Source organism: Trachypithecus francoisi, unplaced genomic scaffold, assembly GCF_009764315.1.
Source record: "Trachypithecus francoisi isolate TF-2019V2 unplaced genomic scaffold, Tfra_2.0 Lachesis_group17, whole genome shotgun sequence".
Lineage (NCBI taxonomy): Eukaryota > Metazoa > Chordata > Mammalia > Primates > Cercopithecidae > Trachypithecus > Trachypithecus francoisi.
Genome location: NW_022681462.1, coordinates 104,289,328 through 104,433,506, shown reverse-complemented (window position 1 = coordinate 104,433,506; position 144,179 = coordinate 104,289,328). Strand labels below are relative to the sequence as shown.

Genomic DNA, 144,179 nt, shown 5'->3' with positions numbered 1-144,179 from the left:
CCACTAATCTTTTATAAATGGATTATATGGTCAATTATTTTCTATCACTCTGACTTTCCCTCTACATAAAACTTCAGAGCTCTGCCCTTGTCAGGAAAATAATTATATAAACAATTTTATTAAACGCTAGTGTATATGAATGTGCTTTAATTTTCTGCCCTAATTCCTTATTAATGAAAATCTCAGTTTCTTCCAATTCTTCTTATCATAAACGATGCTTATATATTTTCCCTATATACTTAAAACATTGCATAGCATGTTTTACTTTTAGAATTGTAAAACTGTATGAAAAAGGAGGACCTGTGGTGTATTTTAATAGAAAGTGTATGAGCGTCCTCTGTTCCCCAGACTCTGGCTAAGATTCTATAATGATTTATCATTCTTTAAAAATACTGTTGTGTGTTATTTTAATGTATTTTATCTTCTGATTTATGTTCAAAAGTGAGATTACATATGCCTACATTTTTATCTATACTGATATCTGTAAAGTTTTTCCTTGCCCAGTTTTGACATAAAGGTGTGTTAGCATAATAAATGAGTTTAGGGTAGCTTTCTGTTCTTTTCTATATTCTGGAACAATTTATATAAATAAGAATCATCTAGTTTTTAAAGGTTTGCTATAACTGGCACGTAAGCCAACGTAATCTATTTTATTTTTGAAGTGTTCCTTGTGTTTGAATAAGAACACTACCATTTGTGGTGTACTAATGTTGTATCTGATTTTGTTATTTTATCTTAAATATCAATATCTATCAATCATATATCAATTGCCTATCATCTGTTTTCTGTCATCTGTCTTCTATCAATCATCTACCATGCATATATCATCTGTTTCTATCTGCATATATCCCTTATCTATTTATTATCTATCATCTATCTCTGTCGATATATTTACCTATTATCTATCATTTAGCTATCTTCGTCTATCAATCATCTATCATCCACATATCATCTCTCTTCTATCAATCATCTGCCTCTGTCCTCTACTATCTATCCATCCATCTATCTTCACTTATCTATCTGTATATCTTTTCAAATTTTTGCTATGCCTTTAAATCACTTGCTCACTACTTGGCTGGGGAAACAGAGTTTTTTGATTGAAATTTGCCCTGAGAGCCACATGATGAGATGATAAAAAAGAGAAGCAAATATTGTTATCAAAAGAAAAATAAATATATTTTGAATGAATAAAAATGCCCACATTTTCACTTAAGCTTTTGTCTCTGCTTCTCTAGTTGAAAGGATGAGTATGTGGTATGTTGTCCAAAAACAAATCTGCATTTTAACAAGATCCCCAGGTGACTCCTGTGCAGACAGAGGTGAGAGGTCTGCTCTGAGGACCCATATCAGGCCGGTCTGAACCCAGCCAGGTAGCGCTGCCATGTGGCTGCTCACAGTGCAAGGCAGAGACACCCCCATGGTCACCTGCCACGTGGGCAGTTGTGCCTCCTGGAAGCTGTTGCCTTTATTCTGAGCTTTCATCACATTTTCTCATGGCAGCGTCCTTCCTAACCACCTGTGACTGACAAAGTAAACTCTCACCTCTCTGGTTGGTCTGGTGGAGCGCAGCTCTTTTCAGGGCTGCCCTTGAGGACTCACAACCCTCTCAATAGTGGGCTCAATGAGGAAAATGATTTTCACCATCTCAAATTACGCTTGGGGCAAACTCCAGTTCAACAATCATGTGATTAAAATTTGCCTGGCCTTGTATTTAGGACACACTCTATCTCAGAACTGTGTCAGTTTTGGAACTGCTGCAATCCCTTGACCCAGGGAAATGTATCAGCGCCACAGGCATATGCAGGTCAGACATTTCCTCCATAATCTCCATTATAATTTGGAGGAGGCTGGGGATGGAGGTAAGCTAGCCTGCTATCAGAGCAGAGGCACCATCCTCATGTTGTTTTCTTACTCATGACCAGCTTGTAGCCTACAATTTTGTGCTCCCCTGGAGTGTTCTATTCAAACATATGTATAAGATATAAAATGTAGATGTTTTCCCAAGTAAGCTGCAAGGACGACCTGACATGCTCCTGGTTCTCTGGAACCTGAACCGGTCCTACCTCACATACACTGTAGTAAAACAGAAACTCCAGGCAGTAGAAAATTGAACTATGTTTTCCCTGCCTTGAGGGTCTTGTCTTGGGTCTAGGCTGCCATAGGAATGAAATGGAATTCTAATCAAGTATCTGTTTCCACCTAACTTGTTTCTTGGATAACTGTGGCAGACTTATAAAGTTATGTGTTCCTCCTTGGTGTCATCAGTTTTTTCTTTAAAATGCTTTATTATTTAGAGCAGTTTTAGGCTCATACCAAAATTAAGTGGAAGGTATGGAGGTTTCCCATACCACAGCCTCCCCCATGATCAACATCCCAGCAGAGCGGTACGTTTGTTACAACTGATGAACCTGCATTGACAGATTCTCATCTCTGACGTCCACAGTTTGCATCTGGGTTCACTGAGCGTTGCACGTTCTACTGGTTTGGGCAAATGTATAATGACATGTATCCACTGTTTATTCTTTTATATCTCTTCTTTTTGTATATCTTTTGCACTTCTGGAAATTAGCATTCTTATAGTTTTTCCTATTCACCATATTAAAAGTCACCCTCAAAAAGTAGAGACGGGTGGATGCTTTTCCATGTTAACGCTCTGCATTTTGACATCCATGCACTTGTCCACACGCTTGGAGGGGCTGGAGCTGGGATGGTGTGAAGAGGCCACTCTGGCTTCCTCTTCATCACTTCTCTCACCACCTCCCACTGAGCTAGGTGTGTCCTTCGGACCACTGGGCAGAGCACTGCAGGTAGCTCCCTAACACCAGCCAACGTTGCCATGTGAGAGTGGGTGCGCTGTTCCAATCGTGGGGGAATTGTCCACAATTCACATCCACTCCTCTGTCTCACTTTGGGAGTGGTGTTCCGCTTCTGCCTGGAGCGTTCCAGTTTTTGTGGAAGTTGACATCACCTACCCAGACCTGTGGAAGGGTGTGACAGAAGCGAGAGTAAATGGTGAGTGTCATGAATGAGAAACATAATTTTACTTTTAAAATTTACTCTGTATTTTGCTGGTTCCGACCCGCAATTTAAGAGTTTTGGGGGACACATGGTTGATGCCATGGGAGGAATCTGGAGGACAGATGAGGAGACCAATTCTCACCCCCATCTCCGTTTCCACAGTTTAAACAGAGATAAAACGGAAAGGGTGCCTTATCTGATGCCAAATTTTGCATAGAAAAGATTCCCTCTATTTTGTAAAGTAAAAGCTGCATCTGTATTGTCTGTTAGAGACACAAACTTTTTCAGTTTAAGGAACCCTGAATATCTCAGTAATTTTTCTCTTGACATACCCCAAGCCAAAAGAAATGCCCGTTTCATTTATCAAATTGTCAGGTCGAGGTTACCTAATATATATGTGTGTCCTAACAACGCGAAATAGTTCACATGCATTGAAAATAGTTCACATACATTGAAAATAGTTCACATACATTGAAAGAAAATTATTTTTAACTTTTATTCACGCATGAATGACCTCCCTTACTTACTCATGGGTCTTGGGCCGACCGGGCGGGTAGAACTCCATAAACCTTAACATCATATGAGACCCTGCACCTCGATGGCTTTCCACATCGATGTTCTGCCAGTATTTGCTTTTTAAAATCATGGCAACTGTGAAAATCCCTGCTTCACAAAGCAATGCTGTCAAAAGGACATGAATACAATCTGATGCTGAACACTGAACTGCTATGAACAAGTCACTCACCTGCTTTCTGACCATTGTCAAGTGTCTCCGAGAGTCCCTTGAAAATGTAAAACGTCTTTGGTGCCCCTACAAATTCATTTACCCTATAAACTTAACCATAGTCATAGTTAATAAAATTACAATGATATACACCAAGTGTGGTGCTGTTGGTAATGTTATTTTTTGTTGTTCTGAGGTTAAGTATGAGGTCTTTGGTTACTGTGAGTGACAGGGTGGTTTCTCATCTGATCTGATCCTGTAGTTTCTAGAGCTTTTACATTTCCAGTTTGTTTGATGCATTTTTGAGAGTCTCACATTTTTTTATCTCATAGCATTCTGCTCTCGGATATCACTTCATTAAATAAAATTATTTTTCTCATCTTCTACTTATAAATTTGCTCAATATTTACTTCATCTCCATCATTGTTATTTTTAAGAAGGAGTATCTTTTTTCTTTTTTTTTTTTTTTTTTTGAGACGGAGTCTTGCTCTGTCGCCCAGGTTGGAGTGCAGTGGTGTGATCTCAGCTCACTGCAACCTGTACCTCCTGGATTCAAGCAATTCTCCTGCCTCAGCCTCCCAAGTAGCTGGGATTACAGGCACCCATCACCATGCCTAGCTAGTTTTTTGTATTTTTGTATTTTTAGTAGAGATGGGGTTTCACTATGTTGGTCAGGCTGGTCTCAAACTTCTGACCTCGTGATCTGCCCACCTCGACCTCCCAAAGTGCTAGGATTACAGGCATGAGCCACCCTGCCTGGCCAAGAAGGAGTATCTTTTTTCTTAAAAATCTTTCTTCAGACGTCATTGGTTGACTCAAGACTACCATTTAATTTACTAATTACGTGAAGATTACTCTTTCTTTTAGGATCCTAGTGCTCTATCTATTATAGATAAGAAGATTTTTTAATGTTAAATCTTGATAGAGAAAAAGAAAGTTGATTATTGAGGACAGCACTAAAAACTGCTCCTCCGTCGGGTAGAACAGGCATTTCCTACATGGCTCTGTAAACCTACATCCCCTTCTCCCTGCCCAGCTGCAGGAGTATAGGAGTATTACTCTTCATTTCTTTCATGCCTCGTGTCCTGTGGGTTAGTTGATGCTTTCCCCTTGCATAATCAAAGCTTGTGCACTACTCATAATAGAATTCTCTCCTATGTTAATATGGCAGTATTATTCACTTGGTAAAACTATCATAGTTAAATTTTAATGAGCGCTATTTCTTTTAAAGGCTTATGTGCACTGTTAACTCTTGCTTCTCATCAAAGTGAGCCCTGAAATATGCCCGCACAGTTGAACCACAGGCTAGGGAAAGCAGATCTACACACAAACCGCTCTACACCACAAGTCCCTCATTCCGAGTGAAGACATGCTTCTGTCAAACTCTCGCGATGGCATTTAAATAGATGAAAGAATACACGTGACATAGTTTTGGAAAGGGTGTATATAAATAAAGCAGAAATAAAACATATTTCTGGCAACCTTAATTCTAAAGGCTCCTCTATTTGTCATTTTTTGACAATGGCTCACTGAGAAGGAACTTTTCTGTTGGGGTGAAAATGGTCCAGTGGAATTCACTTTCCGGAGTGTCTACAGCTGGCCAGAAGCAGCCTGGAGCCTTCGGCCCATCGACACTCTTCATCTGGAGGGCAGAAGGTGGATACTGTAGCATCTGTCTCTAAGCCCTAAACAGACTCCCTTACTTCCCCGGTTTAGTCAAGTAATTCATGAGTTCGAATATCAAACCTTTCATTAAATATTTCAGTGCTCTTGTAAACTATATAAAAGGCTTGGATGAACTGGGTTTGTAAAACCATAATGGCGTACCCACTCACCAACACCACTTAAAAGCGTCTGCCTATCCATCTTTTCCTCCTAACGCGATCACAGCCTTCCTGATTGAACAAGAAGCCATTTCTGAGCTGCAAATACCTTTCAGTTTGTTTCTGGGGCTTCTGCATTATCTATCTAATTGAGATAACATTTAGTATGTATAACTTATACACTATTTATTTATTGCTTTATCAATGTTTTGATTTATTATTCTATGGTAAACAAAGGAGGTGTAGATATCACAAAGGTTTCGCGCTATTGATCCCCTGACCTGAATTTTTGCATCTGTGAGTTTGTTCGTCTCACAGGAACACAGCTGTTAATCCTTAGAGCAGCAAGCAGAGAAGGTTAAGGTGACTTGCACTGACTTCATGTGAAGCCTGGAGAAATCAATGACACAAAGGAAAGTGAGTGTGAGCATGACATCAAGTCAGACCATCATTCCGCATTTTCGCTGGAAACGGCTGTGTCTGGGTGGCCAAGGAACACCCGAGTGGGTTGGCCATTAGTCTCTTTGGTAGTTTTGCCAAATCATACACTCCAGAAATAAGTGACCTCAATACTGATACTCTGAAAGGCTTTGGAGTCATATTTTTACGGAATAGCATTCCTATATTTTAAGCATTCTCTACTTCTGTAGCAGTGCCTCTGCAGATCCTGTATGAGAACAGGTGTGCACGCAGGAGAACATTTTCTCCCAAACCACGCTATTGCTTAGAGATAGTCTCATGTTAAGATGCCGAGGCCCAAATTATCATGCCGGTTCCTTCAAAGGACAGAGTAACAACCATATATATAGCACATTCTATAGCATTTTAGGTTCACCTCTGAAACAAATTCACATAAAAAATAAGTAGCTTTGCCAAGAAAGAAAGGCCTTTCCTGTTTTAAAGAAACAAGTAATGAATCTGTACTTACTATAGACTAAATGTGTCCCACAAATTTATATGTTGAAATCCTAACTCCCATTGTGATGGTGTTAGAAGGTGGGACCTATGAGGAGTGATGAGGGTGGAGCCCCCACACCAGGATTAGTGACCCTTAAAAATAGGCCCCAGAGAACTGCCTTGTCCCTTCCGCCGTGTGAGGACACAGAGAAAGTATGCTGTCTGTGAACCGGCAAGCAGCCCTCTCCAGACATTCCATCTGCCAGCACCTTGATCTTGGACCTCCAGCCTCCAGATGTGTGTGAAATAAGTGTTTGCTGTTTAATACAAGTTGATGATATTTTTGTTATAACAGCCCAAACTCACTAGTGCCTTGTAAGATACAGAATTGGTATTAAAAATTAAAACTGGGACCCAAATTGTATGAATGAAAAAAAGTTACAAAAGAATCTATTCAGTAAAACTCTGCTTTTAATTATGAAATGCATATTTGTAGGTATATATGTGTGGGTATAAAAAATCATTATCTCTAGATGGATATGGTTATAGTTTTTTATGTTAGCTATTGTTTTTCACTTTTGTAAAAAGAAGATATGCAACATTTGCAATAGGAGAAAAAAGTCAGTAACTAGTTACGTAGATATAATTGGTCATACTGATTCTGGCTTTGTGAAACACTTCCATGATAGAAAGTGGTACTGACTTTTTAAGAAGGATTTTCTGAAATTTATACAAGGTTGACGTTTAGTTGGGATGTGGTTAAATGAAGAGTTTATTAGGCAAATAGGCAAGGGGCTTAAGATATCTAACTGTGTCCTTTAGCTGTATGACTTTGGGAAAAACATTTATCCTAGGGAGAAATGACAGCTTGTCTCAATATTATGCATGTCTTAATCCATACATCCTAATTCTAACATCACACATCCATTCAGGACAGTACTCAAATTTGGTCTGTACAGGTGTCTTGTGTTTATAAAGAAACAGAGTTTCTCAAGTTATAAATGGGCACATCTTTAGACTGTGCATACTATGTGAGGTTGGAAAAGCTACCAGATGGCTTTATTCCAATGGGGGCTTGGCTTATGCACCAATGGATACTTAATGCGTTAATGAGAGGGGCACCAGCTCTCCTTTTTAGGATTGTGTTGATGGTTGGTCATAGAACTGGGCTCCACCATAGCAAAGAGGATGGCAGGACTTCAGAACATTAATGGTCAGTTGGCAACACTTAATAATTACAGACCGTGCATGAACATTTAATAATAAGTAGCAAGGTCAGAATGACAGCATGGAAGTCCTGAGGGGCACAGAGTTATGAAGATGGTTGATAGAACGTGGCATTGTTAGAGACAAAATAGCAGGTCAGTGAAGAAGAGCTCCACCAAAGTTCTTTAATGAAGTGAAATCAAGGGTGGATGACTGAGAAGCTAAAGGCATTCCTCTAAGACAAACTCATCATCCTGTGTCCAGCTTCTGGACCTCAGTGGAATTTCAGATCCAACCTCTTTCATCTGAGGGAGAGACCTGATCCCCAGGAGAGAGGACACTGCAAGCCTAAATGCTAACAACAAGCATACATGGCAGTTCTTCCCCAGAGCCTCCCCAGAGAAATCCATAGCCATGCGCTGGGGCAGCTATACGTTGTGGAGCGGGAGCTACCCAGCATTTGGATGACTGTTGTGCACAGGGTGGAGTTGAACTTTGACACTCTGACCTGAAGCGTCAGCATGGGTCACCTTACAGTGGGTGCCTAAGGGCCAGGGTAATGAGTGGAGTCCTGCTCAGTTACAGCTCACGGTGTAACCTGTCCTTGTCCCTGAACCTATAATAGCAATGGGAACATTGATGGTTGGCACATGTGCCACAGGTCTTTGGCTTCTGGGGTAAGTTGCCAGAGTGAGGTCATAAAGTTGTAGATACTAAAGCTGTGCCCACTGCCTGCTCCCACACCAGTCACACAGTAAATTAAAACTCACATTCCATTCTGGGGAAAATGGCAGGAAAGAATCCCTTGCTTAAAGAACTACATGATGCTGATGGTGAAGTTCATGTCTGCAGTTAATTTTCTAGTGTAGCTCCTAAAAAACCTGGGCAGACCTTAGAAGATACTGGAGGACTATAGCAAGCTCAACCAACTAAGTCCAACTTCAACCACTGTGCTGGATATGGTGTCCTTATTGGAGCAGATGAACACAGTCTCAGATACATGATAAGCAGCCATCAATGATCTAATTGTGCCTTTTCCCATAATTATCCAAAGGGAAGATCAGAAATATTCGTATTTGTTTGGAGCAGAAAACTGTGTGTATTTAATGGTTTTGCCCCAAGGCAAGCTAACTCTTCAATTCTCATATAAAAATATCTGCTTTGATCTTTATGATTCATTCCATCAATAATTTCATTTTTTACCTAAAATTTTACTACAACCATTAGCCAAAAACACTAGTCTGAGTGATCTGTAATAACATGGACTTTTAAAAGAACACAGTGCGTCATACATGGTGTTTGGAGGGAATGTTGACATTGCAGTACACTTCTTGAAAGGACTCCCTTCTTTTGGCATAAAAGATTCTAAGCACCTTTCCTGGCTACCCACAGCTTCTTCCACCACCATAAGAGACAATATTCTCTTGTAAGTTCTCTGACTCCTGTGGGTAAATGACCACTATAGGCACAGACCAAGTTGTGCCAATGATGTCAGTTTGGATTCCACAGGAAGTCAATTCTAAGACACAGTTAATGTGCAGAGAGTTGGGGGAACTTTTAAAATCAGTGACTGAAAGGGAAGAAAAGGAAGCAGGGTCGGGCAGAGATGCTGAGGTGCAACACAGGCTGTGCAAAGACTGAGATGACCAAGCTTAGAAGATGAAGGACCCTTCAGAGACACCTCAGGTTGGGGTGACTGGGTCAAGAATTTAGATCTCCAAATAGATCAGGAATTGCCAGGAAGTAGCCCCAGAAAGTTGAGAGTGAAACATCACTCTTCAGGGAGGCATTCCTAGAGAGGCTCACTTTGGGAAGGGTATTTGACAGCAACACTCCAGGGCTGGGGATACATTTCTGAAGGTGGATCTGGACAGTGTTTAGATCCGCTTTTACAGAAACATTCTGGGAGCAGGGCCTCTGGGGGACTCCTTTCCTGGTGGAACTTAGAAGAGGAAGATTAGATGAGTTATAGCTCTTGCAACTGCAGCTGACCTAGAGGTCACACATGATGCTTAGCATCTCTTGCTTCCACTCTTCATCCTGGATTCCCATCACCCTCATAGCACCTTTGCTAGTCTAGATGTCTTTCATGGTGATAAGAAATATACCCAGTTGCCTTGTCCTCCTCAAAAAGGCTTCTGTGCTAGTCCATTGGCTGTCAAAATTGGGCAAGAGAGTAGAACGATGTATTCAAGCTGGTGAAATGGGTGCCAAAAACATTCTTCTCTACTTCCACTGCTTAACAGCAAGCTATGTCTTCCTGACGACCAAGGTCTAGATGCCTGCTAGGATGGTGGCTTCTCTTCATAACCTCTTTTCCCGTGGCATCAGAGACCTACAATGCCCAAGTAGCTGTAGTGGCTTATAGTTCAATGTGACCCTTGGGGTATTCCTGGTAGAAGCAGAATATCAAAACCTATAGAACCTAGAGTTGCAAGGATAAGAAACAAATGACCGAAGCAGGTCACAGGAAATCGTGGAAAGTGGGGCCACTCTTCTTTTTAGTTTGTTTGGTTTGTTTCCTGGACATGTTGATTCTGACGACTGGGACCCAAATGCCATATGAAGTTGGTTGATTTAGTGGATACCCTGTAGGCCAGTTTCAGGGTGTGAGACCTAAGGGTCTGTACTTAGAAAAGCCTATACTTGCTTTAGTGCTCTGGTGTCATCCTCTTGGAATGAATAATTTTGAACAAAGGATCCCATATTTTTATTTTGCACTGGGTTCCACAAATTAAGTAGGAAATCCTGAGAGCATTGATTCCTGGAGCTGGAACTCCATCTCTATAATGCCACCTTTGAACTGATGCTTCAGCTGTGCTTTCAATAAGCTGTTCTATCACTCTCAAAACAATAGCATCAGGGCTGTGGCACAAAATGGAGCCAGTAGATCCCATGCTGGTACCCATTTTCACACTTCTTTCACTATAAATATGGATCCTTTGGTCTGGAGATTTTCATATGCAATCCCATACCAGTTAGTCAAATGTTCAATTAGCCTTCAGATCATAGCCGCAGCTACAGCCAAGAGGGCAGCGAAACAAACCAAGAGAACATTTGTCTACTTCAAGTAAAATTATTGATGCCTCTTTCAGGGTAGAAGGCATTCATTATAGTCCAAAAAGAGATTGGTTGATCCTCTCAAGGCATGGCGTTCTATTGGATGCTGAATGCTAGTCTTGGTGACTGACATGCTGGACAGTTCTAGCTAGAGCAGTCTTGGTAAGGGAGAGCCCATTCTTTCAGGCTCATGCGTAGCCTTCATTCCTGCTACCATGATTTCTCCACTCATAAATACAATATTCAACACTAGTGTAGCTGATGATAAAGGCTGGCTGATGTCACCTGGCTAGGTAATATTATGGTATATATATGCCACGGAATACCACTCAGCCATAGAAATGAATGAAATAATGGCATTCATAGCACATGGATGGAATAGGAGACCATTATTGTAAGTGAAGTAACTCAGGAATGGAAAACCAAACATTGGATATTCTCACTTATAAGTGAAAGCTAAGCTATGAGGATGCAAAGACATAAGAATGATACAATGAACTTTGGGGACTCAGGGGAAAGGGTGGGAGGGATGTGAGGGATGAAAGACTACACATTGGGTACAGTGTACACTGCTCAGGTGATGGGTGCACCAAACTCTCAGAAATCACCACTAAATAACTTATTCATGTAATCAAATGCAACCTGTTCCCCCCAAAAAACCTATTGAAATTTTTAAAAGATTATGAAAACTGAGGCACCATGTTGTACTTTGCTGATAGTGCACAGCTATCAAGGTACACATCAAATTTTCTGATTTTGGATTGAGTGTTTCTCATGACAATATTCCATGTGTCTCCTGGTAGTATTGATTTTAGGATGCTTGGTGGCATAAATAATATTTTTATTTTTAAAATTTTAATTTTCATGAGTACATGGTGTATATATTTATGGGGTATATGAGAGATTTTGATACAGACACACAATATGTATTAGTCACATCAGGGTAAGTGGAGTATCCAGTCCCTCAAGCATTTATCATTTGTGTTATAAACATTGCAAATGTATGCCCTCAGTTATTCTAAAATGTATAAAAAATTATTGCTGACTGTAGTCACTGTGTTGTGCTATCAAATACTAGATCCTATTCATTGTATCTAACTCTACTTTTGTACCCATTAACCATCCCCATTTCCCCTCCACTCCCCACTATCCTTCCCAGCCTCTGGTAACCATCATTCTATTTTCTATCTCCATGGAGTTCAGTTGTTTTAATTTTTAGATCCCACAAATGAGTGAGAACACATGCAGTTTGTCTTGCTGTGCCTGGCTTATTTCACTTAACATAATTTCCACCAGTTCCGTCCATGTTTGTTGCAAATGACAGGATCTCATTCTCTATTTGTGGCTGAATAGTACTCTATTGTGTATATATACCACATTTTCCTTATCCATTCATCTCTTGTTGTATACTTGGGTTGATTCCAAATCTTGGTTATTGTGAATAACAATAAACATGGGAGTGCAGTTATCCCTTTGATATATTGATTTGCTTTCTTTTGGGTATATACCTAGGAGTGGAATAGCTGGATCATATGGTAGTTCTATTTTTAGTTTTTTGAAAAGTCTTCATACTGTTCTCTAAAGTGGCTATACTAATGTACACCCCCACAAACAATTTATGAGGGTTCCCCTTTCTCCACATCCTCTCCAGCATTCATCATTGCCAGTCTTCTGGATGAAAGCCATTATAATTGGAGTCAGACAATATCTCACTGGGGTTTTAATTTGCATTTATCTGATCAGTGGTGTTGAGCACTTTTTTATATACCTGTTTGCCATTTGTATGTCTTCTCTTAATGAATGTCTATTCAGACCCATAGCCTATTTAAAACTCAAATTATAATTTTTTTCCTATTGAGTTGTTTAATTAAGCTCCTTATATATTCAGGTTTTTAATCCTTTATCACATGTATGGCTTTCAAATATTTTCTCCCATTCTGTGGGTTATCTCTTTTTTGTTTCCTCTGCTGTACGGAAGCTTCTTGATGTGATTTCATTTGTCCATTTTTGCTTTTGTTGCGTGTGCTTTTGGGATATTTCTCAATAAATCTTTGCCCATATCAGTGTCTGGGTGGATTTTCCCCAATATTTTCTTGTAATAGTTTTATAGTTTGAGGTCTTAGATTTAAGTTTTTAATACACTTTGATATTATTTTTATGTTCCAAGAGATAGGGGTCTAGTTTCATTCTTTTGTGTATAGATAACCAGTTTTCCCAGCACCATTTATTGAAGACACTGTCCTTTCCCCAATGTATGTTCTTGGCATATTTTTTGAAAATGAATTTACTGTGCATGTAGAACTTATTTCTTGGTTCTCCATTCTGTTCCATTGGTCTATGTGTCTGTTTTCATTCTGATATCATGCTCTTTCGGTCACTATATCTTTGTAGTATAATTTGAAATCAGGTAATGTGATTTCTCCAGTTTTGTTGTTCCTGCTAAGGATGGCTTTGGCCATTCTGGATCTTTTGTGCTTTCATACAAATTTTAGGCTAAGGATTACATTGAATCTGTAGATTGCTTTGGGCAGTATGGATATTTTAACCTTATTGATTTCTTTCTATCTATGAACATAGGATGTCTTTCCATTATTTTGTGGGTATTTTATTCAATTTTTTGCATCAATGTTTTAAAATTTTCATTGCAGAAATTTTTCACTTCTTTGGTTATATTTATTCCTAGGTACTTTTTATGTGCCACTATTACAAATGGATTATGTTCATGATTTCTTTTTTCAGATTGCTTGCTGTTGACATATAGAAATGCTACTGATTTTCATATGTTGATTTTGTATCCTGCATCTTTACTGAATTTGTTTATCAGTTCTATTAGTTTTTTGGTGTACTCTTCAGGTTTTCCCAACTATTAAATGATATTATTTGCTAACAAGGATAATTTGACTTCTTTCTTTCCAATTTGGATTTCTTTTATTTCTTTTCCTTGTCTGATTATGTTGAATAGCAGTGTCACAAGTAGATACCCCTGTCTTGTTCCAGATGTAAGAGGAAAGGCTTTCAGGTTTTCCCTATTCAGTATGATACCAACTGTGGGTCTGTCATATATGGCTTTCATTGTGTTGAGGTATGTTCCTTCTACCCCCAGTTTTTTAGGGGTTTTACCATGAAAGGATGTTTAATTTTATCAAATGCCTTTTCACCATCAATTGAAATTATCATATGCTTTTTGTCCTTCATTTTGTTGCTCTAATGTATCGCAATTATTTATTTCCATATGCTGGACCATCCTTGCATTCCTGGGATGAATCCCAATTGGTCACAATACATGATTTTTTTAAGGTGTTGTTGAATTCAATTTGCTAATATTCTGTTGAAGATTTTTGCATCAATAGTCATTGGAGATATTGGCCTGTAGTTTTCTTTTTTGGAAGTGTCTGTCTGGCTTTGGCGTCAGGGTAATACTGGCCTTGTAGATTGAGTTTGGAAGTATTCCCTCCACTTTGACCTTTTGGAATGGTTTCAGTAGAATTGGTATGAGATATTCTTTAAAAGTTTGGTAGTGTACAGCAGTAAAGCCATTTGGTCTGAGACTTTTCTTTGCTGGGTGACTTTTTATTATGGCTTCAATATCATTACGTGTTATTGGCCTATTCAAGTTTTGAATTTCGTCATGGCTAAATCTTGGTAAGTTGTATGTGTCTAGGAATTTATACATTTCTTCTTGGATTTTCAATTTAGTGGCACATCATAGCTCATAGTAGTCTCTAATGACCCTTTGAATTTTGTGGTATCAGTTATAATATCTCCTTTTTCAGCCTTTGGGTCTTTTTTTCTCAGTCTGGCTAAAGATTTGCCAATTTTGTTCATCTTTTAAAAAACCAACTTTTTATTGATAATTTGTATTTTTATTTTAATTTTATTTATGCTCTGATCTTTTTTTACTTTTAATCTACTAATTTTGAGTTTAATTTGCTCTTGCTCTTCTATTTCTTTAAGATGCATCATTAAGTTGTTTTTTTGAAATTTCTTCTCATTTTTCGATGTAGGTATTTATTGCCATAAACTTTCCCACCTAGTACTGCTTTTGTTGTATTTCATAGGTTTTGGTGGGCTTTATTTCTATTTGCATTTGTTTCAAGGAACTTTTAAATTTTCTTCTTAATTTCTTCATTCCCCCACTGGTCATTCACGAGCATATTGTTTACTTTCCATGTATTTTTATTGTTTCCAAAATTCCTGTTGTTGTGGATATCTAGGGTTTTATTCTGTTGTGGTCAGAGAAGATATTTAATATGATTTCAATATTTTGAATGTTTTGAGACTTGTTTTGTGGTCTAACATATGGTCTCTCTTTGAGAATTGTCCGTGCATTGAGGTGAAGAATGTATTTTCCAGATGTTTGATAAAATGTTCTCTATGTATCTATTAGGTCCACTTGGTCTATAGTGCAGATTAGGTCTGTTGTTTCTTTGTCAGTTTTCTGTCTGGGTTATCTGTCCAGTGGTTATCTGACAGTTAACTGGGTTAACTGTCAAAGTGGATGTTGAAGTCTCCAACTATTGTTTTATTGGGGTCTATCTTTCCCTTTGGCTTTAATAATATTTGCTTCACATATCTGGGTGCTCCAGTGTTGGGTGCTTATATACTTACAATTGTTATATTCCTTTGCTTAATTGACTCCTTTATCATTATACAGTAACCTTTGTCTCTTTTTATGCTTTTGGTCTTGAAATCCGTTTTATCTGATATGTAGCTACTTTTGTTCTTTTTTGGTTCTCATTTGCATGAAATATCTTTTCTCACCCCTTCATTTTCTGTCTATGTGTGTCTTTACAGGAGAAATGTGTTTCTTATAGGCAATACATCTTTTTTTATTATTATACTTTAAGTTCTGGGATACACGTGCAGAATATGCAGGTTTGTTACATAGGTATACATGTGCCATGGTGGTTTGCTGCACCCATCAACCCGTCATCTACATTAAGTATTTCTCCTAATGCTATGGCTCCCCTAGCCCCCCATCCCCCAACAGGCCCTGATTTGTGATGTTCCCCTCCCTGTGTCCATGTGTTCTCATTGTTCAACTCCCGCTTATGAATGAGAACATGAGGTCTTTTGTTTTCTGTTCTTGTTAGTTTGCTGAGAATGATGGTTTCCAACTTCATCCATGTCCCTGCAAAAGACATGAACTCATCCTTTTTTATGGCTGCATAGTATATTTGCCACATTTTCCTAGCCAGTCTATTACTGATGGGCATTTGGGTTGGTTCCAAGTCTCTGCTATTGTGAATAGTGCTGCAATAAACATACATGTGCATGTATCTTTATAGTAGCATGATTTATAATCCTTTGGGTATATACCCAGTAATGGGATTGTTGAGTCAAATGGTATTTCCGGTTCCAGATCCTTGAGGAATCAGTATGCTGTCTTCCACAATGGTTGAACTAATTTATACTCCCACAAACAGTGTAAAAGTGTTTCTATTTCTCCACATCCTCTCCAGCATCTGTTGTTTCCTGACTTTTAATGATCACCATTCTAACTGTTGTGAGGTGGTATCTCATTGTGGTTTTGATTTGCATTTCTCTAATGACCAGTGATGATGAGCTTTTTTTCATGTTGTTGGGCACAGAAATGTCTTAGGCTGAGAGGATGGGGTTTTCTAAATATAAAATTATGTCATCAGCAAACAGAGACAATTTGACTTCCTATGTTCCTATTTGAATATCCTTTATTTCTTCCCCTTGTTTGATTGCCCTGGCCAGAACTTCCAATACTATGTTAAATAGGAGTGATGAGAGAAGGCATCCTTGTCTTCTACCAGTTTTCAAAGGGAATGCTTCTAGCTTTTGCCCTTTCAGTATGATATTGGCTGTGGGTTTATCATAAATAGCTCTTATTATTTTAAGATATGTTTCATCAGTACCTAGTTCATGGAGAATTTTTAGCATGAAGTGGAGTTGAATTTTATTAAAGGCCTTTTCTGCATCTATTGAGATAATTCTGTGTTTTTGTCATTGGTTCTGTTTATGTGATGGATTTTGTTTATTGATTTGCATATGTTGAACCAGCCTTGCATCCCAGGGATAAAGCCAACTTGATGGTGGTGGATAAGCTTTTTGATGTGCTGCTGGATTCAGTTTGCCAGTATTTTATTGATTTTTACATCAATATTCATCAGGGATATTGACCTGAAATTTTATTTTCTGTTGTGTCTCTGCCAGGTTTTGGTATCAGGATGATGTTAGCCTCATAAAATAAGTTAGGAAGGCATCCCTCTTTCTCTATTGTTTGGAATAGTTTCAGGAGGAATTGTACCAGTTCCTTTTGGTACCTCTCATAGACTTTGGCTATGAATCCATCTGGTCCTGGGCTTTTTTTGGTTGGTAGGCTATTCATTACTGCCTCAATTTCAGAACTTGTCATTTGTCTATTCAGGGATTCAACTTCTTCCTAGTTTAGTTTTCGGAGGGTGTATGTGTCCAGAAATTTATCCATTTCTTCTAGATTTTCTAGTTTATTTGCATAGAGGTGTTTATAGTATTCTGTGATGGTAGTTTGTATTTCTGTGGGGTCAGTAGTGATATCTCCTTTACCATTTTTTATTGTATCTATTTGATTCTTCTCCCTTTTCTTCTTTTAGTCTGGCTAGCAATCTATCTATTTTGTTAATCTTTTCAAAAATACAGCTCCTGGATTCATTGATTTTTTTTGAAGGACTTTTTGTGTCTCTATCTCCTTCAGTTCTGCTCTGATCTTAGTTACTTCTTGTCTTCTAGCTTTTGATTTTGTTTGCTGTTGCTTCTCTAGTTGTTTTAATTGTGATGTTAGGATGTCAATTTTAGGTCTCTCCTGCTTTCTCCTGTGGGCATTTAGTGCTATAAATTTCCCTCTAAACACTGCTTTAGCTGTGTCCCAGAGATTCTGGTATGTTGTGTCTTGGTTTTCATTTGTTTCAGAAAACTTACTTATTTCTGTCTTAGTTTTGTTATTTACCCAGTAGTCATTCAGGGGCAGGTTGTTCAGTTTCCATGTAGTTGTGTGGTTTTGAGTGAGTTTCTTAATCTTGAGTTGTAATTTGATTGGACTGTGGTCTCATAAACTGTCATGATTTCTGTTCTTTTGTATTTGTTGAGGAGTGTTTTACTTCCAATTATGTGGTCAATTTTAGAAAATGTGATGTGGTGCTGAGAAAAATACATATTCTGTTGATTTGGGGTGGAGAGTTCTGTAGATGTCTATTAGGTCCTCTTGATCCAGAGCTGAGTTCAAGTCCTGAATATCCTTGTTAATGTTCTGTTTTGTTGATCTGTCTAATATTGACAGTGGGGTTTTAAAATCTCCCACTATTATTGTGTGGGGGTCTAAGTCTCTTCATAGGTCTCGAAGAACTTGCTTTATGATTCTGAATGCTCCTGTATTGGGTGCATATATATTTAGGATAGTTAGTTCTTGTTGTTGCATTGATCCCTTTACCATTATGTAATGCCCTTCTTTGTCTTTTTTTGATCTTTGTTGGTTTAAGGTCTTTTTTATCAGAGGCTAGGATTGCAAACCATGCTGCTTCTTTTTTTTTTTTTTTTTTCTTCCATTTCCTTGGTAAATATTCCTTCATCCCTTTATTTTGAGCCTAAGTGTGTCTTGGCACATGAGATGGGTCTCCTGAATATAGCACACTGATGGGTCTTGACTCGCCATCCAATTTGCCAGTCTGTGTCTTTTAATTGTGGCATTTAGCCCATTTACATTTAAGGTTAATATTGTTTTGAATGAATTTGATCCTGTTATTATGATACTAGCTGGTTATTTTGCCCATTAGTTGATGCAGTTTCTTCACAGTGTCGATGGTTTTTACATTTTGATATGTTTTTGGAGTGACTGGTACCGGATTTTCCTTTCTATGTTTAGTGCTTCCTTCAGGAGCTCTTATAAGGCAGGTCTGGTGGTGATAAAATCTCTCACCATTTTCTTGTCTGTAAAGGATTTTATTTCTTCTTCTCTTATGAAACTTAGTTTGGCTGATATGAAAATTGAAAATTTTGGTTGAAAATTCTTTTCTTTAAGAATGTTGAGTATTGACCCCCACTCACTTCTGGCTTGTAGGGTTTCTGCAGAGAGATCTGCTGTTAGTCTGCTGGGCTTCCCTTTGTGAGTAACCCAACCTTTCTCTCTGGCTGCTCTTAACATTTTTTCCTTCATTTCAACCTTGGTGAATCTGCCAATTATCTGTTTTTGGGTTGCTCTTCTTGAGGAGTATCTTTGTGGTGTGCTGTGTATTTCCTGAATTTGAATGTTGGCCTTTCTTGTTAGGTTGGGGTAATTCTCCTGGATAATATCCTGAAGAGTGTTTTTCAATTTGGTTCCATTCTCCCAGTCACTTTCAGGTACACCAATGAAGCGTAGGTTTGGTCTTTTGACATAGTCCCATATTTCTTGGAGGCTTTGTTCATTCCTTTCCATTGTTTTTTTCTTTAATCCTGTCTTCACACTTTATTTCATTAAGTTGATCTTCAATCTCTGATTTCCTTTCTTCCGCTTCATTGATTTGGCTATTGATACTTATGTATGCTTCATGAAGTTCTCGTGCTATGTTTCTCAGCTCCGTCGGGTCATTTATGTTCTTCTCTAAACTGGTTATTCTAGATAGTAATTTCTCTAACCTTTTTTCAAGGTTCTTAGCTTCCTTGCAATGGGTTAGGATATACTCCTTTAGCTTGGAGGAGTTTATTACCCACCTTCTGAAGCCCACTTCTGTCAATTTGTCAAACTCATTTTCCATCCAGTTTTGTTCCCTTATTGGTGATCCTTTGGAGAATAAGAGGCATTCTGGTTTTTGGAATTCTCAGCCTTTTTGCACTGGTTTTTCCTCATCTTCATGGATTTATCTACCACTGGTCTTTCACGTCGGTGACCTTTGGATGGGGTTTCTGTGTGGATGTCTTTTTTTTTGGTGTTGATGGTATTCCTTTCTATTTGTTAGTTTTCCTTTTAACAGTCATGTCCCTCTGCTGCAGATCTGCTGGAGTTTGCTAGAGGTCTACTCCAGACCCTGTTTGTCTGGGTATCACCAGCAGAGGCTGCAGAATAGCAAAGATTGCTGCCTTTTCCTTCCACTGGAAGCTTCGTCCCAGAGGGGCACCCACAAGATGCCTGCTGAAAGTCTCCTGTATGAGGTGTCTGTCAACCCCTGCTGGGAGGTGTCTCCCAGTCAGGAGGCACGGGGGTCAGGGACCCACTTGAGGAGGCAGTCTGTCCCTTAGCAGAGCTCGAGCGCTGTGCTGAGAGATCTGCTCTCTTTAGAGCTGGCAGGCATGTTTAAGTCTGCTGAAGCTGTGCCCACAGCCTCCCCTTCACCCAGGTTCTCTGTCCCAGGGATATGGGAGTTTTATTTATAAGCCCCTGCCTTTCTTTCAGAGATGTCCTGCCCAGAGAGGAGGAACCTAGAGAGGCAGTCTGGCTATACTGGCTTTGCCAAACCGTGGTGGCTCTGCCCAGTTCGAACTTCTAGGTGGCTTTGTTAATACTGTGAGGGGAAAACCGGCTACTCAAGCCTCAGTAATGGCAGATGCCCTTCCCGCCCACTGAGCTGCAGCGTCCCAGGTCGACTTTAGACTGCTGTGCTGGCAGCGAGAATTTCAAGCCAGTGGAGTTTGGCTTGCTGGACTCTGTGGCATTGAGATCTGCTGAGCTAGACCACATGGCTCCCTGGCTTCAGCCCCCTTTCCAGGGGAGTGAACAGTTCTGTTGCGCTGGCATTTTAGGCACCACTGAGGTACGAAAAAAAACTCCTGCAGCTAGCTCGGTGTCTGCCCAGTTTTGTGCTTGATACCCAGGACCCTGGTGGCGTAGGCATCAGAGGAAATCTCTTGGTCTCTGGGTTGCAAAGAATGTGGGAAAAGTGTAGTATCTGGGCTGGAGTTCCAGGGCACAGTCCTCAAGGCACAGTCCCTCATGGCTTCCCTTGGCTAGGAGAGGGAGTTCCCCGACCCCTTGTACTTCCCAGGTGAGGCAACACCCCATCCTGCTTCTGCTCCCCCTCTGTAGGCTATACCCACTGTTTAACCAGTCTCAATGAGATGAGCTGGGTACCTCAGTTGGAAATGCAGAAATCATCCATCTTCTGCACCGATCTCGCTGGGAGCTGCGGACAGGAGCTGTTCCTATTTGGCCATCTTGCCAGCCACCCCCTGTTTTGTCTTTTTATAAATCCATTCAGCCGCTCTATGTCTTTTGATTGGAGAGTTGAGTTTATTTACATTCAATATTGACATTGGCAAGTAAGGACTTACTACTATAATTTTGTTATTTATTTTCTGGTTGTTTCATGATCTTTTTATTCCTTTTTCTTTTTTTTTTTTTTGAGACGGAGTCTTGCTCTGTCGCCCAGGCTGGAGTGCAGTGGCCGGATCTCAGCTCACTGCAAGCTCCGCCTCCCGGGTTCACGCCAATCTCCTGCCTCAGCCTCCCGAGTAGCTGGGACTACAGGCGCCGCCACCTCGCCCGGCTAGTTTTTTGTATTTTTTTAGTACAGACGGGGTTTCACCGTGTTAGCCAGGATGGTCTCGATCTCCTGACCTCGTGATCCGCCCGTCTCGGCCTCCCAAAGTGCTGGGATTACAGGCTTGAGCCACCGCGCCCGGCCAATCTCTTTATTCCTTTCTTTCTTTCTTTTTTTTTTTTCCTATCTTCTTGTTTGTGAAAATGATTTTCTGCAGTATGTCTTAATTTCTTGCTTTATATTTTTGTGTATCTGTTGTAGGTTTTTTGATTTGAGGTTCCCTTGAAGCTTGCAAATAAAATCTTATAACTCACTATTTTAAACTGGTGACAACTTCGATTACAGAAAGAAACAAATGAAGTAAAAAACATGCAAAGAGAAAATTAATAAAAATTATTTACTTCTTTACTTCACCCACAATTTTAAACTTTTTTCTATTTATAACTTATACTGTTTATATGTTTTATTTTTTCTATTTATGTTATTATGCTAATTATATGTCTTAAAAAGTTGTTGTAGTTATTGTTTTTGATAGCTTTGTCTTGTCTTCCTATTGAAGATATGAGTAGTTTACATATCACAATTACAGTTTTATAATATTCTATATTTGTGTCCTTGCTGTTGCCTGTGAATTTTGTACCTTTAGAAGATTTCTTAACGCTTGTTAATGTCCTTTTCTTTCAGATTGAAATGCTCCCTTCTTAAAGAATAGGATTTGGGGGTTGACAAAATCCCTCAGCTTTTGTTTGAGAATGTCTTTATTTCTTCTTCGTGTTTGAAAGCTATTTTTGCTAGATATCATATTCTACAATTAAAGTTTTTTTTTGTTGTTTTGTTTTTCTTCAGCACTTTAAATATATCATGTCATTCTCTCCAGGCCTGTAAGTTTTCCACTGAGAAGTCTGCTGCCAGATGTATTAGAGCTCCTTCGTATGTTATTTGTGTCTTTTCTCTTGCTGCTTTTAGGATCCTTTCTTTATCCTTTACCTTTTGCAGTTTGATTATTAAATGTTGAGGCAGTTTGATTTGGGTTACATCTGCTTGGTGTTGTATAACCTTCTTGTGTTTGAATATTGGCATCTTTCTCCAGGTTTGCAAAGTTCTTTCTTAGTATCTCTTTGAGTATACTTTCTACCCCAATCTCTCTCTACCTCTACTTGAAGGCCCAGAATTCTTAGATTTGCTATTTTCCAGATCCTGTGGGTATGCCTTATTATGTTTTATTCTTTATTCTTTTGACCCCACTGGCTGTGTATTTTCAAATAGCCTGTATTCAAGCTCACTCGTTCTTTCCTCTGCTTGATCAATTCTGCTGTGAAGAGAGGCTGGTGCATTCTTCAGTTTGTCAATGCAAGTCCTCACTCATCTCCAGAATTTTTGCTTGACTCTTTTTAATTATTTCTAACTCTGTTAAATTTATCTGATAATATTCTGAATTCCTTCTCTGCATTATCTTGAAATTCATTAAGTTTTCTCAAAACAGCTATTTTAAATTCTCTATCTGAAAAGTCACATATTTCTGTCACTCCAGAATTGGTAACTGGTGTCTTATTTAGCTCATTTTGTAAGGTCATGTTTTCCTGAGTGGTCTTAATACTTGTGGATATTTGTCAATGTCTGTGCACTGAAGAGTGAGGTATTTATTCCAATCATCTCTGTCTGGGCTTGTTTGTACCTGTCCTTCTTGAGAAACCTTTCCAAGAATTCAAAGGATATTGAGTGTTGTGGTCAAAGTGATCAAAGCCTTTGGTCACTGGAACCATATATGCATTAGGGTTACTCCAAGTCTAGTAATGTTGTGATTTGCAGACTTTAGAGGTACCACCTTGGTGGTTTTGTGTAAGATCTGGGAGAGTTCCCTGGATTACCAGGCAGAGTCTCTTATATTCTTCCCTTAATTTCCCCAGACAAATCAACTTTCTCTCTCTCTCTTTTTTTTCTCTCTCTCTCTCTCTGCTGAGCTGCTTGTAGCTGGGGAAGGGGTAATGCAAGCACTCCTGTGGCCACCCTGCTGAGACTGTGCTGGGTCAGACCTGAAGCCAGTATAATACTGGGTCTTGCCCAAGGCCCGGGGTGATGATTGCCTGTCCACTGCTGACATCTATTCGAGACCCAAGAGCTCCTTGGTCAGCAGGTAGTAAATTCTGCCAGAACGAGGTCTTTCATTTCAGGGCTATGGGTTCTATTCTGTCCCATGATGGGTCTAGAAATATTGTCCAGGAGCTAGGTCTGGGTATGAGGGGCTTCAGAGCTCTGCTTGGTGCTTTATTTTGCTGTGGCTGAGCTGGTGTCCAGGTTGCAAGACAAACTCCTCTTTATTCTTTCATCTCCTTCTAGAGCGGCAAGCTGTGCTGCCTGGAGTTGGAGGAGCGGTGATGCACACACTCCCTCGGCCACCTCAGCTGGTATTTCACCGGGTCATAGGCACCCCAAGTCTGCCAGCTCCAAGCCCAGCACAGCCCTAGAACTAGCCCAGGAATTGCAGTCCTTGCGGCCTAGACTGCCTTTTAAGTTTACTTGGGACCCTAGAGCCCTTTAGCCCATGATGGTGGGGGGTGTTGGAACTCAGATTCCCACCACAGGATGGATAATTCCCCTCTGGCTAGGGCTAGTCTAAAGGCTACCTCCATGGGTGCTGCTGAAGTCTGCCCTGTATTGCTTTCTGTTGTGACAGGGCAGCACTGAATTCCATTACAAAGCGCCATAATTACTGTACCGTTCTTCCCCTAAGTGTACAGATTCTCTCTTTTGCCCCACATGGTGCCACCAGGGGATGGGGGAGGAGTGGTGTCAGCAATGTAAGGCTGTCTTTCCTACCCTCTTCAGTGTCTCTTTCCTTAACGTGATGTTAAAACCAGGTACTGTGATCACTCACCTGCTTTTTGGTTCTTATGAAGGTGATTTCTTCTGTGGATAGTAGTTCAATTTGGTGATCCTGTGGGGAGGACAGTCACTGAAGGGTTCTGTTTGGCCATCTTGCTCCCTTGTTTTTTGCTTACATTGTCTATGTAACCTCACATAGTCCAGAATGTACTGAGTGAATTTAAAAAATGCTTGTTGAAGTAATGAATAAATGAGAAGTAAATTTTCTTTAAGTTTTGGAATCTAAAATAATAAGTTTTAGTTGGGAAAACTCCCTAATAACATCATTGGGGGTGCAAGTATGATTAACAAAGATTGCTTATCTCAGAAAGGTAAATTTTATATGTGAAAACACTTTTATATGAAGTTTGAAAATATATTTGGAACAAATATAAGGAATCAATGAGATAACAGTCAATGTGTAGAGGCAAATCAGAAAAGTGAGATTCAAGATCTCCCTTCACATTCTTTTTAAATTTGAGCATGTACTTAACCTCTTTGACCTCTAAATTTCTCCTTTGGTCTTACATACAGTCAGGTGTTTCTAATTATAATAGATGATGATGTGTGAGAGAATATGTTGTTAACTGCAAATCTTATATTAATAAAAGCTACAATAATAACAAATTTACAAACTAGCATAATTTCATTCAGCAATAGAAATTGTGAAGACAGCATTTATTTTCTTTAAAACAATGTATTTCATAAGATTCACATATTTTGCTTTTCAAATAATTGTTTATTAAAATTTATATTTGTATTGATCGAGCACTTATGAATTAGATAAGTAATGTCATGTTATTTTATATCATCTGTTATCTGTGTCCAGTGGATTTACACAATTTCACAGTTTTTATCTGGTCATGTACAATGGTGTGAATTCACCTGAAACACTCAGAGTGATTCTGCTGTCTGTGTACAATCCTATAGCATTTGCTTTGATATTAAAGAATGCCTTCAAATAGAAAATGATGTGGTCATTAAATGTAGGCTAAAACCAAAGTTTATGATGTGAATTCTAAAAACCTCATACGACTTCAAGTGAACTTTGAGACTTGTCTCAATTTGAAAATTACTGTCTACTTCATTTTACTGAAGAAAAGGATAAGAACAAATAGATTACAAGTCACTGCAGACAGAACAATTTATTTTCCAGACTAAAGGGAATTATGAAAAACCAGACATTTAAATTGGTAGAAAAAAGAGTACTTGTTGATAGTCTCAGATTGCTGGGAACAATAGGCATTTCACATTGGCTTAACAGGCACAATTATTTTCTTCCATTTGGTATAAGTCTCTGTCTCCATTTTTTTTCTGGTTCATATCTCCGAGACTACTCATTTGTGAGTATGCTTGAAAATGTGTTTCCATAGTGAGTTCATGTGCCTATTTTCTTTTCTCCAGTTCTGTATTCTTAGGGTAAATCTCAGTGCTTCATAGAGTGCTTTATCCTCTTACCTCCTCATCCCTTTTTCATCCACAATCTCATGCCTTATATGACACATTCTACCATTCCTTTATTTTTGTTTTTGTTTTTATTTTTTGAAATGGAGTCTCACTCTGTCCCCCAGGCTGGAGTGCAGTGGCGCAATCTTGGCTCACTGCAAGCTCCGCCTCCCGGGTTCCCGCCATTCTCCTGCCTCAGCCTCCCGAGTAGCTGGGACTACAGGCGCCGCCACCTCGCCCGGCTAGTTTTCTGTATTTTTAGTAGAGGCGGGGTTTCACTGTGTTGGCCAGGATGGTCTCCATCTCCTAACCTCATGATCCACACGCCTCTGCCTCCCAAAGTGCAGGGATTACAGGCGTGAGCCACCGCGCCTGGCCTGATCTTATAATTTCTACATATCATTATAATTCCTTAAAAACCCATCTAGGTTTGTAAGATTCTTTAGGGCTACAATGTGTCTCGGTGTCACCTGTATCTCAGAAACCTATTTCACTGTTGTGTACAAAATAAATAAACTTCTCTAAACCACTTATAATCGGAGTCTTAATTGTAATCCCTATAGAACAACAATGGCCTTGTTTTTCAGGAAGAGGAAAAGGGAGCCATGGAGCTTTACTTACTTCAAGAATAAGAGGAAAATCTCACAGTTGCTTTCATGTTCTCCTGAAGAAAACACAAAGCCTTGACGACTGATTTTAAATTAATGACCTTTAACTTCAAGTTGGCTTTGGCTTTTTTTTTTTTTTTAGAAGGAGTCTCACCCTATCACCCAGACTGGAGTACCATGGTGCGATCTCGGCTCACTGCAATCTCCGCATCCCAGGTTCAAGTGATTCCCCTGCCTCAACCTCCTGAGTAGCTGGGACTACAGGCACCTGCCACCACGCCCGGCTAATTTTTTGTATTTTTAGTAGAGACGGGGTTTCACCATGTTGGCCAGGATGGTCTCCATCTCCTGACCTCATGATCCACCCGCCTTGACCTCCCAAAGTGCTGGGATTACAGGGGTGAGCCACCATGCCTGGCCGCAAGTTGGTTTTTTGTGTATTAATTTAAGGGGTACAAGTGTAATTTTGTTACACGGATATATTATGTGATGGTGAAGTTTAGGCTTTCTGTATAGCCATCAGCCAAATTGTGTATGTTGTACTCATTAATTCCTCTTCATCCACCTCTGCCCCCAACCTTCCAGCTTTCTAAGCATCGGATGCCTATTATTCAACACTCTATTTGCATTGATTTTTATAGAGACAGGGTCTCACTATGTTGCCCAGGCTGGTCTTGAACTCCTGGGCTCAAGTGATCCTTCTACCTCAGCTTCCCAAAGTGTTGGGATTATAGGTGTGAGCCACTGTGCCACTGTGCCTAGCCTCTCTATTTAGCTCCCACTTATAAAGGAGAACATGCAACATTTGTCTTTTGTTTCTGAATTGTTTAACTTAAGAGAATGATCTCCTGGTCTCCATTCCCACTCATGTAGCTGCAAAAGACTCCATATCTTTGTTATTGTGAATAGCCCTGTGATAAACATGAGTGCAGGTATGTTTTTAGTATAATGATTTCCTCTGGTTAGATGACCAGTAATGGTATTTCTGGATCAAATGGTAGTTCTTTTTTAGTTGTTTGAGAAATCTCCGTACTGTTTTTCATAGAGGTTGGAAAGATCCACACAAAATTGTACGTTCACACCAAGAGTGTGTAAGTGTTCCCTTCTCTCCACATCTTTATCAACTATTATTATTTTGTTAAGAATAGCTATCCTGACTGGTATAATATGACATCTGATTGTGGTTGTAATTTGCATTTCTCTGATAATTAGTGATGTTGAGCATTTATTTTCATATGCTTTTTGGCCATTGTATGTCTCCATTTTTTTTTTTTTTTTCAAAAAATGCCTATATTTGTCCTTTGCCCAATTTTAATGGGATTTTAATTATTTTTACTTTCATGGTCAGTGCTTTGAGTTCCTCATAAAATCTGGATATTAGGCCCCTGTTAAAAGCATACCAAAACCTCTGGACACAGCAAAAGTAGTTCTAAATGGGAAGTTTATAGCACTAAATGCAACATAAAAGATCCTTGGAGACCATTATGAACACATAAGCTCACAAATTGGAAAACCTAGAGAAAATGGATAAATTCTTAGAAATATACAACCTCCCCAGATTGAACCAGGAAGAAATAGAAATTCTGAATGGACCAACAATGTGTAGCTAGATTGAATCAATAATTTTAAAAAATGTCCCAACAACAAAAAATCCCAGTACCAGATGGAATTCAGACCTGAATTCTATCAAACTTACAAAGAAGACCTGCTACCAGTCCTCCTGAAACTCTTCCAAAAAGCAAGAAGGAGAGAATTCTCCCTCTTTCTGCGTGGCCAGTATCACTCTGATACCAAAACCAAGCAAGCATACAACAACAACAAAACATTACAGATCAATATTCCTGATACCTTTGGACACAACAATTCTCAAGAAGATGCTAATAAACTGAATCCAACAACACATCAAGAAGATAATATATCATGATCAAGTGAGTCTTATACCAGGGATGCAAGGATGGTTCAACATATGCAAGTTGACCTTTAATGTCAACTAGAAACTTTACCAGATCTGGTTTATTCAGTCTGTCATTCTTTTGATGTAAATGACTAAAACTTTCTTCTTTCTCCTCAAACCTCCTACACTTTTTCTTTCCTCCTCAATCTCAGCAGATAATTTCTTCCCTAATTCATCAAGAATACAGAAGCACTGAAGAGAAAATGCACACAAGCTTCCACCATTGTCTATGCACAGACCTGTATGACTGCTTTCTTATATTCTGTCTTCCTTGCTGTTCCTGAGCCATCCTTTTTTCCCATCTGATGTACCCCCTTTTACATAGAATCTATAATACCTCCTCTAGCTTACTCAAGGAAATTTCTCTATCAGTAATGTTTTCTTCTATCCTTCTCCTCCTCCTTCTCCTTCTCTCCTTCCTTTTTCTCCTTGTTCTCTTTCCCAGATTACTCCCATTATTATAAACATGATTGCAATTTCTCCCAACTGAAGAACAAAACAGCCACAACAAACCAAGAAAACCTTCTCTTTGTATTCTTTTTCAGTGATTCCTTTTACCTATTTCTTTGCCCTCCTTTGTAGGAAAATCCATTGAGATAATTGCCTCCGTGAATGACCTCTGCATTGAGAAATTTTGTAGTTAGTTATCCTTGCCTTACTTGACCTATCATCAGCATTTAGCACATTTGACCACTAACTTATCCTTTCTGGTGTTGCTTTTCCAGTTATCTTACTAGCTACTTAGAGTGGGTATTTTACTAGCTTCTCCTGCTCAATCACTTTTTCTTCTCAAAAATGATTCAAGGCTCAGTGCTTAATTTTCTTCTCTTTACTTCTACACTTGTTTTCTTAGTGATTTACTTCATCTCATGTCTGTAAATGCCCTGCATATGCTAATTGTCCATACATTTGATCTCCAGAACTGGCCCCTCCACTGAACTCAAGACTCAGCCCAACTGCGTGTCTGTATCATAGGCATCTCCAGATCAGCTTGTTCAAAATACCTCATTTTATCTCTAAAGTGTGACAATTTTATTGCTTTCCTAGTGTTAGGAAATGAAAACGCACTGCTTCCAGTAACTTAAGCCAAATATCTTTTGTTGACCTTAACTTCATTCTTTACACCAGGCCTCAATATATCAGCTCACCTAGTAGGCCCTTGTTTTAAAATATCATATACCCAAAACCTGCCAATATGCCTTCCACCTCTGCCACGTCCACTCGGATCAAGGCCACACTTTGCTCTTATTTCATTACAGCAGCCACATGCTCTCCTGTATCTAGAAACCCCCAATTCTCTATTATCAGCAGGGCAGCCAGGGTAGTTCTCCTTAAATTTACATCAGGATGTGTCAACCTTCTGCTCAAAACTCTATAATATATTTTCTTGCCACTTAAAGCTGAAAATATTTTAACAGTTTTGAAAGTTTCTCTATTCTAAATCCAATGCATTCCCCACCCATCCACCACCTTACATCTGTAGCCTCACTCACATTCCCTTCTGAAAAATGCACTGAGGAGTTCACATTATAGTCATGAGGGTGGTCTCCAATTATCAGTCAGTTATCCTGATACAAGATTATGTGCAAATTTAGAACAGGGAGCACTCATTGTGAAATGTCTTCATATGTCTTATAAAGTTTTTAAAAATTGCATTTAGGGCCGGGCGCAGTGGCTCATGACTGTGATCCCAGCATTTTGGGAGGCCAAAGGCGGGTGGATCACGAGTTCAGGAGATCAAGACCATCCTGGCTAACACGGTGAAACCCCCGTCTCTACTAAAAATACAAAGAATTAGCCAGGCACGGTGATGGGCGCCTGTAGTCCCAGCTACTCAGGAGGCTGAGGCAGGAGAATGGCGTGAACCCGGGAGGCGGAACTTGCAGTGAGCCGAGATTGCACCACTGCACTCCAGCCTGGGTGACAGAGGGAGACTCCATCTCAAAAAAAAAAAAAAAAAAAATTGCATTTAGTTTCAGACCAGTCTTAGACCTCACCTAATAATCTTCAGAAACCTCTTTGGGGAGCATTATCTTACTGGCTTTTCAAGCTCTCTTTCCATTAGCAAATGTGGTTTGGACACAAATAAGGCAGTGGTGTTTAGGGCTTCAGGCTCAATATGCTTAGAGCGTGAGGGAAGCCCTGGTGTATAGGTTCACGTAGCTGTATCTTCAACCTACTCTCTTCACAGGAGGTCACTCTGCTTCATTCTTTTTGAGTTTCAAATTCTCAGGTTATAAATATTGTCCCAGTTTCTGACACCTACACAATTTAAGGCCTGTTCTTTATTATTTGGCTGATGTTTATTTTTCCTGTGTAAATGTTGAAAGCTTCCCAAGCCATGACAAAATGTTGTTCTTTCTCTTCTAGAGACACTCTTAGGAAGACTTTTTACTTACAAATTTACTGGGGATTGTGGCTTTTGTACACAAGACCTGGCAGTTAATTTTACCCCATATTTTAGCAGTTCCTATTGTTCTCCCACTCAATAGCTCACACTCCTCAATACTAGGAAGCTCTATTTATCTACCAGCCCCATTTCCAGGAGCCATTAGTACCATCTATGTGACAGAAGCAGAGATCTCCAGAGCACCAACAACTTACATTCTAAACAAAGCCACTCTCAGAACAAAGTCGCACCCACTGTCAACCAAGTCCTTGTGGTTATCCCAGCAGGGGATGAGCTCTACAAATGATTGGACCTTCATAACATATCATAATACTTTTCCAGTCATTTATGCTTCTTTAATTAGGTTACTATATGGGTATTTCCAGACTTCTTTTTGCTCAATACTTACGACTGTTTGCTTTTAAACTTCGAAGATTATACCGCATCCAGGTACCTTTAGCTCTTTGCTATTGCTTATCTCTGATAACGAAGGCTCGTTTCTACTCGATAAAATCATGAAATTAGTTAGAAAAGTGCGTATATTAGATTACATCTATGCAGAAAGAAATGACAATTATTCCGAAAAGCAGTCATGACACTCTCTTGGTCTTTCTATTTTCTGTACATGAAAATTTGTTCAAGTGAAACATAAACTCCAAGCTTTTATCTGGCTCCTTAAAACTGGCTTATCAAACAGTAATATAAAATGTTCCAGATAATAAACAGAAGCATAAGCAGTTTCAACAATTTACTTTTCTAGGGAGAGACGGACTGAGAAGCTTTGGTTAAGGATTTATGTAGATTTTTTTTTCAAGGAAAATCTAGGAATGTAATTTTTGAATATCATATATTAATCTAAATAAAATTAAGTCTCAAAATCAGAGCACAACCATAGTCGTTTTCCACTTATATTGCCAGATGTTATTGTTTCTGACAATCTTTCATTTATTTCATTCATATTAAGTAACTGAAGAAGAAGATCAGATCTAAGCTGTCTTCATAACACTTCATCACTCTGAAGCAAACGGACTACAATGATAGCACAAACTTCTAAGCGTGGCCTAAAGCAAATTGTTTTGTGGACAGAGTGATTTGCTGGATGTGTTACTCCATGCTCAGAAGGTCATTGCAAGCTCCTCACCACAATTCTTTCCTGATGCATTCATAAGAGACAGATACCTCAAACATGTCTGAACTATCCCCAGACAGGATTAAATAAAGACTTTCTTTTAAAAAATAAATGCCAGGTTTCATTCCAGATGGCTTATTAGACAAAGAAGATTCTCTGAGTGCTATTCTCTTTGCAGTAAAGGTCACTGACAAGGCATAGTCCCTGCTAGGGACCATGAATGAAAGCAGGTAGATTTACTATAATTAAGATCCTAGGATCAGAGTCCCACCTGGATTCCAGGGCATTGATATTGCAGTGTAGAACTCCTCAGAAGTCATTAGAGCCACAAAAGGAAAAAAAAATTTTGCAATGATTATTTTTAGTGTCTTCAAAAAATGCAGTCTTCTCTTAAATAGCAGATAACTAGTCCCAACACCTAGAGATTCTGATTCTGTGGATTTAAAGTAGGCTCTGTATCCCCAGTGATCTGCATTTTTAACAAGGAGTCAAAGTAATCCTCTGAAAATGACTGAATGAAAGTGTTATTTATGGTTTGTTTTGGTTTTGTTACTGTTGTTCTTAGGATTTCTGTTTTTCTTTTGATCTAGTGTAAATTCAATAAAAGACTGTATTGATGAAGTCTTACTTGTAAGCTTTATATTGCTATGGGTTAGAAATTGACCATATATATTATGAAATATTCAAATTTTATTTTGTATGTAGTGCCTCATTGAATGTCCTTCCATAGATATCTATGTGCATTTATCTGATTGTTTGCATATTAACAGAAAAGTTTATCTAATATACAAGCATGATGCTGGTATCCTTTCTTGCTTTAGGTATTACCATTTAAAAACTTAGCAGAATAGAAAGGAAGAAAATTCTACCCCAGTATCATCATTATTCATGCTTCCTTCAACAGTAAGTTCAAACATTTAAAATGCTTTTTAAATAATAGTTTTTTTCTTCTATGTTTTGCCTGTTCTTGTATTTTGCCCATTTTTCTGTTGGTTTATGTTCTTTTCTTGTTACAAGAACATGTTAAATGTCTGCAACTTTATTCTGGTCTGTTTGCATGTGACTTTTGTTTATAATGCTTATAATCCACAAATGTTTTAATTTTAATTTTTATTTTACTTTAAGTTCTAGAATGTGCAGGTTTGTTACGTAGATATGCATGTGCCATGGTGGTTTGCTGCACTTATCAATCCATCATCTAGGTTTTAAGTCCCACATACATTAGGTATTTGTCCTAATGCTCTACCTCCCCTTGGCCGCCACCACCCAACAGGCTCTGGTGTGTGATGTTCCCCTCCCTGTGTCCATGTGTCCTCATTGTTCAACTCCCAATTATGACTGAGAACATGCAGTGTTTTCTGTTCCTGTGTTAGTTTGCTGAGTATGATGGCCTCCATCTTCATCCATGTTCCTGCAAAGAACATGATCTCATTCTTTTTTATGGCTGCATATTATTCCACGGTGTATATGTACTACATTTTCTTTATCCAGTCTATCATTGAAGGGCATTTGGGTTGGTTCCATGTCTTTGTTATTGTATATACTGCTGCAATAAACAAATCAATCTTTTTTCCATGAATTAACTCATGATTAGAAAACGGTTCCACATTTAAGAATTATTTAAATGTGAATGTACATTTTCCTTGCACATTCTTTCTGGTTTCATTTTTGCATTACATTTTATGTGTTACTAGTTTCTAAATACATCTGTTTTATTCTCCTTAATCTATCTTTTGGTCAGTATTAACCTTTGGATTCTTTACTCTTGGTCAATTGTGTACCATTAAAACAAGTGCGGTCAGGTGTGGGACTAACACTCCATATTTCTCCAGTAAAAATTGTTTGTTACACAATACAGAAAAGCATTCTGCTCCATAGGTAAAATCAAAATTTTACTTTTTGGAATATAGAAATTTACTAACAACTTTACAACAGTATTTTTTCCAGTATCTCACCATCATATTTTAAAAAAAAATCAGGAGTTCAACCTCAGCAGACAACCCCAAATACAGCAATTGCGTACATTTTACTATTGGACCATACTATCATGAATTTAATATGCACATTTTACTATTTCTGCTGCATATGCTACATAGTATGTTCCTGTATTTTTTCTTAATTTTATAACATGGTTATTCAACCTATCATAAATTTCCATTTTCAGTGTGAATGCCAATATATATAAACATTTAAGATCAAATCGGTTGCTGTGTCTCCTTTTTATTTTATACAAATCAAGGTGATACACATCATATGTTTATAATCATATCATCATAATCGTATTTTGAGTTATCTTTGTTCCATAGAACCGTGTTCTTGTTTTTTTCTATATTTCTCATGTGACTGAGGAGAGGGATGTTAAAGCAGTTCAACACCTTAGAATATGTACATGTCTGTATCTGTTTCCTGATTATAGCATGGACAGTAGTATGTAGTGATTTTCACTCAATCTCCCTACTTCACTTCCTGGGCTAGTGTCCCCTAAAGTGTGATCCAGAGACTGCGTACATAAAACTATTGAGATATTTCTTTAAAAGGTATATTTCTGGTTCTGTCTTAGAACTATGGAATTCAAAATTCAGAATTCTGAATTTTAGGCATGCTAAGTAAGTTCAGAATTCTGAATGTTAGACATTCTAAATATGCGAGAATGTTGGTGTGATGGGGTGATGAGTGAGTAGTGGTGCTTAATGAAAACACTGTCTGGGTGATTTGATGAAGTCTCATTGCCACCACCAAGAACCAACGAACTGTAAGAAACAGTTTAATATATATGCCTTTTTAAAACATGACTGTCTTTCTTACATTTGAAGTTTTGTCTCATGTAGATTGGTGTTTATTTAAGTTTATTTTAACGTTGTTATTCACCTTTTGTTTCTTATATTTAAATGATTGTGTTTGTTCCTAGCATTATATTAATATAATCATATTGGCTTTTTGCAGTAATAGAGTTCAAAATTTCTTAGACCAGTTTAACGATTTTTTGGGAGCTAATCAAGAATATTAAAGTGACAACAAGTTTATCAATATACAGCGTTTTATGCTCTCAGTGTTTTAATTAATATGGTTTCTATTGTCTGAGATGTGCATTGATTTAATTCTATAAACACACAATTCTACGTCTTCAAGTGCATGATAACAGACAGCTGAAAAAATAATAATATACCGATTTTTCACTTATTTTCTACCATACATTCACTGTTATAGCAGTAGGCTCTGAACTGGATTTTCACAAAGCATTCATTTACTAATATTTCCAGACTAATATCATTATTTACATTACTGCCAAATATCCTTAACTTATGGTTTATAACATTCAACTCTCTACCATGGCATAAAAGACTCTTCTTACTCTGATTGGTACCTTTTCTAGTCTTCTTAATATTCTCTTTATGTATTTCAAGGTTCCATACATGTCTTAGTCCATTTTATGTTGCTATAAGGAAATATCCGAGACTGAGTAATTTATTTTAAAAAGGTTTGTTAAGCTCATGGTTCTGCAGGCTGTACAAGAAGCGTGGCGCCAGCTTCTGCCTCTGATGAGGGCCTCAGGCTCCTTCCAGTCATGGCAGAAGGTAAAGGGGAGCTGGTTTGTGCAGAGATTACATGGTGAGAGAGAACCTAGAGAGAGGACAAATGAGCCAGGCGCCACTGACAACAGAAAAGCAGTCTCTCATAACCTAAAGAGCTGAAAAAAGATTTTCAGACATATAGTGCTAAGAGGCAAAATTTGGAATCCAAGGGAGGTCATAATAGAGGGGCAGTGTAAATTCTCCAGGTAATCAGCTAAAGTTCTAGAAGGCCTATGTGTTAGGGTTAAGGCCATAGTATAGGAGTAAGAGGCTTTGTATTAAAAAATCTAGCCATAGCAAAGCCTAAAACTCCCTCCCAATTGGATCAATGAGATATGTATGTTATTCTCCAAAAGAGAGAAAAGCAAATTATATCCAAATGGAAAAATGTATATAAAATGTTAAATTATTAATCATCAGAGGCAAATAACATAAATCCATGAGATACTAGCACACTCACTCACCAGATAAAATTGAATATGAAAACAAAATAATAAGCAAACCAAGAGAAAAATAAAGAGACAGGAAACCTGAGAATATCAGGTGTTGGTGAAGATCTGGAGCATTATACATTGGTATAATATGTTCGTGTAACCACTTCAGAACTCATTTTGTTGGTATTTATGAAGCTGAACATATGTGTTCTCCATAATAATTCAGCTAGGCATATCCTTAATGGTAATATCTCTATAAGTATAAAAAAGCAATGTAAAAGAATATCTGCAGCAGCTTTATTGATAATAGATCAAAAGGAACATGACCAAACTCTCTTCTACCGTCAGAATGTACAAATGAATTATGGTATTTATTTTTGAAATAAAAAATAATGAACTACTATGCATCAACATATATGAATTTGACAGTAACGAGTTTGAAGGAGAAAGCCTAGCCTTAAATGAATATATGGAATATTTTACTCATATGAAGTTGAAAAACAAGTGAAATTAGTGGTGATGCAATTGAGAATAGTACTTACATTGTGAGAGGAGTACCGGGTAGGAAGAAAGATGCTTCTGGATTGTGTGATGGTCTATGTCTTGGTCTGAGTGGCCTTTAGACAGGCATATACATTTGTAACATCACCAAGTTGAATACTTAAGTTTGTTTAGACTTTATTGCATGTATGCTTTATCCATTTTTTTCTGAAGCTATTCAATACTTCAGAAAAAAATGGAACAAAATGTATAATACTTTAGCCTTAGATATGATTGTCTGGTGTTGGAAACTAGTCATCCGCATGGTGCCACACTTCCTTTACGCACCCATGACCACAGGTCACCATGTTGGTGTGACATTCTATCCTGTGGAAACCATTGTACCCTGGTCCTTTTCAATCCTGTGCTCTCAGGAACTTGGCCTGGAGCAAAGGTTGCCACCTGAGAGGATGCCTTTCTACCATCCTGGGTCAAATTACCTGGAAGAAATATAAACTAAAAGAAGTAAAGCACTACTGCTGCAAAAGTAGCAAAAACAATACCAAAATTAAATTTCCATAGACCTTTCTCTCATCTGTCAATTTTTTTTTTTTTTTTTGAGACGGAGTCTCACTCTGTCCCCGGGGCTGGAGTGCAGTGGCCGGATCTCAGCCCACTGCAAGCTCCGCCTCCCGGGTTCACGTCATTCTCCTGCCTCAGCCTCCGAGTAGCTGGGACTACAGGCGCCCGCCACCTCGCCCGGCTAGTTTTTTGTATTTTTTAGTAGAGACGGGGTTTCACAGTGTTAGCCAGGATGGTCTCGATCTCCTGACCTCGTGATCCGCCTGTCTCGGCCTCCCAAAGTGCTGTGATTACAGGCTTGAGCCACCGCGCCCGGCCTCATCTGTCATTTTAATTGAAATTGGAATAATAGAAAGGAAGATGTGATTGTTTCCCTCTCTCACCTCTCCGAATCTGCTGTTCCTTGAAAGGACAGGAGTTCTATTCAATCAGGCAGGCTTGTCTGCAGCTCATTTCTTTACCTCCACCTCAGGCCACATTGGAACTGATTTTTTTCTTTTTTCTTTTTATCACTTCATATGGTGGCATTTTCTCCTATGAACTAATATTTTATCAGTAGAAATTAATTCTCTTTTAAATATGTCTTGAAATATTTGTTGCTTTCTTTACAACCCAATATTTTTGATATATTGTATCTGTCATGTTGTAAAAGTCATGGTACTATGCAGCATGACTTGTATTCATTTTACAAGCAAATGTGCAGAAATATGTTAAATTGGCCTCACTAAGACATTTCTGCTTTGCAAAAATTGAAAACTAAATTGATTTCATATAATTAAGCAATAAAGGAAAGCCTTGTTCTCAGTAGTTAACCCTGATAGTTTTTAGCTGCTAAGAAATGTCCGGCCCTTGGGCCTTAATTAGTATGTAAAAAATGTAAAATAATTATTATTTTGTAGTGGGAAAAACTTAAGCTTTCATTTCCCAGGGATGTGCTGTTCTTGACTTATTGATTTCCTACCAATTAATAGTATTTTATATTATTATTTTATCTTTCTTTAGAAACTGCTAAAACTATTTGGAAAGTATATACACTTACAGGAAGTGTTTCATAAAGGTCTTTTGGATTAAAAATTAGGTAATACAAATAGAACTATATTTTCTTAATCATTAGATAATATAAAATACAGAAAATAATAGAGAAGAGGAATAAAATCTACATGAAACCCATCACTGTTGATATCTTGTTGAATTTTTCTCTATCTGTGAGGGTACATTTATTTGACACATCTGGAATTAAAACTTGTATGTGTTTTAATCCATCTTTTTCACTTACTCTTTATACTAAAGGTAAGTAAAATATTAAAATATTAAATGTTTTCTGATACCATTAAAACTATTTCCAAACATCTTATAATGACTTCTGTTTCACACAATAGATCAGTAATGAGTTAACCAAGTTCTTACCGAAGAACATTTCAAATTGCTGATTTTGCAGGGTGAAAATAGTTAAAAGTTGTATGTTTCATACGCTTGTCATTGACTTTTTTGGGAAACATGTTTTGAGGTTCATGCATGCCACTCAAATTCTTTCTTTTTATTGTTCATCTCCTCTAAAGACCAAAGGGTATATCAGTCTGCTGTGGTCTTTAATATTCTTTCTGAAGGAGGAGAGGATTCATTTGCTCAAGTTGAGGAATCGCAGGATTGTGTAGGAGATGAGACTTGAAAAAAAACAAAACTGAAAAAATAGTATTACTGTGAGGAAGATGAAGCACCGGGCTTCTCCAGCCCTCCACAGGGTCATGGAAGACACAAAGTTGCTTTGTAAAATCTTCATACGTTATATGTCTTAGCCATGTGTGGGGAAGGGGGGCTGGTCCTGGGAAATGAGGAATCTGGATATACAAATTTACAATGGAGTTTAAGTTCTCAATGAGCTATTTTAAGAAAAAGGAGACTATGTTTTCAGCAATTCCTATCCCCCAAGCTGAATTAATTCCTACATTGCTTTATATTGTGTATCAACCAATTCATAAGAAAATGCTGTAAGGAGATGAGATGCCAGACATGGTATATATTGAACATTCGTGACTGATTAGAGTCTCCAGGCCTCGTGAAAATGGCAAACTGAACTAGTTCGCTGGGACTTGATGGTGTCTCTCTTCATAATCACTGCTCTTCCCTCTTCTAGGTCCCTAGTACCAGTACTAAGACCAGGGTAGCTGACATGCCAGGTTGATTAAGATTGAACTCTCATACTTTCCACTTTGTTCCAATAAATTCCATTCTGTTTCAATATTCATGCATCTGAGAAGCTTTGCCCGGCTGTCATTAAATCATGTTTTTACTGCTCAGTTATCTGGACCCACCAATATGCTCCATGCCTGTGCTAGATGCATTCATGCAGAGAAGGCCACAACCCCGTACCTTGCATTCTGCTGACAAGCACGGACTACAGATGACATTACTATTAATGAATGAGTCACCATTCATTGATGGTGTAGTAAAGCTCCATACCTGAGCTTTACTAGCTTAGCAGGACTATCAACCATGACTATATGTGAGACTTGGGTGGATTGTTTTCTTTCCTGGGTAATACTCCCATATCCCTACACTTGTGCCTGTGTGAACCACAAGTTTTTAAATGAAAGACTCTGTCTTTCGTTAATGACTCAAGAAAAGGACATCTGCACATTGAAACCTTCCCTTCACATATCAAAACTGAACAGGAGTCTTCATTACACACTGTTGGTAATTAAAATTTATATTGTATGATTTTTCCTGTATGTTAGACTTGCCACCCGGGGCAGAAGCTAAATGGACCCTCAGCTACCCTTAGCTTCTGAGATGCCAACAAATCGTGGACTTGGGCATGTGGAGGGCACTGACCTCACAGACCATCACCCTCTCTTGAACTGACTCTAATTCCATGTTCTGCTTTAACCTGTTCAATGGCTTGAGAGTTTTTTTTTTTTTTAAAGCACATACATTTTGAGAATATTTTCATGCAATCATTAACTTTCTTTTTTTTTGTATACTATGCATGGATATAAAAGAAAGGAAACCTATTATATGTTGAGCATGTACTCCGTTTCAGAAACTAGGCTGTCCTTTTATATTACACCGTCGAATCCTCAGAACTCCTCAAGATAGGTTAACAGTTGAACCACATGCAATTGTCATTGTAAGTCAAATGATAGTCAAATATCCACAGATTTACATGATTCAAATTAATAGTTTACCCCCACTTTCTATAGCAGTGACAAAGAAGTTGAATCACAGTAAAGCAGGGTCTGAATCCCTTCTGTTTGGCTTCCAAGGCTGCATACATTTCTGCCCACTCTCTAAAGAACAGTTAAAGAACAGAGGGGTCAGATGTTCATAGCACACCTATTATGCCAAGTAATTGCTTTATATTATTGCATTCATTCGTAGACACTGGTGTTCCAATGTTATAGATAAGGAGATCACAGCTCAGAGAATTTAAGTAACTCTTTGTTATGATGAAAATAGAAGTTTCCTGGCTGGGATGTTTCTGTCTCTAAGTTCCGTTATTGTGACTGCATGCCTGCTTTTGGTCTTTGAAGTTTGGATGCTTACCGATGTCACTTTGTTCTTTTTCTTTGTAACATTTTCACAATGTACATTTAAATGATAATTTAATTGACGCTAAACCTGTATTGTTTACATGTATACTCACTGGCAAATATAGGATCTGGTACCTAGTTGGGGCAAAATAAATATTTGTTGAATGAATAGTAGATGAGTGAGCAAATACATGTTTAAAAGTCAAGGCTCATTTCATTACCACATCTTGGCCCTTTGATAGTAGCCTGGATAGAGCTCATGGTAGAAATACTCCTTGGAATTCTTTTGGATAAAGGTTTTGTGGATCTTTTAATTATAAACATCTCTCACCTAGGAGAGAAAAAATTACAGTTAAAACTTTTGAAATTGATTTCATGAGAAAGAACATTAGAAAGAGAACCTTCGGTGATGGAATTTTTACAATGTGAGAGGCAGCTCCAATACTGTCTTTTGAACTTGTTGGCTGCAAAATGGTAACTAAACCCTTGTGATCCATTTTAGATAAACCATATGAAATCTTAAACATTGATTCTTTATAAAATATTATTTATTTATTCCACTAATCTTGAAATAAAAATGTATTCGTTATATTTAGGACTTAGATATAAATATGCACATATGTGAAAGATATTTATAATATTATTACAATCCCCTTTATTTTGTCTCTATGATTTTTTAAAGACTGAGAGTAGTATGATAAGGTCTGGTATTAACATTGGGTTGTCACCAGCGTTTACTGGAATAAAGAAAAAGGAAAAAAATGAACTTCAAGTATTTCTAAGTAAAATTTAACAGAACGTGCATGTTGAGAGCAGCTTTTTGTATTTAACTTTTCATCAATACAAATGATTGTTTAAATCATTTATACTTTTGCCCGAAACCTAATTTTGCTTTTTAATATTTCTACTCCTGATTTTTTAAAAACTCACAATAATACACTATATCCATTTGCATTTGCCCATGTTTTTTCTTTCTTTCTTTTTTTTTTTTTTTTTTTTTTGAGACGGAGTCTCGCTCTGTCACCCAGGCTGGAGTGCAGTGGCCGGATCTCAGCTCACTGCAAGCTCCGCCTCCCGGGTTCACGCCATTCTCCTGCCTCAGCCTCCGAAGTAGCTGGGACTACAGGCGCCTGCCACCTCGCCCGGCTAGTTTTTTGTATTTTTAGTAGAGACAGGGTTTCACCATGTTAGCCAGGAGGGTCTCGATCTCCTGACCTCGTGATCCGCCCGTCTCGGCCTCCCAAAGTGCTGGGATTACAGGCTTGAGCCACCGCGCCCGGCCCGTTTTTTTTTTTTTATTTCAATTGGACTTTTTTACTTGATCAGATTTTCCCCTAGAGTGTTTCATTTAAAATAATTGTTGTAATAGTAATTGACCTTTAAACTTTATTTTTCAATTTCTAGGCTAATATATTAATAACTTTGCTTTCAAAATTTTGCTTTTTGCATATGTTATCTTTTATATCTATTTCTTCCGTTTGGTAATTCGAAGGGCTAAGTCCTTTAGTTTGATCTGTGTTACTTTGTCTTAGCCCCTATGCTTTGGATACAAGTGAAACAAGCATTACTTGAATTAATTTAAGTACAAAGAGGACTTTCCTGGCTCAGCTGACCATAGTGTGAAACAACAGCGTTGCCACAAGGCCCCAAAGACAGCACAGATGACACGGGGACTCTTTTTGGCACTATTTCTTGTATCTATTTCTCTCAGCTTGTTGGTTTCCTCCTCACAGATGGTTTTTCCACACAGCAGGGAATATGGCCACCACATTCTATTACTTCCTTTCTCAGTTTCCATTAAAGGAAGAAAAAAAGCCCAGGGGATGATTTGTATTTGGCTCTATTGGTTCATATATCCATTACCTGCAACCAGTAGTGAGCTGGGGCTGGTGTGGGGAGCTCAGGAATTTTGTCCTAGTCTTTATATGTATGTATTGCTTTCACATTTTAACCTGTTAAGTATGTTATTTCATTGTGCTTGACAATTGACTTAGCTTGGTCTACAAGGCTGTTATGATCCCCATAACTCCGTTGTCAGTGATTTTTACATTTGTGAGTTCATGGTTTTATTTACTAATTGACCAGGTACACAGTCAATATGTTTATCAGAAAACTAATCTATTTCTTCAGTCCTTTCATGTCTGGGATTGTAGTGAATTGTGCTTAAACCTTTCCTTCAGAGCTCTTTTAACTACAGCTAAGTTGTTTTCTGTTATTTAATTCATGAAGTAGAAATTCAAAACCAGCCTAATATGTTCCTGTTTTTTTCACTTTAAGTTTTTTTCTTTCTACATTTTTAAAATTATAATTGACACATAAAATTGCACATATTTAAAGGGTACAGTATGATTTTTCAATGTGTGTATATGTTGTATAATGGTTAAATTAGGGCAATCAGCATATCCATCCATCACTTTAAGCATTTATCATTTCTTTGTGTTAACATTCAAAACCTCTTTTCTAGCAATCTTAAAATATACAACACATTGTTGTTAGCTGTAGTCTCCCTATTGTGCAAAGAACACCAGAACTTATTCTTCTTTCTGGATTGGTAAACTTTTGAATCCATGCTGCATTTCAGAAGTAGACTTAAAAAGAGTATTTGGGAAGGGTCTGGCAATGCCAGTGCAGACTCTACTCATCATTCAGAAGGGAAGTGGGGCTTCTCATATGGCAGCCAACGCTCCCACAGCCCCCAAAATCTCAGCCTTTACTCATCCACATTAGGTAAGGCTAAAGAGTACAGCTAGAATCTCCCACACACTCACCTGTCTGCCTCACACACAACCGTGCCTGTGTGCACACACACACACCACACCATGTCACTACACACACACACACACATACACACTCCGCACCTTGTCACCACACACATATATCACAATATACAACACAGACACACACCATACCACACACATGCATTATACCATACACTGCAAGACACACCCACTACACCACACACATACACATGCGCACACACTCTACATTTATTTTCTGAAGCAGGGTAGCCCAGCCATGTGTCAGCACCTGAAGTCTTAGTTCAGGTGGATTGGATCTGCCTTGTATCATGAAAAAAGTCTTTTAGATTTTTGCCACACAGTGGCCGAGTTCTATGTGTTCTTTTGTCAATGTTCTTGTTCATGAAAAGTGGAAATTTTGAAGCTTGGTCTCACGCGGGCATTTGGAGGTCATCTGGGCTTCTGCACAAGCCTGAGAAATAGAGCAGAGATAAGAGCACCAGCCTCTCCTTCCACTTTGTCCACTTTTACTTTTTCGATTGCTTCCTTGTTCTTTTCCTCAGTTCTTTAACAGGCCTCCTCCTTCCCCATAAATCTTCAGTGCTGAAAAAGGCATAGAGACTCACACGATGCCCAGAAATAAAGTATACATTTGGAATCAAATCCTCCATTGTAGCTATGATAAGACTTTGATATAGATCAAATCCTTCATTATAGGCTATGATAAGGCTTTTATCTGGTATGAAGCAGTGAGACATGGGAGAGTTTTAGAAAGAGAAGTGAAAATACATGGCTCCCATTTTATAAAGACTCTTCTAGCTGCTTTATTTGGAATGGGGGAAGTGAGGCAAGGGCTGAGGGAGGACGATCAAGAGATATCACAATAACCCAGGGGAGACATGCTGGTGTCAGACCTGGATGTAGTGAGAATCAAGGGATGAGTGAGGAGAGGCTGGATTCCGAATGGATTTTAAATGTAGAGCCAAAAATATTTGCTGATGTGTTTCCTATGAAGTGTTAAGACAGAAGAGAAGTCAAGATGACACTGAACCTTTGACCTGAGCAATTGTAAGAATAGAGATGTTAAGATGGGAAATACAGGCAGAGCAGAGAGCTTGAAGGATGGGTCAGCATGCAGGTGTTTTTTGTTGTTGATTTAAAAAAAGAGATAAGAAAAACGTGAAAAACAAACTGAAGAAGGTAGAGATAAAATGGAAGTGATTATTATCAGCTGAATATTGATACGCAGGCCACACAGGCCATATACCAATTTTTTTACATATATCATTTTCTTCATAAGAAACATGTGAGCAAGATAGTATCCCAACCTCACAATAAGCTCAAATCTAGTATGGTTTCCAACTAAAAGATGACCATTTAATTTCATCTTTCTCTAATTTCATCACATTATTTGCTCCAGTCTGTACAGGAGATTGTATTATTTCTACTACACATTAGTTTAAATGTTTACAAAACAACAGAACAGCGATGATTCTCTGCAATTCCTTTAATGGATAAATCTTTTCATGAGATTCTTTTAAAATGATCACATTTGCATTATTGATTTAAATTCAATGCTTTTTTTCTTAAAGAAAAAGCAGTGAGGATGGCTTTTGTGTGAATATGATCGACAAACACAGGAAGCAATCAATGAGAAAGGTCAAAGGTCTCAGTGTTTGCCTGCAAGGCTGATGATGCAGTAAGACCACTGTAGCAGTGTGCGAGTGTAGAAGTCAAATATTTATTAACACCCAGGTAACGATGGAGCTGATTACACATTGGCCAATTGGGCTCAGCATCCCTCATTCCAATAAAACACAATCGATGCCATTCATCAGCAGAGCCTTCTATTTATTAAATTTTTCTCATGAGGTGGTCAGTTTGTCTTATTGCCTTCCCTCAGTGCAACGTAATGGGGAGCAGAGCAAGAAGACATGGGGCAGATGAGAACAGAGGTAGCCTTTATTGGCCTGGCTGGCGAGGTTCACCAGTCACCTACCAGGAAGGCTGAGGAAGTCGCGCTGGGGCGGGTATCCGAGGCCTTTTATAGGGCGAGGTAGGCGGGGTTTGTAGGTTTCGGTTTCTGAGGAATGACGTGTCCAGGAGTTTGCGCAGAGCGGGGGTTTTTTGGCGGGCGCGGGCGTTTTTCGCGCGCTGAGAGTCTTAGCAGGAAATGAAGGGCGGGGAGTCCTAGCAAAGGGCCTGCCATGCCGGGTGATACTGCCATGTTGGGTCTAGATTCCTGCCTCACACTCAGCAATTGCCAAAGCTGCGCTACTAGTGGCTCATCTCTAGCTATTTATAACAGGTAACTGTTGTCTTCTTCTTTTAAAATAACTTTGTAATATAGAATTAATAAATACTCAGTGTAAAATATCTTAAAAACTCAAAATACATGGAGAATTGTTTAAATCACCCAAATTTCCATCATGAAGTGCTAACTTGGATTATTTTGTTACTATTCTCTCTAGTCCTTTTATTCCTATGGATTTTTAAAATTTTAAAATTAAACTCAAACTGTTTATAGTACACGTTTTTTACTTAATATCTTAACATAAGTTCTTCCATTTATTACAAATGCTTATATCTATCATTTTAAATGCATATGATTCTAACTAAGTAACTAAGTCATCCTGACCTTGAGGGAGGATATGACAGGGTCAAAACGAAGAAAAGAAAAAATTGTCTCTTTTTGGTTTTCATATTTAATGCACTAAAAATCTTAGGGAAATGGCATAGGCAATTGTGTCGAGACACTTTGCAGCGTATCTTTAGGGCAGAACTTCAGGGAGATACAGTGAGCTGAGACTGGTGTGTGGTATCTAAATCAGAGGAACATATATACTCCATTGTAGCTAGGATCCCACACAAGCATCAAGACACTAGCAAACAAATAGGTAGTGTGAAGTATGCCGAGAGCTCTACCTTCTAAGACTGTGTGTTTTGAGCAAGTTGCTTAGCATCTCTGTTGTAGCAACCTCATGGATAAAACGTGGTATGTAAAACTCTTAACTTAGTCACTAATGTATAGTAACATCCTAAAGAATATCAGCTATTTCTATTTTTATGCTATTATTAGGATCATTATGATCTTTATCACATGGATATGCCATTTAAAAATTATTTTACTCTTAGGGGACATTTTTATCACTGTTTACTCTTTCCCGTTAGTAAGCTGAGCTACATTAATTTTTTCTGATTGGTATTTGTATATCACCTTATAAAATTATTCTACTTAAACATCACAAATGGCTCTATAAATTATTTATAAGTTAAAATTCCAAAATGTGAGTCTTTTACTTACACTTCTTCCCTAAGCTCCAGATTCTCACTTATAACTGCTTTCCTACCATCTCCATCTGGAGGCTACTAGAGATACCCACTGGAATCTCAAACTCTATGTCCAAACCAGAAGAGTGTTCCTACCTCCTATGGGTTCCTCTTTTCAGCTTTTCTCATCTCAGTAAATTGCATCACCATTCATCCAACTAGGTTTTCAATGCCAAATCCTAGGCACCAGTAATCTTAACCAATTCCATCCACTCAACAAATATTTAATCACAGAGTAGTTTTAAGTAGAAGAAACATTAATGTATTTTATTATTATGCATTATAATTAGAGCTAATTTAACTTAGGCCACTTATTTTGCCATTGAGAGAAACTAGATAATTTCATAAAGGACATAAGATAACAGACTGGGTCGGGCGCAGTGGCTCAGGCCTATAATCCCAGCACTTTGGAAGGCCGAGGTGGGCAGATCACCTGAGGTCAGGAGTTTGAGACCAGTCTGGCCAACGTGGTGAAACCCTGTCTCTACTAAAAAATACAAAAATTAGCTGGGCATGGTGGTGTGTGCCTGTAATCCCAGCTACTCAGGAGGCTGAGGTGGGAGAATTGCTTGACCTCTGGGGGGTGGAGGTAACAGAGCAAGACTCTGTCTCAAAAAAAAAAAAAAAAGATAACAGACTGTCAGACTCAGGACTTTACAGATCAAGAAGTAAATGCTGAGAATATGGGCATTGCTCTTTTCCATGGGCTAAAACAATATGGAAAGTGTTCTGAAGTACAGAAATTCCAATGGGAGATTAATAAGAAATTCTCATTTTTAGGATAACACAACAGGAAAAGTAGCATAAAAAATAATAGGAGTTAGTATGTCTTAAACACTTTCTGGTAGATTCTGCTGGTCACCTCTCTAACATTTGCTTTCTTTTCTTTTTGATTTTATTTTATTTTCCTATCAGAGCCCTGGTTTTGTTTTTGGTGATGATTCCTCTCCCACGTGTCTCATGGGCAGGAGAATCCATTCCCATCTTAATAGGAAAAGCCTTAGTCCCCTTGGGCAGTAATTGCCATTTTTTCTTGGCATCATTTTTTATTTTTCTCTTGTTCTTCCGCATTTCCCTCTTATCCATCATTCATTCTTTTTGTTTTACTTTCAGGTAAGAACCTTTCATATTTTCTCATCTTGTTTACCATAGACAAGCCACTTTCTTGAACGTCCACAATAGTTCCCAAACCTAAGTAGCTCTTAGTATATACTTTTTGTAAGTCATTCTCACTCCAGCAATAATAAGATCTTCTTTGTTAGGCAATCATGTTGGTTCACTCTTCTGCTCAACCTTTTCCAATAGCTTTCAATTGCATGAATAAAATAAAAGTAAAGTAAAGCCCTACATTTTTCTCATGGCCTATCAGATCCTAATGACCGCAATTCTCTCTGGTATTTTTTCATTCTGCTCTCCTCCTCACTTACGGGGTTCCAAGCACACTGGTTTTCTTTTTGTTTTGGGAATGACCTGGAGTCAAGGCCTTTCCACTCAAGGTTCTTTCTACCAGGTGTGCTCTTTGTGGTTTTCAGCTACCTCCTCATCATTCAGGACTCTGCTGCGATTTCCTCTCCTCAGAGAAACCGTCCAGACTGTCCATTCTCAACTCCTCCTCCATCAAACCATCCTGACTGTCCATTCTCAAGTCCTCCTCCATCAAACGGTCGTGACTGTCCATTCTCAAGTCCTCCTCCATCAAACCGTCCCGACTGTCCATTCTCAAGCCCTCCATCAAACCGTCCCAACTCTCCATTCTCAAGTCCTCCTCCATCAAACCACCCTGACTGTCCATTCTCAAGTCCTCCTCCATCAAACCACCTGACTGTCCATTCTCAAGTCCTCCTCCATCAAACCATCCTGACTGTCCATTCTCAAGTCCTCCTCCATCAAAGCGTCCCGACTGTCCATTCTCAAGTCATCTTCCATTACATGAGAGTATCATTTCCTTCATAGGTATTTCCAGGGTGAAAAGGGTTTTTTTTTCCACATCGGTTTTATGAGCTTTTAATCTTTGTCCCAAGTAGAATGTAAGTTTTATAACAGCAGAGGAAAGTCCTGTTTGACTTCTTTACTACTAGATCAATGTCACATTGAATAGTGTCCAGCAAATATGTTCTCAATCAATGAACATTTGTTGACTAAAAGAGTGAATTAGATTATATAATAATTTTAAAGAATAAGCAGTTTCTGCTACCACCATAATTTTTTTCGTCCCTCTTCTCCTCAGGTGTCATAAAAGTAACTAAGTCATCCTGCCCTAGAAGGATATAACAGGGTCAAAACAAAGAAAAGAAAAAGTTGTTCTCTTTCTGGTTTTCATACTTAATGCACTAAAAATCTTAGGGAAATGGCATAGGCAATTTTGTCAAGACACTTTGCATCATACCTTTAGGGAAGAACTTCAAGGAGATACAGAGAGCTGAGACTGGTCTGTGGTATGTAAACCAGAGGAACGTATATACTCCTTTGCAACTAGAATCCCACAGAGGCAACAAGACAGTAGCAAACAAATAGGTAGATAGCAAAGTACGCTGAGAGCTCGACCTTGTAAGACTGTGTGCTTTGGGCAAGTTGCTTAGCATCTCTGTTATAGTAGCCTCATGGATAAAATATGAGATGTAAAACTCTTAACTTAGTCGCTAGTATATAGTAACATCCTAATGAATACCAGCTATTGCTATTTCTCTGGCTCTGAGATTGTGCCATTGCCATTGCACTCCAGCCTGGGTGACAAGAGCAAAATGCCATCTCAAAAATAAAAAATAAAAATAATAAATAAACAAAAGTTGAAAGATAAAGCACTTAATAGATACTATGTTTCTAGAAGCTATATTTCTGTTTATCAGTTACATGGACTTGCAAGTACAATTATAACAACAATTACAACTTATGTCCTTGAAGATTTAATTAAAAGTATTCATTTATTGAAATTCTTTTTGGAAACAGTGGTGCCAACTCAGGGTTTCTGCAAGTTAGCAAAGTGTTTCTATTAACAAATAATATATAGCAAAAGTAGTTTTCTGCAAGTGAAGGATCCACACAGAAAGCAAATGAGAAAAATAATATTTTAAATGCCATTAATTCATTAACTGCTGGTTTTCCAAGTAAATGCCAAGGCTAGAGTTTTATTTCTTAACATTTGTATTTGGGGTTCCTGCTCTTAACTCACAGGTTTCAGTGTTAGATCACAGATAGCTTGATTTTTATGCAGCCCTGAAAGGGAAATGCCTCATAGACTGAGCAAAAGAAAAGCTATTTGAAGCATTTTTTTTTTTTTATTTCTTACTCTCTTCCAATGAAGAGAAATGAAGCAAATTCCAGTGAACTGAAGCGAGCCTGTGTTGAAACAGCATTGAGACAGAGGCAGGCTGCCCATAACCGGGATAACCTGGCTAAGCTAAGCCTGGGAAGGCCACTTTAGACATGACCAGGTGGAGTCCTGTGTTTGGACCTGTCTCCTTTTATCACCACTCTTGGACTCTTAAAGTACTCTGTGACAAGACTGGAAGCTCTAATAAGGTCTTCCTGAGATAGACCCATCCTCTGCCATCTTTGCCCTTTTGAAGCATGAATTATTCGTTCACGTACCAGAAGAGGCTGTCTTTTCAGATCATTTTTACTCAATGAGGCAAACAGAGGCTTACATTCTAAGCTCTTGGTATTGTCAACAGAGAATTAAGTAAGATTACCAACGTACAGTACTTATAGTGCCTGCCAAAAACCTATAATAAGCATTTAATAAGTGTTAGTGTTTTCCCACTGGCATAAGAAATAATAGATGACGAATAAATTAGGATATATGAAATATCACTCTAAATCTGTTATCTTATAAATTTTAAGTGTGAAATATTGTAAATATACGAAAGTGCAGAGTGATGTGGTGAACACTAGTCTTAATACAAGTCATCTTGCTTCAGATCATAGTTGAAAGAAATAAGATAGTAAAATTACAGATAAAGTCACTCCATCCCTATTCCTGCCTTGCTGGGACAGTAAAAGGATTTTGGATCATTTGGTTATATATCTTTGCATGCTGGCAATTTTCGACTGAATGCTAGACATTGTTATGATATTACCATTTTTCATAAGGGGGTTTATTTTTATCTGGCAGTGGATTAAATCAAGTAATTAATGCAATTAATTAAACTAATTAATGCAATTAATAAACACTTGGGACAGTGCTTGCAACACTGTGCAGAAATTCAATACACAGTACACATTTTTTTCCTGTCTTTCCAACTCTAGTTCATCTTATTTGCACGCATGCGTGCACATGCACACACACACACACGCACACACAAACACACGAAACTGATATACTTGAGGCATCACTCAAGACTCTCAATGGCTTCTATTTCTTATAGTATAAAAGTAATAACCAAGCTGAGCACACAGGTCTTCTTAGTCTGGTTCAGTCTGTGTTTCCTAGATCAGTTTTCTGTGCTTCTTCATAAACACAATCTCTAATAGACTGCTCTCTCTGTCCCAAAACTGCCATATACTTGTCCTGTTGCTTCTTTTGGTTCTGAATCTTTACTTTAGCCATTACTGCCCCTTCCTTTTGTCTCTGACCATCTGAACTTTTCAAATCTAGCTCAAAACTATTATCATGTTGTGGCCACAACATGGTTCTGATTTTCTTTATTTTCTGTGTAATTAAATTATTGTGGCAAATGACTATCTTCTATTTATTTGCTGATTTTTCTATATTTGTCAAATATTTTTCTTTTTATCTCTCTATGCCTTTTCTTTACAACGGAACAATAAGGATATGGGAATAGGTCTTAGCACTTTATTGAGCATGGAGTAGTTTTTCAGTGAACAATTGTACTGATATACAATGTGTAAGGGAGGACTAAATTATTTTAATGTTGTTTAGGCATTAAGCATATTTACAAAAGCAGTTTTTGAAAATTTTTATTCACCTGTACCACTTGGAAAATACCTGCAATACCAGTGAGTTACCACTTCCCCAATTCATTTTGAGAAACACAAAACCCTGGACAATATAGAAAAGAGAGCAGTTACTTAATCATTTACTCTAGCATGTTTGTCATCAAAGTATTTTATGTTTTGCCATAAAGCCTTAATAACTCATCATATAGTTAACCTTACCAATTGGTCAGTAACTGTGACAGTATAAAAAGATATTTCCTTCTTTTTGCTCAGGAACATCTTGGCAATAAGAGATTTCTAACAATAATCAACATGAAGATTATATTGCTAGTTCAATGATACAATGTTTACAAAGTTATTTTGTCATTGGTTAGCAAACTAGTTGTCTATGGCACAAAGTCATGAATTTTAATTTGTATTATAATTGTTTATGTTCCTTGTATTAATCAGGGTTCTCTAGAGGGACAGAACTAATAAGATAGATGCATATATAAAGGGGAGTTCATTAGGGAGTGTTGACTCACACAGTCACAACGTGAAGTCCCACAATAAGCCATCTGCAAGCCGAGGAGCAAGGAAGCCAGTTTGAGTCCCCAAACCTCAAAAGTAGGGAAGCTGACAGTGTAGCCCTCAGTCTGTGGCCAAAGGCCTGAGAGCCCCTCGCTAACCAGTGGCATAAGTCCAAGAGTCCAACAGCTGAAGAACTTGGAGTCTGATATTCAAGAGGAGGAAGCATCCAGCATGGGAGAAAGATGAAGGCTGGAAGACTCAGCAAGTCTGCTCTCTGTGACTTTCTTCTGCCTGTTTTACTCTAGCCACGCTGACAGCTGATTAGATGGTGCCCACCCAGCACATTGAGGGTGGGTCTGCCCTTCCAGTCCACTGACTCAAATGTTAATCTTTGGCAACACCCTCACAGGCACACTCAGGAATAATACTTTGCATCCTTCAGTTGAATCAAGTTGACACTCAATATTAACCATCACACTGCTGGTTCCACTGGTACATGAAGTTCTACTATATTTGTCAACAGTATTGGAACTCATTTTTGATAAACTCATTTGAGTCTTACTTGTCAGTTGGTTTGTTTCCATTTTTTAGGAGAATTAGCCAAAATCTTTTTTGCTTATGTGTCAAGAAACTATACTCCCTGATTATTATAGATGTGTTTTACATATGGCAAAATAAATAAATATATTAATAACAATTAAATTAGGTTGCCTTAGTATGTAGACTGGATTACATGGATTTCTGGAACTTTAGAAGATTTTGGGACTAAGGCAGTGGCTCTTCATCTTATTTAATAATAAAAATGCTTATTTTAAATGTGATAGAAAAACAAAAAAATTTTGATTGAGATACAGATGTTTTCAGGAACAAATTACAGTGTTATAGATGATATACTATTATTCTTTCTTAACATGAATTAATCTTTAAAGTATAAGAAAGTCTGAGACAGTCCAGCTGTATTTTCAGGATGTGTAAGACTAGAAGCCAAGAAGTGAGGCCCTTCAGGGGGCAGAGGCCATGTCTTCATCATCTGGAATGTTTGACACACCCAACAAACACTTGTTGAAGGCCCTAAATTCCAGTCTAAACTTTAGTCCGACATCTATGACTCATTTTGGGTGAAGAAAGTTAACCAACTCACCTGAGTCTCAGTTCATCATTTGTAAAATAAGGACAATCCTTTTGACCCTGTTTATCCAAAGAACAATGCTTGTAATTCTAAAGCCTTCAGTCACATGAAGTTGTTGGCATCCAAGAAGAGCTTTCCTTTCCTTGGAAATACTAATGTGACAAGTACAAATTCTAGGTTAAATATTTATAGTTTAAATAGACATTGTAATGTTCATGTTTAACACACATTTAATTAGTGTCCATGACTCAAAAAATAAAACTACAAACCCACCACCTCTAACAACACTGAATAAACACCAGGTTGGAAAAATACATGGTAGTTTGAGGAAACATAAGCTAAAAGCAATGAGCAAACATATTAATTTTTTTTAGTATATTGATTATTAGGCACTGCAGTAAAGGCCGGAGAAAGAGACATAGATCAAAAAGACAGCAGCAAAACAACAATGACAGTAAAAGTTAACCATTGACCATTGGATGTTCACTCTGGCAGACTTCAGCAGTAAATCTCTTTTGAAAGATGAGGAAACTAGCCCCAGGGAGTTTTAAGTGGCATTCGAAGTCACATAACAAATTCATGCCATAGATGCCCAGCGTTCAGGTTTTGGATTCCATAGATACTGCCAGTGATTGTCAAGCTGAGTCTGTGAAATCCTCCAAGGTTACTGCAGGTATAGAGAAAAAAGGAATAAACTGAGTAGAGCTTAAGCCCCTCAAATCTTCCCGTCTTTTATTTTTTATTTTTATTTATTTCTTTTTAAAACCTCATTTTTAAATTTAAATTTAAATTGTTAGTTCTGGGGTACATGTGCAGGATGTGCAGGTTTGTTACATAGGTAAACGTGTGACATTGTGGTTTACTGCACCTGTCAACCTATCACTTAGGTATTAAGCCCAGCTTCCATTAGTTCTTTTTCCTGATACTCTCCCTTCCCCCACCCCACTGCCCAAAAGGCCCCAGCGTATGTTGTTTCCCTGCCTGTGTCCATGTGATCTCATTCTTCAGTTCCCACTTATCAGTAAGAACATGTGGTGTTTGGTTTTCTGTTCCTGCATTAGTTTGCTGAGGACGATGGCTTCCAACTTCATCCATGCCCCTGCAAACGACATGATCTCATTCTTTTTATGGCTGATTACTATTCCATGGTGTATATGTGCCACATTTTCTCTAACCAGTCTATCATCGATGGACATTTCACTGATCATTAGAGAAATGCAAATCAAAACCACAATAGATACCATCTTACGCCAATCAGAATGGCCATTATTAAAAAGTTAAGAAACAACAGATACTGGAGAGGCTGTGGAGAAATAGGAACTCTTTTACACTGTTGGTGGGAATGTAAATTAGCTCAACAACTGTGGAAGACGGTATAGCGATTCCTCAAAGATCTAGAATCAGAAATGCCATTTGAACCAGCAATCCCATTACTGAGTATATACCCAAAGGAATATAAATCATTCTATTACAAAGATACATGCATGTGTGTGTTCAGTGCAACACTATTCACAATAGTAAGGGCATGGAATCAATACAAGTCTTTTATTTTTACATTCAGTTTAGTTTTTCAACCTCAATAATAATTTTGAATTATTTAAAATGATTTCAAATATGTATTTAATTTATTCATCCTTTGATAATAAACTCTGCAAAACAAAACCACTATTAAATAAGTTGGAATTTACTGAGCAGCCCCTGTGTGCCAGGGGTTAGTTGTTGTATATCACCTGTTGTATGAGTGTGGCTTAAAGAAAAATCAGGCCAAAAATTTTAAGTGATAATCATTATAAGATGTCAAAAAGTGGAGTTTCATGTAATTTCTGAAATAAAGCAGATTAGACTCAGACTAAACAGGACATTCAGTTGTCTCCTACATTGCTGCCACTCCAAAGCAATGTAGCATGTTGGCTTATGACTTGTGTGTAATGAGCCCAAGTAGAGCCCAATTAGACTTGAGGGCTAATGGCCTTCAGAAACCAACTTTCTGTTCACAAGTAGTAAATTGGTCAATTAGCATCCTAGGGTGACTCCATGGTGGCGTGATGATAGATAGCTTTCTGCAGCCTCCTGGACTCAGGTGATCCTCCCGAGTCAGCCTCCTGAGTAGCTGGGACTACAGGCATATGCCACTACATCTGACTAATTTTTTTTTTTTTACTTTTTGTAGAGATGGGGTCTTACTGTGTTGCCCAGGCTGGTCTCAAACTCCTGGCCTCAAGGCATCCTGCGTTGGCCTCCCACAGTGCAGGGATTATAGGCATGAGCCACCATACCCACCCTTGCTGGGTCTTTTGATTACAGATTTAATCTCATTATTTGTTATTAGTCTGTTCATGATTTCTATTTCTTTTCGATTCAGGCTGGGTAGGATTTATTTTGTCCATTTTGTTAACTCTTTTCTGTTTGTCTTATAATCCTTCTGCTCTACTTTTTTTCTCTCTTCCTTTGTGTTTCATTGCTTCTTTTATTAACAGGCTGTTATTCCCTTCCTGTTTTGGGTGCAACTTCTGTAGACATTTTCTTTGTGATCACCGTGGGGTTTCCATACAATATCTTACAGTTATTACCCTTTCTTCTAAGGTAATAACAGTTTAAATTTGCTTGCAGCTGGGCACGGTGGCTCATGCCTGTAATCCTATCACTATGGGAGGCCAAGGTGGGCAAATCACAAGGTCAGGAGTTCGAGACCAGCCTGGCCAATGTGGTGAAACCCCATCTCTACTAAAAATACAGAAATTAGCTGGGCATGGTGGCAGGTGCCTGTAGTCCCAACTACTTGGGAGGCTGAGGCAGGTGAATCGCTTGAACCCAAGAGACGGAGGGTGCAGTGAGCCAAAATCATGCCACTGCACTCCAGCCTGGGCAACAGAGCAAGACTCCATGTCAAAAAAAAAATTTACTTGCATAAAAGCACCGTACACTTACACCTCTCATGCCTCTACATATGTATTCTTGTTTTCAAAACGTATACATACATATGTTATGCATCCATTAACACAATTTTAGTTATAGCTATTTTAATTCCATTGTCTTTTAGTGTTTATAATAGAATTAAATGTGATTTATCTGCCATTGTTAAAATAATACAATATTTTTCTATATATTCACCTTACCAATGAGCTTTATACTTTCTTATGCTATAATGTTGCTATATAGAGTTCTTTCATGTCAACTTGAAAAACTCCTTTTCGCAGTTTCTATAAGGTAGATGCAGTGGTGATGAACTCCCTCAGCATTTGTTGTTTGAGAAAGTCATTATTTCCCCTGCATTACTGAGGAGAGTTTTTTGGGGGAGAGTATTCTCAACTGGCACTTTTTTTTTCTTTTAGAACGTATCATGCCAATTCCTTTTGGCCGGCACAATTTCTGCTGCAAAATTTACTGATAATAGCATAGGGTTCCCTTTTAGATAACAGGTCACTTTTCTCTTCATGCTTTCAAAATTCTTCGTCTTATAGTTCTGAAATTTGATTATAATGTATCTTGGTGTGGGCTCTTTTTATGGGTTTAGTTTACCTGGTGTCCTTTATCCTTCCTGGATCTAAATGTATATTTTCTTCCTGAGATTTACAAAGTTTTCTGCCATTATTTCTTTAAGCTTCTACTCCTTTCTCTTTCTCTTCTCCTTCTGGAATTCTCATAATTTATCTGTTGGTCCATGGTGTTCAACAGGTCCCTTAGGCTATCTTCACTTTTTTAATTTTATTTTTTAAATTTGTTGCTCCCTTGACTGGATAACTTTCAATGACATGTCTTTGAGTTTTGTGATGCTTTCTTCTGATAATCTAGTCTGCTGTTGTTTAATAATGGTGATAATTTTATAGAAGCATCGCCACAAACTGCATCTTTTTGTCGTTCTTGAAGAAACATGCTGCCGAAATACTTTCATAAGCAAACTTAAGGTTATTGCAATAATTACCGTTTTATACTTTTCACTTCTGATATTATTGCGTCTGTCTATACACTCAGTTGAGAGAAATTTGCTTATAAGTTTTGGCCCAATAACTATGGCAAAGGAACAATTTAATTGGTTTGAGTAATGGGAAATTCTATTTTTATTTTCTCCTTTTCTTTGCTACTTTATTTTTCCTTTATTAATATATTCTAAGTTTTCTCTAGATCGGAGAAGACTGATTATGGATGATTTTAATGTTATTCTTCTTAATGAAGTTTTCAGATGGCAAGACACCAAGTGGACAATTGGCTTTTCATTCATTAGCAGAAGATATTAAAAAAATCCAAAAAAGCTTTCTCTTAAAAGATGAAAGACCTGATTTACATATAAAAACTAAACAGTAAATATGACTTTAAAAAATAATTCTCTTTTTTTTTTTTTTTTTTTTTTTTTTTTTTTTGAGGCGGAGTCTCGCTCTGTCGCCCGGACTGGAGTGCAGTGGCCAGATCTCAGCTCACTGCAAGCTCCGCCTCCTTGGTTTCCGCCATTCTCCTGCCTCAGCCTCCCAAGTAGCTGGGACTACAGGCGCCCACCACCTCGCCCGGCTAGTTTTTGTATTTTTAGTAGAGACGGGGTTTCACCGTATTAGCCAGGATGGTCTCGATCTCCTGACCTCGTGATCCGCCCGTCTCGGCCTCCCAAAGTGCTGGGATTACAGGCTTGAGCCACCGCGCCCGGCCTAAAAAATAATTCTCTTTACTGTTATACATCTTAGTACTCAAAGCAATTCTATAAAAAGAACATCATGTAACTTAATCCATATTATTATGCTTTATAATTGTTTTTTACATTTACAAACATTTGTTGGCTCAAAAGAAATATAATAATTTTAGTATAGTTTACACACAACAGTTCCTTCATGTCTATGGAGGATATGTTCCAAGACCCTTAATGGATGTTTGAAATTGCAGATAGCATTGAACCCAACTGTTGTCATTTGGAACAAATTTTTGTTCATGTTTTTAACCCCAAAGGTTAATGCCTTTTTCATCGTAAGCACTTGCCACACGTTAGTTGTAATGTCTGTAGTTTGAGTTACAACATGAAAACTAGCACTCATTTCTTTTTCCTTTTTCAGAATTTTAACAATAGGATATTCAATCTCCCTCAACGTACACTATTTTTTTCCTAAGTTGAGAACTTTCACCTTTCCATTTAAAGGAGGCACTTTACAGCTTCTCTTTGGAATATGTGAATTGCCAGCATCACTGTTCTTGTGCTTTGGGATCATTAGTTGGTAAAATAAGGGTTACTCAAACACATGCAGTGTGATATTATTATAGTAAATCCGAGAACTGAGTCAGCTACTGACTCATGGGCAGGTTGCTTTTAAAGTGTAGATAGGCTGGACAAAAGGATGATTCACATCCCACATGAGATGGAGTGAAATGGTACAATATTTTATTAAGGTACTTAGAAGGCAAGGAATTTAAAATGTATGAATTGTTTATTTCTGGATATTTTCATATAGTGTTTTTAGATTGCCATTGGTCACAGGTCACTGAAACTGCAGAAAGTGAAGTCTTGGATAAGGGATATACCCTTTTTAATATACCAGTGAATCATCATTCTGTTTTCTTATGCTACCTATCTAAACATTCTCAGTAATGGTTTTTATTTAAAAATTGGCAGCTTCTGTTGTAATGAATCAATATTGTAAACTGTCATTCATCAATTATATATGTGTATATATCTAAATTTTTAAGAGACTTTAATATACAAAGCAAATAAGAAGATATATCACTCCAAGTGGCATCTTGATTGCCTGATAACATTTTGTGTCTATTTTTAAATTTATATATAATACAAATATCATTTTTTTGGTTTTCTATTTCTGAGTTTTGACAAATGCCTAGTCATATAATGACCAATATAATCAAGATGCGTAACTGGTCTATGACCCCCATAAATCAGTTTGGTTCTGTCTCTTTGTAGTCAGCCTCTCCCCTCACCCTCAAAAGCTGGCAACCACTGATGTTTTCCACCCATATAATTTTATTTTTTCATAATGTCATATAAATGGAATCATACATTATACAATGTTATAAGTTTGGCTTCTTTCACTTAACATAGTACATTTGAGAGCCATCCATGTTATTTCATGTATCAATGATTTGTTCATTTATATTGCTAAGTAGTAGTACATTGTATGAAAGTACTGCAATTTATTAATCTATTCATAGGCTAAAGTACAATCATGTTATATCTGGTTATTAGAGCATACAAATAATGCTGCTATAAATATTTACATGCACATGTTTGTGCAAACATTTTCCATTAGTCTTTGGTTAATCTTTTCTGCCTCTTAGTAGTATCTTTAATAGAACAATTTAAAAAATATGAAGTCCGATTTATTATTTTGCTTCTATGAATTGTCCTTTTGGTGTTGTATCTAAGCACTCTTTGCTTAATCCAATGACACAAAGGTGTTTTTACATGTTTTCTTCTATAGTTTTATGTTTTGTATAATGTTCTATAAGTATTGCATTTTATTTTTATGTTTATGACATATTTTGAACTTTTTGTATGTAGTATGAGTTATGGGTTCCAGTTCATTGTTTTGAATGTCAATAGACGTTTTGCCACCACTTCTTTAAAAATATTTATTCTTTCTCTTTTAAGTTGCCTCCACACCCTTGTTAAAAATAAACCACACACAAGCATGGCTATTTCTGAATGTTCTATTCTGTTTCATTGACCTTTATAACTATTATTCTGATGCTATTATAAATGAGAGTTCTAAATTTGTTTTTCTGATTTTACTACTGTCATGTAGAAATATAGTACATTTCATTTTTTATTGACTTTGAATTCTATAATCTTGCTAAACTCAGTTATCAGTTCTAGAAATCTGTATGGCTCCCTTGGGATTTTAAGCATAGAGAGCTATGATATTTAAAAAAGAACAAAGTGTTAAAATTATTAAATGGCTAGAATTTCTAATACAATGTTTGAAAATGAAAATGGACACTCCTATTGGTTACTATCTTAAGAGAAATAATTGTCTTTCACATTAAGCATGTTAGCTATATGTTTTTCTACATACGTTTCATCATGTTAAGAAAGCTCTCCTCCAATTCTAGTTTACTAATAAATGTGTGTGTGTTTCTGTGTGTGTGTGTGTGTGTGTATGGTAATGTATGGCGCACGCGTGTGTGTGTGTGTATATATGTATATATAAAAAATTAGGAATGGATAGTAACATTTTTCAAAAGCTTTTTATTTGCTAATTGGGATGATCTGTGTGTTTTTTCTTATTTAGTCTGTCAATATGGTTGTGGAAGGCAGAATGATGGTCCCTTAAAGATGCTCATGTCTCTATCTTTAGAGCCTGTGAGAAAGTTAGATTACATGGCAAAGGAGCATTATGGCTGCAGATGGAATCTATCTCTAGAACCTGTGAGAAAGCTAGATTACATGGCAAAGGAGCATTATGGCTGCAGATGGAATCTATCTCTAGAACCTGTGAGAAAGCTAGATTACATGGCAAAGGAGCATTATGGCTGCAGATGGAATCTATCTCTAGAACCTGTGAGAAAGCTAGATTACATGGCAAAGGAGCATAACAGCTTCTGATGGAATTGAAATAGTTAATTAGGTAACCTTCAGGTGAGAAGACTGTTCTAATATGTGGATGGGCCTGATACAAAGGAGGGGCCATCGAAGTGAAAAGACAGGCAGCAGGAGAGAGCTAGAGGGAGATGTGACCATAGAAGGAAGGTCAGTGATGGAGAAGAGACTCAACCTGCAATTATCTGTTTTGAAGATGTAGGAAGTGGCCATGAGCAAAGGATTGTGTGACCTCTAGAAGCAGAAAAAGAGAAGAAAATGGCTTTTCCTCTAGAGCTTCCAGAAAGAAATGCAGCCTTTCTGACATCTTGATTTTAATCCATTAAGACCCATGCCAGAATTCTAACCTAAAGGCCTGCAAGATCACAAATTTGTGTTGTTGTAAGCCACTAAGTTTGTGGTATTTTGTTTTAATAGCAATTTAAAATAAATACAATGGCCGGGCGCAGTGACTCCCTCCTGTAATCACAGCACTTTGGGAGGCCGAGGCGGGCAGATCACGAGGTTAGCAGATCGAGACCACGGTGAAACCCCGTCTCTACTGAAAATACAAAAAATTAGCCCGGTGCAGTGGCGGATGCCTGTAGTCCCAGCTACTTGGGAGGCTGAGGCAGGAGAATGGTGTGAACCTGGGAGGCGGAGCTTGCAGTGAGCCTTGATCAAGCCACTGCACTCCAGCCTGGGTGGCAGAGCAAGACTCCGTCTCAAAAAGAATAAAATAAAATAAATACAATGATTAATTACACAGTTTGATTTTTGATTGTTTAACTACATTTGCATTCCAACCATGGTGTATTTTGTTATTTTTATATATGGAGAGGGACTCAATTCACTAAGTTTCTGCCTGTGTTCATAATGGATATGAGTTTGTAATTTTGTTTTCTTATAAAGTCTTCATCTAGATCCTTATCTGAATAATTCTGGCCTTATAAAAATATAGCCAATTATTCTCTCCTCTTTACTTTTCAAGAAGAGATTGTGTGGAATTCATATTATTTTTTAATTAAATGTTTGGTGGAAGCCATATAGGCCTGGAGTTTTAATTGAACATTCATTTTCTTTAGGAGATATAGGACTTTTTAGATTATTTATTTCTTTTGGGGGGAATTTTGGTAGTTTATGTCTTTCAAAGAATTGTTCCACTTTACCTAAATTGATTTATGAAGTACAATTATTTATAGCTTATCTAATTATTCTAACATCTGTGGTATCTGTACTCATATCACCTATTTCATTCCTGATGTTAATTTGTGTCTTCTCTCTTTTTTTATTGGTCAGTCTTGCTTGAAGTGTACAAGTTTTTTCTCTTTGTAGAGAGCTAGCTTTTGATATTAATTATTTTTCTATTATTTATTGCTTTCAATTTCACTGGTTTTTAATCTTTTTACTTCTGTTTTCTTTGAATTCAATTTACTCTGTTTTCTGGCTTATTAAAGGAGAAGCATATATTTTTATTTTGAAGACTTTTTAAATGAATATAAGCCTTTCAATGATATAAGTCTTCCTTTAAGCACTTCTTTAGATGAATCCCACAAATTTTAGTATGGTATGTTTTTATTTTCATGCAGTTTAAATATTTCCTGAGTTACCTTGATGCTTTTTCTTTATCTCTAGTTTTATGTTGAAGTATATTGTTTATTTTCCAGAAATTTGGGGATCTTCTAAATGTCTCTCTGTTATTAATATCAAGTTTAATTCTCTTATGTCAGATAACATATTTTGTATTACTTCAATACTTATAAATTTATTATGGTTTGTTTTATACCTGAAACATAGTGTAACTTGGCAAATGTTTCACGTGCACTTGAAAAAAATGTACATTCTACTGTTGCTTGATGGAAAGTGAATAAATTCCAATTATTTTAATTTGGTTAAAACTTGACCAAGTCTTCTACATCCTTGTTAATTTTATGCGTACCTTAAGGAAAACATAAGTAATCTTAGAAACTTGAAGGATCAGCACTTAATAATAATAGACTCAACTAGCTATTTTATTTGCAGACAGTCCTATATATCAGAAATTTGGGTATAGTGTGCCTGGGTTGTTACAGTATCAAAAAGATTTGCCTAGTAAAACTAGTCACAAAGTAAATAAACAAAAAATCAATAGAATTAATGGAGGAAAGTATGACAAATCCTCAATAGCATAACATATGAAATATACTTTTCATTATTATGTTGTCAGGCAGACAAAATACTTATATAGCTATAGAAGATTTGAGCAGCATTATTAATAATTCTTAATCAGTTTGATAGTCAGAATTACAATGTCCCCAAAGATTCCTGTGTGCACCAGTGTACACACACTGTACCAGCCCTTGGGATTCTGCTTGTGGGATTAGGTTATGTTATGTAAGGTACAGATGTTTTTAAGAAAGGGAAGTGGGCCTGAAATAACTATGTGATTCTTTAAGTCAGGGTATGTGGTCAGAAACAGAAGTCAGAAATTCAAAGTGAGGGGAATTCAACACAATAGTAGCCAAGCACAGTGGCTCACACCTGTCATCCCAGCATTTTAGGAAGCAGAGGCAGGAAGATCCCTTGAGCCAGGAGCTCAAGACCACCCTAGGCAACAAGGAAGACTCTGTTTCTACAGACAAAAACTAGCCAGATGTGGTAGTTTGTGCCTATAATCCCAGCTACTCAGGAGGTTGAGGCAGGAGGATCACTTGAGTCTGGGAGGTTGAGGCTGCAGTGAGCCATGATCTGATTATGCCACTTCATTGCAGCCTGGGTGACAGAGTGAGATCCTGTCTGAAAAATAATAATTAAAAAAACAATAGAAATTATTTGTTGCTGGCTTTAAATGTGAAGTGAGACACATGTTAAGAAATGTGAGTTGTCTCTAGAGACAAAGTGGCCTTCGACCAACAACCAGCAACAGGGACCTCAGTCCTAAAATTATAAGAAGTTACATTTGGCCAATAACCTGAGAGGGTTTGGAAATGCACTGTTCCTCAGAGCCTCCAGAAGCAAGCAAAGCCCAACCAGAATCATCATTTCAGCCTTGTGAAACCTTGAGCACAGAAGCCGGTCACACCATGCTCAGACTTCGGAGCCACTCTAAGTCACTATGTTTGTGGCCATGTGTCATGTAACAGTTAAAAACCAATAAAAATGGATAAGAATATATTTACCAAAAGTCATACAAGGGCCTTATAGGAAAAATTAGTAAAACTCAACATTATGAAGATAAGAATTTTCACCAAAATTATATGTAGGTTCAGTGATATTCCCATCAAAATATGAACATACATTTTGGACTTGAAAACACTATTTTCATATTTACATGGAAAGTCAAGGTATGAAGAGTAGCCATGTCAATTTCAGAGTACAAAGAGACAGCTTGGTAAGAGTATAAATTGGTAAAGCATTTCTAGCAACTCTAAATCTAGGAATTTAACATAGCAAAAAATCTAAATGTGCCAATCCTCTCCCCACCACACATACCAATTCATAAGAAGTATTTCTTAAAGATTTTAAGACTGGCCGGGCGCGGTGGCTCAAGCCTGTAATCCCAGCACTTTGGGAGGCTGAGACGGGCGGATCACGAGGTCAGGAGATCGAGACCATCCTGGCTAATACGGTGAAACCCCGTCTCTACTAAAGAATACAAAAACTAGCCGGGCGACCAGGCGGGCGCCTGTAGTCCCAGCTACTTGGGAGGCGGAGGCAGGAGAATGGTGTGAACCTGGGAGGTGGAGCTTGCAGTGAGCTGAGATCCAGCCACTGCACTCCAGCCTGGGCGACGGAGCCAGACTCCGTCTCAAAAAAAAAAAGATTTTAAGACAATTACACACATTCATATATGTATGCATAAAATGCTGTTTCCAAGTAGACTTATTAAGAACATTACATAGTGTTCTTATAAAAATAAATGTCACCAGTCACCAGCCATTATTTCCCTGGAATAATACACTGTATATTTTAAGTGAAATAACAGAGTAAAAGTTAGGTACACTAGAATACAAAAGTTGATCTTTTTTATTTTTTTTTCTAGTGAGATAAGAAAAAATCTTCTGATATCAGTCTTGGACAAAAGCTTCATGTGTGCTTGAGAGAAAATGATTTAGTGTCTTCAAAGCATACTCATGTATCACATGTTTGTCTTCTAAAGAAAACAGATATTATGAAATCATAGGCACTAAATTCATCAAGATAGGTTTAGGCATGTAAATTACAGAGTATCAGCTAAGGAAGAACCACACTGTTCTGCATAATAAAATGGCAAGTTACTGAGAAATGTGTCAGAAGAAGCTGGGTGTTGATGAAGAAAGGGCATAGAAAGAAAGGTAGGGAGCTTTACGATTGACGCTATATTGTACTTCAGTAAGAAAATAAATTTTAAAGGAGATTTTAATTTTTTTTTACTGTGGTATGTGCAATATAAACAATCTCATTCATATCTCTTGTGAAGTCTGCAATATTTTCTGTGTAGCTCACCCCTAATACTTTTGTTGTGAAGAGTTTGTGTTGCAAGAGCATGAAATGAAAGAATATGCTGAAGTTTGTATGTATCCAGGACAGACAGAGGCTGCCTACAGGGACTTTGAAGCTAGAGGAAAACGAGACAATGGATGTGATGATTACCTGCAGGAAGAAGTGAAGAGACGCATGCAGCACAACTCTCCATGAAACACATAAATATGTGAAGGGTGGTTGGGCTTGCAGATAATTTCAGCTTCTTCTTTTTATCTTTTTTTTTTTTTTTAAAACAAACATGCATTTATGGTTAGAAAATATGTTATTTTCATTTAAAAATCCTGTGCTAATTTGGGGGACTCTTTTCTACTAACTGAGACTTTAATCTGTGCCGACTGAGCATGGATAACATGCCATGCCTTACGTGATTCTTGACTTAACATTTTATTTTACTCAATGACTCCCCATCAGCCTGGCCAAGGGTGATGGGAGTAATTTTCTCTCAACTGTGCTGGAGCAAAGGCTCTTCTCCCCAGTACTCTGTCTTTCCTTTACCTTTCACAAGTGCAAGCCTACCTCGCAACATGGAGCCTTGCTACCTTCCCCTGCTTTCTCCCGTTTATCCTTCAGAGAGCTGTACCTCATGAATCTCTGGCATATCTACTCCCACCATAGCATTTCCATCTTTGCAGTCCCAAATGACCCCTGGGTGACATGAGACATCTTCTGTAAGGCTGACCCTTCCACACACACCTTGATGTGTCACCTGCAGTGCCTTTAAGTCATAAAACATCATTTGGTAATTCAATCCCAGCTGACACTCAAGCCAGAAAACACTGTGCCAAGTAGTCAAGTGAGGTGCAGCTTGTACACAACTGCATAAAGCCAAGAATTCAGAGGATGTGCCTCTCAGCTTTTGCTTGTGGCTCTGTTTGCTTCTCTGTCCGTGCATGATGGTCCTCATCAGCAGCCTCCTGCTCTCCTGTACCCACTGTCACATTCCCTGGGATGAGCAAGCCTATACATTTGAGATGCCTTATAGAGTTTCCCATTAAAATTGTGAGGAGAGCATGTGACATATATGACAATGTTTAATTTGTTGACCACCTGCCCAAGATTTTCTTAAGATGGAGAAAACAGATAATTGATTTTGTTTACGTAATCCCAGCAAAGAATGTCAAACCTAGGAAATGCTGGGAGAAATAGGAAAAACATTAATAAATAGTCATTGTTGGGTGGTAAGTTTATTTATACTTAAAAAATTATTGCATACTTTTTTTTGTAATTGGCATATCAATCAGAGACAAGTCAGGACACAGAACACACATTTATACAGAACAATTATAAGGAATTGTTAATCTGATATTCCAGAAATGGAATGGCACAAGAAAACACTAAAGTATTATGCAATAACAATTGTATGAAGCAACTGCCACCCCTAGGGCTTAAGGGACTATAGGAAAGAGACTGTAATGATTAATACATAGATGCTTGGGGAGGGGCCCTGTGGAATGGAGAGCAGAGCTAGGAGGTGGAATTACTGCACACGTAGTGTATGTACTTCCGGAGCTCAGAAGGACCCACAGAACTGCAACTGGAATCCAAGGCATAGTCATTGCTGATGTATCTCAGGTGTGCGGAAATGGGAGGGAACACTCCCATGCCACTCCCACTCCATCCAGTCTCCCTGTGGAGCTCCCTGTTGGCAGAACCAAGGATGGAGCTAGATGCCCAAGGGGTAGAGAAGCACGGGTCGGAAGCATAGGACCACAGCAGAATACTCAGCAAAGCATGTATAACTTCGACCAGAAAACACCATTCACACTTGGTTGAAGACAACAGAACATCTGATTATTGAATGGGAGTCTGAATAGAGTAAGAGATCTTTGGCAGATGTTCCAAGGTTGACTGGCCACTAACTAGCTAATTGGAATAAGCAAAATGTGACATATCTTCACACAGTGCCTGCTTCATAAAACAAACAAACAAACTCAGCGAACCTTTGAAGCATAGGAAATCCTAGGAAGTAATCATGAAACATAAATGTTGAGGACTTGGCTTCTAGTAGTTGAAAAGAGAGAGTAAAATTTGGTCATGGCTTTCCCCATGTTTAGGGCTTGGGTTTTTCTATTTAAAACAGTGAGTGAATGATTGAACCCATGTACAGATGAGTGAATATGCAAGTGCACTTTGTGGCTGGATTTGGGCAGTTGTGTCTGTCAGCATCAATGCAGAAAATAGAATCACCTCAGATTATTCAAATAAACAGACTTTAATGAAGAGACGATGCAGGGCTATGGGCACCAATATGGGAGCAATCATGGGCTTCTGAAAACCCAGACACTAGCTCCGGCAGGAAGCCACTGCCGTGTCTAGGGACCAGCATCAAAGGGCCGACATCACATTACCCAGAGCCAAATAAGAGGCGCTTGCTGGTGAGCACTGTCATTGTGGAAGAACACTGATACTGCCAGAGATGCAGGGCTAAGCCAAGAAGGAGAAGAAAAAACATACCAAACTCTCCTCCAACCCTGGCAGGTTCTCCCATTGGCTGAACCTACTAGTGCTCATTAAAGGAGCCTGGATAATGCAGTTCAATGTAGTAGCCTTTTTGCATAGAGATCAAGGGAATCAGGAATGGGAAATTAAGGCAAGAATAATCAGCACAACAGCCTTAATAAGTTTTCCAGCAAGTCAATGTTGTAAGAGAACCCGTGAATGAATAGATTTATTTATACAGGTTGTAACTAGCATACGGGATAGGAACAGGTTGGACAAGTGAGAGTTTTTATGTTTTCCTGCCAATAGCTGGCATCTGTCAGGATTTCTAAAAGTTGTATTTTTTTAAAAAAGGAGAATATCTTATATTATCCATTAGAAAACTATGTATTCATTTGTATTCGGTTATAAATTGCCTATCATGAATTTTACACACTGCCTGTGAAAGTAAACCTCTACTTCCCACATGGAGGAGGGCGGGGGGTCCCTAAAATAGAATCTTTGTTGAAGCTGCTGAAAGTAAGGTCTTTACAATAACCAGGATGAATTGTGTCAAACACAAGCAAAAGAAATAGAAACAAAAGGCTAATACAAATATTTTCCTTGAAACTTGTACAGCATATTATTTCTAAAATATTGTCTGGGAGCCACATTACTGTTAGATTGCCTCAGATTGAGAAGCTCTTTTTAAGATAAATACCTTAGATACATTTTTAAAAATATAAAGATGTAATTTAAAAAATTTCATTTAGCAGTTACAATTATGATAGTCATTACTATTTATTAAATATTTCCAAATCTCTGCCTTCCGGACACAGTCAGAACAGCAATTTCCTTGTGCTGTACTTCAGTCATGAGATGTCAGTAGAAGAAATAGGTGCATTGCTCATTTTGGCCCCTTCCCTCTTTCCCTGTGCCACTGCCAGGAACAGTTCTCTAAAGACTGGCTACTCTGTTGGCTTAGGACCTTATTAGACAATGCAGAACAGAGCCCCCCGTGAATCAAAGTAGACATATTGTTTTAAGCCGCTACGGTTTAAATTTGTTTTAAGTCAGTATAACTCACCCTGTGCTGTCTGATACAGTAAGTTTTCAAAACAAAAACAATTTATACTTGGAAATCCTGAAATCACCTAAGGACGCAGCTGGCAATGATAATATACCTGAGGCTAAACTCTTCATGATCATGGCTTCATGATTTGAGAAAACTGCCTCTACCTCCAACCCCTCCCTTTGCTACACGACATTTTCCAGAACAGAAGCAGAGGCATGAAAGAGTGTTTGTCAGTAATGGAAGTTATTTGTGTCTGCAGTGCTCTGTTGGTCCATAGAGTGCCAGGAGCATACTACATCCTGTACTGAATGGAAGATGCAGCTTAGTGTGTGAGCAGGCAGGGAACAAGCTCCAGTTTTTAGGCTGGCTTTAGTGTTAGATATGGTGAGCATTAAAAGTGAGGGGGCAAAGGGCCCAGCGCAGTGGCTCATGCCTGTAATCCCAGCACTTTGGGAGGCTGAGGCGGGCGGATCATGAGGTCAGGAGATCGAGACCATCCTGGCTAACACGGTGAAACCCTGTCTCTACTAAAAATACAAAAAAATTAGCTGGGCGTAGTGTCAGACGCTTGTAGTCCCAGCTACTTGGGAGGCTGAGGCAGGAGAATGGCGTGAACCTGGGAGGCAGAGCCTGCGGTGTGTGGAGAACATGCTACTACACTCCAGCCTGGGTGACAGAGGAAGACTCTGTCATAAAATAAAATAAAATAAAATAATAAAATAAAATAAAATACAGGGTGAGAGGACAGAAGGAAGTTTTTGACTTTTTGTGGTGTAAAGACTAATAGAAATTCTTAATGTTAGCTTGAAGACATCCAACTTTCCCTGAACTTGTTAAGCAATCTAAAGTTCTTTGATGAGAAAGTGGAAGACAAAAATAATAAGTGACACTTTCCTCTGAATTAGGAAGAGTAATAGATAAAAATTATTTTCATTCTCTCTGATTCTACCCTGCTTCTGTGAATAGGACTCCCCAGTTCTACCTGGATACACAGCTCCCTAGTGAGAGACTAGCATCTAATCTGAGACTAGGTCTGGCCATTTGGTGAAGTACTGGTCCGTGGGCTACAAATGGAACAATATATGCAGCATTGGAGTTATGACCTACAGGAGATGGATATGGCCTTCCATGGTCTTTTTGCATTCCTGCCAGTTCAGATGCAAAATGAAAAAAAAAAAACAACAAAAGATTATGGCAGTTGAGTCAGAAGATCCAGTTAGGATCCTGAAGTGAAGCAAAATAAGATTGTGTTGTTTATGTCAAGATAATTTGGTGTCTTATTTATTAAAAATAGCAGCTTAGATTATGCATTTATTAGACCAGTTACTATGAACACTGTAAGAAAACCAGTTCACACATATTTTTTGTTGTGGCCACTATTGTGTGCTTTTTAAAATCTTTATTTCTTATTACACTTCAGGTCCAGTGTGTTGAGTTAATCACTCACCTCAGCGAATGGTCTTTTACTGTCACCGAACTACCCGTTTTATTTACTAGCCTGCTATCCATGTTATCTGGGGACTAGCCTGCTGTCCATGTTATCTGGGGTTGTTTATTTCACTTCTCTCTGCTTCAGTTTTTTCATTTGTAGAATGAATGTAATAATAGTTTCAATCTCTTAGGGTTGTTCTGAGGATTAAAAAAGTCAGTTTGTGCAAAACCCTATATTCAGCATGTAGTAAGTTTCTATCGTTTTTATTTGTTATTATTTGTTTGTATTCTCATTCCCTAATCTTATTTTCTGTGTTCCCATAAGCAATATTTTGAATATGTTCATGTGTATCCTTTTGCTTATATCTGTTCTTATCAAGTATGCATTATGTATTTATGTGCATTCATTTAAATTTATGTAAATGGTATTACACTACATACATAAGTAGTAAAGTTCTAAGATCCACTCAGGTTACTATGAATACTTCTGACCTATTTCTCTGAGCTGCCACGTGGGATGCCATGGTATACACCTGCCACATTTCAGGTACCTCCTCTCCCAGTGGGCTGCCAAGGCTGCCATGGTTCTCCACCATCGCAAACAATGGTGTGATGAACAACCTAGAAAAAGTCCACTCTGAACCCATTTGAGAATTTAGTTTAATATATAACGATGAGTAGCCCTGCATAGGAACAGGCTATGCTTATTTATAATTTGACCAAGTTTTCCAAGAATGTTCTTTGAAACGGATTGACCAATTGCTACTCCTCAGCAAATGATTATTCTTATTTCCCCTTATGTACTAAACACTTGTCATTATCCAGCTCTTAAATTATTGCTGGTCCAATTCTATTTTCACTGAAGGAGTAAGCCACAAAAGAACATCACTACCATGCAATCAATGAAAAAAAAAAAAAAAAAGCCAGATTATCTGCAAAATCCTAGCACTTTTAAATCTTTCAGAGAACTCTGGTCGCAAGACAACCAAGAGCATTGAATTCCAAAGAGTGTCAAGGCCCTCTGTGGAGAAACTGGAGACATCTTTTCCTCTTGCAAGAGCAAGGGAGAGATGAAGTATGATGCTGTAGAAATGCAGAAAAAGAAATTAGCTACAAATTTAAGCCATGTCTAAAGGTCTAATATAAGCTAGCATACTCATTTAGAATAATTAGGAGCCCGATAAACAGAGTGAGGATGAGTTCCTGTTCATGTTTCAGCTCTTCTCGGCAGGTCTCTACTAGAGGCTCACAAAGAAGATCAGGAGCAGGGCAAGAGAGAGCTTCCATCAGCCTTCTAGGAAGTAATCAGGCCTCCATCAGCCGGCTGGCTGCAGTGGTTAATATTAAGTGTCAACTTGATTCGATTGAAGGATACAAAGTATTGTTCCTGGGTGTGTGTGTGAGGGTGTTGCCAAAGGAGATCAATATTTGAGTCAGTGAACTGGGAGACACAGACCCACCCTCAATCTGGGTGGGCATCATCTAATGAGTGGCCAGCATAGCTAGGATAAAGCAGAAGTTGGAAGGACTTTGCTTGCTGAGTCTTCCAGCCTTCATCTCTCTCCCATGCTGGATGCTTCCTGCCCTTGAACATCAGACTCTGAGTTCTTTAGCTTCTGGACTCTTGGACTTACACCAGTGGTTTGTCCAGGGGCTCTCACACCTTTGGCCACAGGCTGAAGGCTGCACTGTCAGCTTCCCTACTTTTGAGGTTTTGGGACTCAGACTGGCTTCCTTGTTCCTTAGCTTGAAGATGGCCTATTGAGGGACTTCACCTTGTGATCATGAGTCAGTTCTCCTAATAAACTCCTCTCTCTCTATATATATCTATCTATGTATATATATACTCACACACACACACATTATCTCTTTGCTATCATCTATCATCTGTGTATCATGTATCTACTATCTATCTATCTATCTATCTATCTATCTATCTATCTATCTATGTTCTGTCCCTTTAGAGAACTTGTCTAATACACTAGCTATGTAGGAAGTGATTAGTCACAACTGGGTAGAGGCACAAAACACACTGTACCTTTGAACTTTTTGCCCAAACAAAAACAATATCCTTGAGCTCCCAAGGAAGGAACTGTAAATCTTCTGACCCCAAGGACCCACTGGGGGATCAGGGGAAGTTAAACTCATTTATCTCTGGGTGATGAGCAGGAAACTCTCTTCTGGTCCTTAGTATCCACCACAGGACTAGCACCAAGACACACGCAACAGAAATCTGCAAGGGGAAGAACAACAACAATACACAAAAAATAGAGAGAACCTTCTCCAGGAAGCAGGGCTGTAGGAATACTGAAATCTGTGTAGGAACAGAAACAGAAAAACTGTTCAACACCCTAGCACTGCTAAAGAAATACAAAGTCTGTGAAAAACTGAAAATAACATTAGCAGTAACAAAACTCAAACCTAGTGAGATTGATCCGATGTCACACAACAGCTCACAGAAGAATAGTGTCTATATCTATGTACAAAACTATTTAAGTTTTTACTGTTCTATATATAATGTTAGACACTCAGTGAAATACTGCAAGGCACACAAGGTGAGTAAAGAAAAAATGGCTCCTTGTTAAGAGACAAAGCTATCAATAGACTCAGACTCAGAGATGACTCAGATGTTGAAACTATGTATGACGCAGGGACTATAAACTAACAATGATTAATATAAATGATCCCATGGAGGAAATATCACAAGCATAAACATCTGGGGAATTTTAATAGAGATAGAAACTATAGAAAAATTAAATGAAAATGCTTTAAAAAACAAGTAATTTGAACAAGATACATATTTTAAAATTCCACCGTGTGCTTATCAGCAGATTGGAAACAGCTGAAGAAAGAGAATGTGAATCTAGCACTTTGTGATTATCCAAAAAGAAACACAGAAAAAAAAAGTAACAGAAAATGAAACATTGAAGCCAAGAGCTGTGGGAAATTATCCATGGCAGTTACTCAGTTACTAATTTATTGTCTCTGAGTTCCAACTCTACCCTCCTGCCCTGCCCTGTGAGAATAGAGCTGGATCCTCCACTACACGGAGCAAACATCCATGTAGATGTTTGTCCTCTGTGGCTGGCACTTAGACTCTGCCAGTAGAGGGTGATAATGAGCCTATCTCCTCCTGGATCAGATGTGTTTCCCTTACAGGCTCCTGGAGCACCTACAGCTTCTCCAGGGCTTTGCTCCTGAAGCCCAGTGCTTTTCCAGTACCTGGATCGCACTGCACGTGATGGCCAGTGGGTTCCTCCAACACCTCTTTGCTTTGCAGTAAGTTCCAAGGCACTGCTTCTGTCTGTGAATGACTTCTCCAAGATCAGAAAAATATAAACATGTTTTATACAATCTAAAGGGGAAAATGCTCTAACGTTGCCAACAAGTTTATAATCACACAAATAAAAAAAGTATTAAATACATTTTGGCACAACGTCCAGATTGTATGTCCTATGGATTTTTTTTTTTAAAGGAGAAGAAAAAAATATGTAACTTTATGCAGTATGTTTCCCATTACTAGTAACATTGCTTTGAAATTTCAAAATTATTTCATATATATTATGAGATAAGGTAAATAAGTAAATACAATAATGGCTTTAGGAAGCAGGCTTTTTAATGTAAAAGAAAATCAACACAGATGTATGGGGGAAACTCTAATGTTGAATCTGAGTTCAACAGAGTGATATCACTTTATGAGATGTGGTTTGTTTGTTTCCTGTACTGAACTACTCAATGGACGTATCAGCAATGACCCCTCTGAAGTTATGAAAGCAAATACCCACATCCTAGATTCTGAGTACCATTCCCCATGAAAAGCAATTAGGGCTTCCAGGGAATGGCTGATCCTGGTTCTGGGTTTGGGAAATGGATAAACTACTTTGGACCACCCTTTATACATCAGTGTGCTAGGGAGTCCTAAATATTAAGGGGTCATGTCAAAAAGGCTACAGAAAACATTTATAAGAGGCTCCCATTAGCAAAATTAGTGGGACAATTTGAAGATCAAAAATAATAAGATTTTATTTGTGAAAAAAATAAAAAAATCTAGGAACTAAAGAAAAAGCAAAACAAAAACAAACAAATGATACTTTTTTTCTTTACACCAGAATGGCAGCTAAAACATAGAAAAGGCATAATACATTAGAGAGAACTGATTTAGGCAAAAATTGCTATTAAAAACCTGTGTGAGATTGTTTGGAAAGAATGTTTTCATAGTGTCCAAATATTTATCCACAGATTACTTAGTAACTGCAAAGGAAAAAAAAAAGATGGATGTTTCTAGTGGAGAGATGATGATAGAAATGAGCTTCCCTGATAGCGGGGTAATCTGACGCATGGGCCTCAGGATGTCATGTCATAGGAGGGACACAACGCCATCTCTAGTGGATTATTCCCCAACATTTTTGGTTTGCATCTAATCAAACTTGTAGACCAGAAATAGACAAGCTTTTTACGTAAAGGGTTGGAGAGTCCATTTTTTAGGCCTTGTGAACCGTATGAACTATCACAACTATTTAAATCTGACATAATGTAAAAGCAGACAATATTTCAATAACTGACTTACAGATGGTTTAGTTGTGTTGCAATAAATGTTTATTGACAAAATAAGTTGGAGACCGGATCTGGGCCATGGCCAGTAGTGTGTTGACTCTTGCTCTCAAGTTAAATTCCAGTTCAAAGAGATTAAAGAAGATTTAAAAGCAAGTGAAATGACATTGTGAGGAATGACGCTAAGAGGAAACAGTCACAGAAATTTGGAGAATGAGACATCTACAAAATCACTGACCACACAAATAATACAATGTAATTAAAATTAAACACACAAGAAAACGCAGGAGGGAGGCCTGTCCAATAATGAAAGAGATTAAAAATGCATGAAGCTTAATTGGATTTCAGATCAAAGGTGGAGGAAGAGAAAGAAAAGGGGGGAAAAAACCCTCCAGGTAAAAAGACATTCTTTCAAAACTAAAGAAATGTACACATAGGTCACCTATTTATGATGCTATTGAAATTTGTTGTTATTGTTGTGGTCAGCTTTGAAGTGACAGATGGTTATCTGAGAGAATATCCTTATTCTCAAGAGAAGCATGCTAAATTTTATGGAACTAGAGGGTCACACTGTCTGCTACTTATTTTAAATTGTCCAAGGAGAATATATACATGAGAAAATATGTACACTTGACTAAATGGAAATCAGTTTTTTTCATATGTGTCTAGCCTAATACAGGGTATTCATTTTCTTTCTACTTTTCTGCATTCTAAAATAAAATCTTGGGAAAAACACATGCAAGTCATAAAAGAAAGAAAGAAAACACAAGAATCTTTATTCTGTTATCACAGTCTTCTTTATCTTTATTTTTTTTTCCTTCTAGAAAGCCCAGTATATCCTCAGACAATAGGATTTGGGCTGATTGCTCTGATTTTGGTTTTCCAAGTCTCTAATGGAAGTGCTGCCATCCCCAGTCCTCAGCAGACAGTTTACTCACTGATGAAAAATATTCAGAAGCTAACAGAAGTAAAAGAGATGAAAACCCACATTCCCTTAACATGCCATATTAAAAGTGAAATGTGCGAATGTTTGTATTTGGAAGAGGGGGAGAAAAAAGGATTCAGCATCTCAGAAGCCAGTTGGAAGTGTCAGGCCTGGCAGACACAGCTAGTGAGGAATTAAGCACTTGCTTTTCTTAATCACCAAAATATGCTGCTGGAAATCTTTGAACCTCAACCTGAATCCCAGCTGCTTTATGAAAGCTCTCTAATTCTCTCATGACCCATTAAAGAAAGGGGCAGTGTCTCGGCTCCACTAATTTTGCACAGAGAAGCAGAAGGATAGATTTTTATTTTATTTCTATTTTTTAACTTTTGCTTGACAACGCTAAACCAGTTTGGAATTCTAGAGATAGGCAGGCAGTATCTTTTAGTAGACAAGATACATCTTACAGGAAAAATCATGCAGAAGGAGAAGAAAATTAATATAGATGAGTTATCTGTCATCTGCAAGATGTTCTGGAAAGCACGTTTCCTTCTTGGCGTTCCCTCCCCATGGGCGCCCTAGATGAGTGAGGATGCCCCTTACTTTTCCTGCATGTGCCCCATCATTCTGCTTTCTTGTTCCTTTTATTCAGGAGCCCAAGTGCCAGGCTCCTAGAGAGCAGCTGCTGACAGACTGCTGAGGGACCTTCCATGGGGTTTGTCTTCCTAGTCACATCGATGTATTAACCAATGCTTGTCGCAACAGAAGAGACATGAAGGGCACATTGAGCATCAGTCAAGGAAACTGGAGTTCTGACCTTAACTCCACACCTGTAAGCCTGAAAAATCTTTTCACCTTTCTGGGTTGCAGTTTCTCACCTACAAAGGCGGGACTTTTCACAGGAAAACATACAGAGAAATCCTGTTTCTAAAGTTGTGTGTCTTTGATGTCTGCAAGCTGAAAACTCAAGAAGCAACAAACCATCATTCTCAGCAAACTATCACAAGAACAGAAAACCAAACACCGCGTATTCTCACTCATAGGTGGGAACTGAACAATGAGATCACTTGGACTCAGGAAGGGGAACATCACACACCGGGACCTATCATGGGGAGGGGGGAAGGGGGAGGGATTGCATTGGGAGTTATACCTGATGTAAATGATGAATTGAGGGGTGCTGACGAGTTGATGGGTGCAGCACACCAACATGGCACAAGTATACATACATAACAAACCTGCACGTTATGCACATGTACCCTAGAACTTAAAGTATTAAAAAAAAAAAAAAAAAAAAAAAGTATGAGGCTACAGAGGCTCCCAGGCCTGGAACCAAAACCAGCTCTGCTTCCAGTAGCACCCAACATTCAACTAGCTGCTCAAATTCTGAGAGCCACAATTATTTGCAAAGTGGGGGAACTAATAAATTGTCAGGAATAAAAATGGTAGGTATTTTGTAAAGCAGATATAGTAACATTATGTGAATATTAGTTTCCTTTGTTACTTGTACTCTGATATCACCCTATTACATTTTGAATTAAAAAATTCAAAATTTGAACTGAAGGATTGTTACACATATATATAACTTCATTTAAATATGTACATATATCTTCATTTAAATTTAACATATTTAATATGCATGTTCTAATTTTCTTATATACATATTATATCTCACCTATACATTTAATTTACAGTATGTACATTTGCTCATATGCATTCTAATCTTCACAAGTGTAAATGTATATGAAATTTACAATATGAATATCAGAATGTATACATGAAATAAATTTAAGCAAATTTTATGGGCAAGATAGTCTGGGATTGAATAGAATCAAGCTCAGTTATTTCTGCCTCTTAGTCCTTGCTGTGCCCGCCACACTACAATTATGAGTGTGATTCTATTATAGTTCAACTTTATCATTTACTGAAATAGTAATTCTTGTCTTCTGTAGAGCTGTAGAGATCTTTTGCCAAGGAATCCCCAAAGCATGTATTGCACTGGAGAAGCGAAGGAGTTAATATATGCCACATTCTTTGGAAAGACAATGCTGGGCTCCTGTTTGCACTCTGTGGCTGCCTGGTGTCTGACTCTCAGCTCAGCATTCATCTCTGTGGTTTAATTTTTTTCTCCTGTTTACGTTGATACAGAAATAATGGAGTCCTTTGTGCTACTGATGTGCACTCATCCGTGTGTGTCAGATCAAGAGGGCATCTTTCTTTTCCAGAGTTTGCTTTAATTCTGCCACTTAGAATTTTTGAATGGGTGCCTCTTCTCACCTTCAATCCAGGTTGTTTTTTTTTTTTAAAAAAAAAACAGCAACAACAAGCAGTGTTTAACTGTTTAGATGGTGGAGACATAAAGACACGGCCATGCTTTTGTTTCCAGGAAAATTAAAGCAAAGCAATATTAATTGCCAAATTTTAGCAATAGAAACAAAATCCAAATATTACAATTTTATTTTTTTCCAAATCTTTAAATTAAAAATGTACCCAAGGCCCAATTTGTTAACAATTCGTTGTATATGGATACATTTTTTCATTAATAGCTCTATGTTCAGTGTAATGTTAAACTTATTAATACCATTTACGTTTTGGTTGGAAATGAAAACAGTCTTTGATATTTTATTTCCAGTGTACTACAGGCAATACAATCACTGAAAAATATTTTTATTTTCAGTAATGTGATTGAGGAGAATATGCTACATTAACAGGAACTATTGCTTCCTGTACTATTTCTTATCTCTGGTTTCTCTCTCTTTTTTTTTTTTTTGAGACGGAGTCTCGCTGTGTCGCCCAGGCTGGAGTGCAGTGGCCAGATCTCAGCTCACTGCAAGCTCCGCCTCCCGGGTTCACGCCATTCTCCTGCCTCAGCCTCCCGAGTAGCTGGGACTACAGGCGCCCGCCACCGCGCCCAGCTAGTTTTTTGTATTTTTAGTAGAGACGGGGTTTCACCGTGTTAGCCAGGAGGGTCTCGATCTCCTGACCTCGTGGTCCACCCGCCTCGTCCTCCCAAAGTGCTGGGATTACAGGCTTGAGCCACCGCGCCCGGCCATATCTCTGGTTTCTCATGAAAGTTTGAAGTTTCATAACTTGTCTCTGTAGGCATTATATTTAAATTATTTACGTTATACAATAATGTTTAACTTATTTCAGTCTATGCTATCTAATGAATTAATGAGATATTAGTAGAACTTTTTTATTTTGAGTTATTACTTGAACTTGACAATGGGTCATGCACATGCCTTTGCATTTAAAAAAAAAAAAAAAAAAAGACCAAGGAAAAACATTTGAGTTCTGGTTGGCTTAAGCCAAGACTGAATTCTAAGGTCAAGAACCATGTTTTCCTTTTGGGCACAGTAAATTGACTAGTGTGGAATAAGAGCATGCTTTATCTTTAGGTTTGTGGACCCGTACTCATAGACCTACTAAACAGAAACTTTCCAACTAGACAGACAGATCTCCAGCATTCATATTACAACAGTTTTGAGACTGGCAACTTGATATAATGGCATAGATAAGTATAATTTATTAAAGAGTAGTTTTTTACAGTGAGATTTAATAATGGACTTAATTTAGAAATATTTCCTGATGAAGTATTCACTTGAGAGATTAAAAATGCGTAAAAAGTATTGAAAAGGTTAAGACAGTACAATCTCTTGTTTTCAATCTGGTTTATTTGTTTCTAGAATGAACTGGTATTTCATCTGAATGCTAATGGTAAATTAAAGTTACTGAAATTAATTTTCCATTCCCTTTATTTTTTCTAAAAGTTAATATTGATAAAGGGTTACATCAGGTATTGAGTACCGTGGGTATCAAAGTCTTGGCTATGTAGTGTCTTATCACTTTAAAGTCAAAAGGTCTGTGTTTAAACCCAAATGCTACCTTTTACCAGCTATATGACCTTGAGCAAGGCTTTCAAACTGTCTATGTATAAGTCTCCAGGAAGACAAACAAACAATCAAACAAACAAACATACTAGTAGAGTTTTAAATTCCTTATACAGTTTTGAGGATTAGATGAGTTAAATTATGTAGATTTTAGGACAGTGTTGGACTAAGAGTTAGAGCTATATATGAATAGCTATGGTCATTGTTACTATCATCACCAAAGCCCCATAGTTTTTCTCCTCTATGAGAATTATACTAAAACATTTCAGGAATTATTGGGCACTGTTCTAAATAACCTATAAAGTTGACCTGTGTTTGGTTTATATTTACTGATAAAGTTGTATTCGCACTTCTGCAAAAGTTGTGGATACACAGGAAGTATAATGGCATATTGTGAATCTTAATTAGAAAAAACAAAAGAAATAGCATACCTTCAGAAATGGGACCTTGGCTACTTCTCCATCCTCATCTTCACATAACTCTTTGCTAAATGACTTACACTGTGTTTGACTACTTTATCCTAAAGATTCACCCTTCACATCTTCAACTCTTCTGCACAGGCCACTTCCAGCTCTGTCCACTGGTAAATATGTGCTTGGGACAGAGCAACACTAGATAAGTAAATGAAGGTGTGAGTTACATGGTAGAGTTCACTGTTAAATCCAGGTGTTCTGACTCAAAATAGGAGTTCTTTCCAGTGCTTGAGACTCTATCTTTGATACCTTGGTCTTACAGGACCTCTATATCCAGATAAACTCACCACAGCTAGGAAGAGCACCTTGAAGTAAAATAGAGAACCAGCGGAAAAGTCATTTTCTCTACCTCCTATGTTTCCTTTCAGTCAGCATAGGCTATGGTCACTTCTCAGGACCTTATGGATACAATTGCATTCAGCAGTATCACAAGGAGTTCATGTGTTCATTCTCTCTCTCTCTGCATGTGTGTGTATAAAATCACCCATGTTGCACTGGCTGTTTTGTTGAGGTGCCAATGATGTAAAGATGAACATGACAAGGGACCTGCTCACTGTCTAAGTAGGGAGAAGGAAATACACAAGCATTAATACAATGTGAAAGCACAATGAGAAAAAGGAAGCCTCGTTGCTTTGGGGGCCCAGGGAAGATCACAAGACAAAACCAAAGTTCTACAGCGTGTGCTAATAATACCCCCGTTCTCCCTCACCCTCTGTGTGGCCTCCTCTCTTTGGGATCACTGTTTCTGGAGGCCACAAAGCATGGCGTGAGAATCACTGCTTGTCGCTCTTACGTGACCACTGGATATACTGAAGCTCACACACACAGTAGGTGCTCAGCAAGTTACTGCCTGTTACATGGATGAAATCAATGCCACATGCACCAAAAAGTTGCTGAAGGCCAGTTTGTTGATTTGTTTATTTATTTTAAAAATCACCATCACAACCACCTGTTGAAATCAGCTTACCATTCTGTTTTCTATAGGAGATTTGCCTGTGCCAAAGGTTTGCCTATTTTCTTTGCTTTAAAAGGAAAATAATTAAATTACACCATTAATAATTTAGGTTGATCTCATATAGAAGCCTAGTTTCTTCAAAACTTAGAGATTGAAATCAAATGGCACTTCTGATAAAAATTAAAACTTGGGTAGTCCATCTTACAGAAACTGACTTAATGGACAGTGTATTGTTTTTCTGTCCATCAGGGATTAGAAGTAAATAAACTACAAGAGATACAATACTTGTGTGTGGTTTTAACTGAAAAATAAAATATTGTATATATTATACAACGTAATGTTTTGAAATACATATACTTTGTGAAAGGGCTAAACTGAGCTAATTAACACATGCATTAGTTAGTATACCTTACATAGTAAGTATACATAGTAAGTATACCTTACATACTTATCTTTTTTTGTGGTGAGAACACTTAAAATCTACCTTCTTAGCAACTTTCAAAAGTACAATACATTGTTATTAACTATAGTCATCATGTTGTATAAACTATCTCTTGAACTTATTGCTCTTATCTAAATGAAATTTCATGTCCTTTGACCAACATCTCTCCAAAACCTCCTCCCTCTCAGCCCCTGGCAACCACCATCTACTCTCTGCTTCTAAGAATTAATGATTTTAGATTCACATATAAGTATAATAAGATCATGCAATATTGGTCTTTCTGTGCCTGGCTTATTTCATGTAATTTAATGCCTCTAGGCTCATCCATATTGTTGCAAGTGACAGAATTTTCTTATTTTTTAAGGCTGAATATTTCAGTATATGTGTGTATTATATTTTCTTTATCCAGTCATGCATTGAGGAACACAGGTTGATTCCATACCTTGACTATTGTTAATAATATTCCAACAAACGTATGAGTCCAGGTCCCTCTTTAACATACTGATTCCGTTTCCTTTGGATATATACCCAGTACTTTTATTTTTAATGTTTTAATGTTCATTCTATTTTCCATAATGGATGTACTAATTTACCTTCCTGCCAAGCGTTCAAGGTTTCCCTTTTCTCCATATCTTTGCCAATACTTGTTATATTTTGACGTTTTGATAATAGCCTTTCTAACAGGTGTAACGTACTAACTCCTTGTGGTTTTAATTTGATTTCCTTAATTATTAGTGAGGTTCAACAGTATTTTCATATACCTGTTGGTGATTTGCATGTCTTCTTTTGGGAAATGTCTATTCAGGTCCTTTGCCCATTTTTTAAGCAGGTCATTTGTTTTCTTGCCATCGAGTCATTTACATTCTGTATAGATCTTAGGTATTAACTTCTTATCAGATATATGGTTTGCAGATATTTTCTCCCATTCTGCAGGTTGTCTCTTCACTCGATTGTTTTCTTGGCTAAGCAGAAGCTTTTTCATTTGATGTAATTCCATTTGTCTATTTTTGCTTTTATTAACTGTGGTTCTGGGGTCATATTCAGAAAAATCGTTGACTAGAAATCGTTCCTTCTAGTCGTTTTACAGTATCACGTCTTATATTTAAATCTTTAAACCATTTTGAATTGATTTTTGTATATAGTGTGAGATAAGGCTGTACTTGTATTCTGCATATGGATATCCAGTTATCTCAAACCCATTTATTGAATAGACTATCCTTTCCCCATTTTGTATTTCTGGCAATTTTGTCACAATTAGGTTGAACACAATTATGGGGATTTATATATCAGTTCTTTATTCTGTCTCATTGGTCTGTGTGTCTGTTTTAATGCTAATATCATGCTGTTTTGATTACTGTAGATTTGTAGTATATTTTGAAGTCAAATAGAATAATGGCTCCAGCATTGGTCTTTTTGCTCAAGGTGGCTTTGGCTACCTGAGGTCTTTTGTAGTTCCATGTGAATTTCAGGATCTTTTTTTTCTAGTTTTGTGAAAAAGCTGTCATTGGAATTTTGATAGCTTTCACATTGAATCTGTAGGTCACTTTGGGTTATGGGTATTTTAACAATATTGATTCTTCCAATACATGAACATGAGATCTCTTTTAATTTATTTGTGTCTTCTTCAAATTATTTCATTAATGTTTTATAGTTTTCAGTGAACAGGAATTTTACCTCCTTGGTTAAATGTATTCCTAAGTTTTTTTGTTTATTTTTTTCCCGGTAGCTAGTATAAATAGGATTATTTTCTTGATTTTGCTTTTGGGTAGTGATAGAAACACTACTGATTTTTTTATATTGATTTTGTATCCTACAGCTTTACTACATTTATTTAATAGTTCTAACAGGTTTTCTTGAGTCTTCTGAGTTTTCTGTATATGAGATCATGTCACTCCCAAGCACTGACAATTTAACATCTTCTTTTTCAATTTGGATGACTATTATTTCTTCTTCTTGCTTAATTTCTCTATGTAAGACATTCATTACTATGTTGAATATAAGTAGTGAGAGTGGGCATCCTTGCACTGTTCCTAATCTCAGAGGAAAAGTTCAGCTTTTTACCACTGAGTGTGATGTCAACTTTGAATTTGTCATGTATGTTTTTTACTTTGTTGATGTACATTCATTCTGTATCTAATTTGTTTTTTGATTTTTATTGTAGAAGGATGTTGAGTTTTGTCAAATACTTTTTATGCATCTTTTGAGATGATCATAATGGTTACTGGTCCTATATTCTTTTAAAGTGGTGTATCAAATTTATAAATTTGTGTATGTTGAATCATCCTTGCATTCTACTGATGAATCCCATTTGATAATAGTGAATAATAATGTTACATGCTGTGGAATTTGGTTTGCTAGTATTTCATTGACAATTCATGCATCTATGTTTATCGGTAATGTAGATTTGTAATTATTTTTCTTGTAACATCTTTGGCTTTGGTATCAGGATAATGCTAACCTTGTAAAATGAGTATTTCCTCCCCTTCATTTTTTAAGAAGAGCTTGAGAAGAATTAATATTAGTTCTTTTACACATGTTTGATAGGCTGGGTACAGTGGTTCATGCCTGTAATCCCAGCACTTTGGGAAGCTGAGGTGGGTGGATCACCTGAGGTCAAGAGTTCAGGACCAGCCTGGCCAACATAGTGAAACCCCGTCTCTACTATTAATACAAAAAGTTAGCTGGGTGTGGTGGCGCACGCCTGTAATCCCAGCTATTCGGGAAGCTGGAGCAGGAGAATTGCTTGAACCTGGGGGGCGGAGGATGCCTTGAGTGGAGATCCGGCCACTGCACTCCAGCCTGGGCAAAAGAGCAAACTCCGTCTCAAAAAAAAAAAAAAGAAAAGTTTGATAGAATTCATCAGTGAATTTATCAGGTTCTGAGCTTTTTTTTTGCTGACAGATTTTTTATTACTGATTCAGTGTCTTTACTCTTTATTGATCTGTTCAGATTTTCTGTTTCTTCATGATTAAGTTTTGGTAGGTTCAGTTTTTCTAGAAATTGATACATTTCTTCTAGGTTATCCAAATTTCTGGTATATCTTTGTTCTTAATAGTCTCTTATAATTCTTTATATTTCTATTTTATCAATTGTAATATCTCCTATTTCTGATTTTATTTATTTGAATAGCCTCTTTTTTCATAATCTAGTTAAAGCTTTATCAATTTTGATTATCTTTTCAAAAAACCAGTGCTTAGTTCTATTTACCACTTCTATTGTTTTTTAGTCTCTATATCATTTGTTTCTGGTTTAATCTTTATTTTTTCTTCCCTTGTACTAAATTTGGGCTGTTCTGGTTTTTGTTTGTTTGTTTTTGCTAGTTCCTTGTAATGCTAGATCTTGATACACACACACACATATTGCTATCAGCCTTCCTCTTAGAACTGTTTTTGCTGCATTCCATCAGTTTGGTATGTTGTGTGGATATTTCATTTGTCTCAAGATATTTCTTCATTTCCTTTTTAATTTTTTATTTGACTCATTGCTTGTTTAGAAGCATGTTGTTTTTCATGTGTTTGTGAATTTTCCCAAATTCTGCCTGTTGTTGATTTCTAGTTACAAATATTATGATAGGAAAAGACACTTGCTATGATTTCAATCTTTTTTAAATTAGTGAAAACGTGTTTAGTGGTTTAACACATGATTTATCTTAGTGAATGCCTTGTGTTCACTTGAAAAGAATGTGTATTCTGCTGCTGTTGGATGGAATGTTCTGTAAGGCCTGTAAGATCCATTTGGACCAAAGCATAGCTTAGGTCTGATGTTTTCTTACTGACTTTGTTTGTTGCTGAAACTGGCGTATTGAAGTACTATGCTATTTGTGTATTGCAACCTATCTTCACATGTATTCATATTTGCTTTATATATTTAAGTGCTGCGGTGTTGGGTACGTATGTATTGAAAATTATTATATCCTCTTAATGAGTTGACACCCTTATAATTATATAATAACCTTCTTTATCTCTTATTGTAATTTTTCACTTAAAGTCTAAAATTGTTGCTCCTTTTGGCTTCCATTTACACGGAATATCTTTTCATCCTTTTATTTGCAATCCTGGGTCATGTTTTTTGTATCCCTGAGCCACTTAATGTCTTTTAGTTTAAGAATTTAATCCATTTACATTTAAGGTAATTATTTTTATGTAAGGAGTTAATAGGACCATTTTATTAACAGTTTTCTCCTTGTTTTGTAGATCCTTTCTTTTCATTTCTTCTGGTTGTCTTTCTTTGTGGTTAGAGGATTTTCTCTAGTAGTTTACTTTTTATCTTTTGTCTATCACTGTAGGTTTTTGACTTGTAGTTACCAAGAAGCTTACATGAGACATGTTTCAGTTATAACGTGCTATTTCAAATTGATAACAACTTACCTTTCGTCATATATATATATAAATAAAAGTAGGCCAGGCAAAGTGACTCATACCTGTAATTTTAGCACTTTGGGAGGCAAGGCAGGAAGATTGCTTAAGGTCAGGAGTTCGAGACCAGCCTGAGCAACATAGTCAGACCCTGTCACTACAAAATATTTTTAAAAATATATTAGCTGGGTATGATAGCATGCACCTGTGGTCCTAGCTACTTGGGAGGCTAAGGCAGGAGGATCCTTTGAGGCCAGGAGTTCAAGGATGCAGTGAGCTATATTCATGCAACTGTATTCCAGCCCGGGTGACAGCAAGACCCTGTCTTAAAATATAAATTAATAAATAGATCCACATGTTTATTCCATCTACCACATTTTATGTTTGATATCATAAGTCACATCTTATTTTATTATATATTTCTTAATCATTTATGGCAACTATTATTCTTTTTATGTTGTATCTTTTAATCTTTATCATAAAGATATAGGTGATTTACATACCACCATCTCAGTATTATACTGTTCTGAATTTGACTGTATACTTGCCTTTATCAGTGAGTTTTATACTTTCATATGTTTTCATGTTACTCACCAGTGTTGTTTTCTTCCCTTTAGCATTTCTTGTAAGACAGGTCTTGTGGTGATGAACTCCTTCATTTTCTGTTTGTCTGGAAAAGTCTTTACCTTTCCTTCGTTTCTAAAGGACAGCTTTTCAGATGAAATATTCTTGGTTGGCAGTTTTGGTTTCTGTTTTTTGATTCAGCACTATGACTAGAGTCTGTTTCCTCCTGGCTCGTAAGATTTCTGCTGAGAAATCTGCTACTAGCCTTATAGGATTATATGGCCATATGGGGTTTGCTTCTTTTCTAGTGCTGCTTTCTTTGTCTTTGATTTTATACAGTTTTGTTACAATGTGTCTCATTGTAATCTTGTTGGAATTGATCTAGTGCTGCTTTCTTTGTCTTTGATTTTATACGGTTTTGTTACAATGTGTCTCACTGTAATCTTGTTGGAATTGAATCTGACTGGAGATATTTGACCTTGCTCTACCTGGATGTTTTATATCTTTCCCTATATTTGGAAAGTTTCTGTTATTTATTTATTCGAATAAGTTTTCTATTCCTTTATTTCTTTTATATATCTTGAACTCTTACAGTTTTAAAACAAATGCCCTTTTTGATGCCTTCTCACAAGTCCTGTAATCTTTTTTATGACTTTTTATCCTTTCTTTTTCCTCTCTGACTATATATTTCCAAATGATCTGTCTTCAAGTTCAAATTCTCTTTTTTTTGCTTGATTATTTCTGCTGTTTAGTCTCTCTACTATTGATTACATTTTTCATTTTCTTCATTATAATTTTTAGCTCCAGAATTTCTGAGGTTTTAAAATTATTCCAATCTCTCTGGTAAGTTTCTGATTTTGTTCACTTATTGTTTTTCTGATTTAATTGAATTGTTTTTCTGTATTTTATGAAAGCTTGCTGAACTTCTTTTAAACAACTGAATTGTCATGCAGTTCATGTATCTCCATTTCTTTACAGTCAGTTATTGATAATTTACTTTATTTGTTTGGTTGTGTCATATTTTCCTGATTGTTCTTGGTCCTTGTTGCTATGAATTGTTATCTGTGCAGTTTTTTGTTTTTTGTTTTTGGTTTTTTTTTAGATGGAGTCTCACTCTGTCATCCAGGCTGGAGTGCAGTGGCACGATCTCAGCTCACTGCAACCTCTGCCTCCTGGTTCAAGCGATTTTCCTGCCTCAGCCTCCTAAGTAGCTGGGATTCCCGGTGCGAACCACCATGCCTGGCTACTTTTTGTATTTTTAGTAGAGACGGGGTCTCACCATGTTGGTCAGGCTGGTCTTGAACTCCTGACTTCATGATCCACCCTCCTCTGCCTCCCAAAGTGCTGGGATTACAGGCATGAGCCACCGTGCCCGGCCGGTATCTGTGCATTATAAGAAGTGGGAACTTACTCCTTTTTTTACAGACTGGCTTTGTCTTCAAAGCCTTCTCCAGTCAGCCTACCCAGAGGTTTTGGCAGCCTGTCTGGCATGGTCCAAGGGTGGATTGCTGCTAGAGTTCTCAGACAGGCTATCTTGTTGCACAGGTCAGCAGTCCTGCTTTATAGGTCCATGGGGATGCCCCTCGGTCCTGGATACCCAGGAATGGACCTCTTGATTGGCTTCATGGAAGTGGACCTGGAGCCTAGATCCCAGTGAGCAGACCCAGAGAATGTATCTGTGGGGACTGGCCTGCAGCCTGGGTCCCCAGGGGCCAACATCATGCTGAAGTGAGTCTTGATCCTGAGTCTACAGTGGCTGGCCAGGCACTGGAATGGGATTGGTGCCTAAGTCCACTGGGACATGTCTAGAGACTAAGTTCACAACGGCTGGACTGATGCCTGAGTATGCAAGGGTAGTTCTGAAGCCTTTACCTGTGGGGGCAGCCTAACACATGAATCTATTGAAGTTGCCCTGAACCCTGGGTCTGCTGGAGCAGACCTGGATCCTGGATCCACTGATGTTTTAGGCCACAGGGACTGGGTAGGAGCCTGGCCTGGCCTGATGCTGGGGTAGGCATGGAGCCTGGTATTGTGGGCACTGGCCTTGTCCCTGGAGCCACAGAAGCTGGCCTGCAACATGGACCTGTGGGACCAGTCTGGAGGATGGATCCACAGGTTGATGTGGAAGCTGGATATACATATATTGTTGTTGATGTTGTGGTTGTTATTCTTTGAAATAAAATAGAATGAATGGAAGAGGTGCTGCAGCTCACAGTCTGCTGAATGATAATGATCCAAGATTGCAACCAGGATTAATATTTGTTCTAGAGATTATATGAAGGTGCATTGATATGACCTGAAAAAGAATTTTATAGAAACTTAGAGATGTGCCAGAGATATAGGGGACAGTATTTTCACATTCCAAAAAAGAATGTGGAGGATGAAATTTAATGGTCCATCTGGTCTCATTGTGATGCATGTGCTATTGAACAGCCACTAGCTCATTAACTCTGGTTGGCCATACTTCCAGACTCCCCATTAAGACTGGCTTCATTGCAAAAATTAATAACGTGTGTTGACATTAACTTGCTGAAATTTTTTAAAAGTAAATTTTATTGGACATTTGTGTTTTATGTTCATGGATGATAAGCTTCTGTTTAAAATAAAATAAAAAATATGCATTTTTTGAAAAACGAAGACTTGGTTATTCATGGAATATGTTTCTGGTGCTGTGAGTGCCACAGTTACTAGTATTTTCCAGATGTCTGCTTTTAATTATTTTTAAGAGGTTGATCATTTTAACTGCTGACTTCAAGTTTCACAGAGAGGGACTTGGTAACTGAAATAATTTTACTTGATTTACTACCTTTGGAGGTTATTTTCCCTCTTCTTAAAGTAAACAAAATTAAGCTCAGTGTTTGGATAGCTGCATAAAACTGAATCAGTGAATTCATGGGGTGTTTTCCAAAAGCATAGCTTTACTTGGAGCAGCTTGAGGAAATTTGGATGGGGGAGAGTTGGGAGCTTTAGTACTAGTTCTTGCCTTGATTTTATATGAATCTGGCAGAGGATTTCAGGGTCTATGGCTGTGAAGTTTATGGTGGGACTTGGTTTCCCTCCTTTCATATGTGATTTGAGAACTCAGTGGGAGAAGTACTTTTGAGCAAAATGTGTTACTGTCCCCTGATTGTACTTTCTCATCTACTTGAAGATCCTCTTGAAGGAGGGACAAACAAGAGAAAATAGTTTAGCTCTATTCCTCATCAGAGCAGCTAGTCCTGAATATAACACACTGAACTTCAGGGAGAATTCAGGAAGAGGTTTCCCCCACCAACACTGGAAAGTTATCATCGTGCTCTGTATGTCTTCTGAAAGTCAACTGTATACACAGCCTGCTGTCTCAGCTAAGCATTGTAATGATTCTTCATAAATCACTTAGGCAACCCTCTGGAATTGGCATTATTATATTGCCTTTACAGGCCAGAAAATGAAGGCAAGAGATTAAATAATTTGTTGCAGGTCAGATGTCTGGCAAGTGTTGAGAGAGATCTTGAATCTACAATTGTCTAATTGCATTGTATATTCTCTTAGGATTGGCAGATGACTTGCTTTTCCACAAAGATGGAGGTTATTCATGCTGGAGCTTTTCCTGAGAGCAGGCTTTCATTTTGAATGAGCAAATGTTTCTTCATTGAGGTCATGCATATGTGTAGGAGGTGTGGAGGAGCAGTGCTTATGTGGGGAGGGAAGAAGAGGGGACAAGAAAGGACAGAAGGGAGATATCACAGTTACGATTTTTAAAAGGTGGTGTGCTGAGGGTGCCAATTTCATATTTTTGCTTGAATTTAATAAACTGTAATTTATTCAGGTGTTTCTTTGGTTGAGTCACTGCTCCTGTCTATAGACATGAAAATAAGACAGACTGTGACTTCAAGAAGTTAAAGACCTAGACAAAAACACACACAGACACAGACAGAGGCTTGCTCACAAAACCAGTAAGTGAAACACAAAAAGTTATGGAAGCACAGAAGGGAAATTACTGGATTATAATAAGAAGAACTGAGGAGGATAGCATGGTTGAGGGGATACAAATAGGAGCTTGAAAGATAGAGAATATTTCAGGACAAGGGAGTAGTTTCTTTATGAAGTCAATTCTTTCAGACTTTTTTAGTCATAATATTATCCCAGAAAATAGGACATTATAAAATTCTGTAGGAAAGGCAAATATATGGTTGTCTAGATGAATCTGGTATCATATAGCAAATTGGCAAGTTTTTCTAATATATAGCTAATTGTTTGTGATGAACTGTTTTTATCAAAATGAAGGATCTTTGAAATAAGTTAACTGCCTTCATTATGTGGATTGTGTGAAGACCTGGGGCTACCTGAAAATACAGAAGTCTTATAGGATGTACTCAACTGATACAATGCATTCTTTGAGGTGGAACTTGTGTAGTCATTGTACTTATGAACAGAACTGGAACAAAATGCAACAAATATAACTATTTTCAGCTGATCAGTTTAATTTTATACTTTGACTTCCTGTTCTCTTGGGCAAATTAAATATCTGAGTCTCTATCGCCACTTGAACCAGAGTCTTAGACAGAGACATTAAAAAAGTGGTTTCTCTCATCCTTAAGCATCAAGCTACACAGGTTAGATTTGAGATATTTCTGGCATTGTCCCCTTGGTGTATCACGTTCTGGTAGCTGTCTACTGCTAGTTTTACTTCGAGCCTGGGAATTTCTCTTTGGCTTCTGTGCTAGATTGGAGCACCATAAACTCTTGTGCTCACATCATTCTGAACTGAACATAAAATATTTTTCTGTCAGGGGTCTTGCTTCTTCCAAGATAGTACATATATGACAGCAATATTTAGATATAGAAGAATCTGATATTTTCCTGTTTTTTCAAGACAGACTTCATACAGCATACATATTTGCATCTCTTAAGTTTAAGATGTTGGTAAGCAAAAGCCAAGATTACTTGCACACAAATTTTATTATTTCCCAAGATAGCCACCCTGGGGTGAAGAGAATGAAGCTGATATTCTTATTGAATGAATAAAATGAAACAGAGAAACTACAAGAAGAACATAAACCAAAATGTATATTGCCACATACATATGCTCACCTTGTGGAATTCTTGCAAAACATTATATTTCCACTCATGAGTTCTTCTTACCATCACTTCTGTTTTCCAAGTAAAGAGTGAAACATGAGACATCTGTGGCAGGAAGCCTCAAAGGTGACCTTTGGAATCCTCACCTTCTGGCATTCAAGTTCTTTTATGCTTTCCTCTTACATTACATAGTGATGATCTTTGCACCCAAGAACATACTGTGGAAATGATGGCATGTGACTCCTAGGAAGAGGTCACCAAAGGCATTTGATGCATCTTTCACCTTGCTTCCTCTTGACTCACTCTGATGTAGGTCAGCTGCCATCTCATAAAGATTCTCAAGGTGCCTATGAAGTGGTCCAGCACACCCCGTCAGTCACCTGAGTGATTTGTCTTGAAAGTAGGTCTTCCAACTAAGACTTCTAATGACTATAGTTTGAGCCAACATCTTTATTACAATTTCTTGAAAGAATACAAGCCAGAACCACCATGCCTAGCCATTGCTGAATTGCTGAAATACAGAAATCTTGTAAAATAATAAATGTTTATTCTTGTCTTAAGTCACCAACTTTTGGGATAATTTGTTAAGCAGTTATAGATAGCCAATACTATAGCCAGTAGTCCCTGGAAGTGGATGCTAGAGTAACAGAAACCCAAAATGTAGGAGAAGTTTATATAACCAGGTCATGAGTGGTAGCTCAGAGGATTTTGTTGATGGTATTAGTAAAGCCTGGTGTAAATACACCTTGTAACAGGAACTTAAGCATACCCTGAGAATAACCCTGTATGGCAGATGCACCTGAATGTGTATTCCAAGCTAGGGAATCTGGGAATGGCCAGCCTGGAGATGCATTCCTTGTCTATGGGGAACATCTGAGCCCCTGTCCCATCCCGTGGAACATGGTCCATACGGGAGATCAGGGACCCTAGTTTTGGGTTAAGTGAAGAGCTTTCCAGTTGGAGACTGTTAGTAGGAGGGTGCTATGTGAAAATGGTTCCATGCTTTTAATTCATTACCATGAGGACTTATGTCTTATTCAAGATGATACAGCCTACCACTGGAACACTCAACAGCACATAGTGAAACCACACACCATTAGGGAATTCTAATTTCTGTTACTATTAAGTGAGAAAAATAATAAGGCCTTAATCACAGAAATGTAAAAATTTGAAGATGCACCTGAAAGTTTTTGATGAGCAGCCATGTATATGCTAATGCTTTATTATTTTTTAAAAAGTTAAATATTAGAATAATCTCATAAATAATTATTGGTTTACTTACATTTCCGTTGCTTTGCTAGGTACTGAAAATATGTAAAGATTTGCAGAAAATATTTTTTACAGAGATTATTTGGGAAAAAAGAAAAAACTGCCAAATGGCCAGCATTAGATCAGTACCATGAGTTGTGATATAAGCAAAAGTATAAGAATTTAGTAAGGAAGAGATTACTCTAGAAACAAGGAATTTAAACTTCCCTTTGCTCCGTCTTTCTTCCTTCCTTCTCTTCTTCCCTTATTCCATCCATTTGCCTATCAGTCTATTCATCCAACCCTTTATCCATCTAGCCATCTAAAATTTTTACACATTTGTTCTAGGCAGAATTCTATCCTTTGTACTGAATACATAGATGTTATAAAGAAGTGATTCCTGTCTCCATGATCTGTGTAAAAAGGTAGCTAAGAAGCAAGTGAAGAGCAGAGAAAATATTTACAGGATAAGAAACAAAATGAATAAGTGTAATGGTTAGTTTTATGTGTCAACTTGGCTGATGCAAGGGGTCCAGTTGTTTGGTCAAACACTAATCTAGAGGTTACTGCGAAGGTATTTTGTACATGTGATTAACATTTACAATCAGTTGACTTTAAGTAAAGGAGATTCTTTTTGACAATGTGAGTGAGCCTCAGACAATCAATGAAGGCCTTAAGAATAGAAACAAATTTCCTGGAGAATAAGAAACAATAATCCAGAGCTTTCAGCCTGCCAATGTTCTCTACAGATTTTATACCCAAGATGGAAACATTAATCTTACCTGAGTTTGCAGCCTGCTAGCTTGCTCTGCAGATTTTTTGGAGCTGCCAGCCCATGCAATCATGTGAGTTATCAATTCCTTAAAATAAAACATATAGATACAGATATAGATAAATATATAAATAAATTTATAAAATTGTAACAGGAGATGAAACATGTCTCTATCAGTATGATTCTGAAGATGAAGTGCAGTTAAAGCAATGGCTACTGTATTAGTCTGTTTTCACACTGCTATAAACCATATAGTTGAGTTTTAAGTAGGTAGATTTAGATACTCAGTAAACAAATGTTCTGTATGTCCACATTAATATCTTTTTAAATTTTTTCTATCCTAACTGAAATGAAATTGGCATAGTATATGTAACAGGAGAGAACAGAGATATTAAAAAAAAAACATAAAATCTCTGTGTTTTTAAAATAAAAGCAGGTCCTTGAATTGGTCTCAGAGTTTCTGCGACTGCCTGGCACTGCAAAGAAGAGGGACATGTCCTTTGTAGCTTATCTATCCTGTTGAATATCTGCGTATCTTTCCTAGTAATGTGTCCTTCAAGATCTCAGCTCCCTAGCTGAGATAATTTAACATCACTCCCGATATCCTTGACCTGGCATGCTCTGATTTGTTAGCCATCCCATCCTCACTACTACGTGGATCTACCTTAGGTGACCTTTCCAACCTGACTGCCGGTGAGAGCCATCTTGTGTGGTTATTAATTGAAGACCTCTCTGAAGTCAGGCAATCATTAAGAATAACAACGAAAACGAAAAACGCTTAGTCTGCTGGTAGGGTTGGCCTCCTTCCAGCTTGCTGAATGGCTGCCGCTCATATAATCGGTTTGCATTGTAGCAGTATAATCAGGTTGACAAAAGTGGACAAGATTTTTGGAGGCAACCAAGCAAGCTAATTCATTTTAAAATGCTGAACAGGTGCAACTGGGGCACATTGACGGTGGTTATTAGCCAAAAGTTGCTCAGAGAAAGGCGGGCCCAACATCTGTGCCTATTATTGGAGACACAATAGAGCAGACCTCACTTGTAAAAGTGAGCAGGGTCTTCCTCAAGGATGGGGCAGCCAGCTGAATGAACCTCCTGATTTTAGGACTTTCACTGCTTACAGTAATTAGCATTTGAAGGGGAGGGTGCTGAATCCATCTTTTCTTTTTTCTTTTTCCTGGGGGTGGGTAAAAGTGGAGTGTGATTTAATTAAAAAGGCAGTAACTCCAGGCACCCACCTAATCAAATGTTAACTACAGCAGAACAAGGACATTCTAATGAGGTCTTTGTGATTTAAATCTGACTTAGTGTGGTTGCCTACTGCTGTAGGGTGTCTTTGGTTTCCAGGGACTCCTTTGTTCTTCAAAATTTTAATTCTTTTCAATTATCCCCTGTATATAGACCAGCTTATCATCAGAGACATGCGATTGCCAGAGATCCACTGGAAGTATAAATAAACCTAACAGAGCTGCTCTAGGTTCTGATAAATACAGTTCTGATAAATACATGAAGAAAAACGCAAGACTATGACATCTGTTCGTACAAAATAAAAGATAAATATTTGGAAGGTTTCATTGATAGACATAGCTTATAAATACTCTGATTTTCTTTTTTCTTTTTCTTTTTCTTTTTCTTTTTTTTTGAGAGAGAGTCTCGTTCTGTCGCCCAGGCGGAAGTGCAGTGGCCAGATCTCTGCTCACTGCAAGCTCTGCCTCCCAGGTTTACGCCATTCTTCTGCCTTCACCTCCCGAGTTGCTGGGGCTACAGGCGCCCGCCACCTCGCCCGGCTAGTTTTTTTGTATTTTTTTAGTAGAGATGGGGTTTCACTGTGTTAGCCAGGATGGTCTCGATCTCCTGACCTCGTGATCCACCCGTCTTGGCCTCCCAAAGTGCTGGGATTACAGGCTTGAGCCACCGCGCCCGGCCGATTTTCTTTTTTCTAATTGAATATGTGTCTCAGGGATATTCTTTATAATATGGAGATGCATAACAGAAAAAAGAAAATAGATGAATTGTGAAATAAGACAGTTCCAGATTCAAGTTCCAGTCTTAGAACTAAAAAGTGAGCCTCTCACAAAGTTTCTCTCACATTCATATGGCTCCGTGTTAGCAGTAGGGAATGTGATGGAGAAGAGAAGCAAGGGTCCTCCAGTGGGAGGTGCTGATAGGCAAGCCATAGAAGTAATCACTCTACTAGATAGACCTTCCAAAAGTGAGGAATAATGTCTTTTGATCTTTACATCTCCAAGATCCCAAAAAGTGTCAGGTACTTTCAAAGTGTGCAAAAACATTTAGTAAATGAAAACATGAATAACTATAAGTATATAAAAAATAAGCAGCACAGATATCTTCTCTTCCAGCAAAGTTATTATTTCAATATCTTTAATTCTGTTAAAAAGATTCTGGGTTCAGCTGGGCACAGTTGCTCATACCTGTAATCCCAGCACTTTGGGAGGCCGAAGCAGGTGGATCACCTGAGGTCAGGAGTTCGAGACAGCCTGGCCAACATAGCAAAATCCTGTCTCTACTAAAAATACAAAAATTAGCTGGGTGTGCTGTCACATGCCTGTAATCCCAGCTACTCAGGAGGCTGAGGCAGGGGAATCGCTTGAACCCAGAAGGTGAAATTGCAGTGAGCTGAGATCATGCCACTGCACTCTAGCCTGGGTAACACAGCGAGACTCTGTCTCAAAAAAAAAAAAAAAAAGATTCTGGGATCTAGAATAGCATTTTAATCCTCCCAAACAACACCCCCCCCACACACACACTTCAAATTCTAATAATTACATTTTTATTAAAATATATAAATCATTTAATTTTTATTTAATTATGCAAAATTTTTTCACTTATTCAAAATGTTTAGTGGATATTTTATTTTTGAGAGAACTAACTATATGCCATCAAAGACTATATAGAGCTAATGATTCAAGAACGAGCAAGAGAGCGAGAGGTAGAACATACAGCAGGGTGGAAGCTGTGTCTTTCCGTCACCTGATTTTGAAAGTGATATCCCATCAGCTCCACTTTATGCTACTACTACTAATGACACAGAACAGCCCTGGTACAGTGTTGGGGGGTTGGGGGAGGGGATGGTACAAGGACATGAATACCAGGAATCACTGGGGACCATCTTAGAACTGGTGACCAAGCCATTTAAGTCACCGTCTTTCATTCCCCAAAGTATTCCAGTCATAACATAAAAACCTAAAGTTCTGATATTAGTTGTATCTACATTGATTACATAACATCTATGCATTTCCCACCTCTGGCAGATGCGTGGCATAATGTGCACCAAGATGGTTGGGTAGAGATGAATAAAGCAGAACAAAATACAGCATTGTGAAAGGGACCCCTGAAATCACGAAGCCAAAGGAAAAAGTCAAGCTGGGAACTGTTGAGGGCAAATATGCCTTCCATTCTATTCCTTAAAAAGATAGCTACTAAGACAATAAAGCTACGTACCTCCCTCACAAGGAATTTCCTTGTGGACAAAGGACAGACAACTCAAAGTCATCCCTCTGCTCACTGAAATAAATGCATATCTGATTGCCTCCTTTGGAGAAACTAATTAAAAACTCAATGCAACTTTCTGCTTCTTAACCTACTTATGACCTGGAAGTCCCCTCCCGCTTCGAGTTGTTCCACCTCTCTGTAGGGAACCATTGCACATCTTAGATATATTGATTGAGGTCTAATGTCTCCCTAAAATGTGCCCCAACCATCTTGGGCACATGTCGTCCAGACCTCTTGAGGCTGTGTCATGGGCACATGTCCTTAACTTTGGCAAAATAAACTTAACTGAGATCTGTCTCAGATATCTGGGGTTCACAGCATCATAACTACATCCAAGCAGAGCTTAGCACAATTTTCACTTTCAAATTTGAAATAGAATAAAGATAACTTACAGGAGATGGAATGAAAATATGTTTGCATACTCAAGTACCCAATAAAAAAAATCTGTGCATAAAAAAGTACTTTTTGAAAAAAGAAAGCTTTGAGCCTGTAATTTATATTTAGAAATTTTAAAATTAAATTTAGTGTTTCTAGAATTATGTGTTCACAGGACTCAAAAATCAAAAGTATACAAAACTATACGAGGAGCCTCATTCCACACCCATTCTTAATTGATTTCTTCTCTCTCACTATGCCAACATTTCCATACATATTTTATATGTGATAGTGTTTCATAATAACACTAAATATAAAATATGCATCATTATTTTTATCCTTTTACACAAAAAGTCGCAGATTGAACCCTTATTTTGCTTTCTGATTTTAAAAATGTTTTAATGAGATATAGCCTACATATATTAATATGCACATATCTTCAGTATACAAATCAATGTATTTTATAAAATTATAACCTATTTACCCACCACATAAATCACTTGTAGAATATTTTCAACACTTCAGAAAGCTGTAAGGCTCTTTTCTGTTCAATGCCTCCACTTAGAGTAACTAACCATTATTCTTATTTCTATCATCATGTATTAGTTTTCCAGGTTTTAATGAACTCACAGAGTGTACGGTTTTTTTTTTTTTTTTTTTTTTTTTGAGACGGAGTCTTGCTCTGTTGCCCAGGCTGGAGTGCAGTGGCCGGATCTCAGCTCACTGCAAGCTCTGCTTCCTGGGTTCACGCCATTCTCCTGCCTCAGCCTCCTGAGTAGCTGGGACTATAGGCGCCCGCTACCTCGCCCGGCTAGTTTTTTGTATATATTTTAGTAGAGATGGGGTTTCACCATGTTAGCCAGGATGGTCTCGATCTCCTGACCTCGTGATCCGCCCGTCTCGGCCTCCCAAAGTGCTGGGATTACAGGCTTGAGCCACCGCGCCCGGCCGGGTGTACGGTTTTTCATGACTCTTTTTTTCATTTATTTTATTATTATTTCTGTGAGATTCTTGATGATGTTGTTTTTTGACGTAAATGATCTCTTTTTTATTGCTATGTAATTGTCCATTGTGTGTATGGACCACAATTTGCATATTTATTCTCCAATTATTTCTATAAACAGTTGGGTTACTTCTATTAATTTTTCTTTGTTAACAATAATGATTCTATCAACACTTTTGCATCTGTGTTTGATACATATATGCTTTCTTTTTCTTGGATATATCTAAAGGAGTGGTAGAGTTGCTGTGTCATAAATATTGCCAAACATATATTTATATTTGTCTTTTGAATGTACATGTACATCATAAATATATGAGTATTCCATTTGCTCAAACTACTTTAGGTAACACTTGTTACTGTCACTTGTCTTTATTTTAGTCATTCTGATATGTGTGTATTGATATATCATTTTGTAGAAAATTTTTCTACAAAATATCATTTTATTATTTTCACATGCTATTTGGCCAAGAGAATAGCTTCATTTGGGATATGAAAACCTAAAGTTCAGATCCTCAGCCTTAATTTTAACTCAGTTATATATATTTTTAACATTGATTTGTAAAAACACATTTTATGTTATCGATATAAATTCCTTGTCCTGTATGCCATTTTATATCTTTATAAATACTTTATGTGTTTATTTTATATAGTTAAAATACCTGGTTCAACTTTTTCTAACTCGTATTTTCATAGCAAAATTTCTTAATTTTTAAATTTTTTATTTTTAATTATTATGGAGTTGTATATATGAAATACAGGTAATGTTTTGATATATACAATGTGTAATGATCAAATCAGAGCAATTGGGGTATTCATTACATTAAGATTTATCTATATTTATTTGTTTTAGCAACATTCTAATTCTTTTTTATTTTTTACATTTTATTTTAAGTTCTGGGCATGCAGGATGTGCATGTTTGTCACATAGGTAAACGTGTGCCATGGTGGTTTGCTGCACCTGTCAACCCATCACCTAAATATTAAGCCCCACATGCATTAGCTATTTATTGTCATGCTCTCCCTCCCCGACCCTTTGACACAACATTCTAATTCTACTCTTATTTTAAAATATACAGTAAATTATTGTTAACTCTAGTCACCCTATTGTGCTATCAAATACTAGATCTTATTCTTTCTCTTTAACTATATATATAGTTATAACTCTATAACTATAAAATATATAATATATATACCCATTAACCATCCCCACTTTATCCTGTCTGTCCACTACCCTTCCCAGCCTCTGGGAGCCATCATTGTACTCTCTGTCTCCAAGGTCATTTTTTTAAACTTTCACATATGAGTGAGAACGTGTCATAGTTGTTCTACTGTGTCTGACTTATTTTCTGTAACATAATGTTCTGGTGTTCCACCCACATCATTGCAAATTACACAGAATTTCATTTTTTTAAATGGATGAATATTATCCCATTGTGTATCTGTGCCACATTTCTTTACCCATTTATCCACTGAGGGATATTTAGGTTGATTCCATACCTAGGCTATTGTGAATAGTGCTGCAGTAAACATAGAAGTGCAGATATCTCTTTGGTATACTGATTTGAAATTTCTTTTAGATATATACTCAGCAATGAGATTGCTGGATCATACAATGGCTCTGTTTATAGTTTATTGAGAAACTTCAATACTGTTCTCCATAGTAGCTCTACGAATTTACATTCCAACCAACAAGGTACAAATGTTTCTCCTTTCTCTGCATTCTTACCTGCATTTATTATTGCCTGTTTTTTGGATAAAAGCCATTTTAATTGGAGTGAGATGATATCCCATAGTTTTGATTTGTGTTTCTCTGATATTAGTGATATTCTACATCTTTTTCATATATTTTTTGGCTATTTGTACGTCTTCTTTTGAGAATTGTCTATTCAGATCATTTACCCATTTTTAATCCGGTGATTTTTTTTTTTTTTCCTATTGAGTTTCTTACATCTTCTGGTTATTAATCAGAATATATGTTGTTGGGTGAATAGTTTGCAATCATTTTCTCCATTCTGTATGTTGTCTGTGCGCTTTGTTGATTGTTTCCTCTGCTGTACAGAAGGTTTTAAACTACGTGTAATCACATTTGTCTATTTTTGCTTTGGTTGCCCGTGTTTTGGGGGCCTTAAGAAATCTTCATTCGGAACAATGTCCTGGAGAGTTTCCTCAGTGTTTTCTTTCCATGGTTTTATAGCTTCAGGTCTTAGATTTAAGTATTTAACCACATTCACTTGATTTTTGCATATACTGAAAGTAAGGGTTCCAGTTTCATTCTTCTGTATATGGATTGTTAGTTTTCCCAGCACCATTTACTAAAGAAAACTGTCCTTTTCCTAATGTATGTTCTTGGCACCTTTGTCAAAAACTAGTTGGGTTTAAATGCAGATTTACTTTTGGGCTTTCTATTCTGCTCCATTAGTCTATGTGCCAGTACCATATGGTTTTGTTTACTTATAGCTTTGGAGTATAATTTGAAGGCAGGTAATGTGATTTTTCCAGCTTTGTTCTTTTTGCTCCGTATGTCTTTGGGTATTCTGGATTTTTTGCAGTTCCATGTAAATTTTAGGATTTTTTTTTCTATTTCTGTGAAGAATGTCATTGATATTTTGATAAGAATTATATTGAATCTATATATTTCTTTAGTTAGCATAGATATTTTTAACAATATTGGCTTTTCCAATCCATGAACATAGAATACATTTTCATTTCTGTATGTGTGTGCTCTTCAGCTTATTTCATTGGCATTTGATAGTTTTTGTTGTGGAGATCTTTCACTTTTTTTTTTTTTTTTTTTTTTTTTTTTTGAGATGGAGTCTCGCTCTGTTGCCCAGGCTGGAGTGCAATGGCCGGATCTCAGCTCACTGCAAGCTCCGCCTCCCGGGTTCCCGCCATTCTCCTGCCTCAGCCTCCCGAGTAGCTGGGACTACAGGCGCTGCCACCTCGCCCGGCTAGTTTTTTTTTGTATTTTTAGTAGAGACGGGGTTTCACCGTGTTAGCCAGGATAGTCTCGATCTCCTGACCTCGTGATCCGCCCGTCTCAGCCTCCCAAAGTGCTGGGATTACAGGCTTGAGCCACCGCGCCCGGCCTTTTACTTTTTTTGGTTAAGTTTTTTCCTAGCTGTTTTATTTTGCTTATAGCTATTATAAGTGGAATTACTTCTTGGTTATTTTTTCTTTTAGATCATTGGCTGTTGGCATATGGAAATACCACTGATTTTTGTATGTTGATTTGTATCCTCCAACTTTATTGAATTTGTTTATCTGCTTTAATAGTTTTTTAGGGATGCCTTTAGGTTTTTCTAAATATAAGATTATATCATCTGCAAACAAGGATAATTTGACTTCTTCCTTTCCAATTCAGATGCCTTTTATTTCTTTCTCTTGTCTGATTGCTCTGGCTAGAACTTCTAGTACTGTATTGAGTAAAAGTGGTGAAAGTGGTTATCCCTGTCTTATTCTACATCTTAAAGGAAAGGCTTACAGTTTTTTTTTTTTTCTCATTCAGTATGATACTAGCTGTGGGTTTGTTGTGTATGGCTTTTACCATATGGGGGTATATTCTTTCTATCCCCAGTTTTTTGAGTTTTTATCATGAAGCAATGTTGCATTTATCAAATGCTTTTTCAGCATCAGTTGAAATGATCATATGGATTTTGTCCTTCATTTTGCAGATACGATGTATCACATTTATCAATGTGCTTCTATTGAATCATCTCTGCCTTCTGAGGATGAATGCCACTTGGTCATGATGGATGATGTTTTTAATGTGTTACTGAATTTAGCTTGCTGGTATTTTGTTGATAGTATTTGCATCTATTTCCATCAGAAACATTGGCTTCTAATTTTATTTTATTTGTCCTTTGTCTGGTTTTAATATCAGCATAATACTGGCCTCATAGAATGAGTTTGGAAGTATTCTATCCTCAATTTTTTGGACAAGTTTGAGTAGGACTGGATTAGTCCTTTAAATGATTGGTAGAATTCAGCTATGAAACAGTGAGGTTCTGAGCTTTTCTTGGATGGGAGATTATTTATTATTGCTTCTATGTCATTACTTGTTATTAGTCTATTCAGGTTTTAGATTTATTCATGGTTCAATCTTGGTTAGGCTATAAGTGCCTAGGAATTCATCCATTTCTTCTAAGTCTTCTAGTTTATTGGGATATAGTTGCTTATAATAGTCCCATAATCCTTTGAATTTCTGTGGTATCAGTTATAATGTCTCCTCTTTCATCTCTGATTTATTTAGGTTTTCTCTCTTTTTTTCTAAGTTTGTTGATTTTGTTTATCTTTCAAAACAATAGCAACTTTTAGTTTTGGTGATGTATTGTATAATTTTTTAGTCTCAATTTCATTTATTTTTGCTCTGATTTTTATTACTTATTTTCTTCTATTAATTTTGGGTTTGGTTTGCTTTTGCTTTTCTAGTTCTTTAAGATGCATTGTTACATTGTTTACTTGAAATGTCTCTACTTTTTGATGTACAAAGACACTTATTTTAATAGACTTATGGTATGGTTTGGTTTTTGTCTCCACTGAAATCTCATCTCAAATTGTAATCCTCACATGTAGAGGCAGGGAATTGAAATCCTCACATATTGAGGGAGGGAGGTGGTTGGATCATGGGGCTGGTTTCTCCCATGTTGTTCTCATAATAAGGAGTGGGTCTCATGAGATCTGATGGTTTTAAAAGTGGCAGTTTTTCCTGTGCTCACATTTCATTTTCTCCTGCCACCTTGGGAAGAAGGTGCCTGCTTCTACTCCCACCGTGATTGTAAGTTTCCTGATGCCTCCCCAGACATGCAGAACTGTGAGTCAATTAAACATATATAAGTTATCCAGTCTTGGGTATTCCTTATAGTAGTGAGAGAATGAACTAATGCAACTTACCCCTTAGTACTGCTTTTTCTGTATCCCATAGGTTTTTGTATGTTGTGTTTTCATTTTCATTTGTTTCAGAAAATTCTTCAGTTTCTTGCCTAATTTCTTCATTGACCCAGTGGTCTTTTAGGAACATACTGCTTAATTTCCATGTTTGTATAGTTTGCAGAGTTTCTGTTGTTAGTGATTCTTAGTTTTATTCTATTGTGGTCAGAAAAGATATGTATTAGGCCATTTTTGTGTTGCTATAAAGAAATACCTGAAAGTCGATAATATATAAAGAAAAGAGGTTTAATTGGCTCAAAGTTCTGCAGGCTGTACAAGGATGTCTTTATTATTTGCTTCTGGTGAGGGCCTCAGGAGGCCTACAGTCATGGCAGTCAAAGTGAAGAGGGCAAGAGTGGGAGCAAGAGAGAGCAGGAGGGGATGTGCTGCGCACTTTTAAACAACCAGATCTTGTGAGAACTCACTCACTATTGCAAGGAAAGGATCAAGCCATTCATGAGAGATCTGAAACCATGACCCAAACCCCTCCTAACAGGGCCCATATCCAACATTGGAGATTACATTTCAACATGAAATTTGGAGGGGAAAACATCACAATAATATTATACCTCTAGCCCCTCAAATCTCATATCCTTCTCATGTTGTAAATATAATCATCATTTGCCAATAGTCCCCAAAAGTCTTAACTCATCTCAGCATCAAGTCCAAAGTTCTAAGTCTCATCTGAGATTCATCTCCTTCTACCTAGGAGCATGTAAAATCAAATTAAGTCATTTACTCCCAAGATACAATAATAGTATAGGTATTGGGTAAACATTATCATTCCAAAGAGAGAAATGGGCCAATTGAAAGGGGCAATAGGCCTCATGCAAGTCTGACAGCCAGACGGGTAGTCACTAAATCTTAAAGCTCCAAAACAATCTCTTTTGACTTTATGTCTTGTATCAAAGGCACGTTGGCGCAGCTCTGCCCCTGGGGCTTTGCAAGGTGCAGCCCCCATGGCTACTTTCATAAGTTAGAGTTGGAGGCCTGCAGCTCTTCAAAGTACAGCATGCAAGTTGCTGGCAGATCTAACATTTTGGGTTCTGGAGGGCAGCAGCCTCTTTCCCCTAAGGAATTGTCCTAGTGGGGACTCTGTATGGAGCCTCCAACCCCTACATTTGCCCTTATCATTGCCATAGTAGAGGTTCTCTGTGAAAGCTCTGATTCTGCAGTGGGTTTATTCCTGGGAACCCAGGTTTTCTCACACATCCTCTGAAATCTAGCTGGAAGCTGCCAAGTTTCCTTACTCTTGCATACTGTGCATCCACAGGCTTAGCATCATGTGAAAGCTGCCCACGTTTCTGGCTTTCACCCTCCATAGTTGTGGCCCAAGCTGTACTTGGGGCCCTTTGAGCTGCAGCTGTAGCTAGAGTAGCCAGGATGTGGTGAGTAGTATCCTGAGGCTGCTCAGGCAGGAATGTGTGGTCTCTGAATCCATTTTTTCCTCCTAGGACTCTGGTATGTGATGGGAAGGGATGTCTCCAAGATCTCTGAAATGCCTGTGAGGCCATTTTCTCATCGTCTTGAATATTGATACTAAGCTCTCTTTCAATTGTGCTAATTTCTCTAGCAAGTGGCTGCTTCACAGCCTGCTTGTCTTCCTCTCCTGAAAATCCTTTCTCTTTCTTTGCCACATGGCCAGGCTGCAGATTTTTCAAACTTTTATACTCTGCTTCCCTTTTAAATATGTTTCAACTTTAAGTCATTTCTTTGTTTTCATGTCTGACTGTAGATGCTTAAAAGCAGCCAGGCCATATTTAAGGGCTTTGCTGCTTAAACATTTCTTTGGTTGTCAGATAGCCTAAGCCATTACTCTTGAATTCAATCTTCCTCAGATCCCTAGGACAGGAACACAATGCTGCCAAGTTCTTTTCGGGGTGTAACACGGGTGACCTTTACTCTAGTTTCCAATAGCTCCCTCTTTTCCATCAGATACCTCCTTAGCCTGACCTTTATTATCCGTATTTCCATCAGCGTTTTGTAACAACTATTTAACCAGTCTCTAAGAAGTTCCAAACTTTTCCTCATCTTCTTATTTTCTTCTGAGCCTTCCAAACTCGTCCAACCTCTACCTGTTACACAGTTCCAAAGTCACTTCCAGATTTTTAGGTATATTTTTAGTAACAACTTCCTCCTTGGAATTAATTTACTGTGTTAGGCCATTTTGCATTGCTGTAAAAAATACCTAAATCTGGGTGATTTATAAAGATAAGAGATTTAATTGGCTCATGGTTCTTCAGGCTATAGAAGCATAGCTCCGACATTTGCTTTTGATGAAGGCTTGAGGAAGTTGACAGTTATGGTGGAAATTTAAGGGGGAGCAGATGTCTCACATGGCTAGTGTGGGAGCAAAAGAGGGCAAGGAGGGAAGCACCACACACTTTTAAATAACAAGTTCTCATGAGAACTCACTATTCTTAGGACAACACCAAGCCATTCACAGGGGATCAGCCTCCATGACCCAAACATCTCCCACCAGGCCCCACCTTCAACACTGGGAATTCTGTTCTAACATGAGATTTGGAGGGAACATCCAAACTATATCAAAATACTTAATATGATTTTGATTTTTCTTTGAATTTTTTTTGAGACTTGTTTTGTGCCCTAACGTATAGTATATCCTTGATAGTATTCCATATGCTGATGAGAAGAATATGAATTCTGCAGTTGCTGGATTAAATGTACTGTAAATTTCTGTTAGTTTTATTTGGCCTATAATACAGATTAAGTCCAAAGTTTCTTTTTAGATTTTGTGTGTGTGGATAATCTGTCTAATATTGAAAATGGGATTTTGAAGCCCCCAGGTATTATTGTATTTGGATCTCTCTCTGTTTAGTTCTAAAAATATTTGCTTTATATATTTGGATGCTCCAGTTTTGGATGCATACATAGTCACAGCTGTTATAACCTCTTGCTGAAGTGACTTCTTTATCATTATATGATGACCTTCTTTGGCACTTTTTACAGTTTTTGTCTTGAAATCTGTTTTATCTGATACACGAATAGGTACTCCTGCTCTTATTTTGGTTTCCATTTGCATGGCATATCATTTTCCATCTCTTTATTTTCAGCTTATGTGTGTCTTTATAGGTGAAGTGAGTTTTCTTTTTGTAGGTAGCATAAAGTTGGCTCTTGTTTTTTGATGAGCAAGGACTTACTCCTGACATTCTGTTGTTATATGGCTGTATTGTTGATCTTTCTTTCATTCTTTCGTTCGTTCTTTCTTTCTTTTCTATCTTTATATTTTTTTTACTGTCCTTTTTAATTTTTTTTTTTTTTTTTTTAAGGAGTTAACAGTCTTTATTGGGCTCAGACCAGGAGTCCGTGGGTCTTGAGGACCTGTGTGTATTTGTCAATCTTCTCCTCCACGTTCTTCTCGGCCTGTTTCGGTAGCCTCATTAGCTGTTTCTTCTTCCGGTAGTGGATCTTGGCTTTCTCTTTCCTCTTCTCCTCCAGGGTGGCTGTCACTGCCACTTCCAGCCAACCTCGTGAGCCAGGCGCCCCAGATAGGCAAACTTTCTTGTAGGCTTCAGACGCAGGACCTTGAGGGCAGCAGGAACCACCATCCGCTTTTTCTTGTCGTAGGGCGGTGGGATGCCGTCAAACACCTTGAGGCGGTCCAGGGCAGCCTGGCCTCGCTTGGTCTTGTGAGGCAGCAGCATGCCTGGCACGGTCCGCCGGAAGACGCGGCTGGGGGCCCGGAAGTGGTAGGGCCTTGGGAAGGGTTGGTGTTCATCCGCTTGCAGAGGAAAGCCAGGTACTTCAACTTGTTTCTGTAGAAATTGCCAGAAATGTTGATGACTTCGCAGCAAACGACCACCACCTTCCGGCCCAGCAGTACCTGTTTAGCAACGATGGTGGCCAGGCGGCCCAGGAGATGGCCTCGACCATCGAGCACCAGGACCTGCACCTCCGCCATCTTCGGCAGCCGCCTGGGAAAGGCCCTTTTTAATTTTTATGTATCTGTTATAAATTTTTGTTTTGTGGTTACCATCAGGCTTTCAGATAACATATTATAGCCAATTATTTTAATCTGACAATTTGATCAGAAAATTAAAACAAAAACAAAGATAAAACTACAAAACTCTAAAGTCCATCCTCCCTGCTTTGTAACTTTTTGTTGTCTCTGTCTTTTTATACTATTTATTTCTTAAAAAGTTGTTAAAGTTATTATTTATGATAGACTTGTTTTTTAGTTCTCCTACTAAAGATTTGAGTGGTTTACACACTGTAATTCAAGTGTCAGAGTATCTGTGTTTGTGTGTGCTTAATGCCAGTTTATTTAGTTTTTTACCTAGTTTTTGAGACAGAGTCTTCTGCTCTCACCCAGGCTGGAGTGCAGTGGTGTGAACACAGCTCCCTGCAGCATCAACCTCCTGGGCTCAGGCAGTCTTCCCACCTCAGCCTCCCAAGTAGCTAGGGGCACAGGCACAGGTCACCACACTGAGCTGTTCTTTTTTCTTTTTCAATTTTATGGTGATGGTGTCTCATCATGTTGCCCAGGCTGGTCTTGAACTCCTGGCCTCAAGTGATTCTCCTGACTTGGTCTCCCAAAGTGCTAGGATTATGGGTGTAAGCTACCACGGCCCATTAGTGAGTATTATATCTCCAGATGGTTTCTTTTTGTTAATGTCATTTTCTTTTAGATTGAAAAACTTCTTTAACATTTCTTGTAAGACAGATCTAGCGTTAACAAAAATCTTTCAGCTTTTATTTTGTATGTAAAAGCACTTATCATTCATGTTTGAAGATTAATTTTCCTTGTTATGATATTCTCAATTGAACGTTTTTGTTGTTGTTGTTGTTTAATTTATTTTCTTCAGAACCTTGAATATCTCATCCAGCTCTTTCCTGGCCTGTAAGGTTTCCATTGAGAAATTTGCTGCTAGATATATTGAAGCTTTTTTCTATGTTATTAGAACATTCTCTTGCTGCTTTTAGGATCCTTTCTGTATCCTCAACCTTTGAGAGTTTAATATATCCCTTGAAGTAGTCTTATTTGGGTGGAATCTGGTTGGAGTTCTATGACTTCTTGTACCTAACTATTCATATCTTTCTTTAGTATTACTTATTTTAATAAATTTTCTATGTCAGTCTCTCTCTGTCTACATCCTCTTTGAGGCCAATAACTGTTAGATTTGCTATTTTGAGACTGTTTTTTAGATCCTATAGGTATGCTTTATTTTATTTTCTTTCTTTGCTCTCTGTATTTTCATGTAACTTTTCTTCATGCTCATTAATATTCTGCTTGATCAATTCTGCTGTTGACTGATGCATTTTTCAGTTTGTCAATTGTAGTTTTCAGCTCCAGAGCTTCTGCTTGATTTTTAAAATTTTTTAAATCTCTTTTTAAATTTCTCTGATGGAATTCTGAGTTATTTTAAAGTTTGTTGAACTTCTTCAATACAGCTATTTTGAATTATCTGTCTAAAAGATCACATTTCTCCATAACTTTAGGATTATTCACGGGTGCCTTATGTAGTTTCTTTGGTGAGTTCATGCTTTCCTGGATGTTCCTGATGCTTGTGAATGTTAATTGATGTCTGAGCTTTGCAAGTTGGGTGTTTGTTTCTATCTTTACAGTCTGGACTTGTTTGTATTTGTCCTACTTTAGAAGACTTTCTACATATTCCAAGGGGATTGAGTTTTGTGACCTAAGCCTGTGATAACTGCAACCATATCACACTAGGGGTACCCTAAACCCAGGAATGGTGTAACTCTTCCTGAATCCTAGGGATAGCCCCTTGATGGGCTTGGGGAACAGAATTACCCAGATAACCCAGCGGTCTCTCACTCTCTTCCCTCTCTTCCCTCTCTTTCTCCCAATTGGAAGGAGTTCCCCACCATGCTAGGCTGACTGACATTGGGGGAGGATTGACACAAACACTCTTATGGCTACCACAGCTGGCACTCCACTGAAGCCAACAAAATACTGGGTCTCATCCAAGGCCTGTGGTGACTAGTGCCTGGCTACTGCTGATTTTTATTCAAAGCCCAAGTGCCCTTTAGTCAGCAGGTTGTGAATTCTATCGGGACTGTGTTCTTCCCTTCAGACCAGTGGATTTTTTTTTGTCCCATTGTTGTCTTAGAATTGCCATGCAGGAACTCAGGCCTGGAACTGGAGGCTTCAGAAATCTTCTTGGCAATTTTTTTGTGGCTGAACTGGTACCCAAGTTGCAAGACAAAGTCTTCTGTACTCTTCCCTCTCCTTTCACCACATGAAAGGACTCTCCCTCCAGGCCATACACCCTGCAGTTGTGAGAGAATAATGTGAATACTCTCTTGACTACCACAGCTTGGTCATGGGTAATGCCCACCCCAAGCCCAATGCCTCTAACAGTACAGCTCCAGGGATGGTTTACTTAAAGACTGCAGTCCTTGTGGCATTACTACCACTCAAATTTATTCTGGGCCCCAGGCCTCTTTAGGCAGATGCTAGTGGAGCCAGCCAGGATTCAGGATCTTTCTGCTGGGGAGGGAATATTCCCCTCTGAATCTAGGGGTAGTCTAAATGCTTCCTCTGTAGGCACCAGCAGAATTCTTCCCTGTGACGTGTTCCTCTGTGATGCGGAAGCTGGGAGTTCCAATGCGAAGTTCCAGATTTACTTTATTTTCCCTACCCCCAAAACGCAGATTTTCTTTTCACGTGGTACTGATGGAAGATGGGGAGGGGTGGTATAGGAAATGCAACACTGTCTTTCCTACTCTTTTCAATGCCTCTTTCCTTGATATTATACTAAAACCAGGTACTGTGATTGCCCACCTAATTTTTTGGTTCTTATGAAAGTGCTTTGTTGACTGAATAGTTGTTCAATTTTGTGTTTTTTTGGGAGGTGATTTCTGGGGAGTTCCATTCAGTTGCTTTTCTCTGCCTCCACTCTCAATTTTAATTTTGTATTTAAAATGTGTTTTCCTTAACTTTAATACATTGACTTTATTCATTTTTTGATAGCGCTTATTACATTTAAATAAATCTTTGTCTACTAAAAAGTCATGAAGCCATGTTGTTTTTTTCTAAAGCTTCTTCGTTACAGTTAATACATTTTCAGTTAATTTTAGCATTGGTGTAAAGTCAATGTCAATGTGTCTTTTCTTTTTCTTTTTTTAATATGAATATTTGGTTTGCTAGTACCATTTGTTGAATAACTTTTCCTTTCTGAATTGCCTTGGTGCCTTTGTTGGGAATCAGTTGACCATATGTGTATGGGTATATTTCTTAATAAATTATTCTGCCTTCAATCTATGTCTGTTTTTATGCCAATGTCAGCTTTGTGTCTCGTAGCTGGTTAATCTAGAAATTAAGTTATATGAGTTATTGAATTTTGTTTTAAAACACACGCAAAATTTTGAATATTTAAAATCTTTTGTATTTTCATATGTTTCTGTCCATATTTGTGGGAAAAGCTTTATTTTGACTGAAATTTTGTTGAAACTATATGTAAAGTTGGAAAGGATGGTAACGTTGACAATAGTGAGCTTTTCAGTCCATGCAGTCTATGAAATCAATATAGCTCTTCATTTTTAAAAGATATTCCTTGAATTGTTCTTCACAGTGTTTTTCAGATTTTAATGCATATTTTAGTGTTTGTAATGTGGAGATGTGCACATAGGTCGTTTATCCTAGATATTAGAATTTTATGTTTTGTAGGTATATAATTAGTATATTTCAATTATTCTTTTTTTGATGCTGGAATTTAGAAATATACTTGAGGTAGTAACTTTGCTGAATTTTCTTCTTAGTCCTGATCATTTCCTCATGGATTATTTTTGATTTCCCTATGTAAAATCTTGTAATTTACAATGGAAAGTTTAATTTCTTCACTTCTAAACTTCATAACTTTTTATTTCTTTCCCTCCCTTATTCGCTCTTTAGGACCTCTGTTACAATGTTGAATTAAACATTTAAAAAATTCCTTTCACATTCAAAAGGAAAATATGTTTTGGCTTTCTATGTAGAGTTTTGAAAAATTTAAACCAATTTTGCATTAGAATGTCGCTTAACTTGGATTTGCCTAATGTTTACTTATGATTGAATTCAAATTACGTATTATGTGACTTACATATTTGTTTCTTGAAGAGAAAAATTGAAAAGAAAAATTATTAAAGAGAAAAATTTGAACTCCAATACATATTTTTTATAGTGCATGTTTAATGTTAATGGAATAAATACTAATATTAAGTCAGAAAGATTTTCTCATATATTCTAGGAATTCTGTAGTTTTAAATTGAAATATGGATCTCTAATTTACGTAAAACAATTTCCTTGCTATCTTTAGCATAAATCAACTGATCATATATATGAATCTATTTCTCAATTTTCCTTCTGTTCTACTGTTCTAAACGTGTATTATTTAGCCAACATCACAGTCAATATCAAACTGTGTTGAATACTGTATATTAAATCTTGAAATTAGGTAGAAAGTTTCTCCAACTTTGTTTTTCATTTTAATAATTGCTTAGGCTATTCTAGTTTCTTCAAATTTCTGTTTAATTTAAAAATCAACCTATCAATTTCTATCTTCAAATTTTGATTTTCTACCAATTTGGAGGAAATTGATGTTTTAATGAGAAAGAATTTTAAATATATTTATTAATATATTTAATTTTTCTCAGGAATGTTCTATAATTTTGAAAAAAACTTTTATATGTTTGGATTAATATACTCATAAGCATTTTATACATGTTGATTTATTGTAAATATAATTTATTTTGCATTCCATTTTATAGCGGTTTAATATTAGCCTACAAAATAGACATATATTTACCATACTGACATTTTGACCTACAACCTTATTAAAGTCACTTATGTGTTCTACTAGTTGTCTTATAAATATTTGAGAATTACCTATGTAAATTATCATGTTCTTTAAAGAGATGAGATTTTACTGACTCTCTCATCTACATGCCTTTTACATTTTTTTCTTGCCTTATTACAGTGGTCAACATACTGAGTTTCATATTGAATAAAAGTGTTGAGAATAGGCATTTTTGTCTTGATTCTGCTCTCTCAGGGAAACATTCAGCTTTTTACCATTAAGTTCATAATTTAGATGCAAATATACTTATGATTGTTATGTCTTCCTATTGAATTGGTCTATTGATATTAGAAAATATTTTTCTTTGTTCTTTGCTAATATTCTTAAAATCCATTTTATTTGATAGTAATAAAACCATTCTTTTCTCAAGGTTGCTATTCCTCTGATTATATGTAGAGAGATACACATTTTCATCATTGTATTTGCCTAATATTAGAAGGATATTTGATAGCATATAACTGAGAATTGCTTGTCCAAATGAATTCTAACAATCACTCAACATCTGACTTTTAATTGTAGTGTTTTGTCCATTAACAGTTAATGTAATTTTTGATAAATTAGCTTTAGATCTACTTTATTGTTTTCTATGTGACATCCCACCCTTCTTTCCACTGTTTTTCACCTTTCTTAGCTATTTTTAATTACTTATCTTTCCTGTTTTTGAATTTCATTTTATTTTACCTATTGGCTTTTACACATACTTTTTTTAAACATACTTCAGCATTTTCTCCAATGATTTCAATAATCATTTTATAATTATTCTGGGCCGTCTAATCTCTTTAACTGGAAATGTCATTTATGGTGGTGATATTCTTACTACTACTAATAATTTTATGTTATGTCAAAAATTGAAAAATTTCCAAAGGCCCGTTATGAATTCATATTTTGAATTTATTATATTTTGTCTTAAATTACTTGCTTTACATAAGTGTAATATATAGTTAAATCCAATTATTATATTAATAATTTAGATCAGCAAGTCTTGCTAAAACTTTTGCTGTTATTATTCCAATACATTTAAGCATCATATAATAATTCCTAATAATATTCTATATGAAAGAACAAAATATCAATTATATTAAATATGTGTGCATGATATAAACTTTTCCTGCTGTTTTGGACTTAAAGTCACTAAGTCACTTTCTGAGAAAAAATGCCTGCCACTTTTGTATTTGGAATTGTTTTTGACTATCACCTGGGTCTTTTAAGAGTTTAGCCAATTGGGGCCTGGTGTGGTGGCTTACGCCTATAATCCCCGCATTTTAGGAGGCCAAGGCTAGTGGATCACCTGAGGTCAGGAGTTTGAGACAAGCCTACTAAACATGGTGAAACCCCGTTTCCGTACAAAAGTTAACCAGATGTGGTGGCGGGTGCCTGTAGTCCCAGCTACTCGGGAAGCTGAGTCAGGAGAAGAACTTGAACCCGAGAGGTGTTGGTTGCCGTGAACTGAGATGGCACCACTGTGCTCCAGCCTGGGTGACAGAGTGAGACTTTGTCTCAAAAAAAAAAAGAGTTTAGCCAATTATTTGTTAATTATGCTTGGGGATTTGGCTAGTGGCATCAGGTACCTAACCCTATACAGTTGTCGTTTTGTTGTGATCACTATCTCCTTGACGTAAATATTTCTTTGCTTTTATTTTATTTTATTTTATTATTATTTTATTTTGAGGCAGAGTCTCACTCTATCACTGTCACCCACGCTGGAGTGCAGTGGCATGATCTCGGCTCACAGCAACCTCCGCCTCCTGGGTTCAAGTGATTCTCCTGCCTCAGCCTCCTGAGTAGCTGGAATTACAGATGCCGTCACCAAGGCCAGCTAATTTTTGTATTTTTAGTAGAGATGGGTTTTGCCATGTTGCCCAGGCTGGTCTCGAGCTTCTGACCTCAGGTGATCTGCCTGCCTCAGCCTCCCAAAGTGCTGGGATTACAGGCATGAGTCACTGTGCCCTGCCAAAGTATTTCCTTTTGGGGGTAAATAATTAGGTTGGTGTGTATGTGAGACACAGATGATCATAGATGTCTTTGGTTTCTAACTCCTGCTCCTGCTCTACTCAGTGACTGGATTATATTACTACATTCATATATGGGTCCTGCTCCTGCTCTATTCAGTGACTGGATTATATTACTACATTCATATATGGGTTGCTCGTTCACATACTCTTAATATATTGACTTAGATATAAATTTTAGCCTCATTTTGAAAATCTAGGCCGGGCGCGGTGGCTCAAGCCTGTAATCCCAGCACTTTGGGAGGCCGAGACGGGCGGATCACGAGGTCAGGAGATCGAGACCATCCTGGCTAACACGGTGAAACCCCGTCTCTACTAAAAAAAATATAAAAATTAGCTGGGCGAGATGGCGGGCGCCTGTAGTCCCAGCTACTCGGGAGGCTGAGGCGAGAGAATGGCGTAAACCCGGGAGGCGGAGCTTGCAGTGAGCTGAGATCCGGCCACTGCACTCCAGCCTGGGCGACAGAGCGAGACTCCGTCTCAAAAAAAAAAAAAAAAAAAAAAAAAAGAAAATCTTAAAAATCCTCTTCACACAAAACCTCCACAGGAGTTGTAGACATACCTGAATGTTAGAAGGATAATATAGGAGAGAGGTTTGCGTAAAAGCAATGCAAAACATCTCTAAATGCAAGCAAAAACAAAAACAAAAAAACAAAGAAAACCTCTAAATGCAACAAAAATCCATATTGTAATGGTTCTGTGGCCATTCCTTAGTAGTATTTTCCACCTTCTAAGTCTCCCTCCATATCCTGTCCATCTTCCTTTATTCTATCTCCTTTTCTGTGGGTTGAATTGTGTTCCCCCCAAATTATGTTGAATCTCTGATCTGCAGCATTTGTGAATGCAACGTTATTTAGAAACAGAGTCTTGGCCAGGTGCGGTGGCTCACGCCTGTAATTCCAGCACTTTGGGAGGCCGAGGCGGGTGGATCACGAGATCAGGAGATCGAGAGCACCCTGGCTAACATGGTGAAACCCCGTCTCTACTAAAAATACAAAAAATTCGCCGGGAGTGGTGGCGGGCGCCTGCAGTCCCAGCTACTCGGGAGGCTGAGGCGGGAGAATGGCGTGAACCCGGGAGGTGGAGCTTGCTGTGAGCCAGGATCGCGCCACTGCACTCCAGCCTGGGTGGCAGAGCAAGACTCTGTCTCAGAAAAAAAAAAAATTAGAAACATTGTCTTTGCAGTTACGAGGTCAATTTAAGATGAGACCATAATGGATTAGAGTGGGCCCTAATCCAATGACTGTTGTCCTTATGAGGAGAGAGAGATTGGAGACAGCCAAACACACTGGGAAGAAGTCCATGTAACAACAGAGGCAGAAATTGAAGTGATGTAGCTACCAGCCAAGGAACACTGAGGATTGCTGGTAACTACGAGAAAGCTGGAAGAGGGGAGGATGCATTCTTCCCTAGAGCCTTTAGAGGGAGCATGCTGTACTCACACCATGATTTTAGACTTGTAGATTTTCTTGTATAAGATCGTAAATTGCTGTTTTAAGTCACCCAGTATGTGGTAATTTGTTATGGCAACCTTAGGAAATGAACACACCTCCCCCACCCCCCCACCTCCCCCACCTCCCCCACCCCCCCCACCTCCCCCACCTCCCCCACCTCCCCCACCTCCCACACCTCCCCTCTCTCCTCCTCATGACTCCTCCCTTTGATTGCTTGGCGTTTCCCACATGCTTCCTACTCTATTATAGGGATCACTTTAAAAATTTTTTTCTTTCCAGGTCCTAGGCCAAGTCCTGGTTTATGCCTGACCTTAAATAGCTGCATCTATTCAAGGGCTAGAGAGAGCAAAATGATCTTTCATTTAATGTAATCGGCTCTTCTCTGAAGGTGACTTGCTATAAATAGTACTTCTCCCTTTCTCTCCCATCCTATTGCCTAACTACACTTGGAAAAAAATAACATGAACCCTCAACAACTAGAAATTTTTTGATCAAAAACAGGTGGCTTGAATTTTATTGTGTATTTGAGCCAGATGTAAAGGCTGGCGCATTTCTGAGCACATAGACAGTAAATATTCTTAGAATTAATACATTAAAATTCCAGAAATCAATATAATTCCAAAGATCATGAGAGTGTAAATATGGACTTGCTCACTATCACTCCCCAAAACTTAAACACAGGAGGCAGCATCTGAAATACAAAGAGTTTGTTTTAAATAAAATAAAAGATGTAATTGTTTTATAATTTAAATAAGTGTAAAAGTCCAAGGATGGCAGTAAGTTCTTTGCTACTCTCCCCGTTAAGAGATGAGATCTAATTCGCTTCCATTCCTTTGAATCTGGACTGGTATTAGTGACTTTACTGATCCACAGACAGAGGAAGTAACGTACTTGGGCCTTCAGAAACTGGGTCATAAACATCCCTGTAACTTCAGCCTGCATCTCTTAACATGAACCTTCAGCTTTCACAGAAGGAGTCTGACTACCCTGAGGCCGCTCTGCTGTGGGAAGACCAAGACACTTGGAGAGACCCAAGAGCCAGGGCAGGCAAATCCTCACCTGGGGTCAACTCTGCCCCACTGCGGGCTGAATCTGGACATCTCCATTTATTTAGTATTGTCTATGGCTGCCTTTTCTGTAACAGCAGAGTTGAGTAGTTGCAATAGAGACTCTTAGGCCTGCACTGCTCAAGATAGTTCTTATCTAGCCCGCTAGAAAAAAGTGTGTTCACCCCTCCTAGAGAATGAGACGGCTTGTGGAGAGAAGCCATGGGGGCAAAAATGTACCACGTGTGAGTGAGTCAACTACTTGGAAGTTGATCCTCCACCCTTAGGCAGGCCAGCCTGAGTCACTGCAGCATTCATGATCCACACAATTTTGAGCAAAATCTACTTTTAAGCTGCTAAATTTGGGGGTCGTTCGTTACGGAGCAGTAGATCACCAGGACTATATGAAGCATATATTCTTCTTGGATTGAAGAAGTGATATAGTAGAGTATTTCACTAGAGCAAGGAAAATGTGGACAAAGCAATGCCTAGGTATAGATTATAGATCAACAATGCGTAACGAAAACAAACTTGAACGTCGTGTGCTTGCTGAGATATATTTTATGTTTCTTTGGCAGATATATCTAAGAAAAGGTTATGAAATCCTCATACTAGCAATGCTAACATCACTTACTACGTAACAGGGACTATTTTAAATGTTTTAGACATCTTAACTAATTTAACCTTTACAGAAGTACTAAGAGGTAGCACTGTTAATCTCCCAATTTTATTAAGAAGAAAATTGATGAACTGAAGGGTTAGTTTAATTGCCCACACTTAGCAAACTGTGGACCAGCTTGCAAACCTAGGAACTCCCACTTCAGACCCTGTGCTCTTTAATTACACATGATTGTTCTATCTGGGATGTTACTTGGGTCCTCGAGCTCATTAAGCTGTCCCTCTGGAGTCTATGGAAACTACAGTGTTCTAAATACTGTGACATACACCTATTTCATGGTTTCTTTTCCTCTGTTTTATTTATTTATTTACTTACCTGCTTATTGTCTTATTTTTCTGAAGCAAAAATAACAATGCTGATTCTCCTCCTGTTGCTGGGCTTTTTCAACTTAAAAATATTTGCTTTTATTAATGGCTTGAGAACTTTATTCAGAGTTTTAAAGAGGCAATTACCGTGTATAACAAACAAGTTTATAAAGAAAGCAGTTTTTAAATAAGCTCACTGAATTATCATAGCATATATGATATGATATATATATATATCAGCATATATAATATATATGCTATATAACATGCCTGATATATAATCATGATATATAATTCATATATATATATGACTTAAGGATTATCTGCAGTTTCCTGGGTCTAATAAGGTGAGAGAGAACGCTTGCACAGTAAGTCAGGCAAAGCAAATTTGTGACTCATACAAAGCAGAGACAGACAGAAGCCTAGGATCCATGGAAGGTCGGTCCTCTGAGTCTCAGGGAAGTTCCCCAGGCAGGCAGAGTCATGGCTGCACGTGCCTCACATGGCAGCTGAGAGATTCCGTCCTGGGTGTCACACACTGAGTGACACTTGGGTCACTGAACACAAGCATTGCAGAACATCCTGCTCTGTGAATGATGAGGATGCAGGTAGGTTGTTCTGCATATTTCTTCTTTATCTCAGGACCATGCATTCTTGGTACCTTCTGCCAGGGGACTGCACACTGGAGGGGGAAGAGCGGGGTCAGCCTAGGCCATCTGGAGGCCTGTCCTCTTGCATCATCCAGGTGTATAGCTGAGGTAATTAAATCTCTAGAGTTAACTGCGTTGACTAAATGGGACAGTCTCAACATCAACACAGGCCCTTTAATAGCATACCCAGTGCTTCTCTGGCTGCCAAGAGGTTTCCAGTTTTGAAATGTACAGTGGTTTTCAGTGGTTTAATATTATTCACATTTACTAAATATTCTTGACTTTGAGTGCAAAAATTACAGATATTTTTCTAGTAAATAAGATTTTCTTTTCCATTTGTATTTCAGAGACACATTCCTTTGGTTTAAATGTATAAACTTCTATGTCTCATATAATGCACAACTTAGAACTATGAATGGTGAATATTTCAGTGTAATATAGGCAGAAAGGAGAAAGGAATGGAGAATTTTTATGATATAATTACATTTGTGAGATACATAGATTTTAGCAATTATCCTATGAATGTACAAGCATCAACTTCTTCCAGTCTGAATTATTTATTCCCTTTGAGGTCATCTTTCACATTGTAAGTGGCCTGCTTCTTAAATGAAAAATGCATGTAGGTCTGAGCAGGAAACATTGTTCGATAATGTATCTCCTCACCGGGAACACTTCATTCAATTATCACACACCTAGAGCTGGAATATACAGTGCTCCTTTAACTAGCGGATAGCAGGCTTTTAGTCTCTTTTACATTATACATGTTTACTTCTGGTACAAAATCACAGAACGCTATTGTTGAAGGGGACCTTAAGTGTTACTGGGTTGAGATTGTCTGTTTTCTTGATGCAGACTGAAGCTGTGAGGACCGTGCTTGCCTTTGGACCACACAGCAGCTTGTTCCCTGAGAGCCGAGGCTGCAGGTCAAGGACTCTTGCCCTTGTCACGTCCCAGCGACAGCACTGACCTTGCGAAAACCACTTTACTTCCCAATGTAGCTATGCACCCACAAAATAAGAGCATAGATCCAGCGTGTCACTCTTTAGTACAAGAGGTGAGGTATCGCAGTCCAGTGATGGGGGTAGGGCTACACATTCCATGCCAAACCCCTCCCCAATGTGTTATAAAGAGAAACATATAGCTGTCAAAAACTGTCAACATGTCCAAAACAAGTTGACTGTGAAAACCAAAAGCCATCCTAAAATGTTGCATGATGAATTTGACTTTCCTTAGTCAATTTCTCCTCAAGACAATTCCCTCATCTGTTCTAGTCCTCCACCTCTCACGTTTCAAACATCGTATGTTACAAGCAGAGCTTTGTACAGATGCTCAGATTAAAGGGTATGTTCTGTGGGAACCAAATATGTGAGAGAAGAATAAATAAAAGTATGTGAGATTATCCTTAATGGCATAACACTGGTAGGCCCCTGAACTCCTGGATTTTGCTTGAAGTTTGAAGTTTCTTTTTGCCAGCTGTGGGGCCCTGTGCAGGTGATTGAAGCAAGTGATTGAAACCCTCTCAGCCTCACTCCTCTGGTAAATTAGAGACCTTCTAAGTTCCAGTGTCATGGCTTTTAAGAAGCGACATCTTCGACATCTGTTTTGCAATATCACAGTCCTCAATATTATAATCATGTTTCTGTGTGACCTTGTAGATGGTTGCCTGTGAAAGCCAGGTGGGATATTACCGTGTGGCCATCCCACATGATCCTGGTCTGTGGGCTTTTGTCATGCTGTCTGGGGACACACCGAGGAGTCACTGGCCTGTCTGGACAGGGTGCTTCCTTCTGGCTGCTCAGGCTTTTAGGTCTTTGTTTGCTCTGCTCCTCTGGTGAAGCTGCCCCATGATTGTGATTAATGGCCGCACAGGATGAAGCTGGTTTTGTGTCTCTCTGGGTGTGTGGTCATCCGTTAGGCCTCCTTAATAACCTTTCTTTAAATCTCCAAATGTGGCATTTCAGCCTTGACCTTTTTGGGCCTTCTGAGTCATCTGCCATGAACAGGATCAGCCCTTTAGTGAGAAAGCAGGCTGTGGAATCACTATGCCATGGGCCTGGGGTATGAATGTCTATTACTAAATCCTTTCGAAGCAGGGTTCGCTTTAGGCTGTGCTGTGGTGTAAGAGGAGAAATATGTCAGTTCCCCTTAATTTTGAGGATTTTGAAATGATTCATATTCTAAATGGATTTTTTTTGATATTTATATAAAATATGTTTATGTTTTAGTTTTGAGATTGAATCATTTTCTTTATGGTTTAATTTGGGGAGCTTACTATGTGCACAGCAAATGTTCTGCTTTTCAAATCTTATTCCAGTGAAAGGGGGATCATAGGTGTTTTTCTAGGAGTTCTGTTTTTGGCTGTGGCTCATATTAGAAACTTGATCATTTTTTGGTAAATTACTTAACTTCTCAGAACCTCCACTTCCACTTTCTAAAATGACGTTCTTTCTGAACGACCTGGGTGGAAGAGAGAAAAGAATTGATTTCTAGACCCTCAGGACCACGGACATCTGGGTCATATCAAGAAGTGTCTTTACCACTCTGTTCCAACATTTCTTAACTGCAAAGCTGAGAAGATGCATCTTACACCCGCCTCTGCAGTTATTGTGTGTGTCTGTGGGTGTGTGTGTGTGAACAGTGGAGTCTGGTGAATGTGAAAATGCTTGGATATAGTGGAGCACTATCTATGAGCAAGCTGTTTAACCGGTGTTTAAGTTAGAAATGTCCTATCGCTTCTGAATATCTTTTCAATACAAAACGGTTAATCTTTTATTTATTGTTTTTTTTTTTTTTTTAAATTAAGAGACTAGGTCTGGCTCTGTTGCCCAGGCTGGAGTGAAGTGGGATGATCACTGCTCACTGTAGCTTCAACCTCCTGCTCTCAAGAGATCTTCCCATCTTAGCCTCCAGAGTGGCTGGGACCACAGACACATACCACCATACCCGGCTAGATTTGTATTTTTCCAATTTTTGTAGAGATGAGGTCTCCCTATGTTGCCCAGGCTGGGCTGAGCTGATCCTCACACCATGACCTCCCAAAGTGCTGAGATAACAGGCATGAGCCACTGTGCTGGCCAAAACATGGTTAATCTTTTAAAGTTCACAGTTTAGCTTGATATACTTACAGTGGATGGGTGTTTTCAGTAGGCGTATTGATTCAGTGTTAAAGGCATTCAATATTTTTGGTATATTATTGTATTTAATTAGATAGATGGTGAGGACGGTAGGCAGAATTCTAAGATGACTCCTGAGATTTTTTTTTCTCGTGTGCAAACACCTCCTTCCAGTTATTCAATCAAACCCTGACCTATGTGTTGCAGGGAAAGGACTGTGCAGATGCCATTAAGGCTCTTAATCAATTGGCCTTAACATGGGAGGGTATCCTTGGTGGGCCTGACTTCATCAGGTAACCCTGTCGGATGGACGGGAAGCATGGAGGGAATTCAGTCCTTGAGAAGGCCCCCGTTGCTGGGTTTAAAGATGGAGGAGGTCACGTGGCAAGAAATGCAGGAGACCTCGTTGTTGAGAGCGGCCCCTGGCTGACAGTTGGCCAGGAAACAGGGAGGGACCTCACCCCTCCAACCATGAGGAACTGAATTAGCTGATAACCTGAGTGAGCTTGGAGTGGTTCTTCCTCTCAAGGCTCCAGAGGAGAACAGAAGCTGAGAGATACTTGGTTTCAGCCCTGGGCAGAGAAACCAGTTGTGTGAGATCAACAAAACTGAGGGCTAATAAATGGATGTTGTTTAAGCTCCGTATTTATAATAATTCATCCCTCGCCACCAATAGAACATAATACAGTAAGATTCATTTTCCAGATATTTGTAAGATCTAGTTATTCCTCTTGCGCACATGATGACTTTCCAGCAAAGCTGCTTCTGCTCCAGAGTCTCTGTGGCAGGTGATTTTTTGCCCCACTCCAGAGAAGCAAGGCCACTTGAGCATGTGTCCTTCACATTTCAAAATCACAAAGAGGTTGTGTAATATATTGCCTCGGAATATGCTGGCTATGAAAGTATAGGCGGTGCACCTTGGAATGAATGAAGCTCTTGGGGCTTTTATGACTCCCTCATTCTGATTTATAAAGTGATTCTTTAGCAAATAAAAAGAAAAACGACTTCAGATTGTTTAGGGTTCATTTCTGTTTTTTGAGTAGCATTAATCTTCTTATCTATACTATTTTTAATATAAAAAGAAGCAGGATGACCTAAAATGTGGGCAAATTCGTTTCATTCCTTGTTAATGGGTTTTATTTTACTCAGTTGCTCATTCCTCTGGTTTCTGAGCTTTCACATAGCTTTTTCTAAAATCTTTCAGTTAAGTTGTCATTCTTGACCAGAAATAATGGTCAAAACACCATCTGCATCAATATTTTGGCTTGTTTTCTTGATAATTTGCGAACCTGTGGGTGTGAATGACGCTTCCCGCTGCACCGCTTCCCTGTGTCTCCTGTTTGTATTTAAGCACTCAAGTAGAAACTTCAGCCTGCGAGGCTGGGAGGAAAGCATCTCTTTACCTCGCAACAGGAGTTGGAAGACACATTCAGAGCCCCACTGATATCTGACAAACAAACATAGTGGATTCCGTTGTTCAAATGGCTTCAAATAACAACCTCCAAGGCCATGCCCAATGACTGTAACACATGATTCTCAGAACAAATGCTACCAAGTACTTGTTGCTTTGCTTGGACACATATGTGCTTTCTGTTAGAGTTAGAGGGCAGAGTACCAAATTGGAGGTCACTGTGGTATAAATGACCCTAGTTCTTTTCCCTGATAATATATCATAAATCATGTCCATAGAGAAATAAGCTTTATCATGCTGGGATTCTGAAAATAAAAGCTGCTTACTTTATTTTACTAACCACAGTTAAAATTTTTATGTATTTCAATTAGGTTTTTTTGGTTATAAATAGCTTTGTTACTTTCTAAAGGAGAGACATTCACATAGTAAAAAACTCAACAATTCAGAAACATGAAAAGAAGTAAGCATCATCTAATAGTCAAAGGAAACCAGTGTCCATTTTAGAAAACCTCTATCTAGACATCATTCTACATTTTTATACACACTTAGATTATATGTATATTATTTTGTATAAATAGATTATAATTCACATGCTGTTTCATAATCTGCTTTTTTCACCTAACAATGTAAAGGAAGTTTTTTATTTCAACAGAAATAGAGGTCTATGAGTGATCTTAATAATAGCATTGTGTGGCTAGTCTATATTTTAGTTAAACAATTTTCTATTAATCACCATTGATGTTCTTCCTCCATTTTCACTATGACAAAGAATGTTTCAATGTCTGTACTTTGTGCACATTACTTTGCTCTTCTTTAGCATAGCAAAATTATGGTATTTAAGTAAAATAAATACAGTTCAGGCTTTTGCATGGAACAAAAACAGTTAGAAATATGAGAAATTAATGAATTGAAAGTGACCAAACCTGCATATGACCTTTGGATTCTAAACATAGATAAAAATCTAGGAGGTATTCTAATAAAAACTAGGGGGATATTCTGTACTTCAGTTGTATCTTATTTTCTGTGGGTTGTTTTCTGGAATTACTGCCCAATTTACCTGGACATTGGGGATGGTTTGATTGTATAACTTGATTTACCTACAAATGTTGTTCTGGAAAGATTATCTACCACATTAACTTCCTTTGGACCACTGTGTGTAAAACAAAATATTACTCTTTTTTTTTTTTTTTTTGAGATGGGGTGTCACTCTGTCGCCCAGGCTGGAGTGCAGTGGTGCATTCTCAGTTCACTGCAACCTCCATCTCCTGGCCTCAGCCTCCCGAGTATCTGGGACTACGGGCATGCATCACCATGCCCAGCTAATTTTTGTATTTTTAGTAGACATTGGGTTTCACCATGTTGGCCAGGATGGTCTCAATCTCTTGACCTCGTGATCCACCTGCTTCGGCCTCCCAAAGTGCTGAGATCCACCCGACACACTTTCCCCTGGGTTCAATGACAGGAACGGAATTAAATCCCCCACCCACTCACCAGTCACTAAAGAGAAGAACCGTGTGAATATGCTTGGCTTACAGTGGTTTTGTTTTTCTCCTCTTTGAGATGGGAGGCTCAACTCAGAGCTCTGAGGAGGCTGTGCTCTGCACAACATCAAGGTTCTTTTAAAACAAAAGGAAAAAAGTGCTATTGGACCAAATGTTTGCTTTCCCTCAAAATTCTTATGTTGAAGCCCATAGTAGTTGGAGATGGAGCCTTTGGAAAGCAATTAGGGCAAGCTGACATCATGCAGGCAGAGTTCTCGTGATGGGATCAGTATTCTTTAAACAAAGAAGAGGCACAGGGTCTCTCTCTCCGCCACGTCAGAACACAGGGAGAAGGTTCTTTGTACACCAGGAAGAGGGCCCTCACCTTGAACTGAATCTGATAGCAACAGTGTCTTGGACTTACAGCCTTCAGAACTGTAAGGAATAAATTTCGGGTGTTGAAAAATGCTACAAAATTTATGCTTTTTTTTACAGCAACCCTGACTACATCTGCTACAGAAGTTATTGAGAGTTTCTAAGCAAAAGGAGAAAAGTGCTAACTTTATTTTTGAGCATGTAAATCGGAGGATAACTACTATCATAAAACAAATCTTGAAAAATGCAACAGAAAGGAGCTGCCATTTAGTGAGTACCTATTGTGTCCTGGCATTTTTATATGCCATTTCAGTTATTTCTCACAATTACCTGGTGAGCGAATATTATTAATTCCAGTTTTAGAGATGAGAAGGGAAGACAGAGGGGTGAATTCCAAAGGAAGACATGATCTTGTGTAAAGATGAATGAACAGTCCACAAAGTTAAGCATCCCATGCAGTGAAAGTTTATAAACAATTCTGGAGGTTTTCATTTTATGGATCTCTGTAAGAACCAACATTTCAATGAGTCTGCATGCATCCACTGTCAAGCAAGAAAAAAATGTTATTTGGAATTACAATTCATTTACAAGAAAATCATTTATTATAATAACATAATAATACATGCATGGTGTGTGTATACAAGCAAGAAATAGTTTTTTCCATAAACAAATTCAAAATCACTCCACCAAAAACCACAACCACAAAACCACAACCACAAAGCCAAAGGCACTAGGGAGGAAACTCAAATCAAAACATAAAAGACAGTGTTCTCCTTCCTCTTGCTTGAAGTACACTGGTGTTGGAATTCAATACTTGGACCGTAGCTACCATTTTGTCCATGTGAGTTATCGAGGATTTGAAAAGCCAGTGCATTGCAGCTGTCAGGGTAGAGAGAAGTTCTGGGTCCTTGATAATGTTGGTATGTTGCTGTCACAAACCTGGAATTGGCTATCTCAGGTTTCTTTATATGTGATGGGAAGAAACTGCTGTGTTTCTGAAGCTGCTAGTTTTGAGTATGTGTGTGTGTGTATGTGCATACGTGTGTGAGAGATTTGCAGCTGAACACATCCTGAGCTCATCCTTATCCTATCAGTTATAAGACAAAGTTCAGGTCTCTTATTTTGTCGACAATTGTTTTAGCTTCAGTCTCTCCTTTGCTTTCTTGGGTCTACCTGAATCCTTCCCATTGACAGTGCTTTGCTATTTCTGAATTACACACGGCTCTTCTGTGTCTCCATCTTTGCACCTACTTTTCCTTTTGCTTGGGGTTCTCAGTTTCTCTTGTGCTCCTTTAACATGGCACAGTTTTATCCATTCTCTACAACCATCAGCCTACTTTCTATCTGTAGACACAGAGAAACAAGAGAAACACATGATCAGATGCAGCATAGTGGTTTCCTGGACTTGACTCCAGGAACAATTACAAGTATGTTTCCAAACAGGAATCATGCAAAATTTAACAGCTGCACATCTTGTTGAAATGCACATCAAATAACCCAAAAAGAAAACGCAACTAGTTCTCTGAAATGTAATTTATAGTGTTGCCTGAATTGAACTATTTAGATCTTAATATTATTTTGTTTCCTTTTGTATGGTTATGTCCCTCCTCCATATTTTACATTTTGATAATATTTCAAGGTCCTTAAATCTAAGCCCTTATTTATATTTCCGTAGTATCCTTTGCAATGCCTGGCCCACAGAGGCGTCGACCTCTCCTCCCTCCTCCTCCTCTTGCCCAAGCTGTGACCTTCTCTCACCAGCATTTCTGCTATCACCTCCACTCTGTCTGTCTCCCTTCTGGTCTCCTTTTTTCCACAGCGTGCAGATACCCGTAGTTGTAGCAGAACTCAGGTAATGCCCCTCCTGCGCTCAACACTCCCTCAGTGTTTCCCGTCAGATTTGGAATTCAGTCCAAGCCCTCTGCCTTGCAGGACCCGCCTGTCACCACTCTCTCCAGAGTGATATTTCAGACTTTCCTCCTCTCCATCTGTGGCAGCCCCTCTGGCCTTGAGTTATTTGAACACACAAAGCTTGCTCTTCCTCTAAGGCTTGCCCCAGACCTTTGCAGGACTGTCTCACCCTCTTCATTTGGGTCCACTGGGCTGTCCTCATCTCATGTGGTCCTGTCCGACAGGCTCATTAGAACACCACACACTGTGACCCGCCATCCTCTCACCCATCACATCCCCTGCCTCTTGGACCCTCCCTTGGCTTCACTGTTTTCCCAAACCCTTATCACTGACTGACATGTACAGACAGTTTCCAACTGACCATTGTTTGACTTAGGATTTTTGACTTTGCAATGGTACAAAACCATCTCAATTTCCACTCAATATGCAGAATTCAATAAATTACCTGAGATATTCAACACCTGACTATAAAATAGGCTATATGTTCAATGATTGTGCCCAAATGTGGGTTAATTTTAGTGGTATGAGCGTGCTTAAGGTAGGCTAGGTGAAGCTATGATATTTGGTAGGTTGGCTGTATTAAATCCATTTTTAACTTATGATACAGGCCCACCCTAGAGATATTTTGGGTTTAGTTCCAGATCACCACAATAAAGTGAATATCACAATAAAATGAGTCATACACAATTTTCTTACTTGGTTTTGCACTGCATATAAAAGTTATGTTTATACTATAGTTTAAGTGTGCATCATGTCTAAAAAATTATGTGTGTACCTTAATTAAAAATGCTTTATTGCTCAAGAATGCTGACACAGACATGAAGCGAGTACACGCTGATGGAAAAATGGTGCCAGTTGACTTGCTCAATGCAGGGTTTTCACAAACCTTCAATTGGTAAAAAAAAAAAACAAAAAAAAACCAGTATCCATGAAGCACAATAAAGGAAAATGCAAATGCAATAAAACAAAGTATACATGTGTTTTCAGCTTACAATAGACTTATAACCCCACCATAAGTCGAGGAGCATCTGAGCTGATATATTCCTGTATGCTGATGGCATTACCTACATGCTCATTTGCTTACTGTCTACTTTCCTCACTGGCATTTGGGACATAAGATATGGGGGGTTTGTCTATCTTGTTCAATGTTGTATCTCCACTACCCAACTTACAGTACACACTTAGCAAATTCTTTTGAATGCATAAATAACTTAGTAAATTTTTGCAGAAAAATTAAAGAGGTACGTATTTTTGAGTGCTGTTCAACTTGAATGCTATTTTAAGCAAGTGCCACACACCCACATGTGTATTTTAGTGAGGAGAACTGATCCTGAGTCTTTTTCTTGGATTTTCAGAAACAGAATGACTTCTCTGGAAGAATATTTGACAGGATCTTAGTGGGCCGATAAATGTTTACACCGGCATTCATTCTATAAATGTTTACAGATAATCTGAAACATGACGGGCAGTTGTGCAAATCTGAGTATATAAATATGAATTAGACATTTTCTCCAATCTAGTAGTGACAAATGGTGACAAATATGTTTGTTACTATGGTAGGAGAATGCAAATTGTTGGTTCAAAGAATATTTAATAGCTAACTTTTAGGAACAGCATTTGATGACATAGCTTTTAATAAATGACAGAAACTGAAAATAATCTGAATTTCCACTAATTTCCAAACACTATTCTTTACTGTTTAGGTTGATATTTGATAGGCAGCTTATTTTAAATTAAAAAAATGCAGAACTCTAGCCATCCTTCTTTTTCACCATTTTGATGGATGTAGTCTAATGGCCCAAGAGAAATAATGACAAATAAATTAGACCCTGACATTACTGTTAACAATAAACATTTTTCCAGTCATGTTAAGTGGTTGCTAAGTATATAAAGCTAATTATTTCATGAACTGGTGTCCATCAGAGATTAAATTGTAGTTTATCTTCTGCCCACTATTACTGCAAGAATTCTTTAAGCAGCCTGATCTAAAAGCAGCCACATCTGTGGAGATTGTTTCTGTAGTGTTAGTACAGAAAATCATTTTGGAGAACCTGAATTCTGTTGCTAATTATTTCAGGTGTCCACTTTCCCTTGCTTGTGTTGACCTGATTAATGTGTGGTTCTTCACCATTACACCTCAGAGAAGAGTATTTTCAAACAGGAGAAACATCAGCAGATGTGTCTGCAGAAGACGCAGTGCCACAATGTTTGTACTGTTGAAGAGATAGTCGTAAAATGTTCACCTGGCCCCAAGAGCTGCCTGAGTGAGATTGTCTTGTGTTCAAGTTTACTCCCTGGCATTGCTGACTGATGTGGGACCCCAAGCAGAGTAATTAAAGCAAGTTCTGGATCTCTGTGTGGGAACGACAAGATTGCTTCTCCAACTCTTATGGCTATCAAGAGGGAGAGGAAAACACAAAGAGAGGAAATTAATTAACACACTAATGAATTTTTTAATTAGTATTTAAAAATCCAAACTTCAGCAGATTTCCCTATAGGGAATGGTATAGAATGATCCAGGTAATTAGGGGGAGTGAAGGTGTTAAAACAAACTTATGAATATAATGCGATAGAAGGTGTTTGAAGGTCAGTAATGGCAATCAAACTCAGGATATGATGCTTTGAGGAGGAAACACAGATTGCTGTTTTTCTCACAAAAGAAATAGGGACAATCACTAAATTTAAAATAATAAATTACATAATAAGGTATGTACCTGAAAGCATATTAAAATATTCTTCGAGTAGAAATTGGCTTTTATTAATATTTGTAATTTGCTGTATGTTACAAGCCATACTTTTAGGGTATAATTTCCCAGTAAAAATGAAAAGTGAAGCTAATATTTCAAGGATAATTATTACGGTTTTCTCTGGGTGTGAGATGATACACATGATAGCACTTTAAAGAAATAATAAAGTCTTTGTGTTGCCATTGATTCATCATGTATGGTTATGTCTATAATTGCCTCATATGCCAAAAAGGGGAATACAATTCTAAATAGTATACATCATAATAAAAGTGTGCCATATCCTCTTTTGGAAGATTTAAAAATAGAAATGAAAAGACCTATTGTATATGTATCCTAAATCTAACTATCAAGGATGAAGAATAAAACATTCAGAAAATAAATTTTAGGCACAGAAGAGCCAGGGGAACTCTTCTGCCATCTTGACCAAGCTGCAATCACAAAAGGCCACTGATGCCTAGAGGGTGGTCATGATTTCATTTGGGCTGCAGTAACCGTGGTCAATCATGGAGGTGAGGACAAGTCCCCAGTGGGTCCTTCAACCGTTGTCGTTGTAATACCATCACCGTTGTTAAGGACTTCTCAGTCTCAGTGGATCATCTCTTAGTGGTCTCCCTGCTTTCAATCTTTACATTTCTGAATCTGTCCTGCATCTTGTTATCCACCCAAACTTTTAAAAAATACTATTTAAATGATGTATGTCATCCTACTGCCGAAAATAAACCTTCCTTAACCTATGGAATATGGAATCCATCTTTTTTTTTTTTTTTCTTTTTTTTTGGCCTCATTCAAGCCTTCAGCGATCTGACAGCAATCTGAATTTCTAATCTAAGTGCTGACAACTTCCTCACTGGTACGGTTGAAAGCAAACTGGATGTGCAGTGTCTGATTCCCAGACCTTCACTCCTTGGCCGAGTGCATTTGGGCACATCATTCAGATATGCCAGTTGGATCCCCTGTTCCTGCATCTGCCAGATGGAGATCCAAATGTGAGCCTTGCCTTTCTCCTTTAATAGGACTCTTTTGAAACTGATCATATACTGCAGCACACTTTCGGTATCTGCATTTAATCTCACTAAATATTGGAGTCTCTTTGGTGGCAGAAATTTTATTCTTCATTTGTTTTTCCTTACATGACATGTAGCATAATTATTTATGTGCATTAAAATTATGGATTAACTACATTAATTAAAATTAACTATTAATATATATATATTTTATTATTACCTGGGGATTTCTGCAGAGGAGCAATCCTTTGTAAACATTTTCATATATGTCCTGTAATAGCTAAGTTGTATTTTAAGAAAAAGGCATAGTTTTTATGCAGTGACATCATAGAACGAGTTTGTTTTCACCAAATTTGAGAGTCAAGAAAAGCATGATTCATAAGAAATGTATAGAGACTGTTTCTCTGCTTCTAAATTCTGGATGGGCCTGGCTAACAAGGAGCTCTCTGCTTTTCCCACTGGCGACTTCTTCTGTTCATACAAGATTTAAAGAGACATTCTATTCTAGGCTAAAATCTCAGAACACAAAACTCCATTGATTCCTCAAAGTGTAATCACCAGCAATGTCTTCAGAGCAAGGACTGCCCCTGTGTAAGCAATCTCTGCATCCGAGGTAACAACGCTCAGAAATTCAAAGTCAACAACATAATAGAGTCCACACTTTCAGTCCAGTTCCTTACTCTTATTCTTGCCTTGCAACACACACAGAAACACACAGACACAGACACACAGAGACACACACATGCACGCCCACACTCATGGATTTTATTTCCTCTGCAGATGAATGTGCTCTTCTTCCTGACACCGCCCCTTTTCTACTACCTTATTTTACCCCCTCCCTGCCCCCTCCTCTCAGTGATTTTAAAAGTAGTGCCCATATTTGGTCACCACTATGAGAACACCCAGGAACAGAGAAAGCTTCCACGGAAGAGGCTCATCTACTCTCTTAACAGCCCTTACCAAGGTACACACATCCCCGTGCTCACCCTCCATGGGAGAGATCCTGCCTGTGCGCTAAATGCTGCTCTTCATGTTATATGTTTCTTTAGAAAGAAATTACCGGGTGTAAACCCAAAGGAATAGAAGTCATTCTTTCATAAAGACACATGCATATGTATGTTTATTGCAGCACTGTTCACAGCACTGTTCACAGCACTATTCACAACAGGAAAGACATAAAATCAACCTAAATGCCCCGCAGTGGTAGACTGTGGGTTCAGGTTTCTCAGAAGCTTCCAGCTGTTTCTGGACCTCTGAGTAGTGGGTGCAGTTCAGACTCTTCTAAACCTCAGTGTATCAACCTGTAAGTCAGGGTAGTGGTCAGTTTGGCTTTCCTTTCTTCAGACTTCACCATCTCTATGTAAGCACCCAAATCACCCATAATTTTTTTTTTTTTTTTCTGCTTGAAATGCCTAGAATAGTTCTCCTTTCTTGATTGAATCCTGACTGACAGAGCCAGGCACTTCTTTCACATAAACCCAACTAGCTGGGCATCATTTCTCTCTTTTAGTCGTGCCTGTTGCCGCCACATCTAACTGCCTGTCTTGGTTTACTGTAAGTTCTTGAGGGCAGGACATTTCAGGTCTTTATTACTAAACTCCCTGTACTCAAGTTCTGACAAACAGGTGCTCAGTGAGCACAACTCCACTGCGATTGTGTGGCTCATACTGGGCACACAAAATTAGAATCCAGGTCTGTCTGATGCTATAATGTTTTCATATACCTAACAACACAATTTTCCATTAAAAATGATCTTCAGGGTTTGTTTGAGGATAGGTTAAAACAAAAATGATGATCATTCTCTCAAGCACAACACACCTGTCAGATAGTACTGCTAACTAATAAGTCTGATGATGTCTTAGCCTGTGGAACAAACTCTGAAAAACCAATAGAGCTTATGTTTGGGTTACTCTTTAAATGTATGTCTGTCTGCTGTGGTACAATTACTTTAATATTATAATTTAGTTTTCAGATAATAGTGCATTTTATGAATAAGCAGCTTCAGAAGCCCTTTTCTGGCCTTTCAGGGTGTAACCCTGCTCTCCAAAAGAAGGGAAAGCAATGCCCTTCCCATCCCTTCACGAGGAGAAAGGGGTGAGAGCTCGACCTTCATGGTTTTCCCTTTGGTGTAAAGCTGCAGAGAAGCCTTTCTCAGCCAATGACAGCCTGACTTCCTAGTGGCCTCCAAATGGCATTTCACACACATACACCTGGGGGAGATAAATCCCTTTAATACCGGAGCTCAGTTTATAAGTGAAAGCTGCCACCTCACTAAGATTTCACCTTCCTATCCTGCTGAAATTGTTCTGGACCCCGTAGTTCTTTATCTTTACATGTTTTTAACTTATTTTACAGTTAACATAGGAAATCTCTTGTCAGTAGATTTGAGTTGGGTAATTTAACTCAATGACACTTAATCCATGTTTTAGAGGAATTACAGCAAGAGGAGCAAAAGCATACCTCCCAGCACACATCAAAAATTAATTTTGTCTTTGTAGATGAAGAAAGGAAATCACCAATAAAATGGACTAGGCTGCATGCCAAGACAAATCTTTGCTGCTGACACCACTTCCCATGAATTAAAATATTATTATCTTAGACTGTTTATCCAGGTTTTCTTTAGGAAATTAAACCACAAGAAGGCTTTTAGAAACCCTAAACAGCAAGAAAAAAAAACATAAGTATTACAAATATCGAATATTTACTACGTATTTATGTTACTGTATTGTTCTTTCATTTTTGAATTATAATTTTATTTGAATTATCCTATTTTCCTACATGAAATCATCTACATGAGAAATTCCACTACAAAAGTTATTCACAGTAAAGAATTCAAATCATTAATATGCTTAGAATCTACAAAAAATCGTAACATTTAAAATGAACAGAATCTTTTAGAAAGTTAAAGTATTTGTTTTCTGTCCTTTTATAGAATGATTCTATCATTATGCATGGTGTTTGTGGAGAGTGTTATTTGTGGAGCATTTGTGGAGCGTATCTATTTTGCTGGTCACCTCTCCTGGAACCTCATTTGACTTCATATTTCTTATGAAAGCATTCTGAATTATCTTGGCCATCATTCAGATTTCTTAAAAATGGTCTACATCCCACTTGTCCTGTGATGTTTCACTTCCTGACTGTGCTCACACTTCTTTGTGCCGTAGTCACCCTTCCTTTCTGTCCTTGTCAGACCATTTCTTCTGGCGATACGTGCCTTCTTTTCCCTTTGGTAGACTGGGCATTGCAAATGGGCCACCGGAAGTCCCAGGGAGGGCCTCAGAATAATTTAGTGCACTTGCGTATGTGTTTGTCTTTGTTTCATTGAATTTGAAGTCCGTCTAGATTGAAAAAGCGCTCTTTCGTACAGGACAGAATCTGGACACGTTTAGACTTTCCATTTCCATAAAGCAGGCCATTAGACACATTGCATGCTTGGTCCTTTTGAAAGAATTTGCCTTTGAAATGCCTGATCTGTGGCCTTATGAGGCTTCCTCCAATAAGACTTCCATGACCCCTTGGGACCCTTGGCTCCTGGTTATCCCTTTCTTTTCTACACCCCCACTTATATTGTTGTATCATGTGTTCTATTGTTCCATTCTTCTGAGTCATTTCTGCAGTGACTCACAATGTCCTTTCAGTTCAAGACCTACCTCTTACTTCCCTGTTGCCATCACAAATCTGTGTCTTTAGCTGTGAGGCATGTTAACATTCTAGCAGTGAGTCTGAAACAGAAGAGAGAAAATCGGGACAATTTGGAGTTGCAGCAGGGAACCTGCCCAAAAATAACTCAGGCTTTTGTCCCAGGGTGTGGTCTGGACTGAGCATTATTGTCAAAATCTTGGGGATTTAAAGACATGATGTTCTTGTGTGGGAGGCTTCCCAGTGGGAGTTACTGTCTGGGTCATCTGAGGTTGATTCCAGTCAAGTGGGGGGCAAAGCTGGAGTTACAGCCTGCTGTTTGGTTTGGAACAAGCTCACCAGTAGAAAATGGGGAAATGAATAAAATTTCTCCCATACCTTGAGCAGAGGGGTCTTGCAGGAGCTATCTAGGCTAAGGCCTCAGCTCAGCTTTTATCTCAGTGGAAAGAATCAAGGAAGAGAGCTACATGGACAGAAAGCTCTCACTACTTGAGTTTAGGATATATAGCTGGTAGGCACTTGGCCCCCAAGGCATATTCAGGAACTACCTGCTGGTATTATCTTGGCACCAAAACCAACTGGAAACACTAGCACCCACAGCAAGTACCCAGTGCCTGTGCGTCTGCCAGCTTGCATAGTCTAGGCTGATGGGGCAGGCTAAGGGTAGATTGTAGGCTGAGTGGGTTGCATGCTATGGCTTCTAAGAGGCTAGGAATAATAATAAGTGATATGTTCATAGTCTATGAAATTCTGATTAGCATCTTATAGGAGCTAGAAAAGCATTTATTGATGGCTTTAATTTTCTCCTTTTTAATTAAACTGTGTTTCCCTAGCATTTGCTGAATGTGTTTTTGTTGCAGGCATTCCAGGTGATCAGGGTTCAAAAATACGACAGGCAAAAGCTCTGAAAAACAAAACAAAGAACATTTTAAAAATTGAAAACTTAGAGTGGGAGATGGAGACATAAAAAGAGAGTGTATCGTGGCACAGTGCATGGGGCAAATGGAGAAATCACTTTATAGAAGAAAGAACGGTTTAACTTGGGGGTGTGTGTGTGTGTGTCAGGGTAGTGGACAACTGGCAGAGTGTGAGTTCTGGAGGAGACATCATATGAACTGAGCAGAAGAGTGGCCGTGTCTGCACTGGATTTTGAAGTCAAAACGACGGTTGGATAGGCAGATGTTGCAGGGCAGAGAAAGGGCATGAATCTAGTGAAGGAGACCGTCAAGCACCAAGGCGCAGGAGCCCGGGAGCAAGAATGGAGCTGAACGCAGCCTAATGTTGCTGTGAATTCTGGAGCAGGCTGGCAGGTGCATGAGGTAAAGAGACACAGATGGGAGCCACCGAAGGGCAGGGCCCTGCTCAGACCTTTGTCCTAGGAAAAGAGTGCTAATGGCAGAGGGAAGTTCCTTTGAGCCTACAGGAGGTAGTTACAATATTGTGATTCGAACAGGAAGCCAACCACAGGTTTTCAAGATGAAAGCATCATGCGCATGTGCCACTGAGAGAGGTGCTTACAGCTTTCGAGGTTGAAAGCCTGTGATGAGGAAGACAGTGTGACTAGTGTGGGCAGCATCACAGGGTGGCCTCCTCTGGACAGAACCCAAGCTGCCTCCTTGCACATAGAAAGGGGGTGTCGTGAGGCCAGGGCTGGCCACATTCTGAGTTCTGCTAGAACCTACTCTGCACAGCCACAGCAGCCGTCTTGGTTTTCCCCACCAATAATCATTAATTCATGGATGTAGCAAAGTGACATGCACCAACTGCAACACATCCTTGAGCCCCATGTCCACGCTTTTAAAAGCAACTTAATGGAAATACCTTGGACATTCTAGAACTTGGTACTCATTAAAAAATTATGCCATGCCCTTGATCTTAAACTACTCTGTGAGGTAGCCTGGGAGGGTTTTTATTCCCATTTTGAAAATGAGGCAGCTAAACTCCAGAGATCTCCAGGGAATAGACCACATCTAGCTCTCTGTTGATAGAGGAGGATTTATTCCAACCCCCTGGCACTCCTTGTAGCTTTGTTGAACTACATTTTCACTGCCTTGGTGAGTGACCTGACCAGAGAGGTGTCCTGTCCCCGTCCAACCTCACAGCCCCCAGCTCTACCCCTTCACCAGTGATTCCCTGTTGACCACCCGAGGTGTGGAGAGGAAGAGGACCTGGGAAGAAGGACACCTTGTGGAAGTTGCCCAATATCCCACTCTGTATTCCAGGAGAGGTTGGGGTAAAGTGGAGGAGGATGGAGCCACCTGTCCCTTCCAGAACATGTTCTCTGTTCTCTTTGCAGTGGACATGAGCTGCCGTGTTGCTAGCTGTGTAATTGGATGGAGGACGCACCATTTCTCCTCTTTCAAAAGACGGATCACTGTTCCCTTCAAGCTCAAATGGCTTCTGTTCCTCACTTAAAGAACAAAATTCGCCAAACATGATTCAAGACATCAAAGCTCTTCATGCTTCTCTGAGGAAGTGCAGTAATCAGGGCAGAGGTGACCTAATTCACAGCCGCTCACTGTGGCTACTAGAACCCCTGGAGGACGGAAGAGCCCTTTTGGGGAAGGAGCATTCAGAGGTTCCATGTAACCCTCCCCCCTTTTAATTGGGCAAATTACTGCAATTGTTTGGAAGCAATTAAGAGAAAAAGTGTCTCTTCAGCATATTCTAATATGTAACTAGATGACAATGTCGCCGGTGAAAGGAGAGTGAAGGCTTGGTGCATCGTGAGTGTTCCGGAGGGACAAAGCGCGCTTCAAGATTCAGTGGTGCCCCCTCACTGACAGTTTCACTTTCCAGGGTCTCAGTAACTCCTGCCCAAACACAGTCTGAAAATATTAAATGGAAAGCTGCAGAAATTAAGAATTATTATGTTTTAAATTGCATGCTGTTCTGAGCATTGTGATGGAATCGTGAGCCATCCCACAGTGTCCCACCTGGGATGTGGCTCCTCCCTTTGTCCAGCAGATCCGCGCTGTCTACACTGACCGCCTGTTAGTCACCTAGTAGCCGCCTGAGTATCAACTGTCAGGGCACAGTGCTTGTATTCAAGTCACCCTTTTTTGACTTAATAATGGCCCACAGCACAAAAATGGCCATGCTGGTCACTGGGATATGTCAAAGAGAAGCCTTTGAAGTGCTTGCTTTAAGTGAAAAGGTGAAAGTTCTCAACTTAATTAGGAAAGAAAAGGTTGATATGCTTTATGTTCAAAAAGAATCATCTATGAGTGAAAATGTGAAGAAGGAAGAAATTTGTGCTAGATTTTACTGTTGCATCTCCAACTGCAAAAGCTGTGGTCCCCGTGCGTGCAAAGTGCTCAGTTAAAGTGGGAAAGGCATTAAATTTGTAAGTGGGAGGCATGAACAGAAATGCATTCCTAATGGCAGCAGTGGGGTTTGGTATTGTCTGTAGTTTCAGGCATCCACTGGGGGTCTTGAAATGTATCTCCCTCAGATAAAGGGGGACTGCAACACTCATTGCAATATGTACCCCACTTAATTATGTGACATACTGGCCAGGTGTGGTGGCTTATGCCTGTAATCAATCACTTTGGAAGGCTGAAGTGGGCGGATCACCTGAGGTCAGGAGTTCGAGACCAGCCTGGCCAACATGGTGAAACCCTGTCTCTACTAAAAATACAAAAATTAGCCAGGTGTGGTGTCAGGCACCTGTAATCCCAGCTACTTGGGAGGCTGGAGGCAGAAGAATTGCTTCAAGTCGGGAGGCAGAGGTTGCAGTGAACTGAGATTGTGCCTTTGCACTCCAGCTTGGGTGACAAGAGCGAAACTCCATCTCAAAATAAATGAATAAATAAATAAATAAAAATAAAAATTCTGGGACGTGCTGCACACTGCTCAGCCTTTGCTGGAGAGACTTACGTAACTCTCAAATATTTAAGAACTCATAAAATGAAATGAGGGAAGACTAAAATCCCATGTGTATTTCTTGATGTTTTTAAAGCTCTTGGGCTAGTTTTCTTAGATTTTGAGCTGAATATCTAGAAGCTTTTCATTTCTTATATCTGCATCTATGCAAGAACAAAATATTCAGGCACGTAATAACACTTTCAACTTACTAACATGGAATGGTTTATTGCACCTTGCTAGTGTGCTTCAACAGCCATCTATTTTTGCCAAGATGTATAATTCTGAATGTGGCATTTAACTTTTTTGTTTTTAATTTAACTGCTAAAATGCTAGGAAAAAAATGAAAGAAAGGAAGGGAGGAAGGGAGATGAGGGAGAGAGAGAGAGGTAAGGAAGAGAGAGCGTGAAAAAGAAACTTTTTTGACCAGTGCTGCTGGTCAAGAAATACAATATAAAAATGGAATTTGAAATGGAAAGCCATAAATTAGAAATGCTTACTATATGCTTTTCAAGCTTTGCCCCAGATTTTCCATGAAGATGCATGGTGAAGATTTTTAAGAAAGAGATTATATGTGGAGGACAGGGAGAACACAGGGGTACTGTGATGGGGTCCGTTGGCCCCTGTCCAGCCCTTTGTCCTGGAGCTGCCCTTCATCCCTCTTGCTTTCAGGAACTCAGCACCCCCAGTTCTGGAGAAGGGGTTACAGTCCAGTGGTAGCAGCTTGAGCTCCTTGCACCAGGGGCCAGTGCCTGGCACCAGGCTCAGAGGCTGCCCCTCACCTCATGGCAGGACTGACCCTGGGGCCAGCTGTCCTGCAGAGTGCCCCCCATCACGCCAAAGTTAGACGCCCCCGAGCCCACACTTTCTGATGTTCTGCTCAGCCACAGCACCTGCCCCTGTCCTGTTTGTCTTGCTCACTTTTTCCTGAGAGCTCTTCCCTTACAAGACTTTGGAACAGAATGACCATTTTCAGATAAGGCCCTGCTGCTTACAAAATTATTAGAACATATGACCCGTCACACACATGCTTTAAAATGTGTAGATTAATCAATCTAATCTCTTAGTGAATCTGCAAAGACCAAGGTTATTCCAACCCATTCCCCTTCTCTTTTCATTTTCTACTCGCCTCCCCATTTAGAACCATGAATGTAGGGACTTTGTGCCTCACTCTCTGGGTTGTCATATCCATTCCTGGCTGTCTGCTATAAACTCCTTTTGCTCATTGCAGGATTATAGTAAAATTTGTATCCTGTGAGTACAGTTATTCTTTTTCCTAAGTTTTGCTGAATAAACAGTACACAAATGAATACTTCAGCTGAATAATTTCCTGCATTCTTCACTATATCACAACAAAAGATAAAATGTATTTGGATTAAAATTTTACAAAATCACGTATTCAGTCATTATCGGACTTTGCAATGGGCATTCAACACTAACAGCAATAGCAAATACGGAAGTTTGGGTGTGGAGTTGACCTCATGACTTCTCGCCGGGGCAGCTTTAAGCTCTTCTGACAGATGCATAATTGGCCCTTTTGTTTTTAATGTCATTATCCTTTATCAAACACTTAGACAAAACAAATGATTCTATAATCTAATCCAGTTTGTGTTAAGCACAGTTTGCTGTACATCCTTCTCCTTCAAACCCTCTCTACCACATCCAGAATTTTTTTTTTTTTTTGACAGAGTCCTGCTCCCAACTCTGTCGCCCAGGCTGGAGTGCAGTGGTGCCATCTCAGCTTACTGTTACCTCAGCCTCCCGAGTTCAAACAATTCTCCTGCCTCAGCCTCCGGAGTAGCTGGGATTAAAGGCAGAATGTATTTTAATTAACTGGATTGAAACATGAACCGTGACACTTGGGTCAAATCTGGGGCCAGATTCTTTCCATTCTTCCATCGCAAGATTTCCTTCTTCTTTCATCCTTTTCTTTCTGCTTTACTTTATAAATCCTGCTGCCTTTAGTGTTGACTGTCTCAGTTCATCCTGCCAGAAGCAAGCTTTGTCTTTTTGAAGTTTTATTAGAATGTATTACATACCTTCCTACAGCCTTTTAGAAAACGAAGGGCGTGTGAAGCCCCCAGTGACGTTGCTGTTTCTACGCAGCCTTTTCCATCTCAAGTGCATACATATACTCTGCTATTATACTGAACCAGACTGATGGATTGCCTTTCCTCAAACTTTTCTTGCTCTGTCTTATTTTGGCTTTCTCTCTTACGTATAATACATAATCCTTTCCCTCCTCGTATTTTAACATCAGCTCTTCACTTGGGTGAGCTTAAACATCACCTTGTCCTAATGTCTTCAGCCACAAAGGATTTTGTGACCATGTCTTTGGTCAGGCTGGTCTCGAACTCCTGACCTCGTGATTCGCCCACCTTGGCCTCCCAAAGTGCTGGGATTACAGGCATGAGCCACCGCGCCTTACTAATTATCTGTCTCATAATCTGAACCCAAACTACGAGCATGTACTCACACACTGGGGCCCACTGACTCTTCTGTATTGTATTTACTTAGGCATGTGTTTCTCCTTACTTAAGGATTAACTTTCTCGGGACATATTTTTACTTCATCTGATCCCTCAATTATAGCATAATTCCCACACACTAAAAGTACAATTAATGTGTTCATATTTATGGATCCTAAACCTAAAACTGCTTTGTGAGAAATTTTAGCAGGATGTTTGCATTAGTTGGGTTTTTGTACCTAACAACCTATCCCAAAACTTAGTGGCTCTATAACTGAAAAATAAACAATCTAAGAGATGTTAAGTGCTTGGTCTGGGACCACAATAATGAGTCCCTAAATCAAGCTCCTGATGCTTATATTTCTTCGCCAAGCTTTTTTCTAAAAATTAGTTGTTTAGACATTATCATTCTCACTTTTCTTTTACGAATAAAAATAATTAGGATCAGAGTTATCCTTTACGTAATATAAGTCCCCAGATAGGTAGGGGCAGGCTCCATGCCCAGAAACAGGCTCACTTTTATCCTTTCTCTTCATCTCTTAGCTAGAAGCTTTGCCTTCTTGTTGTATTAGATTCTTTTGTTAAATAAGACTCTTGAGAGATCATTATTAGAGCCTCCAACCGGATTTCAGGGTTTACTATTTTCCACATATAAGACAGGGAAAATTACTTAAAACTTTTGCTTCTGATTCGTTGCCTGTAAAATAAAGATAGTTACAATACTTGCCTTATAGGGTTATTTTAAATATAAATGAATTATTACATGTAAAGTGTTTTAAATAGTGCCTGGCACATAGAGAGCCTTCAATAAGGATCAGCTATTACAGTTATTACTACTACTATAGTTATTACTACTGTAGTAGTAGTAATAACTATTACTATAAGTATTACTATATTATTATAGTACTACTCTAGTATTACTATAGTAGTAGTAATAGTATTACAACTGCAACTGCTATTACTACTACTACTACTACTACTATATTTGCTGCTTACAACTGTATTTATTACCTTCTAAATACAGAATCATAATAGCACATAAAATGTGAACATTCACATTTTAAATTATATTATGCATCATATTAATATTTTAGAATGTAAATAATTGATTACTAAGGATGAAACATTTTCTCTCATAACCTTACCAGATGGTTTTGAAGAAAACAGAGGCCGTAGAGGTGGCTCATTTGATCATAGTTCAGAAAAGGTGGGTTTCGTAATTACACAACCGAGGTGAGGTTCAAATCCCAGTTTGAATCACAGGCCAGGTTAGCCTCTCTATCTATAGGAGTCTTGCTTGTAAAACTGGGTTAAGAAGAAATTTGAGTGAAACAGTGGACATATAAAGTGTCAGGCATAGAGTAGTTATCCAATTAATCATACCTACGCAGAGCACGTGCTCTCTCTCTCCTTCTCTCTGCCCTTGAATAAAGAAGAGGTCATATGCGCACACATCAAGATGGTGGCTGCCAAGACAAGAGTGGGGGGACTCGACATCAATCTTGCCTGGCTTCCACCTTGATCTTGGACTTCCCAGTTTCTTGAACTGTGAGAAATAAATGTTTGTTGTTTAAGCCTCCCAATCTATGGTATTTTATTAAAGCATTCCATCAATACACAAAGGCAATGCTGAAACAAGGGTCTTTGTGGATGTATACACTATTTATTCTGTCTTGGAGGATACACATCTGGAAGACCAGTTGAATCAGAAGGTATTCCTATATCAAAGATTTTTCCCCTGGAGAAGGTTGACCAGCCAGCATGTTACACATCATAAAGGACTCTCTCCTTCCCCACATCTTTGTCTCCACTGATGACAGATTCACAATCTCTTACATAAAATTAAGAAACCCCAAAAATTCTGAACTCACAGTAATTTGTGTGATTCATGTGGTCAGCAAAACCTAAACTGAATTTTTGTGAGATAAGTTATATTTTTGATTTGTCTCACTTATGAATATGAGAAATATTAATGAGTTTGATGAAAGGTTGTACCCTAGACACTGCTGAATATGTTATATAATATTGTACAAGTACTCTATTGTCTTTCTAAAATTCAGAAATTCTGAGTTGCAAAACAATTTATTACAATTTGACAATTTTAGAAAAAGGATTGCAGACCCCTCTGATGGTGAAAACAGTAGCCCCCCAAAAAACTTCTTTTGCTTTCCTCCTTACTATTGCTGAGGATATAGTTCATATGTTTATTTTTCGATTTGGTTTTGTCTTATTTTTTCCTATGAATTGCATGCTCATATACTTATTCTCCTACCATTGTATTTTCTTGTTGATTATTACATATTAATCACAGGGAAAGAGAGAGTGTTTTACAGAAGTCCCACTTTTATCACAGATTTGAAAAGCTAGATGTCTTTTGGTCAGTGACATCTTTTCTGAGTAAAAATACTATCTGTCATTGCTACATATTTGAACATATGTGATCTCAGGAAATATCATAAACCTGGAATACACGACGATCTCCTGTTATGACCATTTGACTCTGTGTACCTGTTCTCTTTCCAGATGAAGTAACTTTACAATAGTCTGGTCTTGACCTATAAATAAATATTTTGAGAACTTGTTTGGAATTGAAATAAATTATTAGATTGATTTGGGAGTATTAATATTGCAAAACTGAAATGTTTTTATTTTATGTTTTTATTATACTTTAAGTTCTAGGGTACATGTGCACGAATTGCAGGTTTGTTACATATGTATACATGTGCCATGTTGGTGTGCTGCACCCATTAACTCGTCATTTACGTTAGGTATATCTCCTAATGCTATCCTTCCCCCCTCCCCCCTCCCACAATAGGACCCGGTGTGTGATGTTCCCCTTCCTGTGTCCAAGTGATCTCATTGTTCAGTTCCCACCTATGAGTGAGAACATGTGGTATTTGGTTTTCTGTTCTTGCGATAGTTTGCTGAGAAAGATGGTTTCCAGCTGCATCCATGTCCCTACAAAGGACTCAAACTCATCCTTTTTTATGGCTGCATAGTATTCCATGGTGTATATGTGCCACATTTTCTTCATCCAGTCTGTCACAGATGGACATTTGGGTTGATTCCAAGTCTTTGCTGTTGTGAATAGTGCCGCAGTAAACATACGTGTGCATGTGTCTTTATAGCAACATGACTTATAATCCTTTGGGTATATCCCCAGTAATGGGATGCCTGGGTCAAATGGTATTTCTAGTTCTAGATCTTTGAGGAATCGCCACACTGTTTTCCACAATGGTTGAACTAGTTTACAGTCCCACGAACAGTGTAAAAGTGTTCCTATTTCTCCACATCCTCTCCAGCACCTGTTGTTTCCTGATTTTAATGATTGCCATTCTAACTGGTGTGAGATGGTATCTCATTGTGGTTTTGATTTGCATTTCTCTGATGGCCAGTGATGATGAGCATTTTTTCATGTATCTATTGGCTGTATGAATGTCTTCTTTTGAGACATGTCTCTTCATATCCTTTGCCCACTTTTTGATGGGGTTGTTTGTTTTTTTCTTATAAATTTGATTGAGTTCTTTATAGGTTCTGGATATTAGCCCTTTGTCAGATGAGTAGATTGCAAAAATTTTCTCCCATTCTGTAGGTTGCCTGTTCACTCTGATGGTAGTTTCTTTTGCTGTGCAGAAGCTCTTTCATTTAATTAGATCCCATTTGTCAATTTTGGCTTTTGTTGTCGTTGCTTTTGGTGTTTTAGACATGAAGTCCTTGCCCATGCCTATGTCCTGAATGGTATTACCTAGATTTTCTTTTAGAGTTTTTATGGTTTTAGGTCTAACATTTAAGTCTCTAATCCATCTTGAATTAATTTTCATGTAAGGGTAAGGAAAGGATCCAGTTTCAGCTTTCTACTTATGTAGCCAATTTTCCCAGCACTATTTATTAAATAGGGAATCCTTTCCCCATTTCTTGTTTTTGTCAGGTTTGTCAAAGATCAGAGGCTGTAGATGTGTGGTATTATTTCTGAGGGCTCTGTTCTGTTCCATTGACCTATATCTCTGTTTTGGTACCAGTACCATGCTGTTTTGGTTACTGTAGCCTTGTAGTATAGTTTGAAGTCAGGTAGCATGATGCCTCCAGCTTTGTTCTTTTGGCTTAGGATTGTCTTGGCAATGTGGGGCCTTTTTGGTTCCATATGACCTTTAAAGCAGTTTTTTCCAATTCTGTGAAGAAAGTCATTGGTAGCTTAATGGGGATGGCATTGAATCTATAAATTACTTTGGGCACTATGGCCATTTTCACGATATTGATTCTTCCTATCCATGAGCATGGTATGTTCTTCCATTTGTTTGTGTCCTCTTTTATTTCACTGAGCAGTGGTTTGTAGTTCTCCTTGAAGAGGTCCTTTACATCCCTTGTAAGTTGGATTCCTAGGTATTTTATTCTCTTTGAAGCTATTGTGAATGGGAGTTCATTCATTATTTGGCTCTCTGTATTTCTG

The 144,179-nt window shown here is 38.2% G+C and overlaps 1 long non-coding RNA gene and 1 pseudogene across 2 annotated transcripts; one reads left to right on the top strand and one right to left on the bottom strand.

Moving 5' to 3' along the window:
- The first annotated feature begins 34,224 nt into the window (after positions 1 to 34,224).
- LOC117062780 lies at positions 34,225 to 129,950 on the top strand. The gene is made up of 4 exons (XR_004428585.1): positions 34,225 to 34,325; positions 118,573 to 118,774; positions 124,221 to 124,370; positions 129,549 to 129,950. It is a non-coding gene; the product is annotated as an uncharacterized LOC117062780 (long non-coding RNA).
- On the bottom strand, positions 106,043 to 106,700 carry LOC117062779 (annotated as a pseudogene). Its single transcript, XR_004428584.1, has one exon. The product of XR_004428584.1 is annotated as a 60S ribosomal protein L13a-like (transcript).
- Positions 129,951 to 144,179: the final 14,229 nt, after the last annotated feature.